Raw genomic sequence first — 144,179 nt, forward strand, 5'->3', positions numbered from 1 at the left:
ATTAATATTTGTCCTAAAACTCCTAATATCAGGGTTGAAAAAAACAAAACAATCAAAAATGCATGCAAAAATAAAATTAAAAGAAATCCACAGACTCATAGTGGGAATGTGCAACTTTTTTGTATACAAAACAGTGTAATTTATTATTATTTATATATTTAGGACCAATAAACAAAACAAAGCTAGGTATAGAAATACTAAACATGGTTTATTTCCCAACTCAACATTTATGTGTATGACATTTGAAACTTCAAACAAAATGAGTAAATATATTAACTAACGATTCTCTAAATATGTGTATTTGTGCAGTTTCCACTACTTATTATTATTAATAAAGAGCAGTTTATTCCTCATATAACGTCGCTGATGGCGTCGACACCGCTCTGTCCAATCAGAGGCTGCGCCTGCCGCTGGGCCCCGCCCCCTGCTGCAGTGTGAGGAGCGCGGGAAGCGCGTGTGGAGATAAACTCTGGTCAGAATGAGCGAGTCCGCGACTAAAGAGCGCTTTCTGAGCGACGAGCAGATCATCAACCGATGGAGCTTCGACTATTATGTGTTCAAGGCGCTTCAGGCCTTCAGAGACGCGGACTACACGGCCTTCACGCACTTCACCAGCATCATCGAGAGTGAGTCACAGTTTGTTTACATCCGCGCTAGCATTAGCATTAGCGCTACACCTGTGTGCTGCTCACTAATGTCCCTGTGTCGTGTCAGATCTGGTGGTCAGACCCGTCGACGGACACAGCGACATGATCGTGAAGCTGCGCTGCATGCAGTTCCTGTCCCGGATCAACAACGGAGACAAGCTCGGTGAGTGACCGGAAGTCACGTGCGCTCCGGTCTCGTCCAAATACACACTTCAGCTCTTATATAGTTTCCGTGTCCGTGAGAAAACTGGCAATGGCCACAGCCAAAGACTGTAAATATACAGCGTCTGTATTGATGGAGAATTAGTTAAAATCTACAAAATGATCATTTTTACTGGACAATAAAACTGTTACATATACAAAACATTGTTATTGTGTAATTACCATAAAACATATAATGATTCAGTTTACATCACCTTGAATTAAAGAAGAGAAAAATCATGATACACATTTTTATTCCTCATTGTGTAGATTATTATTTACATTATTAAAAGTTGAATCGTTGGCTTTGGTGTTTCAGATCTGACGTTTGAGGAGCCCAAGACCCCTCTGGAGTCGGCCCTGAGCGTGCTGGAGAGCATCTGCCGGGACATGAGCGTCCCCCAGCGGGAGCAGGAGCGCGTCCAGCAGGCCATCATCCAGACGGTCAGACACTAAACCAGCTGCGTTCCTCTTCTGCAGTATTACACAGAACTGACCCACGACTTCAGTCATTATAAACGCAACTTGATATTTTATCATTTCAAAATATAAAGCAAAACGTACAAATGAATGACTAACAAGCTAATAAGTGCTCCTCTGCTGGTTATAATGCTGATTTGATGTATTTTGTTTTTATTTTAAATGAGTGTTTGTTTACCACAAAAAATATTTTGGTCATCCCATTAAAATAACATTTATTTTTGATCGTTTGTTAGAGCTCTAAAGAGCTGAAAACAGCCGTGTGAGTTCTTGAGAGTCTTGAATTGCGCTCTCAGAAGGTTGTACAAATCCTGAAATGAATAATGCAGTAATAATGTTCGTTTGCCATTTGATGTTTCTCATATGCAACAGAAATAGCAGCCATTGTGACCGCTGTTAGCAGAAAAACTGGTGTCAGAATGTGTTGATGTGGTGTCAGTGTCTCTCTGTCTGTCTCTGTGCAGCTGATCATGGTGTGCATCCGCGCCGGGGAGTTCGCCAGGGCCGAGGAGGTGCTGCTCACACACTTCAGCGACGCCACAGACTCGGCCGGGAAGGTGAGGAGCTGACGGAGCTCCTGTGTGCTGCTGTGTCTCCGGTCTGTGACGTCTCTCTCTCTCTCTGTGTGCAGAGGAAGCTGCTGCTGAGCCTGATCCGGCGCCGGCGCTCCTCTCACTCCGTGCTGCAGCTCAGCTCGTACGCAGACTTCAAGCAGGACATGCTAGACTTCATCGAGCGGCTCTACCACGTCCCCGAGCCCTTCCTCCTGCAGGTACATCACCGCTTCACTCGCCCCGCTCGCCTCAGACGCTCCTGCCTCTCCTCACCTGTGTGTGTGTGTGTGCAGATGCTGAAGCGCTCCGGACATCCCGCCGTCAGGTCTGAGCCCGTCACCTCATCCTCACAGAACAGACAGAAGACCTGCACTGCCGCAGAGGATCATGGGTAAACGCACACAGAACTAGTGCTGTTACTGAACACACTACTACTCATTCAAATACAGCTGCTGCAGAGATTAATACTGTATGAGAAACGTGAAAACAAATTAGAAATTTATATTATAATATGGACATTGTTATAATATAAATAAATGAAATGAAAACTGAACATATAAAAATAAAAGCTGATTTGAATAGTACATAATACTAAAATAATATTTAAAACTTAAACGATCGTTATAAATGTTGCCTTAGCATCTAAAAATAGTACACAAATATTAAATAATAATATTAAATGTTACAATTATATTTATTCATATAACATGTATACTGTATATCAATATATAATAATTTATATTATACATGACATAAACAGAAAAGCCCATTGAAAATATATGAATAAATTCTACCACTTAAAAGCTTAAAGGCCTTGGCAACTAACTGAAAAAAGTACAAAAATAACATTTTGATAAAATGAATAGAAAAAAAATTGAAAAGAAAAGCACACCTAAATGACTAAAACTCAAACTGTAATTAAATGAACTTGAAATATAAAAAGATAACTGAAAATATGAATACAAGCAATAACTAATAATTTGAGAGAAGCACAATTACTGAAGCCTTGAAGCTATGAAAGGAAAAACCTGTTCATTCCTGTGCATTACATCTGTCTAATAAAATATAAATATTAGAGGAAAAAAACTAACAAACATAGTTAAAAATCCTAAATGAACATTAGAAATGCTGTCTGGTAACTCTGAAAATATACAGAAATGACTAAAACTGAAATAAAATAAAGCTTAATGGAGTTATTTAAAGAAAAAGAATGTTACTAGTAATTACGTTACTTTTTGTCACCTGGGTTGGGCTTGTTTATTTTAATTTTTAATAACAGAAAACCCAAAAGTTGTATTTTTGGCAGTAGTAAAGGCCCTTTCACTCAGTCTCTGCTCTTACTCCTGGTTTCTCTCAGCACAGTGAAGGGAGAGCTGTCAGTCAAGACATGGGAAACTGCCCTTGCTTATTTCGTATCATATTGCTTATCTGGTATTGCTCGTAATGCATTACCCCCAGCACTGATGAACAGATCCTGTGCTAGTGTGTAACTGTGAGGTGTGTGTGTGTGTGTGTGTGTGTTAGCGTGGTGTCTCTGCGTCCCGCAGCGCGTCTGAGTCTGCGCAGTCTACAGCAAGTGTACGGCGTGCTGAGCGAGCGCTACAGCGTCAGCGTCTCCTTCACGCAGCTACAGCAGGAGCTGGAGGAGCAGGAGAGGCCCGAGCCGGCCGGCCCCGAGCTGCACCTGGCCCTGTCCGAGACGCCCCTGGACCGAGAGAGCCAGCTGCCATACGCCGGCATGACCATCTCACGCCTGGTGCAGGAGGACGACAGCCAGCTCAGTGATGAAGAGGAGGAGGAGGCTCAGAACCACACCAGCGGCGCTCAGGAGGAGACGCAGATCAGCTCGCCTCACAGGTCACTGACCGCCACATGCTAACAGCCCAGCTATAACCGGCGATAGAGCGACGCGTGGATCAATACTGAGGTTTTCTGAATGCATGGCGATTCTCTCTCGAGTCGATTCTGAGCTCAGTTTTGAACAGCAGATGACTCCGTGTGCTTCCCGTTCCTTACACACACTACTTGAACATAAAATAATTAGGGGTGACCCTGAATAGTCTTAGATTTGATGCTTGGATAGGAGGAGCCTGATTCGATACCAATCTCACAGTCCAATATTTGCGGGGTGTTATGATCATTTTGGCTATATGATGATTTCACACAGAACTACTGGTTTTCTCCAATTAAGTTAATATTCAGCCTATTATGATAATGCTGTAAATAAGAATCTGAAAAGGAAGCTTTTAATAAATATTTCAACGTGCGATAGATTTAAGTTTCACTTTCCATAATCCGTGACCGACAGAGGAGCATCTTAGCAGCAGGGATTTAAATCTTCAGCAGGACTCAAACTGACTCAGGCAGAGTGGCAGACTGGGGTTTTTCGATCAAGTAGGGTATGAGTGATTTCAGCCAGTTTATATATATTGTGTATATATTATTTATCTCATATAAGATGCATTTGGTTGAGTTCTGCTGCAGTAAAGTGCTTCATTATAGTACTACGGTGATTATCTCTTCAGCGCGAGCAGGACAAACAATGCAGAATATTAATAACTATGACTGGGACTGTCATATACATAACATTATAATGAGAACACTATTATAATAACGAGTTTAGTTGCCTTGTTTCTGCACGTTGTTGCGTGATGAGCGCGTCCCCAAAAGGAGTTCATTCAGAGCCGCAGACACGTTCATGCATTCGAGGCGTTTGTGCAGATATATAAGTCGTAATATAACGTTATGTTGTATAAATAATGAAGCGTATTCTAGATGAGATGAATGTTAAATCCCACTGATTAAAAACCTGCTATCAAATGCTTCATTCTTCTGGTCATCTTCAATAACTTCTGTCATATATATAACGTTATAATGAGAGCACTGTTGTAAAAAATGCTGTGAATTCTTAGGGTTTCGCTGACGTTTAATGTTAACTATCTTTTAATCAAAACATGATTTTTGTATCTGCGAGGCGTCCGTTACACATTTTCCCTGTGTGTTAACATCAGTAATTATGACTCTCTTGGTAATGTATTTTTCTCCCAAACATATGATTCAACTATCAGTCAACTATCAGCAAGATTCAACAATTCTGATTCAACTATGAAAATCCTCATTCTAATAATCATTCATGAAGTTCAAAAAGGTTGAAGCGACAGGTGGCTCTCACGAGGTGCAAGTACATTTACATTCAGTCATTTATCAGATGCCTTTATCCAAAACCACTTACAAATGAGGAGAATAGAAGCAATCAAAACCAAGAAAAGAGCAGTGATATGCAAGTGCTGTAACACGTCTCAGTTAGCCTAACACAGTACACACAGCGAGGTGGCTTTATTTAATTATATAATAAATAAAAAGAAAACAAGATAGAATAGAGAGCCAGTGTTAAGAGGCCTTTTTTGTTTGTTTTTAAAGAAAACGAGCAGTTTGAGAAGGAATAGAGAGTGCAGGTGTTAGAGGGCTTTAGATGTTTAACTGCGTGCATTAATCTGCTCTTCTTCATGAGCATATGAGTGTGCGGTTAAAAACTAGCCTAGAGAGCCATCCGCTGTTAAAAACTGAGCTCAGAATCCATTCCAGAAGACATTCGGAAGATCATCCCTCCTCTAATAACCATAACCACACAGACAAACGATTAAAACAGAATAGCTGTTATTGTTCTGATCTCTCTTGTGTTGTGAGCTCTTCTCTAAAGTCTGTGTGTGTTTCAGGATCGTCATTCCCAGTGGCCCTGAGGTCCAGATGTGTCCCAGCAGCCCTCCGCCTGTCAGACACACATCCCCACAGAACCACAACAGGTTCAGCAGCAGCTCACATGACAGATCATGTCTTTATGTGTCCAGTCTCTGACCACAGTGTGTGTGTTTCAGTGAGGGTTCATCAGCTCAGATCTGCACTCCTGCTCGTCCCAGCAGACGCTCAGACACACACAAACACCACAGGTGCGTTCTGTCTATATATATATGTTATATCAGTCACTATCACACTCATGTCATGGATGATGGTCACATGACTGACCGAAATAATAATAATAATAATAATAACTTTATTTTTATATAGCGCCTTTAAACAGTTTCTCAAAGCGCTTCACATAATAAAACGAAACAAATAAAAGTACAACACACAAAAGACAACTAATTAAAAACAGACTAAGATATCATTTAAAATCAAAACAGTCAAGAAAAAGCTAACCTAAAAAAATGAGTTTTTAAATAAGACTTAAAAATGCTTAAATTCTGAGCATCTCTAATTTGTAGAGGGAGTACATTCCAAAGCCTGGGAGCATAGGAAGAAAAAGCCCTGTCCCCTACAGAGCGCATCCGTGTCTGAGGAACTACCAATAAACCAGCTTGTGAAGATCGTAAATGACGCTTAGGTGTATATAAAGTTAAAAGAGCAGACATATATTGAGGGGCCAGACCATGCAGTGCCTTATATGTGAGCATAAGAATTTTAAAATCAACTCTAAACCTGACCGGGAGCCAATGCAAAGACTTGAGAATTGGTGTAATATGCTCATTTTTTCTGGCACCAGTCAGGATCCTAGCAGCGGAGTTTTGCACATATTGCAATTTATTAAGTGTGGTTTTAGGAACCCCAGCAAGAAGTGCATTACAGTAGTCAATGCGAGAAAAAACTAGGGTGTTTATAAGCCTTTCAGTCACAGGAAGGGATAGCATAGAACGGAGTCTCGCAATATTTCTGAGATGAAAAAAAGAGTTTTTGACAATATACTGCACGTGATAGTCAAAAGATAAACTCGAGTCAAATATTACTCCTAAATTTTTTAATTTAGGCTGTGACTCCAAAACAGAACCATCGATGTTTAAAATTATTGAACCAGTTTTACGAAGCTGATAAGAAGTGCCAATAAGCAGGACCTCAGTCTTATCATTGTTTAGACAGAGGAAATTTTCAGACATCCATATTTTTATCTCAGAAATACAATGTGTTAAGAAAGGTACGTCCAAATTTTGACCAGGCCTAGAATGAATATAAATCTGAGTGTCGTCTGCATAAAAATGATAGTTAAGCCCAAGTGATCTTAAAAGCAGACCGAGTGGAAATATGTAAATGCTAAAAAGTAAAGGGCCTAAAATTGAACCTTGAGGAACACCCGTGCGGACAGAGCCCATCTCAGACCTTGAACCATTCATATAAACAAACTGTTGACGATCAGTGAGGTAAGATCTAAACCAAGTTAAAACAGTCTCAGAAACACCAAAGACAGTTTCCAGACGTTTAAGTAAAACAATATGATTAACAGTATCGAAGGCGGCACTAAGATCAAGAAGAATAAGAATGGAGAGAGAGCCAGAATCTGAGGCTATTAGCAGATCATTAGTGACCTTGACCAAAGCTGTCTCAGTACTATGAAATTTTCGGAAGCCAGACTGAAGGGGTTCAAAAAGATTATTTACTATGAGATGATTGTGGAGCTGCAAAGCAACAACACGTTCTAAAACTTTAGCAAGAAATGGAAGGTTTGATATAGGACGGTAATTATTCAAGTTATCCAAGTCAGCATTATGGTTCTTTGGAACAGGTGTTAAAGCAGCAGTTTTCAATGCTGCTGGTACAACACCAGTACACAGAGAATCATTAACAATGCTGAGAACAGCTGGACACAAAGAGTCAAAACAAGACTTAAATAAGCTTGTAGGGAGGGGATCAAGAACGCAAGTGGTAGCTTTCATACCTGATACCTCCCTAATAAGCAATTCAGAGTCAATTTGAGAAAAAGTTGTGAACAATGTGCCATGAAAGCAAGACGAGGAAACTGTAGAAGATGGAACAGGTACAACTTGGATAAGTTTGTAAACGTTGTCAATTTTGGAACTGAAAAAATTAAGAAAATCATTACACAACTTATTTGATACAGGTAGAGAAATACCATCATTAACTTTGAGAAGTCTGTTAATAGTATGGAAAAGATGCCTGGGATTACTTTGATTATTATCTATAATCTGAGAAAAATAAACAGATCTGGCAGACTCAATTTCAGTTCTATATTCCCCCAAGTGGTCTTTCCAAGCTTGATAAAATACATTCAGACCTGAGACACGCCACCTGCGCTCCAATTTACGACAAGCAACTTTCTTAGAGCGCAGGTCGTCATTATACCAAGGGGCGGAACGAGCAAAAGAAACACAGCGAGACTTGAGGGGAGCAAAATAATCCAAATTAGAAGCAAGAACAGTATTCAACTGCAGGATCTTATCTTCAAGAACAGCTGATGGAAAAACACTAAGAGAGGAAACAACAGTGTCAGCAAAATCAGATGAGTTAATTGATTTCCATTTACGGAAATTAACAGTGTGTGATAAAGTAGTACAAGAGAGAGACATATCCAGATTAAAAAAGATTGCAAAGTGATCAGAAAGACCAATGTCCACAGAAGACAGCTGTGAAACAATTTCATCAGTTGCAATCACAAGGTCTAATGTGTGACCTTTGTTGTGTGTCGGGCCGCTAACAAGCTGTTTAAGATTAAAACAGTCCAACAAAAATAGAAAATTCTTTGTCAACATACAGTCATTTTGGTCAATGTGAATGTTAAAATCCCCCAAAATAAGGATGTTCTTGAATTTAAAACACAGTATGGACAACAAATCAGCAAACTCAGACATAAAAGCTTCATTTGGCTTTGGTGGTCGATAAACAGTAGCAATGGTAATTGCTTTAGGGGCAGAAATGCTCAGAACAAGGCATTCAAATGATGTGAACTGTGGTACGCGCACAGCGCTGATGTTGAATTGCAGATTATAAACCACAATAATTCCCCCACCTCTACCAGTAAGGCGCGGGAGGTCAAACAGTCCATACCCCTCAGGAGTAATCTGGTTAAAGAGGAGGCCATCATTTTGTTTATGCCATGTTTCAGTTAAAAACAAAAGGTCCAGTTTTCGATCTGCTATGATGTCCGACAGAAGCAGAGCTTTGTTGTTTACTGAGCGCGCATTAAACAGCGCGACATTTACACGGCTCTGGCGCACCACAGAAGGTAACTTCGAACGAACAAGTGAAGATAAGTTGCTGAGGACCGCACCAGTATAAGACGCTCGTTTAGTCTGTCGCCGACTTACAGGAACGCAGATGTTGTTAGATGTGGAAAGGCAATAACTGCGTCCTAGACTCCGATGTAAGTACCGTCTTTGTCTCAACATCATCAGCAAATCATCAGCAGCAGCATTTCTATTGATGTTTCTTTAGGTACTAGAATTAATTTTTAAAAGGTAGGGCTGCACCGATGCCACTTTAACTGTTTACTGATCTGTTATGATCATTTTGGCTGTATGGAGGTGCTCAATGTCTGATTTCACACAGAACTACGGGTTTTCTCCCAATAAGTTAATATACAGCCTATTATGATAATGCTGTAAATAAGAATTTGAAACGCGTAAAAAATATCAATGGTAACAGTTATTTCAAACCTAATTAAAGTATGGAAACAAATCAAGGTATGTTTGAAAATTCCAGATTTCTATCAGGATACCCTGATCTGTAACCATCATGTTTTCCCTCCGGGGTTACAAGATACGATCTCTTTTCAATGGAAACATGGGTATAGTAACAAAACAAGATCTTTATAGGGAAGGTACATTTGGTTCCTCTGAACAACTAAAACAATACTATGCTCTGGTTCCTGCTCATTCTTTCTGTTATAAAGTCAGAGACTTTGTTAGGAAGCACATTTCAGACTGAAGTTCTGAATTTCTATCCAACTTTAGAGAGTATTGTTCATGTGCACCCTGCTGCGAGTGGTACTCTGTCAAATGTTTCAAATTATTTGTATAAAAGGTGGATAACACTCAGAGAATAAAACATGATTGGGAAGAGGACATGGGTTTTAATATTCATGAAACGTGGGATGAGTGCTTGAGAAATGTACATGCATGCTCTGTAAATGCTAGACATAATTTGATTCAGTTCAAGGTAGTTCATAGGCTTCATTAATCTATTAAAACTTCATCATTTATCCCACGGTTTCCCCGCTCTGTAATAAGTGCAAAACGTTAGAGGGCACCCGGTTTCATTCTTCATGGTCATGTAGTCAAATTCAGCCAATTTGGAAATGAATATTTAAATTTCTAATTTCTTGGAGTCCGAGCCTTGTATTGGACTTTTAGGTACAGAGAATGCCTTTTGTAGTAAATATCAAACACAGGCCATTTCACTCTGCACGTTGTTTGCAAAAAAACTGGTCTTCCAGATGTGGAAAGCAGATTCTGTCCCTACTTTTGAGATGTGGGCAAGAGAACTGGGAAATATGTTACATTTGGAAGAACTGAGATTGATATTAAAAGATAAGTTATCCACTTTCATCAAGATCTGGAAACCAATAAGACTGTTCTTACAGGCAGACTGAATATATTGGATTCATCTCTTTTAATCAAACTGTCTGAATATACACTATTTGGATAGATGTTGCCGTCCATTAGGGTAAAAAAGTTTATTTACACTGATGCTCATGTACAACATCCCTGATTGTAAAGCACTTGAAGTAACCTTCTACACCTTTTTTAGTTTTTTTGGGAAGGGTGAGATGGTTTAATGTATACCTTTAATGTTCTTGGCTCCAAAGTCATGTACAGTGTTACAGCTAAACGTGTTTGATGTATTTTTCTGTATAGTACCTATTTATGTGACGTGTGTGTGTGTTGTTTCAAGAAAATTTAAATAAAGAGATAAAGAAAAAAAAGAATCTGAAAAGTAAGAAGGTTTAAGTAAATCTGTGAACATGCGTGAATAAATCCAACCACTCCTATAGATTTAAAGGGATACTCCACCCCAAACTGAAAATGTTGTCATTAATCACTTACCCCCATGTCATTGCAAACCCGTAAAAGCTTCGTTCGTCTTCAGAACATATCATTTAATAGTAGACACTCAAGTACTATAGAAACATATTAGCTGTGCTCCCACACATTTATTTAGATAATTATGGGCCATTATTCGAAGCATAAACCATAAGATATGTCCACCCTGTTATGGACACATACATTACTGTTAAATACGTTTTCATTGCAAAAATTGGATGCAAATGATATTTTCTGAAATGATGTCCCTTTCCTAAACAGGGTTATTTGTTTGCTTTCAAATCATAAATGCATAAAAGATTTTATGTAAACCATGTGTTTTTAAAGAAACTCATACACTTCACACATGTATTTTTTCTTATTTGGAGAAAACTGATATTTGGATGTAGTTTTTTGTTTGCATGTGGTTGCCCCCACACCTAGCTATTAAACACACTGGATTATATAGAGATGATTGAATTATTATTGTAACATATCAAGATGACAGGGTGGACCAGCACATGGCGGTGGGATACATAATGCAGAACACACAAATCATGACAAAATATGAAAATGAAACATTTATTCAGCTTCTATAATATAAATATAATTACATCCTCAATCACATTGATATACCGCCCCCTCCCCATTAACTTTCCTTCAGTCCATCCTGTCATGCATCTGTCCAATCTATCGAGTCTAGCTGGACAGTTTGATCTTCAGTTAGCATATTAGCTTACAAAAAACGGTGACTGTGACTAAATATTTGGTCTGGTTGCTGAAGAGAATTTGGTAGATTTAAACTTGCATATTTTGAAAATACTGTATTCTATTCACTTCTGACATATTTTATGGCGACAGGGTGGACATGTTAAGCTTGGGAAAAGCAAGTAAGTGCTTATTACCAAATGATCAAGACACTCAAATTGAGTTTAACAAAAAGTATTAATGGAGAACAAAACATTTTAATTTTATGATTTGACTATTCTACTCTTTCAAATTTAATGAGTAGTGCATGGGACAAAGCAAAATAGCAAGCATCCTCTTACACAAAACTAAAAAAAAAATCTAGCCAAGAAATGCTTTTATGAATATAAAAACTTAGCCTAATATAACACACCCTTTCATAGTCATTTTTATGTTACGTTATCATGGCATACGAGTTATTTACAGTGATATTGACCCGTGTATTAAAAAACATAACATTCTGTGGTTTATTTACCATCGTTTAAGGCCATTTGGTGATTTTCATCCTCATACAGTAACCAGCAACATCCACCCCTTCCTCTTCTCATCAGAGACATGAGGTGCAGCTCTAAGCAGTCTCTCGACAGCAGTGATTGTAATGATTTTAGAGTCGCTCTCGGACCGTTTTAAACGCTTCCACACTGCCGTCATGTTTGCTGCGTTATAAAGAGTGTGCAACTCTCACTCTACGCTGAGTGCTATTGATCTCCTCACGTCATTGTTTGGATCTGTGTGATCTGCAGGATCGTTCTGTCCAGTGATGTGGAGTCTGAGGATCCTTCTCCGTCCAGCAGACGCTCATCCAGACACAAACAGCAGAAGAAGAGCGATCACAGGTGAGGGCTGGGACTCACAGGAGCTCACACTCATAGCATCAGCATCTGATCAGCTGTTAGTACAGCTTCTCATTCAGCTTTAATGAGGTTAATGCCGCTGGTGTTGATTGTTCAGTGACTGTATTCAGAACCCATCCTTCAAACACAGTGCTAATAATGTCAAACTCCAGTGACGAGCCTCGGGAAACGGCTGGACTGATGCAGGACAGAAGGTGTTTGAACAAGAAAATGTTTTTTCAGACCTGTTCTAGCAGTCAGCATCAAGTGCCATATATCATTATAAACAAGAGAACTTGAAGTTTCAGTCTAGCTCATTTAAACTCCATATTTTCCTTTTGTTTTCTCTAAGAATGAATGAATTTCCAAAATTTTAAGAAAAACGCAAGCAACAATTGGGTGTTATTTTTACTCTGTGCTCAAGCTGACACACAGTACTGGATTTGTTTTCTTTAGAAAGTTGTATCTGGGTGTTTTACACTTCCAAATAAAATTTTGTCCACAAATAACATCCCCAAAGCAAGTTATAGCCATTTATTGCAATATTGTTATAGGCGCTTATCTGTGAAAAACAGGTCTATTTAGTGACTAACAATATAGATGTGTCATGAAAGTTTAGGGTGTAAAGTGAAGTGAAGTGACATACTGCCAAGTATGGTGACCCATACTCGGAATTCGTGCTCTGCATTTAACCCATCCAACGTGCACACACACAGCAGTGAACACACACACACACACACACACACACACACACAGCAGTGAACACACACACACAGCAGTGAACACACACACACACACACACACACACACACACACACACACATAGCAGTGAACACACACACACAGCAGTGAACACACACACACACAGCAGTGAACACACACACACACACACACACACATAGCAGTGAACACACACACACAGCAGTGAACACACACACACACAGCAGTGAACACACACACACACACACACACACACACACACACAGCAGTGAACACACACACACAGCAGTGAACACACACACACACAGCAGTGAACACACACACACCGTGAACACACACCCGGAGCAGTGGGCAGCATTTATGCTGCGGCGCCCGGGGAGCAGTTGGGGGTTCGGTGTCTTGCTCAAGGGCACCTCAGTCGTGGTATTGAGGGTGGAGAGAGCGCTGGACATTCACTCCCTCCACCTACAATCCCTGCCGGCCCGAGACTCGAACCCGCAACCTTTGGATTACGAGTCCGACTCTCTAACCATTAGGCCACGACTTCCCCCTGAAAAGAAAATGGAATCAATGTTATATAATAAGAAAACACAGTAACAAGTGACTTTTTTTCAGAGAAATATATTTTCAATCTGAGTATGAATAATAAACACAAACCGTGCAGCTAATAGTGAAAACAACTGCACAAATTCTTCTGCAACAAAAATATTGACACACTACACACAAAATGAGCGAGAAATATAGAGTGCAACAGGAAAAATAGTTAAAATGATCGTTATGAACTATATTAGAATTATTTACATAATATAAATGGATGGATCCGCTGGCTGTACTCTGCACCAGGACATGGCCTAGCGACGCGGAGACATGAATCCCAGTGCTTTAACTGATATGTACCGCTTTTTCATCCTTGTTTTTCTACTCATTCGTATGTTTTCTGTGCTTTTTCAGAGAGTGCTCTCATGCTAATGTGTTATTGTGTGTTTGTTTTTATGCTCGCACGACACACTTTGTTTATATTTCCAAAGAAACATCCTAAATGGTGGTTCAAAAGACCTAAACCTTTGTTTAATGGTTGAATGTGTGACAGTTTGAGCCAATCTGGGCACGGGGGGTGGGACTAAGCCTCAACAATCATTTCTGTTTGGCTCAGAGGGACGAAATGCATTGGTTTCTTCTGACGAATCAATGTCAAAATGTGATGACGTAATCACGTACGCTACGGAGCCTGTGAATATCCAACTGAGACAAATGGAGAATCTCTGCTTTACGACACCTTTTAAAGCATTCAGATAGGATTAGCAGTTCAAAAGTTATGAAAGATTTAAGAACAATAGTTATTTTTAGCTGCGGGCGGCTGTCTCGGCCTTTGAGGGTTAAATCGTGTTTATAAGTGCCAATAAGTGCCATAATGGCTCCCTGATGCCCGCATTTTATAGACAGTATAATTACCCGACGATATAACTGCGAGAGAAAGTATTTAAATATATATTTTCCTTCTTGCTGTGAGTTACTGAAATGAGCCGCACTGTGAAACAGCCAATCAGAGCAGAGCTCATTATTATTCATGACCCTTCCAAATAAGCCAATAACAGGCCGTTTCATTCTGGGGAGAAATCCTAGGGTTGTAAATGGACATATAAAACCGTTTCTGGAGATTTTATTTGCCCTTACCTAAGCCACATACCTTCTGTGTAGATATCAGAGAACAATTTAAAATACTGTATCAATGCATTCTATGACACCTTTAATGACTCTCTGTGGTTTGAGTGAAAGCTGCGAGATTCAGACAGCTGTAAATACTAGTACTGTGATTTCACGTTTGTGTGTGTGTGTGTGTGTGTGTTTCAGTTTGTCTGAGTGTGTGATGATGGAGGTGCAGTGTTCATCAGCTCAGGTCTCTTCTCCCGCTCGTCCCAGCAGCAGCTCTCCGGCCGTCAGAGGCACACACAAAAAACACAGGTGCCTTCATCTCTCTATCTCCTCCTCAGACGTGTGTGTGTATGTTTAGAGTCACTGAGTGCTGTCTCCTGCAGGATCGTCCTGTCCAGTGATGTGGAGTCTGAGGATCACGCTGCGTCTCCTCCGTCCAGCAGACGCTCATCCAGACACAAACAGCAGCAGAAGAGCGATCACAGGTGAGGACTGGGACTTTTTTCCCTGCCCTACCTCATATGTAGCTGTTCTCATTGCTGACTGCAGTGTGTGTGTGTGTGTGTGTGTGTGTGTGTGTGTGTGTGTGTGTGTGTTTCAGTGTGGGTGAATCGGCGGAGATCTCGACTCCTGCTCATCCCAGCAGCCCTGCATCCGTCAGACGCTCAGACAGAGAGACACACAAAAAACACAGGTGCCTTCATCTCTCTATCTCATCCTCAGACGTGTGTGTGTATGTTTAGAGTCACTGAGTGCTGTCTCCTGCAGGATCGTCCTGTCCAGTGATGTGGAGTCTGAGGATCACGCTGCGTCTCCTCCGTCCAGCAGACGCTCATCCAGACACAAACAGCAGCAGAAGAGCGATCACAGGTGAGGACTGGGACTTTTTTCCCTGCCCTACCTCATATGTAGCTGTTCTCATTGCTGACTGCAGTGTGTGTGTGTGTGTGTGTGTGTGTGTTTCAGTGTGGGTGAATCGGCGGAAATCTCGACTCCTGCTCATCCCAGCAGCCCTGCATCCGTCAGACGCTCAGACAGAGAGACACACAAAAAACACAGGTGCCTTCATCTCTCTCTATCATCATCCTCAGACGTGTGTGTGTATGTTTAGAGTCACTGAGTGCTGTCTCCTGCAGGATCGTTCTGTCCAGTGATGTGGAGTCTGAGGATCACGCTGTGTCTCCTCCGTCCAGCAGACGCTCATCCAGACACAAACAGCAGCAGAAGAGCGATCACAGGTGAGGACTGGGACTTTTTTCCCTGCGCTACCTCATATGTAGCTGTTCTCACTGCTGACTCGGGGTTCCCGCGGGTCCTTAAAAAGTCTTTAATTGTACAAGAAAATCTTAATCATGATTTCAAGAGGTCTTAAATTTGGGTACAGACCAGAATCGCGATACAGCTTAATGTGACGATTAAACTTCAAAAGGCTATAATTAAACTATGAGCGCTGCATGTTTCAAAGTCCAGTGCAATGCTGCTGTTACCGTGGAAGCTGTTCCGAAAGCGCCTCCTGCTGGCAGAGAATGAATGTGCATGTTCTATAAGGCTGCTGTTGTGAGCAGTGTATTCATGCAATACCAGAGGCTGTAGTTTCAGAACTGGATTTATAGGACCCTATAGTTTTTAGTTTTTATTTTTTATTTTATTTTATATTTAAATTTTTTGTATGTATTATGTCAGATCTTCCAGCCAGTTTTACAGTTAACTGTTTTGCACAGCTAAGTAGGTTAAATGGAGATTGCTGACTCCCTCTCAAACAGTTCATGCTAGCTCTTACATTAAAAATAAGATGGAAAGATAAAAAAAAATTAATAGTTTCCATTAGGGATGCACAATATTGTAATTTTGCCTATATCCGATATGACAATATTTTTCCACTCATTTTTGCCGATACCGATATATTTCCTTTTGTTTGGAAACAACACCAAGTCTCTCCTGTGCAGAAATTATAAGCAAGATATTTTTAACTTTGGTTAGTTTTTAACAAGAACTTATTTATTAGAATTAAATAAACAACAATGAAGTTTTTTTGACAGTACTTTGAAGCTTTGAAAATAACTATAAACTATATCAATCACTGCATTTCCCCCAGAAAGATGCAGTGTTAACCCTAACATTTTATTTTAAGATTTAACATTTGTAGGCGGTCTAAAACAGAAGAGTTGTAAAAATTCTGAAAATCTTTTAGAGCTCATGATTTGTTTAAAAAATAAAACATAGTACACATTTAATAATGAATAAATCAGTATATATAAAATTATTTAATTTACAGGTGTTATGTTTGTGATTGAGAGAATTTTTTTTTCCATGTAAACTATAGCTTATGACCATTAAATTAAAACATACTCATTATTTTATGACATCAATTACTGCTTTATTTAATCAGAAACGCAGTCAAAATGTTATTTGTGTAGGCTATTTTACTTTTAATTTAATTAGAAGTAGGCCAACAGTGCCCCCTACAGATTAAAAATCATCATTCAGACAAACCTTTGCTTCAAGAATGAGCCACACTGCTGATGTGATCTAATTAATAGCACACCCTGAGCACATGTGAGTTAACGTATTCCTCTTATCGGCAAGACATATCGGCATAATTTTTCATATCGGGCCGATGCCAATATTTACATTTAAAGCCATTATCGGCCGATTCCGATATCAGTCCGATAATATCGTGCATCCCTAGCTTCCATGGGTCTAGTCTTTGCATCTGTTTGTTTGATGTTTGAATCAGGTCTCCTCTGTTGGAGTAGATAGCGCTGTCCCAAAAAATAGGGTCCTATGCTCTAGAACTGCAGCCTCCGGCATTTCAGGAACATTGGGTTGTTTTTGTTCAGACCAATGTGAAAATCAACCCATGTTTTTACCCTGCAAACACGCAGAGCTGTAAATGTGAACTGGTGGATCGATAAGAAGATAACTCATTATAAAAATCTAAACAGTAAAATGTGTTTGTTAATATAATAATTTATTGATAATGTAAAGGATTAGCCCTTATTTTAAATTAGCTTTTAGGGAATCTATTCTCAAGATTCGATATTGATATTTACAGGATTAATCGATATTAATCAAAACGTCCAACTTATATCTTGTTAACGATACCTCATTAACGACTTGTCCAGCAAGCATTAAAATCAGTACGTTATCTCTTAATAACTCAGTTTTATTCCCCGTGGCCACGTCAATAACACAGAATTGATTAGGTGAATTTTGAGCATAGGTAACGCGATCTTTGGCAAATAGTTTAATACTTGAAAATCACACAGCACCAGACAAAGATTTCTTAATAAATCAAAGTTTATTTACTACTCTACACAACTACTAAGCTAAATAACACAAACAGAATGCGTAAACACAAACACACACATTGCAATGAATTGTTTTGCGATGAAGAGAGTTTAAGGTTCTAATGCTCGTTTTCAAGAATGCTCTAACTTCAGTCTGAGGGATTCACAAGCAGGGAACTTTACTATCTTTACTCTTAAAGATGAGTGCAACCAGTTTCCAGCAGAATTAAGAAGATTTGTTTGATCGTACTTGCTTTAAGCTGAGTTTCCGTTCCTTACCTGGTTGAGGGAGCCCCGGGTGCGGATTAGCTATTGAAATCGCTGTTGCGTGATGTCACTGGGGATGCCCTCTTGCGATTGGTTGGTTTCTCTGTGACGTGATGACGCTCTAAGGAAGTCTGTTTCACTTCGTACGGCTTCAGATGTTAAAGTTTCTTTAGAAGTTTGACTAAGTCTTGGCTGGAAGCGCTTAACAGCGAGATCAGAGCAGGAGCCGAAGGTTCAAACAGCGCGCGCACAAGCAAAGAGAACAGAGCACTCCCAAAGTTGGGTGTCTGTCTTTTAACGGGCTGACCTCAGTCCACCCCTTTTGCTGTTTGATCCAATCACAAGTGTCTCTGTAGGGCGGAGCCCCGCCCCGCACGGCTGTTTTCCACGCATAAATCTGTTGCTGCATTATTTAATAAAATAAAGAGCATATTTTAGCAGATTCCTATAAGTGTTTTCATCATACATTATGATGAGAGGTCCATTTTCATCCACAACTAGCTTTCATTCGAAATCAAACACAAAGTATTTTGCATACCCAAAGTACATATAAATTTGATCTATTACGCGGTTAAGGCATAGATTAAACTATCCTAAATAATCACAGCAAGCATGTGAAACTAAACAATAGTGATCGGGAAAAATTAGACATCAAGAGATTACAACAATACCATAGATCCCAATAACACAGCAAGCTTAATTTCATGAAATACTACCTGAATATATATTGTAAATATATTGTACTTTTGAGTATATTGCTTTAATAGCAGAAACAATTATACTTTGTTCTTTTTGGAAGTTTTAAGCAAGGTTTGAGTCTCTTTGTCTGTTAATAAGAAGAAAAGGAATGTGAGATGTGAGCGAGAGAAGAGTTGTCCGGGGTCATGAGTGTCCCGTTGGACATGTATCTGTGAGACTTCAACGTCCAGTCTCATCATAAAAACATCTCTCCTGCTTGATACAATCATTGAATTTATGTGTTAATGGTCAGGAGATATCGGGAGGGTCGGTGCTGCAGGCTTTCCAGACACCAAGGGTTTCGTCCTGTTTCTGGTTGAATTATGCTTTAGTGATAAGAAACAACCGTGAAGTCCCGTTTTAAATGCATTCCAGATTTTTCCACACATATGCCCCTTTGTTTTAGGGGTCTCGTGAGACGTTAAGGAGAGCAGAGCAGGATGCTTGAGCGCGGCGCTGGTCGTTAATGAATGTTATGGCCACAGATAGTGAAAAGAGCAACTTCCTCCGCAATGTTGCAGTGCTGTTAATAGACCTGTGTGTGTGTTCTTGTTTTCGACCAAGTTCTACAATAATAAAGTTAATGTAATAATTAATACTTGTGACTCGTCCATTTAAATTAAAACTTAAAAATTGGTTTAAAGGCTGAAATATGAAGTGTATCATTTTATAAAACTTTGTTTTTGTGAAAACTTCTATCTGAAAATCATGTAAATCATGCTTTTTACAGTTTAATAGTTTACCATAGACATTCCCCTACCCCGCTCATATGGTATTCATTGTATTTGTGCAGGTCTTTAAAAAGTCTTAAATTTGAGCTTAAAAATCCTGCAGCAACCCTGTGACTGCAGTGTGTGTGTGTGTGTGTGTGTGTGTGTGTTTCAGTGTGGGTGAATCGGTGGAGATCTCGACTCCTGCTCGTCCCAGCAGCCCTGCATCCGTCAGACGCTCAGACAGAGAGACACACAAAAAACACAGGTGCCTTCATCTCTCTATCTCCTCCTCAGACGTGTGTGTGTATGTTTAGAGTCACTGAGCGCTGTCTCCTGCAGGATCGTTCTGTCCAGTGATGTGGAGTCTGAGGATCACGCTGCGTCTCCTCCGTCCAGCAGACGCTCATCCAGACACAAACAGCAGCAGAAGAGCGATCACAGGTGAGGACTGGGACTTTTTTCCCTGCCCTACCTCATATGTAGCTGTTCTCATTGCTGACTGCAGTGTGTGTGTGTGTGTGTGTGTGTGTGTGTGTTTCAGTGTGGGTAAATCAGTGGAGAACTCGACTCCTGCTCGTCCCAGCAGCCCTGCATCCGTCAGACGCTCAGACAGAGAGACACAGGACCAGAGCAGGTACAGGACACCTGTCATTCACACACACTGACAATGTACTGTAGAAAAGTGCTGCTGTGTGTGTGGGGGGCGTCATGTGATTAACAACATGTTGATTTCTCTGTCAATTTAAAGGAAGATTTGGTTTCAAACGATTGAAGCTCAATCGAACCGCATTAGTAAAAAAACAACAACTCACAACCTTTAAATATATGGATTGACATTGAAATCTACAAATAGATGCTTAAATGTGAGTTTTGGATGTTTTCTTTCCTTTAGTCTGAAAGAAGACATGTCAAGTGGTTTTGCCTGTGGAGTGTTGAATTGAATAACTGCCTGTGTGTGTGTGTTTCAGTGAGTCTGAGTGTGTGATGGAGGTGGAGGATGGAGGTTCATCTGTCCAGCACTCAACTCCTGCTCGTCCCAGCAGCAGCAGCCGCTCAGCCGCAGACACACAGGAGCAGAACAGGTGTGTTTCTGACTGTACATCCTCCTCCTCACAGCTCTGGCGGGGCGTGTGTGACGTATGTCTTCTCCTCAGGAGTGTGACCGTGTCCAGTGAGTCTGAGGATCACAGCTCGTCTCCTGCAGCGCAGACGCACCGCCGCCGCAGCAGCTCTCCGTCCTCTGGAGGAGCTCACAGGAGGAGGAGGTCCGTGTGACTGGAGCGAGTTAGTGTGTGTGTTTGACACGGACTGACCCTGTGTGTGTGTGTGTGTTTCTCTCAGGGCCCGATGGCAGGACGTGTCCGGGACGCATGAGAACTGGAGCGACGAGGAGTCACTGTTCAGCGCCACTTCAGGTACACACACAGCGTCTGGGGCTGAGCCATACTGATATCAATGATTATCATTGCTAATGATGATTAGACGGTGTTTTGTGGTGATATTTTGATGATATAGTGTGTTTTGAGCTGGTTTTCTTCATATTCTGTGCAGTGCTCAGATAGAAATGTACTGATACTGTATTTGACACCTTAAACTGATTTACAGGAGAAATTTACCTTTATAGGGACATGTTTTTCTAACCTTGTTAGAAGTATGCATCTTTTGTGTTATAAGAAGATACTTTCAAGTCACTGTAGACCAGGGTTCCTCAAATCTTACCCTGGAGGTCCAGTCTGCTGCAGAGTTTAGCTCCAACCCTGATCAAACTCCCCTACCTGTGATTCTCTAATGATCTTGAAGACTCTGATTAGCACCTCAGGTGTGTTTGATTAGGGTTAGAGCTAAACTCTGCAGGAGTGGGCCACATTTGAGGATCCCTGCTGTAGACTGTTACTAATCAAAGGAAATCAGTATCAACAAAATCCAGCTTTGCACCTGAAGCAGCAATTAAATGCATTTACAGTAAAATTACGGTTTCATTAATAATGGGTTACACTTTATTTTAATGTGTCCTTAGTACTTAAATGTATAATTACACTGTAACGAGTAATATTAATTAACTGCATGCACTTACTATAGGGTTAGGGTTTGGCTTAGGGTTACTTGCATGTAATTATGCATAGTTTATTATAATTATGTAATTATGCAATAGTAAGTGCATGTAACATGTTAAAAATAAAAAAATATTGTAAAAGGACATAGTAAAATAAAGTGCTACAAAATAATGCCAGGAGATTATTTAAAAAATAGTGTTTTAAATATTAAAATAACAAAACAATATTTTAAAACATGAAACTAAAACTGGTAATGAGTGAGTCATTGAATTATTCACTCAACTGATTCATTTCAACAGCTGATTGATTCAGGAACGAAGCAAGTGACTCCTTATGAACGGATCGTTGAATCATTGATTAGTATAAATGCAGATTCATTCAGCAATGATGTAACACTGTTGCTCAGATGCACAACAGTGGTTTGGATCTGTTTTCATCAGTGAAATACAGCAAAATTGACAGAAAACAAACAACGTTGTGCTTAAAATGGAACTTATTGAATTGTATAAAATATGTCGTATCTGTGCAGTTGTGCTGATATATCACCACTCTTGCTTGTGTGATATTGCTAAAACATTTCTTACAGAAATAACTTGTGTGGGACATTTTTGCTCCGTATTTTGAATTTCATTGTAGTCACTGTATTGTAATCATGCAGTGGAAGTAGCACGTTTGTATTTGTGCACAACGAGTGACTTGATAATGTCAGCTTCCACATCAATTATCATAGAGGATGCGTATCACACACATGCGTGACAAACCGCTGCTGTGATCACTCGCTCACGGTTCTGCTTCTGTCTCTGTTTCAGGCCGATCCAGTAAGAAGTACAGCAGGAAGGTGTGTATGTGTCCGTCAGCCGCTCCTGTGTGTGTGTGTGTGTGTGTGTGTGTGTGAGCGTGCACTAACGTGTGTGTGTGTGTGTGTGAGCGTGCACTAACGTGTGTGTGTGTGTGTGAGCGTGCACTAACGTGTGTGTGTGTGTGTGAGCGTGCACTAACGTGTGTGTGTGTGTGTGAGCGTGCACTAACGTGTGTGTGTGTGTGTGAGTGTGCACTAACGTGTGTGTGTGTGTGTGTGAGAGCGTGCACTAACGCGTGTGTGTGTGTGTCAGATGTGGACGGTGCAGGAGTCGGAGTGGCTGAAGGAGGGAGTGCGGCGCTTCGGCGTGGGACACTGGGAGAAGATCCGCTCCTCATTCCCTTTCACCGGACGCACCGCCGTCAACCTGAAGGACCGCTGGAGGACCATGCTCAAGCTCAGGCTGGTGTGACCCACACACACCTGTTTTATCATGTTCTACACTCATGTTCCTGTTTTAAAACAATGTGTTCAGCTTGTGTTCCTTATTAAACGTTTGTTCTGTTCGTGCAGCGCTGCTGTCCTCATTCTTGTGCACTCACAGATTTGAGCAGTGCTTCATGTAGTGAGAATCAAATCAATGAGGAAATCTTTGTTTATTATATACATAATGTGTGAAACTTTTGAAAAAACTTTGAATATTTTTGTTGCATAATATTCACAGAGTCTGCTTTTATTTGATCAGAAATGCAGTAAAAATGGTTATATTGTAAAATGTCATTACAAAATATACATTTTGAAAGGGATTTTAGTGGTTTTGATTTAGTAATTAAAATAAAAACAAAATTGTGAACTGAATAATAAAAAATGTTGTGGAGAAGTGACAACAAACTTCTAAAACAGAAGAAGAAAAAACACGATCATTTTAGTTTTGGTACACACCCTGACAGCCCGTCATCATCAATCATGACCAGTGATTGATTTATTATAATAAATGTTTAAATCATATCAGCACACGCAGCCCCAAAATAATACGAAAAGGAAATGGATTGAAAACTGAACTAAATCAAACATTCATTGTCCGGCGGATGGAGGAACACATGATTCAGTAACTTCAGTGATCAGTTCCTGTTTGTTTGCAGTGCCGTCTGGCCTTTGAGTCGCTCTGCTGTCGATAATGAACATCAGTCACTTCCTCTGGACTTGCGTTTATAGAGACGTTCATCCACACGAGTGCAGAAAGTGATGTTGCTGCTCCATGCGAGCGTCTCGTTTCCAGCACAAATGCACTCAGATCAACATACATTCCCTGGATGCCCCGGACAGCCTGATACAGTAACATCTCTGTATAAACTCTCATTAAATCACATCTATAACATTCAGCTCTTCCACACTACAGCAAAACACTCAGATGTTCAATAAATAGTGATTATCAGTAGTTATTAATGCCCTTAATAAAACTCTTCAGATGTGATGGGATTGTTTTCTTCAGCGGTGACGGCAGTGAATCGAATGCTTTAATCCAGCGTAACCGCACGCGTTCAGTGACTTCATTTATTCACAGGAAACATGAACCGTGTAAGGGGCCGTTCACTCAGAACGTGTCTAAAACACCAGACGCGGTGCTCAGTAACAGTTCTCGTAAAACCTCCTAAAATAACTCCTCCACCACATTGCAATCACATAAAACAGTTGCCATGCCAACCTGCTACTGTATACAAAAGCTTCCAGAGCTTGCTCCGCCTCCGGGGTCTTCTGATTGGTCCACTGTGTGTCACTTCCTGTCAACTAAGTGTCCTATATTAATAAAGGCTTCTCACGAATCTCATGTGCGAGACACACTGCACCAGTCGTACAGGTCCGTCTAGCGTGTTTTAAATAGAGAATGAATGGAAAAGCAGTGTGTACGGCTATGTTCACAGTTTTTTGAAGCTGCCAGCGTGTTTTACATTATAATGCTATGCAGTAAACAGTGTTTTCAGAAAAGTCCTGAGCACTTTTTTAAAAAAGGCCACGGCCGGCGTCGTTTTCTGCAGCTCAGAGCGTCTCAAGTTGAGAAAAAGTTCAATTTTTCTGAAAAAAACCCCCGCCTTTTTGACAGCTGATCAACAAAAAGGAGAAGATAAGCGGTAGACAGATCGTACTAGTGTCGGAGCACAAGGAGTTGTTTGATATGAGCACACAACTATCTAATCTAAAGCACCAGCCGTGCATCATGGAGCTCCTGGACTAAACTGCTGTAAGCACCACATCGTTGTGCTTCTGTGAGCCTACTTTCTCCTCATTTCTGCAGCAGCTGTTCTTATAGCATCAAAAGAAGCCCTTGGCTGCTGTTTGTAACCAAAACGCTGCCAGCTTTTTATTTTACTAAAAACATCTGTCAAAAAAAGACGGCAAGTGTGAACGCCCCCCAGCAGAAATACTTTTAACTGGACAGGGAGTCTTAAAAGCGCAGCAAACAGCGCCGGGGTCGTACAGGTCTGTAGCAGGGCTTTACACAGAGGAAGAGTGGAGAGAAACACGTTCTGTGTGAACGGCCCCTCAGTGGTCCGCTGTGGCCCAAACCGCTCTATAGTGCACTATATCTGCTGTCAGCCGTGTAGTAGTGCTGTTCGTGAACGACTTCATTCCCTACATTTACTCACTTTTTACCCACAATGCATTTTGCGAGTGAGTTTTAATGAATCGTTCTTTTTTCTGCTTTAACGTTTATTTCAGACATTATTTATATTATGTAGGCATCTACTCAGTTTAATGTTTTAGTCATTTACTGAGGTGGCATCTTTCTTAATTTACACATTCTGATAATTTGGTGGATAATTTAAAATGATTTAACCTGTAGGTAGCGTATTCTTTCTGACGTAGAACTAACTACGACCTTTATTTTATCTGCTTCGCAGAGTTTCAAGAGACTACACATAATAAATAAATAAAATGATGAACGTGTTAATGTGTTTATTTTTGATGACAGTATTTTAATTGTATTTAATGATTAAGAACATATATTATTCATTTGTTTTGCAATGCTAATTATCAATGAAAGCACAAAGCTGACGCAGAGTATTAGTGCTGGCAAGTGATTAATCACACACACAATCAGTTTCTTTACATATGTGTGCTGTGTATATTTATTATGCATATATAAACACACATGCATGTATATATTTCAGAAAAATTGTGCATTAAATAAAAATGATATATTATGAATATAAATATAGACATGTAAATACATGTAATTTTTTCAAATTATATACTATGTGATATATATATATATATATACACACACACAGAACACATGCAAACAAAAACTTTGTATGAGATTAATCGCCATTAATCTTTTGACAGCACGAATTACAATATAAAGTCATTTTGAGTGTTATTGCTATTAATATTGTCTAAAATAAGGTAATGTAATATAAAAGTACGTATGTGATGAAACAGCTCCGAGTTTCTCGCGCAGTGTAGCCTACACGTCACCGTCCGAATCTAATATAGTGCACTCAACTGCCATGTAGTGTACCATACACTATATAGGGACTAGTGAACGAGTGAGTGATTTGGGACACAGCGGTGGTGTTGGATCAGCACTGGCAGGGCTGCTGTTTGTCGCGCGCGGCGTGTGTTAGTGCCGGGCCGCTGATGACGGTGCGGGAGTTAGTGCGCAGCAGCACGTGATCGTCGGTGTCCGGCGTGACGCTCAGGCCGTTCTGCAGCAGCAGCTGCCGCGCCATCATGACGAACGCCTCCTCCACGCTCCACGCCTCCCTCGCAGACGTCTCCAGCGTCGCTAGCATGCCCTGCTCCTCCGCTAGATTGCAGGCGTCCGTGAACAGCACCTGCCGGTCCGCTTCTAGATCGCGCTTGTTCCCTGAGGAGACACAGAAGTGCTTAGGGAGCAGACTGAAGCTAGATCTCAGTGCGGAGGAGGTGGCTAGCTGTTACCTATGAGCGCGGTGACCAGGTTAGCGGCTCCGAAGCGCTGCAGCTCATGGAGCCAGCGCTCCACCGAGTCGAAGGTGTCCCTGCGGCTGATGTCGTAGGTGATCATGGCCCCGTGAGCGCTGCGGTAGTAGCTCTGTGTGATGGTGCGGAAGCGCTCCTGCCCCGCCGTGTCCCACACCTGCATCTACACACACACACACACACACACACACTGATCACTCCTCTGAGAAACACCAAACACACCTGTGTGCTCACCAAAGACAGAGAGCAACACCGGCTCACTGCATACTCAACACTAAACACTACATACTAAACACTGCATGCTGAACACTGTGCATTACATACTGCCTACTGAATACTGCACACTAAACATACTGCATACTGAACGCTGTACATTGCATACTGCTTACTGAACGCTGTACATTGCATACTGCTTACTGAACACTGCATATTGTGTACTAAACATACTGCATACTGTACACTGCCAACTGTCTGTTGAACACTGTACATTACATACTGCATACTGAACACTGCATATTGCCTACGGAACATTGTATACTGCATTGTGGACTGAACACTACGCTGCATACTGTGTACTAAATGTACATTACATACTGCATACTAAACCCTGCATATGGACCCTTGTCAACTTCCATCAGCTTCATAAATCCTCCAAAGTTTCTTATATTGTAATTTTTTTCAAATGTAGGTACATTTATAACACTACACTCTGTATTATATTAACTTTGCATCAAATTACAAAAACAAAAGTGACTGCTAATGCAAGGGTGTTTCTAATACAGCGGCTGTGGGAGTGATGGTAAATTTGACATTGCTCTTTCTTCTGCCTGCCGTTATCAGTCTCTGTTTTTCTTTTTTGTGAAAACACTATCGTGGAGTTTTGCTTTTGAGCAAATGGGAATGCAAATATATATTTGTGGTCGTCTCCCATTCAGTGCTGTAGAAGTTTACCCATCTATGACGACTTCAGCTGCTGAGAAACCTGGAAATGTGAAAAAGGTCCATTGCATACTGAATACTGTACACTGCATACTAAACAATGTGCACTGCACACTACATGGTCTATTGAACCCGTAACTGCCTATTAAACACTGCATACATACTGCCTTCTACTTGGTGTATGTTGGATACTGCATACTGACTTATGCGTAGTGTACACTATGTACTGCATTAGAGGACATTGTCCACTTCATTCTGCTGAACAGTATAAATTTCATCAGCACAGTGAACATTGTTTTACATACTGCCTACTGCACAATTAGTACAACATACTGCCTACTACACATACTGCAAACAGCAAAGATTACATTACATAGGCATGAGAGCAGTATACTGTACAGTATATGCTGTACACTGATTATTTAACACTATACTATATACTGTCTGCAACTTATTGTACGCTATATATCACAATTTGCAGTGTACACTATGTTCTACCTTACAGTGTTCACTACATACTTCTGAGTGTATGCTATATACTGCAGTGTACTACAATCTCCACACAGCATATGCATGATTGAAACCTGCATTATTCCCCCATAAACACTTCTTCACTTGACCTCCTTCTGTAAGTGACGTCCAGTTATCTTAACTTTTTCTTTCTATAATACACATTTGTGTTAAAAGCATGACCTTTTTTGGAGTCTGATAAAGAGAAACATCACTTCCTGTTAATTCATTGCACAGTAAATAGAAGGTCAGGTCATCCAGGTGTTGTATGTACACAGTAAACATACTGCAGTAGTAGTATGAGTAGTATGCAGTGTGCAGTTTAAACAGTCTTTGACAGTAAATCTCAAACAGCACAGGACAGATGTATTCCTGCACACTGAGCTTTTCTATTATTAACTTAGTATTTATTTAGAATTATAGTAATTGAAATGTATTTTTGTATATGTTTACTTTAGATTATTTCTGTTTAAGTGAACAACTCCCTAACCAAACACGTCAGCATCAGTAAATGAATCTCTCTCTCAAGCACAGCGTGTGTTTCTCAGTGCTGCAGGAAGCAGTGTGTTCATCAGCATCAGCACTTCCTGTTTGAGCGTGTAGAGGACAGACCTGCTGATCTGGTTCTGCTGCTGGAACCGGTTCAGTGTAGAGCGGCAGGAGAACCACACTGAGCACCTCTCACACACTTCATTTATCTCTCTTTATATTCAAACGGACAGTGCACATTAACATAAGCACTCAAGTATGTACTATGTAAACAGGCCAGATTGAGCCATTCAGGCTAACGTTCATCTGTAGTCCCTGGCGGTTTGATGGTTAAAAGACAAACACACAAACGTTGAGATTAAACCCCGGTGACCTCTGACCTTGACTCTGCGTCCGTCGATGCTGAGCGTGCGGACGGTGAAGTCCACTCCGATGGTGTTCTGCTGCCTCTCGGAGAACAGGCCGCTCTTGAAGCTCTGCACCAGGCAGGTCTTGCCCACGTTGGAGTCTCCGATGAGGATGATCTTGAAGAGGAAGTCGAAGGAGTCGTCCTGAGGGTCCTCTGGCTCCATGAGTCGGTCGATCAGGAGCCCATGCTTCAGTGTCTCGTCTCTGCTGCTGCTGCACTCTCACACCTTCCTCCCTAACCTGGACCGACAGGTGAAACCGCCACCTGCACTGCTGCATTGTGGGTAATGTAGTGCAGCAGCAGCAGCTCGACTACAAACACACTCAACATGCCATGCTGTGAAAAACTATAAACTACAACACAGAGCCATTGCACATGATGCTTTCTGCTTTTGTTTTTCAATAAATGGTGCTTCACCTCCAGAAATGGTTGATCATTAAGCTGAAAGTAAACATGATATGAGCTATGAGGATTGCAACACTTTCAAACCCGTTTAGAAACCTGGGACACTGGTTTGAAGGAGTTGTTTGTTTGTTGCAAGAATCACTGATAAAAGCTTGAAATAAAATCAAAACAGGATCAAAAACAATTATGTTAATATGTGTGAATGGTGGCAAATGTAGCTTAAATTCAGCTGTATTCAATTTTAAATTTATATTTCTTTTTTTCATACATATATATTTTAAAAACTTTTTTAAAATTATATAAACATGGTAAATATTTTTGTAACATTAAAAATAGTTTGTGTCCAAATTATAAGAATTTAATTGCTGGATACAGTTGAGAACCAATAAAGCTTACGTTTCTAGCTTACTAAAGTAGTTACTTTGTTAGGTTAATTTGTATTTATTTATTTATTTTAATCTTCTCGTTGCTACTTCAAATAAAACAATTATAATGCGTAAATAAAAGTCACGGGACACCATGATATTACACCATGATGTGGGCTGCTTTTATTTAAAATTCCGCAATTTACCAAACTAATATCATGGGAGTAGGTTTATTTAGTTATTATTAGGTTGCTGAAAAATAATAATGCATTACTAGTTTAATTTTAAATTCGTTTTTATCGCTCATTCTGATCAACTGCGCAAGCGCACCGCAGAGACTTTTAATTTGAAGAGCGTTCGCGCTAAAGCTCTTCACAGGAAGCAGTTGATCTGTCGCACTTCTCTCCAGTCCCTTCTTCCGGTCGCGTGCGCGTCTCCTCAACACATCCTGTAATCATGGTGAGCAGAGAAGTGTTTAAATCATAATTAATGAGCGTGTAATGAGTGATAAACGCGTGTAGCGGTTAATGTTAGTGTGTGTGTGAGTCTGCGGCGAGACTCGAGCTGTATTCCGGCGGAGCGACGCTTTAAGCGCAGCGTGCGTCTGAACAATGAGCCGGAATACCTCATCAATAACAGCCTTTCAGATCTATATCGAGTATATATATATGTGTGTGTGTGTATAGTGTGTGTGTGTGTGTATATATATAGTGTGTGTAGTGTGTGTCGCAGCTGTATTAAAGTGACGCGGTTTCTAGTGTTTTCTGAGGAGGGTGGAGTCGCGTCATAATCTCTCTGATCATTAATTACTCAAACACTTGATCTGATCTGATTCACTGTATTGGGTTCATATTAGTCATGCTAATATAATCGAAATATAGGATTGTGTATTATTAGTAGATTTTTATTATTATAATAATAATTGATTATTCATGTTATTACAAATAACTTGTATTTTTTTAATTGTCCTAACAGTTGTTGTATTGTAATAAAGTATAAAAGCTCTGTTAGCTGATGATTGTTGCTGCTGCAGGCGTCATTATCGATGGCTCCGGTCAGTATCTTCAGGCACGGTGCGGACGAGGAGAAGGCAGAGACGGCTCGTCTGGTGAGTCCCTGTTCACGCTCGTATTACACAGATCATCCATGACCCCTCAGTCTGACTCTCTCTCTCTCTGTGTGTCAGTCCTCCTTCATCGGTGCCATCGCTATCGGGGATCTGGTGAAGAGCACTCTGGGGCCCAAGGGCATGGTACGACTCGCTCTCACAGCTCACATACACTCATCACAGTGACCCTGCTCAATGACCTCTGACCCCACAGGACAAGATCCTGATGAGCGGCGGCAGGGACAGCACCGTGACCGTCACCAACGACGGAGCCACCATCCTGAAGGCCATCGGCGTCGACAACCCCGCCGCCAAAGTGCTCGTGGGTCAGTTCCCGTCTCGTCAGGATTCACACACCAGAAGGAAATCTCTTAACTAGCCGGGTTTCCATCCAAAGTTACGAGTTTAACTTGTGCTCACTTCCAATGTCACATAAAACAGCACCGTTTCCGTCTAACGAGTCAGAGAGAACAACGCCATCACTTCCTGATAAACTGGCACTAAATATCAAAACTAGAAGCTACTAAATATAGTAATCTTCATAAATGATGACTGACTTGCATCTCAGAGCGAGCAGACGTAACACTATAAATGCTGTCATTGCTTGAAGAACGTTCTAGGAGACCATTATACAGAAATACTTTGCTCAGGGATTTCAGAACGACCAAAACAACATCTGTGCAACGAGACCGATCTGCTGGTTAGTCAGCTTATCCCGTCTCGTAGCGACAAGTCACATGGAGGAATTTATTCAGCCAATGCGTTTCCGTCTCCCATAATGCATTAACCCTTTTTCACACAAGTCATAAACCACCTCAAGCAAGTGATTGATTTATTTTTCGAAATTTGGCATTTCCTTTACTTGTTTCTGATGCGATACTTTAAAATGCACATAAAACTGATGTTAATATAGCTATTGTCTCCTTTGATCAATGTAATGTGTCCTCGATGATTAAGTGTTAGTTCCTTAAAACACTTCTTGATTGGAAACGTATGATGGTTTCCACAAAAATAATGTGCAGCACAACAGTTTCAGCATTGATGATAATCAGAAATGTTTCTTGAGCAGTAAATCAGCATATTACTGGTGCATCTCAGAAAATTAGAATATGGTGAAAAAGTTACGTTTTTCTTGTAACTTATTTCAAAAAGTGAAACTTTCATATATTTTAGATTCATTGCATGTAAAGTAAAACACTTCAAAAGTTTTTTTGTTTTAATTTTGATGATTAGAGCTTACAGCTCATGAAAGTCAAAAATCAGTATCTCAAAACATTAGAATATTTACATTTGAGTTTCAATTAATGACCATCTCTACAGTATAAATTCAGGGTCTCTTGTTCTTTGAAACCACAATAATGAAGAAGACTGCTGACTTGGCAATGATCCAGAAGATGAACATTGACGCCCTCCAGAAAGAGGGTAAGTCACAGAGGGTCATTACTGAAAGCTGTGGCTGTTTACAGAGTGCTGTATCAAAGCATATTAAATGCAAAGTTGACTGGAAGGAAGAATTTGGGTAGGAAAAGGTGCTCAAGCAACAGGGATGACTGCAAGCTTGAGAATACTGTCAAGCAAAGCTGATTCAAACACTTGGGAGAGCTTCAGAAGGAGTGGACTGAAGCTGGAGTCAGTGCATCAAGAGTCTCCACGCTCAGACGTCTTCAGGAAAAGAGCTACCAAGCCACTTCTGAAGCAGAGAGAACGTCAGAAGCGTCTTACCTGGGCTGTGGAGAAAAAGAACTGGACTGTTGCTCAGTGCTCCAAAGTCCTCTTTTCAGATGAAAGTAAATTTTGCATTTCATTTGGAAATCAAGGTCCCAGAGTCTGGAGGAAGAGTGGAGAGGCACAGAATCCATGTTGCTTGAAGTCCAGTGTGAAGTTTCCACAGTCAGTGATGATTTGGGCTGCCATGTCATCTGCTGGTGTTGGTCCACTGTGTTTTCTGAAGTCCACAGTCAACGCAGCCATCTACCAGGAGATTTTAGAGCACTTCATGCTTCCTTCTGCTGACAAGCTTTATGGAGATGCTGATTTCATTTTCCAGCAGGACTCGGCACCTGCCCACACTGCCAAAGGTACCAAAAGCTGGTTCAATGACCATGGTGTTACTGTGCTTGATTGGCCAGCAAACTCACCTGACCTGAGCCCCAGAGAGAATCTATGGGATATTTTCAGGAGAAAGATGAGAAACAGTGGATTCAACAATCCAGACGAGCTGAAGACTCAATAGTTCCTCAGCAGAGCCACAGGCTGATCTCATGCCGTTCCTCACTGATGCTGGAGTTTGTGCTAAAGAGCCCCGAACAAGTACTGAGTGCAGAAATCAACACTTTTAAACATACCTTTACATAACTTCAACTTTTCTGTTTTGCAAATCCTTTTTTTGATTGATTTTAGGAAATATTCCAGTATTTTGAGATACTGATTTTTGACTTTCATGAGCTGTAAGCTCTAATCATCAAAATTAAAACAAAACAACTTTTGAAGAGTTTTACTTTACATGCAATGAATCTACAATATATGAAAGTTTCACATTTTTAAATAAGTTACAAGTAAAACTTTTTCACCATATTCTAATTTTCTGAGATGCACATGTAGAATTATTTCTGAAGGACTTGAGCGGCCGGTCACGTGAAAAATCAGCCGATTCTGAACACTGGGCGGTCGATCGGTGCATCTCTTTCTCCTCACAGTCATGACGGTAGATGTAGGATCCACAGCTGGATCAATGAGTATAGAAGCCCTATGATTACAATGACACACAATTCTGAAATTATCGTGCATTATGGGATTTCTTTCATTATTGATTGTATATAGTACAGAGGTCATAATTATCATACGTCTGGCAACACGGAGTAGAATGATTTCTGAAGATCATGTGACACTGAAGACTGGAGTAAAGATGCTGAAAATACAGCTGCATCACAGAAATACATTAGTTTATCACATATTCACAGAGAAAACATCAGTAATATTTCACAGTTTTTACTGTATTTTTAATCAAATAAATGCAGCCTCTGTGAGCAGAAGAGACTTGTTTATGAGTCCTTTTCTCTGCAGACATGTCTAAGGTGCAGGATGACGAGGTGGGTGACGGGACGACGTCGGTCACAGTGCTGGCGGCGGAGCTGCTGCGGGTACGAGCTCTTTCTCCTCCTCACAGCGTCTGAACGCAGTCCTGAGTGATGTCTAATGAGTGTCTAACTGTTGTGCTGCAGGAAGCAGAGCTGCTGATCGCCAAGAAGATCCATCCTCAGATCATCATTGCCGGCTGGAGGAAGGCCACACAGGCGGCACGCGATGCACTCGGAGAGGCTGCAGTGGATCATGGGTAATGAGCGGAGCTTCTGTCTGTGTGTGTGTGAGTGAGTGTGTGAGTGAGTGTAAGTCTCAGAGATGAAGGTTAAAGCTGAGTGTGTGTGTCCCCGCAGGAGCGACGAGCTGAAGTTCCAGCAGGATCTGATGAACATCGCGCGCACCACGCTCTCCTCCAAGCTGCTGACGCACCACAAGGATCACTTCTCCAAGCTGGCTGTGGAGGCAGTGCTCAGACTCAGAGGATCTGGCAACCTGGAGGCCATCCACGTCATCAAGAAGCTGGGCGGCAGCCTCATCGACTCCTACCTGGACGAAGGTCTGCACCTCACTCACTCACTCATACAACAGCCTTACAGCAGGAGCCATTAGATGACAAATCAATCTTTAAATGTGAAAATTATCCATTAAATATTCAATGATTTTAATTATGAAAATAGCACTGATATTAACATTACTATATATATATATTATACTGTTATCTTATTGTTGTTTGTGTTATTGCATTATATCAAATAATAATGTTTCTGAAGCATCAGAAGCTAGCACTTAGAAGACGAGCGTGTGTTTTGTCAGATAGATCTGTGATTGGTTAACAGTGTGTTGATGAGTCAGTCAGGGATGTTAGCGAGCTAGCGCACACTAATGTTAGCGGCTCTTCCTGCTCCTCGCAGGCTTCCTGCTGGACAAGAGGATCGGTGTGAACCAGCCCAAGAGGATCGAGAACGCCAACATCCTGATCGCCAACACCGGCATGGACACGGACAAGATCAAGGTACGCCAGTCTCTGAGCGAGTGCTGGTGTGACTAGCGGCAGTAGTGTAACGCTAGCGTGTGTGTCCGCAGATCTTTGGCTCCAGAGTGCGCGTGGACTCCACCGCTAAAGTAGCTGAGATCGAGACGGCCGAGAAAGAGAAGATGAAGGAGAAGGTGGAGCGCATCCTCAAGCACGGCATCAACTGCTTCATCAACAGGTGCGCCCGGGTCACGTGATGCGTGGGGGGAGGTCATGTGATGCATGCGTGAGCGGTCATGTGACACGTGTTGATCTGCTGTTCCTCCTCAGGCAGCTGATCTATAACTACCCCGAGCAGATGTTTGCGGCCGCCGGCGTGATGGCCATCGAACACGCTGATTTCGTGGGAGTCGAGCGCTTGGCTCTCGTCACAGGTACACAAACACTGTCTGGTGCACACTCTGAGAACTGTATCCCAGCATGCACTGCTGTGTAGCACTCATTCTGGGCTCCACATTAAACCTTATCTGCATCGTTATTCAAACTTGTCCAAAATGTGATTAATTTGTGTAAATGTAGTATATTGTGAAGCAGTATTCTCATCAGTGCTCTGTCAGCTAGCACTCAAATCAGAGTATTTGTGATGTCTGCCTATATAAAGGGCGATCTTACCTAACCTTATTAAAGGGAAGCATCATTGTTCATATCAAATTCTTAAATGTTATGTTAATATAATATGACATTATAGGGCTGCTACCAATCAAATGAAATCAGTACTTGGGCATTTAAGTTAATTTACACAGACTCCACACAGGAGCTGAGATGTAGCATTAATGCATTCAAACTGCAAAATTACAACAGCATAAATAATCTTATGAGCTTATTGTTTTACATCAGTTTTTTATATATAAATATACAAATAATATGAAGCGTTGGGGAAAATGCAATGATGACTTTTAAATATAGATTTTAAATATGTTAAACAAATTGAGTCAAAAACTGTCAAATATTGACAATATTGTGTCCAAATTGTAAGTAATTTAACATTAACTACTCATTTATTGAACTGTTGGATGTCAAATTTGCAGTCCTACTGGTTTTCAGGGAAAACTGCACTTTATTGGTCGTGTCATGTTATAAAAATGTTTTTTTACCACAGCATGTTTGTTCTGGATGTGGTTGTTCGTTTTGATTCGTTCCCACAGACAGGCAGCGTGAGCCTCTACTGACACGACCTTGTTACTGTCAATACATTAACCAATCATCAATCGCCGTTTACACTGAAACTGATCTCATTACATTCAGTGTTTTAATGAGGTTAGTTGTCCGGTCAGACAAGTTAAATTCCCCTTTACTCGCCCCTTCCAGAAATCCCCTTTCCCCGGACTGAGAAAAGCTCTCAAAAAAGGGCTGAATATTGTGTTTTTACGTGTGTCGGACTGATTGCCGCAGTGGTTGTGTGCTGGTGTTGATTCTGCTGGTTTGTGTCGCTCAGGCGGTGAGATCACCTCCACCTTTGACCACCCTGAGCTGGTGAAGATTGGCCACTGTAAGCTGATCGAGGAGGTCATGATCGGAGAGGACAACCTCATACACTTCTCTGGAGTGGACATGGGTAAGTGCTGGCTGTTTGCCCAAACAAAACTTTGTTAACATGCTCCAGGTTTGCTCTGATGGTTTTAGAGCTGCACAATTTGGCCAAAAATGCTGTGATGTGTATATATCAGCATAGCTGTATAATAACAGTGATGATGATGAGTGTGTTTGTGTGCGCAGGTGAGGCGTGCACCATCGTCCTGCGCGGGGCGACGCAGCAGATCCTGGACGAGGCCGAGCGCTCGCTGCATGATGCTCTGTGTGTGCTGGCGCAGACCATCAAAGAGACCCGCACAGTGTTCGGAGGAGGTGAGTGCACCAGCGGCTCTGTGATACACACTCCTGAGTGTGTGCTGAGACTCTCACTCACACCTCTGTCTGTGCTCCAGGCTGCTCCGAGATGCTGATGGCCAAAGCCGTGTCAGATCTGGCCATCCGCACGCCAGGAAAAGAGGCCGTGGCCATGGAGTCCTTCGCTAAAGCCCTGATGATGGTACGTCACGCACAGCACTGGCGTATCAGCAGCACAGCGTGTGCATTAAGGGACATTTCACTCCCCTAAGTTGATTTCCAAGGGCATTTTTTGTTCTTCGTATGCATCCCCTTATAGGCATTTACACTGCAATTACAATTTCATCACTGCAAAAAAACCTTTCTTAGATTTTTCCAGCCAATATATCTCAATTCTTAAATCAAGGTGGATTTTCTAGATAAGTAAAAATTGTCTTGTTTTCAATGGGGTGAGCAAAATAATCGTGTTTTCTGTTTGAAATAAGATTATTTAGCTTGTTTCAAGCAAAAACTCACATTTTGACATGTTTTTTCTGAAAACAAAACAATAATTTTTACTTGTCTAGAAAACCCTCCTTGATTTAAGAATTTCAAGATATTTTGGCTGGAACAAAGACACAAAATTTGAGTAAGAAGAAAAGCATTTTTTGCCGTGATGATGCTTGGCTAATAGGAAAAATAGAAAAGAACTCACCAATAGGTTTAAGTAATTGATCATTCATTCAGAGATGATAATCGAATCCTTCACTGAACTGGTTCATTTGTAAAGTCCCAGTCTCTATGGATGGGCCGTTGAATCATCCCCTCAACCTATTCATTCAAAATGCAGATTCATTCATGAACGATGCAAGTGATGCCTTAATTAGGAATGTGCCATTGACTTGTTCACGCAACCCATTTGTTCAAAATATGTGTTTAATCAGGAACAAAACTCCACAGTGTTGCTCAGTTCTGCTTTGTTTGCAGCTACTTTCATTGAAAAAGAGCAAACACGTAGTCTTCTTGTCAGTTTTAAGTCATTTAATGACACATTAATTTGATCAAACAGTTAAACTATCACATATTTGTGATTTGTGCTGTTATTTGGGGAGAAAAAAAAAGCCACTTGGGGTTAAGTAACATGATGTAGATGCAAGACGATAATCATCTCATACAAGGATTTTTGGCAAACTTCAGCACTGGGCAGGAACTTCTGTCTGCAATGATGTCACACACAGAGACCTCGGCTTGGAACTATACTCCAATTGCTATTTTGGAAATTATAACGCTTTAAATTACTGTTACTAAAAAAAGTACTCAAATTACAGTAACGTTACTAAGTTATGCGTGACTGCTCAACACTGGTTTTGAGTGAATACGGTGTGATGAAAGTGTTCAGTAATGTTGCGCAGGTCTCATTTCCGGTCCTGTAATTACTCAAACTGAGCGCATGATGACTCAAGCAGGGCTGTTTGTGTTGCAGCTGCCCACCATCATCGCTGATAACGCGGGGTACGACAGCGCAGAGCTGGTGTCTCAGCTGAGAGCCGCTCACCAGGACAACAAGAGCACCTTCGGCCTGGGTAAGACACGCACGCGTGCACACACTTCAGCCCTGAGTGAGTTTGTGCTCTGACCTCTGACCCCTGTGCTCTCAGACATGACCCAGGGCACGGTGGGAGACATGGTGGCTCTGGGCGTCACCGAGAGCTTCCAGGTGAAGAGGCAGGTGCTGCTGAGCGCGGCCGAGGCTGCTGAGATGATCCTGCGCGTCGACAACATCATCAAAGCCGCTCCCAGGTCACACTTCTCTGCTCATAGTGTTGTTTCACCAGTCTTCTCTGTGACGCTGCTGCGTGTTTTTAACGTGTGTGTGTGTGTGTGTGTGTGTTTCAGGAAGCGTGTGCCAGATCATCACCCCTGCTGAACACCCCTAGCAGCAGTCTGTGTATTTATTAACAGGAAGATGATGCTCTTTGTTTCATAGTTTCATGTGTAGTTGCACTTCCCTAGCGTCAGTTGTGTCTGTATGTTACTGCTCTACGTGACCTTTGACCTTTTTGTTTACGCAATAAAACATCATGACTGACTATTGAGTGTTTCTCTAGAGTAATTGTGTGTGATGTGACACTAACTGGTCCAATCAGTAAAACTAACAAAACAAATACTAATGCTAAAACGGTCAAAGCCTGAAAAAAAATACAAATTAAAAAAATGAATTAAGCTTATTTTTCTTGGCAATTTAAGGAGAAAACTATTCTAACTTCATTGGCAGATTTTTTTTATTTTTAAATTTTTAAAACTCTGATTTGATACTTTGTCATTTTACTTCACATTTACCAGAATCTGAACAGTTCTGCAACACGTTCAGTTCCTGTTTCCTGTCTTAAAAAGTCTTCCACAAATTACTGCATGAAAAAGGTCTTACACTTATAGGCATGAAAATGTGACGCATTTAAAAGAAAACAAATCCACTGTATTTTGTCTCGTTTTCCAGAAAAAGTGTGCTCATTCTTATTTCTATATATATATTCACTTGAAATGCAAGTTGAGGATGCGAAGTCTTGTTTTCTGAGAAATTAAGTTTAAAACAAGCTAATTCCTGTCATGGGGTATGAGAACTCATTTTTCCTCTGAAGTTGATTTTGATTAATTAAAGAAGACTTCTAACCCCATCGTCCTGTTAGTTCTCAATGCATCTTGGTTTAGATATTTTCCCAGGATGCAAGGTAAAAACACGGAAGAACATTGCTTTTCTGCAGTGACACCAGAAGGCACATTAAAAACGATTTCCATATTAATTCCAGTTTATATTTTTTTAATACAATTAATCAAAAATGAATAGATGTGTTGGAAGTTTTCACAAATCTGAAGTGTTTCTAATGCAATGTGTGTCCTCCCTAGTCTCTTAAATGTAGAGAACATTCTGGCATATTGTGTTCCCTTCAATGAATCCCTTCTTTTCTTTACTTGGTCCTAAAAGGGTCTTGGAAGAAGCTATTTGTCTTTCTGAAATCAGCAGCTTTGTTCAGAGAAACACGTGGCGTAAGATCTCATTTCTTCATCTCGTTTGTTTGCTGAATGTTAAATCAACACATGCCCGGGTCAAAATGACCCGAAAGCTTTCTGATTTCACATGTTTAGTCATGTCACTGTTGACTGGACCGGCGAGTGTTTCAGATTGTTTGGGCAGCATGAGGACGGGTCTGATCCTGCTGGCATGTGTGGGCTTTGCTCAGAGTCTGCTGAGGTAAGGACACGCTTCATCTTTATCAACTTTGCTTTATTTAGTGACAGCTGGCTGACTTTACCACACTTATTACACAAATGCTCATGAAATACTGATTTGTGTGCGTAGCTTTTTTTATTGTGAGAAGAAAGAGCAACTTAAAATGGGATTTAGTTTAAACTGCAGTTTCATGTTTAATTGAATGTGTTTCTTGCCATTTCTTTGTGATGGACTTAAATTTACTGCTGATTTCTGGGTGAAAATTTTCCACACCATTTTAGTTTTTTTCAGTGTGGTATAATACTTGTGTCTCATGACTTTAAACCGTATAAGTGCTGCTTGTCTTATTGCACACAGACTGCAGGAAGTAATATTCCTCCTGAATATCATGTTTTCTAGGATAAACGTAAACATTAAGTAATGTTGCCTCAAGTCATTTTATATTGATTTGAGATATAAAGAGAATAATTTGTGTACAATTTAAGATGTATCAAACGGAGTCAGAAAAATGAACTTAATTCAGAGAGAACTTTATTATTTTTGTGACACTGCTGGCATACACAGTTGTGCTCATAAGTTTACAAACCCCTTGCAGAATGTGCAAAATGTTAATAATTGGAATTTTCATGATCCCTCTTATTTTGTTTCATGTTATTTTTTTATTTAGTACTGTCCTGAATAAGCTATTTCACATAACAGATGTTTACATATAATCCACAAGACAAAATAATAACCCCATTCAAAAGTTTGCATCCCCTTGATCCACGACTGTTTTTAGATTTAGTGATAGTTGTTCACGAGTCCCTCGTTGGTCCTGAGCAGTTTAACTGCCTGCTGTTCTTCAGAAAAATCCTCCAGCTTCTGCATATTTCTTTTCTTCCATTTTTCTGTTTTCCAGCATCGTTTGCATTTTGCACATTCTGCAAGGCGTATGTAAACTTATGAGCACAAATTATATCTTAAGCAAAAACACATTTTTATTCAGAAAACAAAACTTAGTAATTTCACAACTCAGCTCAATGTTTCTTGATTTGAGTGTTTTGATATTTGTGCTGGAAAACAAGACAAAATGCTGAGGAAGAACATCATGGTTTGTAGTTAAGAGTGAGCAGTCATATCCAGCAAGGCTAGTCCAGTTTGCTCGCAGACCCCCATGCACAAGTGTCATGCTCCAGTCAGTTCAAGACACCAAGAAGCATGTACAAGTGGAGGTTGTCCCTGCAGTGCACAGCGAGTCAGGCTTTTTCAGCCAATATCTTCTTTTTCCAAAGAAGGATGGTGACCTCTGGGCCCTCCTCGATCTGAGACTGTTGAACTAAGCCCTCATGAAACGGCCGTTCAGAATGTTAACTCAATTAACTTTTTGTACTACAATACATAACTGAATACCATCTTGCGCCATCTTTTTTTGACAGTTGCTTAGTGATTTTTACATTTTCGACTATGGCGGTGTAACCGCTTCCTTTTGGTCACGTAGCCGTTCCATTCAGTGCTTAAAGTCCCTATTATGTCAGCATGCTGTGATCAATCAGACTCAGACTCAGACGTTATGTCCACGAACCGTTTGCTGAACGTCTGATATGACACAAAATTGGGAAGTTTCCAAGTGGTCATCTAACTGGTTGAATTCGACAAGATTTCCAGGAGATGTTTGTTGCATTCTTTAATGTTCCACCTGGAAACAAAGATGCTGTGTCACCACAGTCTTCAAAATACTGTCATACCTAGCAATGCTACATCCTCATTCAGATCAATAATATGAACTTCACAACTAAATTTCAGTTGCACTTATATGGCAAGATATAATAAACGATTTCGTATATATATATATATATATATATATATATATATATATATATATATATATATATATATATATATTAGGGATGTAACGATATAAAAATCTCACAACGCAATAATGTTGCGATATGAAATTCACAATACAATATTTATTGCAATATTTAAAAAAAAGACTTGAAGAATTGGAAAAAAAATGACATTTTGTACATTTTAAAGTTAAATTATTGTAATGCACTTTGAGAGTTCAAAATTAAGCGCTCCAAGCCATGTTCTTAACTGAGAAAACTTGACTGAATTGACCTGTAGCTGAACTCTAAAGAGGACTCGACCCTCTTTTTATTTGTGATCTACTGTCTCAGGATAAATTACACTCACACTGCTGTTTGAGGGAGCCAAACTAATTAGAATGTTATTATTATTCTATTAATTAAACCAATGACGGTAATAGCCATATTGTAAAATAACTGCACTGTAAAATAAATGAAAATGAATATTTCATGGGTATATCATTTTTGCTTTACAATACAGTAGGGAAATTTGGATTTTATTTTTTATTTTTATTTATTTGCATTTAAATTTAAATATATTTTAAGAAGTTTTTTTTTTTGCCTGGAAGACCTATGGTTTCATATCGTCATGTGACCACAATAATATCGAGACAGTTGTGCTATCGTGATACCACAATATTGATAAATAATTATTATTATTAAATGACCTATGTAATGGATTAAGGGTATAATAATTACATAATATAAATAATGATAATAAACAACAGCTAGACATTTGACTATGTAGTGCCCTTTAATTTGGAGCAAGAGAAACTGGCGGTGACTTTATTGTGACAGAGACGTGTCACTTTGGTCAAAGCTGATCAGCTTCAGTTTAAGATCTCTAAACTAGAACATAACCGGGTCATGGCGGGTCAGCCATGGAGCATACGTTACGGTGATGAACAGCGCTAAAGGCAAAGCCGCTTTCAAGTCACTGCTGCCGTTCTTTTCTCCAGAGAGATGATTCTAGTCTGGTACTAGATTTTTTGGAACCTGGAGTCTGTAGTTTCAACACTTTTGAAGTTCAGACTATGTTTGTTCCAGTTGTGCACACCGATCTCTGCTCCTCAGCCTCTTGGAATATCCGGGGTTTAGAATCATCTTGGGAAAAAATACTTGCTTTTATCCAGCAAGCACATATCCATCCTGAGTGCAGTACTAGACTCACCCCAGATGCAGGTCTGGCTGTCGCTGGAGCACTTGCTCTTGGACTCAATCAGAGCTTGGACTTTTTGTCCCAATAAAGTTTTTCAGGTTTTTCTTCCATCTTTCCGTTAGGTCTGCTTCATATGTAGCCACTCCAGTTGTATCTGAAAGTCTGTGTCCCACCCCATACTTGGTGCACAGGACCTCAGGGTGAACTACAGCTGCTTCAGGGCTCTGGCACCTTGGAAGGATTCACAATTGTACAAAAGTGTTCATAATGGATGCCTCCATTGCCAATTGGGGTGCACAGTGAAACAGCAGGCCAGCATTCAGCAGCTGATGGGATCCGAAGTTCTGCTGGCATATTAACTATCTAGAGATGATGGCAGTACACCTGGTGCTAAAAGCCATTCTTAAAGACCTTAGAGATCACCACGTTTTTGTCTGGTTTGACAACATGACAGTGGCTGCATATATAAACCACCAAGGAGGCCTGAGATTGCACCCTCTAAACAGACTGGCCAGACTCCGCCTCTTGTGGGCATAGGGCAACCTCCGATCACTGAGTGCATGTGCCGAGTAGCCTGAACCAGGATGTGAACGTGCTGTCCCAGAGTGGTATGTCTCCAGGAGAATGAAGACATCACCTCTAGATAGTTCAGATGATCTGGAGTGACTTCAGATGAGCAGTAGTGGACCACATTGCCTCAAAGGATCTACTTGGAGAAGGATGTGCTGACCCACAAATGGCTTAAGTGCTCCTGTATGCCTTTCCTCCAGTGACCCTGCTCCCACAGAGCCAGTCATGGTTCCCCAGGTTAGACCTGGATGTCCCCACACTGCATGCACAGTTCCTGTCTGCTTGAGGGATGGACTATGGTGCAACGAATTCCCCCAAAGTCTGCGACCTTTTTAGCTTCTGTTGGCAGGATCCCAGAACACATCTAGGCTGTTTCCTTTGCAGGTTGCCACCCTGCTTATGTTTTTCTTACACCAAACCCTGTCACAAGTAATAGCACTGTCAGTTCACCTCCTCATTAAGGTTCTCGGTCCGGGACTCCCATCCCTGGGCCAGGCTCACTTTGCCTGTTACCTTGGACAGTCCTATGCTTATAACACATTATTGTTACACAGACACAATTAAACTAGGCTTCAGTATTTTCAGAGAAAGGAATTTAGCCATAGCATCAGCTAATATGAGGCAATGTCTGCTTCCCGTCTATCTCAGACACTAAGGTTACGTTAGTAACTGAAGCATTTATTTTGAGATAAAACGTGCCTGACCACATTATCCTGCTTAATAAGGAAATATTAAAACAAAATGTACAATAAATCAAATCAATATTTAAAAACCTTAGACTCAAGAAAGATAGGTAATTAAACATTGTTCTGAGATGATCAATATAACACATCTCTAATCACCGTGAGAATATACATATAGGTTATTAGAATAACGTTTCTCCTGTTTCAGGGTACCATTAAGTCGTTTTCCCTCAGTTCGTAGTCAACTTCGAGCCGCTAACCAGCTGGATGAGTTCCTGCGTGAGCACCAACCAGATGTGTTCTCCCGGCGTTACGCCCAGTGTTACCCAGCCACACAACACTACCTTCGTATGGGTGGCAGATCCACAGAGAGACTCTACAACTTCATGGACGTGAGCCATTCTTTGTGTTGATCTACTGTTACACACTCCTTGTATGGTCTACACTTACTGTGAGGGTCATTCTCTCAAACAGCTGCCTTACTCCATTCCATCAGATCAAATGTTTGGTTACACTTTATTTAAAAACATTTTTTTCTTACATTTCACTGCTGGTTATACTCTGTATAATTGTGTATGTGACGCATAAAAATCTAGAATCTTGAATTTTAAGGTGTCTTTGTAACAGTACTGAGTAATATTAATCAATACATGCACTTACTATATGGTTAGAGTTAGGATAAGGGTTTGGCTTAAGGGTTACTTGCATGTAATTATGGATCATTTATTGTTATTAAAATAGTAAGTAAATGTGACAAGGAAAACTTAAAATAAAGTGTAACCAAATGTTTTAATTATATAATCATGCCATAAAGGGGTCATATGACGTTGTTAAAAGAATATTACTTTGTGTATTTGGTGTAATGCAATGTGTTTGTGGTTTAAGGGAAAAAAACCATTATTTTCCACATACTGTACATTACTGTTGTGCCTCTATGCTCCGCCTTTCTGAAACGCGCCAATTTTTACAAAGCTCATCTGAGAAGAGAGGCGTGCTCTGATTGGCCAGCTATCCAGTGTGTTGTGATTGGCCGAATACCTCAAGCGGGAGACGGAAATGTTACGCCCCTTTCTGTATTGTGATGCCGTGTCCCGACACAATAGCACAAAAACAATAAAACCCACTATAAACGAGGCATTTGTTGCATCCAGTGAGGACATAATTACTGATTATAATGACTTATACTGTCTTTTTAGTAAAACCTTACCATGTCTGCATTTGTGATCGCAGAAACGACAAACAACAAGAGCTACTCTACACTGCTCAAAACTTGCGTTTGATTCGTCAGTGGCAAATTCTTTAAATAAGAAAACCTACTTACAGGCTGAGAGTCAGAAGCGCCAGACTGTCCTAGCAAAGCTGGAATTGCCCCACTTTACAGAAACAGGCTTTGAGCACAGCTGGCATTGCAGGCTACTCTCCCAGCTTCAGGAAACAGTCCTCCGTAAAATGCGCTGCACACACTAACATTTGGGTTGAACTGTTCTGGAACAGTGTTGTAAATATAACTTAACCACTGATTTCTAGTTGTATCCTCTTTTGAAGCCCAAACAAAGTACTTTCACAACGAAACAGTGTCTCCACGGCATGGCGGCAGCAACAATACTACAGCCAGAATAATAGTGCCGCCGCTTTCTTTGCGTGTACATTTGGCCGGTGTTTTGCAAATCCTCCCACATCGTGACGTAGACATGTGGGGTGTGTTGAATGAGCCGTTTTAAGGGGGTGTGGTCAAGTCTTACATTTTATAAAGAATATCTCTTTGGTTTTGAGACTTTAGTCTTTGAGACTTCAGGGATCTTATCTATGCACATCAGCTTGTAACACTCCAAAGAGAAAGGACAACTTGAAATCGCATCATATGACCCCTTTAAGAATGGTAACAGGGTTGACCGCTTTACGGTTTAATAATCCCTGCAACACAAGTCATGAAAGATGCTGCTTGGAAAGGGAATTTAATGCTTTCTACAAATATCTTCATTATAATTATCAGTTGTTTAGGGTTAGGGTTAGTGTTTGGAAAACATGACACATCATTACATTAAGGTTAAGAATGAAACAGACATTAAAAATACCATGTTGTTGTGTGTTGTACAGGCACAGTTTTTTGGTCAGATCAGTCTGGGCAAACCAGAGCAGAATTTCACAGTGGTGTTTGATACAGGCTCCACTGATCTCTGGGTCCCATCATCTTACTGCGTGAGCCAAGCATGCGGTAACTAACACACATTCATCAACTGTCCTTACATGTATTTACACACTTTGAAGAGTGTGTGTCTGTATGAATTGACCTGGTTATTGTTTGTGCTGTTGGGTCATGGTGTTCCTCTCTTGGCACAGCGATGCACCACAAGTTCAAGGCCTTTGAATCGAGCACATACGTGCCTGACGGACGAGTTTTTGGCATCCATTATGGCTCGGGTCACCTACTGGGAGTGATGGCCAGAGAAGAATTTAAGGTATTTGATCACTGTGAGCCATCATATTAATGCTATAATATAAAAAAATCCTGTTTTTTGTGTGTGTTTGTCTGGGATCAGGTGGGCTCTGTGACGGTTCAGAGTCAGGTGTTTGGAGAGGCTGTATATGAGCCTGGTTTTGCCTTTGTCCTGGCTCAGTTTGATGGGATTCTGGGTCTGGGTTTCCCTCAGCTGGCAGAGGAGCTGGGCTCTCCTGTGTTTGACAGTATGATAGCGCAGGGCTTGCTGGATGAACCTGTCTTCTCCTTCTATCTCAAGTAAGAAACCACAACTACATCACATACAGATTAAGGCTGATGATACACAGGGCAACTTTTTTTGAGCAATGTTTTTTTTGGCACTTTCCCATTGAGAATGCTAACAAATTTCTATCTGGATACTTTAGATCAGTTGTGGGCCCTGTGTCTCACCTGGTTGCCTGCTGACGGCAATATTACTCAAAAAGTTGCCCAGTGTATCATCAGCCTAATTACACGTTGAAACTAGCAACAATTATACAAGTTATCACTCCATCTGACTGTAATGCTGGGGGCACAGAGAATGTAAAATTCTGTATGAGAATGTCTTAGTTTGTATTTTCCCTGAGTAGGGAACAAGATGTTGTATCTGTCGCTGGTGCTAAGAGAACACCTTTGTGGATTGTCTGAAGCCCATATAGAAACACACCAGTTCATTGGATGATGGCTTCAAAACACATCATATAAATAAAATTTACCAAATAAACAGAAAGAACCTGGGAAATCGGGAGCCAAATTATAGGACCTAAGAAAAGTATATGGAGAGATCCAGCCTGCTGCCATGAAAATGTCTTTCAAGGATGCACCAAAGCTTGAGAGGAGGCAATGGTTCTTGTTCAATGAGCCCAAATGCTAGAGGTGAAGTCAAACCTTATAAGTAGATTCAACTATATTCTTGAGCCAATGAGACATCCTATGCTTAGTGGCAGATAGACCTCTACTAAGGCCACTAAAGCACATAAACAGCAGTTCAGATTTACACCACTGGGTAGTGCGGTCACTGTAACCTTGTTAAACTTGAACAACAATGGCAATGGCCAGCACTGAAATGTTCTCATGTGGAATATAACATAATAGAAAACGTAATATTAATATGTAATATAAAGAAATAGTTTAATTTAGCTCAAAGGGAATCATTTATGATTTTATAGGGATTTGAACAGAATCAGTGTTACGGCGATTCACTGAACGAGCCGTATGACAAACTCTGCACTGGATATTAAAATACAAAATATAGTGAAAACACTATTTAATAGCACAGTAACGAAATCGACAGATTAAGACATAAAATCTTTTTTATATTGAAAAGAGAAGTTAATTTAGACAAACTAATCTAACACATGGACACAAGCATTCACATGCTGCAGAAAGAGAGAAAGTGAGGAAAGGATGAGTTTAAGAGAATGGAAATGTGAAATCCCAAGTTTACAGCAATATGTTCAATTGCATAGACCTGAACAACCATCAATCACTTATTTAACCCTCGCTTTGAGCTTATCAATGACACTAAAATTTATATTAAATGCACCAATTCAGTTAGAACCTGGAGGTGTTACTTGCTTGCTTTGCCTGTGTTAAGGGGTTTCCTTTGTGTCGTCGTTGCAGACGGGGTTCCCCGAAGTGTCTGATTGGTTGAGAGTTCAGTAGTAGTGAAGTGAGGTCTTGGGAAGCCGATGGAGTTGTGGCTGGTAGAAGTTTTGAGGCGGTCAGAGACTCCAGTTGAACTCGGAGACGAGGCGTGGCGGCAAAACTTAACTGAATACACGAAACTCACAACAGAAAATAAAATAAATGAAAGTAAAAGAATAAAAGGATGTAACGAGACTAGAGCCCTGCACGGGCCTAAAATTGAGGCCCTAGCCCGGCCCGTGTCCGACAGCTCATCAGAATTACTGGCCCGAGTCCAACCCGAGCACGTCTCTTTTTTCCCCCCTTCTAAAACAGTTTATACAAAACTGAACTATTTTAATAGCTGAAACAGTAGTGTGTAATGGCAAAATGATTATATTTCATTGTTTTTTTATTAAGTTAATTTAGAGAAACGTTTGGAGCATTTTTGTTCGTTAAATAGCCGATAAGTTTTAGTTTTTTAAAGTAACGACCAAGCGGCCAGCGGCATGAGCTGATCATAGCCTATGTTTGATCAATTTATCCTTCTCATATCATCATGACTTGCCTAAAATAACATCTATAGATATACTAAAACAGTTCAAATATAACAATGTTTAAACGTTAAACCTGTGCTATAATAATAATGTGCGCTAGCCTATATCTGAGTCTGTGCGGCCAGTGGAAGCTAAAGCGCTCTGCAGGACATGGAGGCACCAGACCAAACACTTCAGTGGGATTGAATTAAAATAGCCTACACCGTCTTTTAAAAAAAAAAAAAAAAATTTTTTTTTTTTTTTTTTTTTTTGATAAAGGTAAGAGTAATACATCATTGGGACCTGTAAAGGGTCTACTTGTATTTGTGTGCACTCACAATACCAACAAAAGGTAGTTCTTTTATAAAACAAAGAAAACAAACCTGATGTGCTTTCTGCCGTCTCGTCTTGAACAGGAGCGCTTCATAAAAATGAACTGAAGCTGAGCGAATACATGCCTCACAGACATGATACATATATCTATAGAAAGCTTTAAATTATCACTTAACCAAATAAAACAATCGAAAACAAAAACTCTTTTATTATAATCTTAATCATAATCAATAAAGATGCATTTCTCTCTAAAGGCGCGTCTAATGAGGAGACGGTGAGTCAGGATCAGCAACTTCATCCTTGCGACACGGACTCAGAAAACATTAGTTTATTAGTAAATAATTCAAATATCTCCTTAATATTTCCTGCAGACACATTCATGGTTATGTTTGCTGGGGTTTTTCAGCAAGCTTTAGTCTATTGTGTGCATTTGAACACAGAACTCTTCAGCTGCTGCTGCTGCGGGACACTAAACACCATCCAGCTGCTCTCAGTCGCGGCACGGTCTCTGTTGTTTCCACCAGCGCGGCGATTTTATTCATCTCTAATCGATAGATGTCTACAATATGAAAATAAGGAGAAACACAAAACAGGCCCGCGTCTGAACTATGACGTGGAAATTGGCCCGAAGCCCGGCCCTAGAGGCGTAAAAAAAAGTCGGGGCCCATCGGGCCCGGGCCGAAATGCAGGGCTCTAAACGAGACTAGGTTGGTTTTCTTCTCATTATGGTAGCAGCTGGCACGTGGGCCAGAGCACGCTCAAAGAGCAGCGACAAAAGAGAAGAAGAGGAGAAGGGAGAGGACCAAGAGAGCATTTTAAGAAGAAGAGAGAGTTTGATGGTGTCCTGAGTTTTCAAACTTGGCTTCTGGACACATCCCCTCTGGTGTCTTGACCAATTAGATAGGCTATTATCTTAGCTAGGGGTGTTCCTTCCATCATAAATCAGCTTGTTATCAGTCACATGGTCCACATTTTACAGGCCCTTGCAAAGTATACTTTTGAACATGATTTCTATAACAAGACTATGATGCATTTGACACAGAATTGATTGGAAGAAACATTTAAAGCATGATTTTTCACACTCATACATACCAAACACGCATATGAATCCTTCAGCTATTCAATAATGATTAAAAAGACATGCATAATATTTGATTAAAACATGATAATCTAATGTGTGGGTTACAAACATAATATAATGTTATTTCTATGCAGAGAAATAACTCATAGGTCCTTTTAAGATGATTCTTAGTGCATATGAACAGATTGTCTCCAGTGTGTGGTTCTATGGATACTAAGAGGCATGTTCTGTGACGACCAGAGAGAGGTTAAAAGGTCTCCTAAGGAATTCAAGTCTTTGTCTTGTATGGGGGAAGACCTGCCCAAGAGAGTCTGTAGCTCGTGATTTTATATCACAGGTTTACATGTGACCATCAGTCTTGATCACTTGCAATAAATCTGACAGTTTCCTTCCTGAATTGGAATTATCAATAAGTGTTGTTTTGTCTCAAGGTTGTAAGCTGTTCTGTGAAAGAGGCTTGCTGGTTAGTTTGCTTGCTTCAGAGTAGTTGTAGCTAGGAATCTGATTTACGACGTCCTGTTTCCTGAAGGCCTCTCTGTGGGATTCCAGCTCCTCATGTTTCAATGTTCTGATCACATCTTGAATTTGTCTGATTCAGTCTCTGATATCCTACAGGAGTAATGGGTGAGAGGAATGATGAAGGATGCTTGCTCACAGGAAGAGAATGCTTTTATTTGAACCGATCCATGGAAAGACAACCTGCATCATGCATGAATTCCACCAAGAAACATGGTCTGCTGCTGTAGTAATAAAACACCATTCTTGGATTTGAGATTGATACTTACCCAGCAAATCCAAGACTAACGATTATATTGAGGTGCTCCATAATCAGCTGCTCTGACTGTACTATTATGAGCCGGTTTTAAAAATGGATGCCTTGAAGCCTCAAAGGTGCCAAAGCTGCATACATGCATTGTCTGAATATGCTTTGAGCAAAATCAAAACACAAGGCTTGATATCGGTATGTTTTGCCCTGAAAACAAAAACTTTGTAACTGGAATTTTCCTTCTTACTATCTGAATAATGAAAATATGCATCCAATACCGGCGCTCCCTATACGCAGAGTACGCCGTTTGCATAGGGCACCGACACACAACATTATTTTTTGTTTTATATTATATTAACATATACATGATTTTTATATATGTACATACAGTTGTGCTCATATTACATACCCCTTGTAGAATATGCAAATATGTTGCTAATTTTAACTAAAAAAGGGAGATCATGAAAATTGCATGTTATTTTTATTTAGTACTGTCCTGAATAAGCTATTCCACATAACAGATGTTTATATACTCCACAAGACAAAATAATAACTGAATTCATAAAAAATGACCCCGTTCAAAAGTTTACGCACCCTTGAATCTTAATACTGTGAGTTGTTTTCTGATGATCCACGACTGTCTTTCTGTGTTGTGATAGTTGTTCATGAGTCCCTTGGTCCTGAGCAGTTCATCTGTCTGCTGTTCTTCAGAAAAATCCCCCAGCTCCTGCATATTCTTTGGTTTTCCAGCATCTTCTGCATATTTGAACCCTTTCCAACAGTGGCTGTATGATTTTGAGATCCATCTTATCACACTGAGGGCAACTGAGGGACTCATACACTGCTATTACAAAAGGTGCAAACACTGCTCAAGAAGGCCACACAAAGCATTAAGAGCCAGAGGGTGTAAACGTTTGAACAGGATATGTACATTTTTCTTATTTTGTTTAAAGATCATATTTTTTTCATTTGTTTTCACCTTCTATAATAGTTATGTATGAGTACCCCTATTGCCCTCAGTGTGAAAAGATGGATCTCAAAGTCATACAGTCACTTTTGGAAAGGGCTCAAATATGCAGAAAATGTTGATAAAAATGTGACGTCCACGTTTTTGTTGAAGAAATTATAGAGGCTATCACAACCCTTACAAAAATTAACCATGGTTTTATTGTAGTAAAACTGCTTAATTTTCTTTTGCATGATTTCTGAATGCTTGAGACAATAAAATCAATCAGACAACTGTATTAATAAAATAATAGCCATAGGAGGTAACTGTATACAGCTACCATTGTAATTAATAAATAACACAATTTAATTACAATTTATTTACTTTTATATTTTATTAAAGTTCTATTTTGACCCCTATAGTAGGTGTACTATCATAATATTTGAGGGAGGGGGCACAACTAGGGTGACCAGACGTCCCGAAAAATTCGGGACAGTCCCGAAATCTAAGCTGCTGTCCCGAATCCCGCTCTAATTGTCCCGAAAATTATACTGAAGCAAAATCTTAAATAGTTGTCTGATAAAACATAAAAAACTGTCCGTGGAGTGAGGTTGAGTCATCCTGCAGCCTGGCAACCAGCCCCCGCCGGCTGCTCATTGGCTGCAGCATCTTGTTTTTTTTTTTTTTTGGTTCATTAACTTCAGTTTGAAGTATAAAAATAGCCTAACGTTACTTCTATATTATATAAAATTATATGTATATGTAGGCTACTTATATTAATAAAAACATGATTGGTTCAGTCACTTTCGTTTGAAATTCATTATCTTTATTATTCATTATTCATTACCCCCCCCCGTCCCGAATTTCAACCAATCTCATCTGGTCACCCTAGGCACAACAGTACAATCCTGCTCAGGGCACCCATTTGGCCAGCAGCGGCACTATATGCATCCCAAACTGGATTCATCCCACTATATCTTTTAAAGAATTCCCTGCAGCAGAAACAGGATCTCTTGGGTACCAACTGTCACGGAGAACAGGGACAGTAAAATTGAACAACATGATCATGATTTATTGTCTAAATTACCCTAAATTTGATCTTCCGATCATCTCTTGAATATGTGTGCATGTGATTTATAGAATGAACGTTCGAACAGAAAACGTGCACACGCGTCTCTTTCAGATATGCAATCTATGAATCACAAATGATGTTGAACTTGCACGCAACTGAATGGTTTCAGCGCTCTGCCTTGTAAACGACTCCTTTTTAATGTGATTAACATAACATCATAATTTAGAACAGCTTACATTTCCAAAAACCTGCAGCTCGAACAAGAAAAAGTGCTCAGACCCTGACGTGATGCTAAGCACTTTTCCACGTCAAAGACCGTTTTTACAAATATTTACAATTTAACACTTTATTTTTGACACTTGGATTTAACACTTTATAAATGAGGCCCCTACTTTTATTTGTGACAGACAAACCTCAACCTTGAAGCAGGAAAATGAATGTTCATTTGACTCATGTCCTCATAACTATTACAGGAACAATGTTTCTGGCTTTGGAGGGGAGCTGCTGTTTGGAGGTGTGGATGAAACCCGGTTTGTTTCTCCCATCAACTGGGTTCCAGTCACTCAGAAGGGCTACTGGCAGATCAGATTAGATGCGTGAGCGAGTTCACTTCCATAAAACACTCATTTGACACAACAAACACAACACACTCATCTCTGGGATTGTCTGTGTCTAGTGTGAAGGTTCAGGGAGCTCTGAGTTTCTGCTATCGTAGTACTCCAGGCTGTCAAGCTATAGTGGACACAGGAACTTCTCTCATCGGCGGCCCAGCCAGAGACGTCCTGCTCCTCCAGCAGTTTATTGGAGCAACACCCACCGCTGTTGGAGAGGTGATTATGAGACCCTGTTTTATGTAACAGCCAATACTTTTTAATACATGGTAATCAGTAGCTGCAAAATTCATTATGGATTGACCTCTAGAGATCAGCCTTCTGATTAATCAAAGAGAAGAGACACTACAACCTCAGCTGTATGTTTGCTTGTGGGTTTCAGTATCTTGTAGACTGTGTCAGGATCAGCAGTCTTCCCATTGTGACCTTCCTGATCAATAATGTGGAGTATTCTCTCACTGGAGAACAATATATCCGGAGGGTGAGAACAACACAATAACAGATTGATTTATCCTGCTGCAGGACATTATATGCTTTGGAGTAATGAAACATTGTATTTTTTTTCTCGCTAATCTATAGCGGCCCAAAGAACAATTCATAGGAAAGTTATTGAATCTGGCGCACAGATAAAAGACAGTTTGAACATTTACCACAGCGTATTTGGGGTCTCCCTCTAGTGCCACCATCAGCTCAGACTTAAAGCCTAGAAATATTCCAAATATCGTCCTGATTCCTGAGCTAATGCTGGATTCGTTGGATGCAGATTTGCTAATGGCTTTTACCAACTTTACTACTTTATATTCTGTAAATCAAAATGCAATCATATAACATGTTCCCAGTTCGACGGTTGCGTCTCTGCTGTAATTTCTGCTCGCAGCTTTGTTTCTCAGATAGAATTGCTGCTGTCTTACGGTCACATGTTCAAACAGTATCTCATTTTCTACAGTCTGATGATCCCTATGGTTTCCTCTGTAGGAGGTGCTGAACAATAAGGAGATCTGCTTCAGTGGCTTTCAGTCCATGGACATCCCGTTTCCAGCTGGACCCGTCTGGATTCTAGGAGATGTTTTCCTCTCTCAGTTTTACAGCATCTATGACAGAGGTCATGATCGAGTGGGATTGGCTCATCTGTCAGGAAGGTCACAGATCTCTGTATAGATCTCATCTCATCTCTGAATGTGCTGCTGGATGCAGAAGAACCTAATGAGTGTTTGACATCCTCTATTAAAGCATTACACTTCATCATTTACTGTCTTGGCTCTGCTGTAATGAACACAAATTATTATCAGACTGAACACTGAGATGTTCTTATGTGACTGAGCTCAGATGACAGATAGAGAAAGCTGACAGTATTCTCCACAATACTTACAGGCCGATCTCGAATCTCCCTTTTCTGTCAAAGATACTAGAAAAGGTAGTATCATCACAACTATGTTCCTTCTTAAAGAAAAAAGGTATCTGTGAGGATTTCCAGTCAGGATTTAGACCGTATCATAGTACTGAGACTGCTCTCATTAGAGTTACAAACAACCTGCTTCTATCATCTGATCATGGTTGTATCTCTCTAATAGTGCTACTGGATCTTAACGCCACATCTATGGTTAAACTGTAGCTAATGATTGCTTTGGCACAAAACGCATTCAATGACAACATTTTTCAAATGACATCAATTATTTTCACAACATCAAAACTGTATGTGCAAAACAGGCTAATTTGCACAATAACATGCTTCACTAATATGCTTTGCTACTGTTTGGTCGCTTTTGCTTACTGCTCTGCGCTTTGCTCCCTGCTTTTGTATTTTTCTCAGATTTTAATTTCAGCAGATCAGCACTGGATCAGATCAGCACTGGAATAATACTGCAAAAAAAGCAGATTTTTTGTCTAACAGCCTCTCACTGTGAGCAGTTTACATTCCCGAGATGGGAAAACAGCTGTTCTCAAGCAGATGAGAAAGAAAATGCCTCTTCTAGAATCTACCTGCTGCAGGAACTGCCACAGACTTCTACAAAGAATTGAATTATTGGAACAAAGTTACTTGCTGGACTACCAAACCAAGGGGGAACACATCACTTCTTCATCACGGACCCCCTCAGGATACAGTTGGTGAGAACTGTGAATTAGAGCTGTGTATCACCAGCAAAGTCACGATACGATACGTATCACGATACGGAACTGCACTGAATTTCACCTCAGAATAATTGAGTAAAACAGTTGTTTATTAAACACGGCATACTATAGGGCCGTTGCTAACTGTAGGCAGAGCAGGCAGTTGACCTCTGCATTAGGGGTGGGCGTATCGATCCTAATATCGATAGTATCGATACCAACGTTGGTATTGGTATCGGATCGATACTAGCCTGATAAGATCGATACTTTAGGTTAATTTTTTCTCCTATACACGTAATAACATTGCTTAATACATACAACACAGTGTAGACATGTCTGGGTGCATATGCCGCTCTTTTCACATCTCTGATGCAAACATGTTTGGTTGTCATGCCATCACGTGACTCAGCGGCTCCGAGCGCGAGCGGATACAGTGAGAGATGGAACGGAACTCCGAGCTACAAACGAAATGAAAAGGAGAGGAAGGAAATCCTTCACATAGTGCATATTATACCTGTATACCGAATTTGTCCTTTTTATACAGTATCACTGTAAGGTGTGGACTGAGTTTAGCTTTTTAAAATTATTTCTTAATGCATTAAGACACTTTAAATTTTCATTATAATGGTTTTCTATGGGAGTAAAATGCTTAACATGTTGTTTAGCATGTTTGCATATATATTCTGGTCTCAGCTGCTTGCAACATATTATATTTTATTAACAAGCTGTATACCAAATTTAGTTTTTATTTATTTATTTGGTCTTTATCACTGTCTTCCTCCATTCATTAATTGCACCATATTAAATGTTTTTATATTGCAATTAGAGAAAATTAAAATCAGATTGTTGCATTCATGTTGTGGGTTCATCTGCTTACCTGTACATACATAGTAGGCCTATATATTTTTATAAACTATACCGAATTTGGCCTTTTCATATCACAGTTTTGTTTTATTGCGATAAAAAACAAATATTACAGTATGTATAAAACAAACAGAAAATACAGTACGTACATAACATACTAAAATCCTTTCAATAATAAACGAGTTATGGTTTAATAGTTCTTTTTCATATCAATGTCTTCATTCAATAAGCCACTTACGTTAAACGTTTCTTTATAATGTTTTTTTATGGGAGGAAAATACATAATGTGAAAACTTTGAGCATTGCTTTCATATTCTGGGCATATCTGCTTACGTGTATATCTAGTTTGCAACATTAATAAGGTGTATACTGAGTTTTGTCTTTTAATATTACGTTCTTAATTTATTAAGCCACATTAATTATTTTTATAACTCTTTTCTTTGGGAGGAAAAGACTTAACATGAAACTGTTTATTGCTTTCATGTTCTGGGCTCCTCTGCCGGCAAAGTCCTTTTAGAAAGGCAAATAATATCCACGTAGCTTTAAGGTGAATATAATATTAGTCATATCAACATTAGTATTGTTCATTTTTTAAAATTGTTGTTGGTCATTTAAATTTATGTTTTTTTACCTGACAAGTATCGGAATCGGTATCGGTATCGGCGATACTGGCCCTGTATTTACTCAGTATCGGATCGATACCAAAATTTGCAGTATCGCACACCCCTACTCTGCATTATGAAGGGCCTCCATAACTCTACCACAGTACAATATAGGTAATGTTTACACTGGGCACTCCCCACCAGGTAAAATATTCTGATTGCTGTGTAGATTGAAAAGCCTTCCGACTGTCTCGTGTTTCTCAGTTCGAGAGTGGTTATTATGTGCAAACAGTGAGAAACTCTATATTTGTGCAGTGCGCATGTCAAAAAAAAAACAAATTCAGATTTGAAGCTTGTGACGTTTAACGCACACATCAACCCGATCACTTTATTTGGCGTCCATGTAAACACTACATTCAGATTCATCAATCGAAATGAATTCAGTCCTATTGAACAAAGAATTGTGCATGTAAACATTTTAAATTTTAAATGCAATAAATATGAAATATTTAAAAATGAAATAATGGGGGAAAATAAATAGTGTTTTTAAATATGAAACTAAAACCACCAGTAGATATTGGGTATACCTAATAAATGCATTGTTTCATCTGATAACAAGAAATTGTATAATATTCTCTCCTTTGCTGCCAGAAAAAAATATTTTAGTTAATTGGATTAGTGATAAATCTCCATCACTTAAAGGTTGGCATAAGATCATTTTTGAGCTGATTCCTCTGGAGCGCCTTACCTATGTATTACAGCAAAAAACAGACCCGTTTTATAAAGTCTGGACTCCATATCTGGACTATATGGAACCTCATCTTCGCCCTATTATACTACATGGAATATTGTAATCGTGTAATTCTCTGGACATTTAACTTTTCTGCTGTATTCATTTTTTTTCTTTACCTAATCTGTTATATATGGGGTAGTCCTGTTTTATTTAAAAATCTGAGCTATTTGTGTTTGTTTGTTTGGTGAAAATTCAATAAAAATAATTATATTAAAAAAAACACCTGTAGATGGTGGCAAATACCCAGCTAACTAGAACGTTCTCGTAACTTTGGCAGTTCTCTCAAAGTTATCAAAATCCGTTCTCGCAGTAACGTTAGTAGAACGTTTCCTTTAACGTTATCTGTAATTGATAAACATTATAAAACATTATAATTACATTGTTAGCGGAACATTCTAAACAGTTGGCATAAAAGCGTTGTTAATGGAATTAATTTAATACACTTAGTTACCAAGATTTTCAGGAAATTGTATAAAATCAGTAACGGATGCATTTTTGGCTTTGACCTCATCAGCAAAGCTGAGGAAGATCCCACCAAAGCTTCAGCTGGGACACTAGTTCTGGCTTGTTGGTTTGCGGGTTGGCCTTAAATAGTATGTTCTGGATCCACTCATGCTGTAAAGGTGGAAGATGATTAGTCTGCATTGTTTGAACATCTGTTTTGAGAAATAAAAATTTTCCTCCCATTCGAAAATGAATCCCGCATTCATGAGGAATTTATGTCACTCCAGAAACTTTGCTGCTTGTATAGGGTATATAGCTGTTAGCAGCACGAAGAACAAAACGTTTATTCAAATTTTAAATGGATTATATTTGGCCTACAAAGTGCGCAAATAGCCTTTACTTTGTAATCACTAAAAAAGGTGTCACTTACTTCAGTTCATCATAATCTCACAAAGTTTCTTCAATGATAATTACATTGTGTTGTGACGATTCGCAAGCTTGCAGAAAAAAAATCTGACGTTTAGAGGTGAGTGAACGCAATGGCCAATCACAAGGGTTCAAGAAATCAACAGATGTTATTATTAATTATTAAACCTTTATTTAACCAGGAATTAAAAACTCTTGAGATTTAGAGGGTCATGGCCAAGATAGGCAGCACATTTAGTTACACATAAAACAACATACATTAGTTTACATACACAGTTCTTATTGGCTACATTGTTCACCGCTACAAAAACATGTTGTAAATAGAATCTTTTGGCGATTTCCAGAGCGCAACACTAATGCGCACAGGAGCCTTTACCAAATCTGTTTCGCCAACATCCTATTATTACAGTTCTAACTGCTTTTGACTGCGTGAGAAAATAAATGTGTTGCATGAGAGCGTGAGAAATGTGTCAATTGCGTGAGTCTCATGCTGAATGGGTGAGAGTTGGCAGCCCTGATAAACAAGCAGACAAGTAGTTAAAAAAACACAACTTGACCCCAAAGATCTAATTAATTACAGACCGATCTCAAATCTCCCTTTTCTGCCAAAGATACTAGAAAAGGTAGTATCTTCACAATTATATTCCTTCTTAGAGAAAAATGGTATCTGTGAGGAATTCCAGTCAGGATTTAGACCGTATCATAGTACTGAGACTGCTCTCATTAGAGTTACAAATGACCTGCTTCTATCATCTGATCGTGGTTGTATCTCTTTATTAGTTCTACTGGATCTTAGCGCTGCGTTCGACACTATCGACCACAACATTCTTTTAAATAGAATAGAACACTTTGTTGGCATTAGTGGAAGTGCCTTACATGGTTCAAATCGTATCTGAACACCATCAGTTCGTAGCAGTGAATGAAGAGGTATCATATTGATCACAAGTGCAGTACGGAGTACCTCAAGGCTCAGTACTAGGGCCATTACTTTTCACGCTTTACATGTTACACTTGGGAGATATTATCAGGAGACATGGTGTTAGCTTTCACTGTTATGCAGATGATGCCCTGTGAAACACACCAAATTGAGAAACTAATGGAATGCATAGTCGATATAAAAAACTGGATGACGAGTAACTTCTTACTGCTAAATTCTGAAAAAACAGAGGTGTTAATTATCAGACCTAAAAACCCCACACGTAATAATCTAGAACACTATCTAACACTTGACGGCTGCTCTGTCAGTTCTTCTTCATCAGTTAGGAACCTAGGTGTGCTGTTTGATAGCAATCTTTAATTTGAAAGCCACGTTTCTAGTATCTGTAAAACATATCTAAATTGCGACCTATGCTCTCAACGTCAAATGCAGAAATGCTAATTCATGCGTTTATGACCTCAAGGTTAGACTATTGTAATGCTTTATTGGGTGGTTGTTCTGCACGCTTGATCAACAAACTACAGTTGGTCCAAAATGCAGCAGCTAGAGTCCTTACTAGAACCAGGAAGTACAACCATTTTAGCCCGGTTCTGTCAACACTGCATTGGCTCCCCATCAAACATCGTATAGATTTTAAAATCTTGTTAATTACTTATAAAGCCCTGAATGGCTTAGCTCCTCAGTACTTGAGCGAGCTCTTATCACATTATAGTCCTCCACGTCTGCTGCTTTCTCAAAACTCTGGCCATTTGATAATACCTAGAATATCAAAATCAACTGCGGGCGGAAGATCCTTTTCCTATTTAGCGCCCAAACTCTAGAACAATCTACCTAACACTGTTCGGGAGGCAGACACACTCTGTCAGTTTAAATCTAGATTAAAGACACATTTCTTTAACCTGGCTTACACATAACACACTAATACACTTCTATTATTCAAATCCGTTAAAGGATTGTTAGGCTGCATTAATTAGATCAACCGGAACCGGGAACACTCCCCATAACACATGATGTACTCGTTACATCGTAAGAAGAATGGCTTCTACGCTAATACTTGTCTGTTTCGATTGTGTTTCTCAGTCCGTGTCCGGATCAGATGGTGGATCAGCGCCGGGAGATGATGTATGTGGCCCTGATCATCAGCGGAGGCTGGACACCTGGATGAGCGCCAGAGACAGATCCCCAGTGAAGACCCCGCCACTTAGACAGCCATCGGAAAAGACCACTGGAACCAGTTGAGCTCTTACAATCTGACTTTGCTGCAGTTGGAATTGAACTGCTGGTTCGTTTGGTCAGAGGAGAACTGGTCCCCCGACTGAGGCTGGGTTCTCCCAAAGCTTTTTTCTCCATTCTGTCTCTGATGGAGTTTTGGTTCCTTGCCGCTGTCGCCTCTGGCTTGATTAGTTGGGGACACTTCATTTCCAGCAATATCGTCGACCTGATTGCAAAGACACTATTGAATTCAGTGATGTCATCATCCAGCTCTGTTCAATTTAAATAATGAAATGCTTTTAACTGAATTTTTTTTTTTTTAATCTTTTCATTTTACATTATTGACACACTATTTTCCTTTTTTGATATTGTGCAGTTGCTTTGTCACAATTTACATTGTAAAAAGCGCTATATAAATAAAGGTGACTTGACTTAAAGAAGCACGTAATAACTCATATCGGACAGGAACCTTTTATGTGTCATCACTGTGGAAAGAGTTGCTCAAAAAAAGCAAACCTCAGGACTCATGAGAATTCACACTGGTGAGAAACCCTTTACATGCAAACAGTGTGGAAAGAGTTTCAGACAGAAAACAGCTCTTCAGAGTCACATGAGAGTTCACACCACAGAGAGGGCTTTTCACGCATATTCAGTGCGAGTTTTGCATATCAAATAGATCTGAAGAGTTATTTGCAAACTCATTCTGGCAAGAAATTGGCGTGTTCTGAGTACGGTAAGAGGTTTAGAAAAAGGAGCGATTTCACAATTCACCTGTGCACTCAGTCGAGAGAAAGTGTGGGTCTTTGAAAAACCTGTAATAGCATTAAATTCACTTCCAACAACTTTGTTCATAAAAAGTCTTAAATGTTATAAATGGTGGGGGAAAGTCTTAAAAACCTTACATAGGAGATGCTTGAAAAGGCAAACCTGTTTTAGATTGGCTGGAGATTTTTATTTATCATTTTAAATGCAATCAATATGCAATTGACATTTGATGGATTAACTCTCTACTTCCCATCAGAATAAAATGTGTGAAAGCACAGTAAGTTTGGTCTGGAGGAGCGCTGGGATGATGGTGTTGAAGGCCAAACCGAAGTCCACGAACAGAATCCTCACATAAGTCCCTGGTCTTGCCAGACGTTGTAGGATATAATGTAAGATATAATGTGGTGTTGTAACAAAGAAACATTTTCTGTAAAGCTGCTGTGAAATTAATGTACTGTGAAAAGCATTATATAAATAAATGTGAACTATACTGAGTTGATTTGAAAGAGCCATTGCATTGTTGGTTACTCTACCGTTTTGACGTCACTGACAGACTGACAGTACAGCAACAGGTGAAACTGCATTATTTGCCGTATTTGAGGCGCTATATCTCAGCTGCCTTTGAGTGCGTGTTAACAGTTCCACTGGGGCCTTATTCTCAGTGCATTTGACAGTCACCAAGCAAATTGTCAGATGTTCCTACTGAAGCATTTTTTAGTTGTGCACCCGTAATTTTGACAGATGTGACAATACAGTATTTTCAGTGGGAGAAATTGCATTATTGGTCCATTTTGAGTTGCTATAGCTCAGCTGCCTTTGAGGTTGCATTAAAAGTTCTTCTGGGGCCTTATTCCAAGGCACTGCACGGTTACATGCAAATTTGCAGACATTTTTAAGATCTGGACCCATGACTTGGAAGTATATTACAGTGGACTAAAGGGTTTTCTGTCGCTGGCCAAGGTGCTGAATAATCTTTGGATTTGTAGAACTGAAAATGGCATTATTACCAAAATAATTTATTTATTTTCAAGGTTTATTAAGCGTTGATTTGATTAACTGAAAATACATTTGTTGTCCAGCATGAACCAAAGTAATTAATTGATTTTTATGGTACTCTGAGGTTTTTGCTATATTACTTTATCCTACATGACTCTTTTACGTGACAATACAGTTGAAAGAACAATTGCAGCTTTAGCCCATTTGGAGGAGCTATATCTCAGCGGGCTTAAAAATTATGTCGCTGCCCATGGTGCTGAAAAATCTACAATTATTTGATTTGAAGAGCTGAAAATACTTTTGACCAGCATGAACCAAAGTAATTCATTCATTTATTATATTCCAGTTATTTTTTGAATGCATGGAATAATAAGCTCAGATGATCATGCAAGTAGTAAAACAGAAGGCGTACCATTATTAAACTGAAGGGGTGGTCCCAAGATCCACCCTTCATATTTTATTACAATTTTTGGCTCGTTAATAAGTCAAAAACTATCAAAAATGTATCAAAAATGTACAACAATTGCTAATTTTATGTCTTTAAGCATTAACTTATGTAACAAGCAATGTGTGTTATGGCTATACCACAAATGCATTATCAGTGCTAATTTGGCTATTGAAGATGTGTAGAATGTAAAAAAAAAAAAATAATCTTTACTTCCTTTCTAATTCAATCTCAACTGATAATTTGGGGTACTTCCAGTGTTCAATCTGAGTAACACATTTATTTATTCATTCATTTTTTTTATTTGTGTATCAATGATATTTCTGACCAGTATCTGTAAAATATTTTAAACCATACCATAATGTATAACCAACATTCACATTGTAGTAAAACCCCATCCTATGTTAAAGGGTACATGAACAGTGTATTATCTTGTCATGGTGATGGCTGTATATTCCATTGTGTTCGTAATTCCCATGTTTGTAGGAACAAATTTTGGTTGTTTCAAAAACAATGTATACTTCTAAGTAAATCTAATTCAAAATTAATGTTTTCATGAATGTTAGGGCATGTTTACACCATTTTCATAAAGTAGTCTTACCTTTAAAAAACGTGACTTAAAGAAGCCTTTTCCGCTTGATATTGGTTAAATCCCTCCAGTTTTCTCAGGATGCACAGGGTTACCTTTAGAATATAAAGGACATAGCATTAACAAAATGCAATAAGATCAGTAAAAAGAGAGGAAAACAATTCCTCAGGTGTCATCACATCTAAATGAAATGAAAGTTCTTCAAAGTCTGTCTTTTTACCGCCCAGTACAGTGTCTACTCTATCTACTATGGCTGTTGTCTGTAGATACAGAACAGAAATTATGGTTACGTTTCAAAACACTAATTCTTTTGGGTCCCACTTTATATTACGTGCCTTAACTACTATGTACTTGCATAAAACAATAAGTACAATTATAAGTACAAAACCCTTTTGCTGCTATTGAGGTGGGATATGGGTAAGGTTAGGGACAGGTTTGGTGGTCTGGGTCGGTTTAGGAGTGGGTCAACAGTGTAATTGTAGCTGTTTGATTTGTTTTATACAGGGCTTTATATGCGCGAATGGCAGCATAAACCACAGATCATGAGGATTCAATCTCCTACAGCACTTCTGTGAACGTAGAAAAACAGAAATTAAGTCTATAAAAGGAATAAAATAAATAGGACCACACAAAATATATAATAGGCTATAATAAAATGAACAGATAAAACTGTGCAACAAGTATAGGCTACGCTCGTTTTTGTTACACTAATGCATTTTATTCTTTTCTTTATATCTTAATCGGATTGCGCTGATGCCTCATGCTCACACAACATTGCTTGATATTTCAGCTACTCATCATCAAACTAAAATGCAATCAAGCAAATATAAAAGTTACACTGTTTATATTGAAAGGTCTGCTGTGAAATCAGCGTGCAGTGCCCAAACAAACACTTTTACGCGAATACTGGAACATGAGTGAAGTATAAAGCCATATACATTATAAATAATAGCTTAACAACCAAATAATACAAATACTGCAAAAATGGAAACATTTGTATTCTCGAGGAATGAGAGAGGCGTGTGAGTGCAACACCATTTCACCGTTTGTGTGCGGTTTATAATAAATGCCACTAGCTCTTATAGCATGATTTATTTATTTTTTATTATAGTTGCTTATTTTGTCATTCTTGTTCTGTAATATCGTTAAATGTAAAGGATTTGTTGTGGACTGAAAGGAACTATATAGGCTAAATAATGTTTATGTTTGTACAGGTTTGCTTAAATTTACCGGTATTTAATAAACATAAAAAATAATAAACTTCTTTGCAGATACAAGGGTAACAGATGTATTTGGAGTAAGATCAGTTTCTCTTTCATGAGATGACTTCCTCTTCTTGGCCGGGTCATGTTTCTCCGTGTCGTAAACTCTAGGGGCGGGGCTTCTAAACCGGGGCGTAATATTCAAATGAAGATAGTTTTCAGCCGCCACGTTTATCAGCGTGCAATCTTTCATACGATGGGATGTTTCATGAATCACACGTGAACTCTGTCGTAAGTTGATTTGTGCGCACGAATCTGCACTCGTTTCTACATAAGATTGATAAGTAAAATGACGCAAGGTGCTGGGTCTCATTTATCTAGTAAATGCATCTTGATGTAACATGTTTTTAGATATTTTTGGGCTGGAAACAAGACAAGAAAAGCATTTTTTTTTTTTTGCAGTTCAGATAGAGATGCATCAGTACTCTCTACTGCTGTTCCTGTATGTGCAATGGTGGATATTGAACCCCTGAATTTGTAAAGTGAAATAAAATGGACTGAAAATTGCCTGTTGAATATTATAGGTGCTTTTTTTTAACAAACTAAATATTTTGGAAATGAAATCTGGAAGGTGAATATGGATTCTTGCTGGCATTTTCATTTCATACACAATTTCATTATTAAAAATTCAGTGTAAATGCGATCCATTTTTTTATTAGTGCAATTTAGCATATTTTATTTGTGTTTTTTTTCAAAGACAAGTTTCACACACTTGAATATTTGACAGTGTTCAGGCAGTGATTTATCACATTGAAAAGACACAAATAGTGTAAATATTTACCTTAACCTCTATAGAGAATGTGTGAATTATTCATTAAAATTACAATAAGAGCTAAACATTACAATATGGTGATAACTATTATGATTAAAGCTAAGATTAACATTGATTAGACATAAATGAATAAAGATAGGCCCATAATCCATGTTAATTATCAATAAACACTTAACGCACTTGGATGGCAGTTTTTTTGCCATTGCAATCTTGTGTAGTCAGATATAGAGCAGTGATGATAAAGCTTTGTCATGATTAACTGACTAACAGAAGAAAGCAGAGCACCGAGATGATCAGAGTGGAAGCAGTCCAGACACTGGAGCTGCAAAATATGTCCAGACACTCACTGAAAGAGAGAGGAGAGGTACAATTAGCAAGATAAATACTCATTTCACTGCATATATTTTGATAATCTACATTTTTAAGGTCATGTGATAAAACAATCAGGCTCATCATCTGATTTGTGAGAGTCTTTAGTTTGTGAAATTATCTGAGGCAGTTCTGTGAAAGACTCGTGAGCTCTGCTTTATTTGAGTCAGATCCTGATCCAGAGAATGGCAGGCTTGTGTTTAAATGATCTGGCATTATTACAGTGACAGCACGTGTGTGTGTGTGTGTGTGAGAAAGACAGCGCAAAGGCAGGTTTATTCAGATGTATTTGAAGGAAAACGGTCGTGCCACTTTACGCAGTAACGCAAAGTAGTCAGATCAGAAGAGAGAAGATTCATGTTCCTCCAGTGCATGAAGATTGAGTTTTATGGTGAATGACGCCTTGATTCTGCTTAATTTAAACCCAGAACCCTTTGGTAAAGCGGAGCAAGGTATGTGAAGTTGACGTTACGTTTTGCAGTATTATATTATATTATACATAGAAACGAGCTAATAAGACTAATATATGTTAATCGTGAGCTCTACTTGTTAAAGGGTCATGAAACCCCGTCTTTGACACCATCACGAAGCATGGCAAAAGGTGTATTTTAAATTCTTAACTGTAGTAATTTAAGCATATTTCTGGATATTACACTTTACTTCTACAATTCTTCTACAGTAGCCTACCAAGGAACATTAAAGAGAGATGCAATTGCACTTAGGAGGTAAATGTTGAGTACTGTTAAGAAAATGTAGTTACAATTTGCCTGTACTGCACATTTTTTATTTTGCATGTTTTTATTTTATTTAAAATCCCATTACAGCAAATGACAGACTAATGTTCTTCAGACATGTTACACAAATCATTGTATTAATCTGAAATCTCAGGCTGGGTAAATGATTTTATTTCTGATGACTCAAATCATGTACAATCATTCATTCAGCACAATAGACTTGCATGCAGTGGACGCTGCACAATCCCAGCATGCATTGCTTCTGAGGAAATTCCACGGAGCTCGCCTCACTTGTCCTTCCCAACATAACCTGGTGGGTACACAAGAAGCACAATGAGCTTAGGGTTAACCCGAATTTAAAACATTCTCCCCATACCATGCATGACTTTATTCTCTTGTTGAACATTTACAAACATTTCAAGAATCATTTCTCAGCTCTGTAGGTCTATGCTATGCAAGTTAATGGTGTCCAGAAATTTGAAGGGACGACGTTAGGCCAAGAAAATTAGTCTTTATTACTATTTTTAAACAAAGTATTCCTTTTAAAAACCACTAGATAAAATGCTAGTTTATTCACCATTCATTTACACAAAACTGATTATTATTAGTATTAAATAATCTTTTATTTATTTAAACCATGTTTTAATTATATTACATTGTGGATTAGGAGGTTAGGAGATGTGTTCTAATACTTTTGAAAATGTACCTTATTCTTTAGAAAATTACACTGTAAAAAGTGAACACTTGGATCAACTTAAAAAAAATTTGTAATAAATTAAGTTGAATTTTTTTTACAGTGCATCTATCATAGACTGTATAAAATAGTGTTATTTACAACACAATGAACACCATATTTAATCTACTTTTACACTGATGATGGGACTATATATGTTGACATTATTTATGATCTGCACAGTATCTTACTACAGTACATCTTGTAAGTGGTTAGGTGTGGAGTGTTATTTGAGTGTTCCCTGTGAGGCTAATATTGATTTTGATGTGAGCTAGTTAATCATTTCAACTGGAAAAAAAGCAATGTTTATATGTTAGGTTACATTTTATTTTGACGTCCCCTTAGTCTATTGACTAGAAGCAACTCTGCAACTACATGTCAGCTAACTCTCATTAGAGTATTAGTAGACTCAGGTTAGGGTCAGGGTAGAATGTTGACGTACTCACAAAGTTACTTACAGTCAGTTCGTCTGTTGGGGAACCATCAAAATCAATGTGTTCGCATATATTCAGCAGAAATACTACTAATACTCCAATGACATGTAGTTGACGAGTTACTTAACAACAGCTGTCTGAAGAGTACCATCAACATAATCAAACTGATATTACAATAAAAATAGTTCAAAGCAATCTGATCTGATATCTGATCTTATGGCTGTTTGAGAGAGAAAACTCGTGACGTGTTGTACTTTAAAACTCATGTCTTGCCACCTTTCTTATGCTACTTTCCTTAAAGCCATCAATGACCACTTATAACTATTCAAGATTTATAAACTATGAGAAATATAATCCATTGTAACTTAAGTGGATGCAACGTGTGCACTGTGTCATAAATCATCATACTCTTAAAAGCTATAACCACTAATAATTAAATATTATAATACATTAAAACTGTTCTTATGGATATTCATAAGATGATATAACATATTATAAGGTTTTTCATAATGCATTATGCATTCATTATAATGCCTTAAAATACTCTTATAATGTATTATAAATATGGGCTTCATAGAAAGTGTTACCGTAATTACAATGCCATGCAATTACATTACCTGCTTATGGTCTTCGGTATCCATAACCTGCAGAGAAATGAGTTGTTTGTAGAAAAAAAACAAAAGATATTGTCAGGCTCAAGAGTGTAAGCTGTGTATGGTATTAAGAAAACGTTGTACAAAAGCCACCAAGAAAATGCACTTTTCACAGCTTGTGATACTTTTTACAAACAAAACAAATAAAAGTCCATCATGCTTACCTCTTCCACTCATCCACCGTGTCGCCGCTGAAAGTCGTCGTCTTAGTTTTTTTGATGGATTGCAAAAAATTCGCCCACTACCGCCACCAGGAGCGTGAACCGATACTACAACCCACGTGACATTAAACAAACCAATCACAATCATCTGTTGGTTTGTACAGCCCACTTGCAGCTTAAGTCCCACCCACTTGCAAAAATTGTGACGTCAACACAATGTAGATTTTAAACCTGGAAGATAAAAATAGCGCAAAAAAGCTTCAAATTAACCAGTTTTCTCCAACAGTTAAAATGATCAGATGCTAACATTATCTTCTATGATGTGCAACACATTGCATGTGCACACATGTTTATTTTTTCATCTGTTTCTCTGTAAATATGCACTTTATCATATTTTTCTGTATATGAGTTGTATATATTGGTTTTGTTGTTTCTTTGTGTAGCTTCATGGTGCTACGCAAACTAAAGCTTAAAGGGTTACACTACCCCAAAATGCAAATCACTCACCCCATGTCGTTCCAAACCCGTAAAAGCTTCGTTCCTCTTCGGAGCACAATTTAAGATATTTTGGATGAAAGGCAGGAGGCTTGTGACTGTCCCATTGACTGCTGGCGATACACAGCCCTGCTTGGCAAAGCCACGATACGTATCCCGATACAGGACTGCTCTGAATTTCACCTCAGAAGAAGGTAGTAAAACAGCTGTTTATTAAACACCGTATACTATAGGGCCGTCGCTGTAGTACTATTGTCAGAGCAGGCAGTTGACCTTAGTTGACCTCTGCATTATGAAAGGCCTCTATAACTGTGCCACAGTACAATATAGGTAATGCCATACGTTTCATGTTTACATTGTGCACTCCCCACCAGGTACAATATTCTGATTGTTTGCATCTTGTTTTTAAGGCCATAATTAATAATGTACTCTTTCTAATAAATTTATATTGGAATGTACTCATTCTAATTATATTAAAGTCATCTTAACATTGTTGGCAGGTTATCATTGCACAAATCAACACACTCTCTACGTTTAAAAAAATAAAAATGAGAAGAGTTCTAAACTAATGCGCTGTCTTCACTGTCTCTCACGCACACACGGTTAGTCACACAGATCACGCTGCAACATTATTTTTAGCGCTCAGACAAACATTTTAGCGCTGCCCCGCAATTTTATCAATAAATTAGCTAAATCGCTGAAGAGCTGCATTATCTTTCTCAACAAGGAGCTGGTAACATCATCGTTTCTGTTAATAGAGAAACACAGCAAAACGGTGGTAATTCATACATGCACAGCCTCTCTCTCTCTCATAAATGAACACTTGATAAATTACACTTTTCTGAGAATAAAGTATTGAAGTGGAGATCGCTAAACTGTAAGCTAACCGGTGTTTTCAGAAAGCAAGCACGTTTATCCTCAGTGGAGAGAGGGTTGCCAGGTTGACAAAGATAAGTAACACACTTAGCAGATACACTATATTGCCAAAAGTATTGGCACCCCTTCTAATGAACAGGTTTGACTACTTTAGTAATCTCTATGAGTATAAATCTTCATGTTTAAGCATATAATGATATTCTAGGGAATTGTGTGTTTTTAATTTTATAGCAACAGTCTGGACAGGACCCTTTTCTATTCTAACATGACAGTGCCTCTGTGTATAAGACACGGTTCAGAAAGACATGATTGATTGAGTCAGTGTGGAAGAACTTGACTGGTCTGCAGAAAGCCAAGTCCTGATCCCAGCTGAACTCCTCTGGTGTGACTTTATATGCAGACCTTGAGCCAAAAACTCATCACCAAACACCAAGACCTTTTTGTACCTAAAGAAAATAAAAATAACGACTTTTTCAACAATTCGTCTCTGCATTACAGTTTATGGATGCCAAAGGGCAGCTACAAAGGTTATATTTTGCTTTTGGCCCTCTAAATATATATTTTTCACCAATCAGCTTTCTTTAGATCGAAAGCACTCTCATTGATTAGTGCGGTAACACTTTAGTATATGGAAAATATATTCACTATAACTACGACTTTTCTCCTACTTTACTGCTTATCAATAGTTAGTAAGGGAGTTGTAGCGATTAAGTTTAGGTATGGGTTAGATTAAAGGATGTACAATATGGTCATGCAGAATAAGAAATGAATATGTGCTTTATTAGTACTAATAAACAGTCAATATGGCAGTAATATGCATGCTAATAAGCAACTAAGTGAAAAGTCAAGCATATGATCATTTTTCAAATCTGATGGTGTTTCTGATCAAAAAAGATCCCGAGAAGATGGGACTGCTAACACTAATCAGAATAGTGAGAGACACATGAGCAACGAGAGCTAAATCAGTCAGAATCACAAAGCGATGTGATGGAAGAGACAATGACGTCAAAGGAGATCAAATATCATTCAGTGGATCAGTGATATTCTGTCTTGATGTAGCTGTATATACACATGTGACAGAATAACACATCAGGCTGTAGTTCAGGCCATGCAGAAACTGATGATTGAGACTTATATGTACTGTATGTTCTGGGAAATCTGAATATGTGCCTTTTAATTGCTGCTTTAGATCAAGACGAGATTGTTGTTTTGAATCACTCAAAGGACACTAATCAATCACTAATTAAAATCTGAATCTTTCAGAGACAGCTTTGTAGAAATTTTTTATGTTCTCATTTGATGTAAAATTGGGTCCTGGAGGGCCAGAGTCCTGTAGAGTTCAGCTCCAACCCCAGTTAAACACACCTGAATCAGCTAATCAAGGCCTTATAGACATACTAGAAACTTCCAGACCTGTGAGCCATAAAATGACCAAGTTTGGACACCCCTGTTGTAAAACCAATTTATAAGTAAAGCAAATAGGGATGCTCAAAGCTTATGAGTTGGAGTTGAATTGAATTGGGAGATGTGTATGAATACCCAGCCCTATTAACAGTTATTAAACAGCCGACTGCTGTTCTTATTGTGTAGCAATGTTCTTTGATGTTGAGATGCCACTTAATGACTCGGTTTAGAGTAACGCTGTAGTCTTACCCATAAGTGGGCTCTGCTGTAGGTGTACTGGGAGTTGTTGTAGTTGTTGTGGTCGGCTGAGGTGTGGGAGCAACTCTATGGAACAAACAAAAATACTGTTAGGTTTTCATCATCAAACTGAAGAACCCATTATCTAAAAGCAATGTAGCCTAATTAAATGTACATTCAGTTTAATTTGTATAAAAATGTTATTAAAAACTAAGCATCTAAAAATGAATAGCTGCCTGAGGGAAAACTGACTTTATGCCAATACACTGAAACCCGTTCTATGATATTAATCAGATAACTTAGATACATAACATAGACGTAACATTACAAATTGTATCTGCAAAGTATGCTTATGCCAGTGAACTTTAAGTTACACGCTATAGCAAGAGAGAGAGAGAGCTCCCGCCATGACGCGCTTAAAACAACACGCTGAAACACGGGCAAGGACGGAATTTACAATAGATTTCACATCCTATAAAGTTCACATTATAATGCTATGTTTATGAAATTCCAGTGAACTTTAAGTTATGCTCTAATAGCGAGAGAGAGAGAGTGAGCTCCCGCCGTGATGCGCCTACAACAACACGCTGAAACACGGGCAAGGACAGGGTTTACTATATATTTCACATTATAATGCTTATGTCATTAATGTTTATGGCAGATTTGTGCTATATTTTCATCTACATTATCAAGTGATTCCTAAAATCGCCTGCGTGTTTTTGAAGCCATATGAAGCCATATGAAAATACAGGCAGGGTCGAACAACAGCAAACAGTATCCAGAGGGCTAGACAAGAGCTAATTCAAAACGTGAGCAATAATCCAGGCAAGGTGCGAACAGAGTCCGAAACGGCAAGACAAGGCTTAATCCAAACAGACAATAGATCCAGGACAGGCGGCTGACAGACGAGACGAGATAAACCAGGCAAGGATCAGGACACAGAAGAAACTGACTATAAATAAAGCTAGGCTAGACTTAACTTCAGAAAACACGGAATGGCTTCGTAAGGTTGCTATCACTAGGAGACAGATAAATGCAGACAATACTCAGCAGTGAGGGAGAGAAAGTCCAAGGCTTATAAAGAGTATGTGATTGTGGGATAATTCTCAGGTGTGAGCGTGATTAGTGCAATCAGCGATGTGTGTGACATCAATGCAATGGGTGATGGGAAGTAGTCCATGGGTGAACGTGCAACAGTGGTGTGGTGCAAGAGTCAATATGATGGAAAGGCGACCTCTGGTGGCTATCGGGCGGAAGGCCACAGACCGGATTCGTGACACATGGTATAACGTGGATGGGAACATGCATGGAAATGATATGCAGATGAGGTTACGCATAGTAAAACTAGGTGTTGTAAGCTCCATATATGGTTATTTTGGGGAGGAGACGGGGTGGAGATGCACGTACACACAATCTTCCCCTGACTGGGATTTATAAAGAGATTTTTGCGCAGGTTCTGGCGTATGGTTTTATAAATCTAAAAACCTTTGTGCGTATGCAAAATCTAGCTTGTGTGTCTACATACAGTTTTAAGATGAAATCTACGTGGTGTTTTATAAATGAGACCCCTGATCAGTTAACTTAATTAGTTGCTAGATGTTCTCCCAGATTAAACTTTTAAAACATTCTTGCTTTTTCATCCCTTTGTTGCCCCCGTGCCAACTTTTTGAGACCTATAGGCATCAAATTTGAAATGAGCTCATTTAGTGGATAAAAGTGTAAAATTTATCAGTTTAAACATTTATGTTCTCTATGTTCTATTGTGATTAAAATATTGGCTCATGTGATTTGAAAGTCTTTTAGTTTTCATTTTATTAAAATTTTTTAAAAAAGTCCCAACATTTACGGAATTCGAGTTGTGTGTGTGTGTGTTGAGGTATTTCCTGCCATAACTGATACGCAATTTCCTGATCAATCCCCCGCCGGGAGCAGTAAGAAATGGTCAGATAAGATAGAAATTGATTTTAATGATCTTTTAGCACAGGGAATTCAGCGTCTCCAGGATAAGAAGGTCCAGAAGACACAGGAGAAGGAGGAAAATATATATATATATATATATACACACACACACACACACACACACACACACACACACACACACATACACACACACACACACACACACACAGTATGCACATTATATTAATAATATTACAAGTTTTAGAAATGCACATTTGACTTGAGTTGAGAGTAGCAGGAGCTTGAGTTGGGATGCAGATGTACATTTATTTCTGTGAAAATTATAACAGCCTCATCTTTCATACATTTGTTGATCATGATAACCACAGGTACAGTACCTCACTACCAAGGTAAAAAGTACCCTAACTATATGGTTTCTATATTTGCTATGAAAAACAGAAGACATTCAGTAAGTACAAATGCACAAGAAACAACTGATATGACTTCATAACAAAAATACTGTGATTATATTCCATTAGCCTACTCCTGTCATTTATTTAGGACATTATTAAAATAATACAATTCAATATGTATATTCAACTTTTCTTATAACAAATAATGATTCCTCAGTGAGAAAAGACGCACTGAGAAAGGCTTGGTAGCCGAAACATTTGTGTCTTTTCCCCATTGGTGATGTTCATCAAATAAAATGGAAAAAGAAGACTGTTCTCGTGAGTGCGGATCATAATTTCTTATATAAAGTAACTTAACAGATTGACGCACCAAAATAAAAAGATCAAGTAAATATTGGTGAATTGTAGATTGAAACGCCTTCTAACTGGATCGTTGTTGCACAGGTGTTTCCGCATCAGAATGATCCAGCCCTGATTTATTGGTCTTTAAAACTGGTTTAAATTGCATACCCATGTGATTTGTATACTGGAGAACTCTGGATCACTAGATCTCTCAGCGCTGTTTATTGGTCTCGTGACTGGTCAGTGTAGTAAATACATTCTCTGTAGCTCACACTGCTCTTCTTTTGAGCTGAGTTGATAAAAGGTTTCAAACGAGAAGCGCTATTTAGTTTGGTTTTTGCCACATTTGGCATTTGATACGTATTTATCATGCACAACAGAATGCTTATCAGTTAGGCAGATTGGTAGTGGCACCAGCACGACCTCTAAGAAAAGTTTGTGTCACCGGCAGAAAAATATACATTTAGTCGCAGTCTGGAGCCCTGGTAGACTACTGTTAATGACTCTTTTATTTAATTGTTTATTTTATTGAATTGTCTTATCTTGGCATTGTAAGCATATGATTTAAAGACATTTTAATATAGAACAGTTTATACATCTTTATTTGACCTCAAAGCATATCAGCTCCCACACCCTCCTCAGTGAACTCTGGCACCCCCCAGGTTGGGAATCACTGAGATAAATGCATGTCATCCTTTACCTGCTTTTTGTTAAGATTATCAGTTCAAAACAGTAACGTAAGCTTCCAGCCTAACATATGTGAATATATTCACACAATACAGCATGTTCTCGCCTTCATTATTTCTTAAATATAGTGTTTATTTTTAAAGTACTTTTTTTTTTTAGATTGGTGTATTTTGAATAAAAGTGCAGCAGGTCTAAAGGACACTCACCTTGTAGCACATGGTTCCTGCTGGACGCTTGTGTCAGTAGAAACACTGAAGTTCTTCACGGTTACTTTAGGGCAGGATAGAGAGTCATTCTGAAGCAGCGCTGAGATATCTGGATCGATATACAACATTTATAGAGATCAGTCAGTCTAATAATGCTCAGTTTGCTCTTGTTCTCTGAGGTTTCTTCTCAAATCCTACCTTGCATGGTGAAGAGCAATATGAGGTCTCCACCCTTGATAAACTCTCTTCTAGTGAGATCCTCTTTTGTTAGGAGCGTAAAAAAGGCAAGTCCACCCAAAAATACAGACTCATTGCTGATGTTGATTGGTCCACCTCGAGGTTTGTTCCAGTAATATCTTCCATCTTTTAGAACAAAAGCCACAGATAATAACTAATAAATAATATCTAATCTAAGTGAAATGTTGCAAAGGAACACATGAAAAATGAGAGAAAAATAATCAGATTGCTTTAAATGTCTAACCGTTAAGAGCCAAATCAGGGTCAGTGGTGACGCTCTGCTCAAAGGACATGCGCTTCTGTATGTGTGGATTCTGGTCGAGGATCTGGACGGTGATTTGTCTCCATGGACAAGGCCACTGCAGCTGCTCGTCATATGCACCAGATACCAAAGAAACATATATTTCGATTTGAGTCCTGAACACCGATAACTGAGCCGCAAAGCGATACCCATCACTGGAGTAATACAGTGGACTCCAAATCTCCGAGCCACTGTTCAGTTTCTTCTCAAAGTCTCCTATCTGCCATGTGAAGGGACACTCTGTCTCTGAAATATTGATATCGTCCAGAGAGAAGCCTCCGCTGGAGTTTCCAGCTCCTTTACGCGCTTCAAACTCAACTTGGAAAGATTTCTGTGCGTTCAGCGGCACATGATGCAGCTTCCAGTAATTCCCAGGGGTTTCTGCAAGAAACTGAAGGTCAGTAAGACTGAAACACAGGACTATATGTTGTTTAATGTGACCAGTTCTGCAGGAAGAGACAGACCTGTGATCTGATCCATGAGTCTGAGAGCTCCTGTGCTGTCTGCTTCGTTCTGCTGCTCTCGGATCCAGATGTTGAGCTGGTCGGACTCGTTTCCGCTGTGATAATAGTAGAACTGCAGACACTGGACTTTACAGTCCCTCGCAGGGGTCACTGTCTTGCTCTCCAATCTGGCTGCGTTGCCCTCGTTTCTGCCCTCAGTGCTGAAGTGCATGAAGAAAGACGTCCCTGCAGGCATCAAAACAGCTGTTAGTGTGAGCAACTGCAACTCTGATGGAAGGGAAGCATTTCTTTCTGCCAATTAAAATAAGTCTCTTCCTGTGACGTCAAAGCAGACACACTCTGTAATAGATCTCACCGTTCTGTTCTTTGCCCAAGTAAGTGTGATCGGTCACATTGATGCCCCTCACGGACTTCACTCTCTCCCAGCCGTAATCAGCAGCAGAACAGACTCTCATCTGACACAGAGATTCATCATCAAAACTACAGTGATCGAGGAAAGAGACGGAGGAATCTGTAATGCAAACAAACAATCAATTCATTACAGTTTCCATTCATCACAGTGGTCCTTGGTCTCAAATACTGGTCCATCTCTGACCGCAAGTTCATTAAAGAATTCACAGTTTAAGAAAATATCACACTAAATGAAAGCTGTTAAACACTCACTGCATGTGTAGAGTTTGTTGAGCTCAATCGTATCATATTCACTCATTTCCATTAGTTGTCCGATCACGTCTTGAAACTCAGGACTCTTGGTAATGATCGTGGGTCCGTTACCGTTGCTGAAGGCATTTTTATCAAAATGCATCACAGAGTAATAATCATATGGAGTTTCTTGGGTTGTGGACACTCTCTCAATGTATTTATTGAAATAACTCTCATACTCTGAAAATAAAGAATATTGCAGTTATTAAGGTGAGTGTTCATAAGGCATGGCTTATTTTCTGTAAGTGCTCTTTAGTAATACTGACACTCAGAATGGAAAGCAAATCAATCTAATGACTATTTTACTGTGCGTCCTTAAAAACAGAAATAACAATTAATAATAAAATATGGCAACCTTTCTTGATGTTTTCATAGTTGATGGTGACGTAATCGTCTCTGTCGTATCTGGTCTGCTCGTGGTAGAGTCCCAGTGCATGGAGAAACTCATGCTCAACAATGCCTTTCCTTCCACAGTCCTGTCCAATAGAAAGAGTCTGTCCTCCAGCAGATGAGCGTCCGATATATGACCAACACCTGCGGAATACCTCACAGTCACACAACACATAGCTGGACAAAGGTAATGAGACAACTCGGTCCCACTTTATATTAGGTGGCCTTAACTACTATGTGCTTACATTTCAATTAATCATTTGATACAATGCACTTATTGTGTACATGTTTTTTACATTGTACTTGTTATTACACATAGGTATTTAAAAAAAAATATCTGTAATTCATTTCTGTAATTACAATTATAATTACTCTGTTGACCCATCCCTTACACCTTAACCCACCCTTAAACCCACCCATACCTCCAAACCTGTCCCTAACCTTACCCGTATCCCACCTCAATAGCAGCAATAGTGTTTTGCAATACAATATGACCACAATAAGTACATTGTACTTATTTTTTGGATGCAAGTACATAGTAGTTAAGGCCACCTAATATAAAGTGTGACCGACAACTGTACCAGTGAAATTATATTGCCTACATATTATAACAACAAACATAATAAAACATTAACATTGTTTAAATACCTTATTTTACAAAAGCCCTTAAGAGGAAAAGTAAAGTGTCTGAACTTTTGACGTAATTCAAATATTTTCCTCTACACATTCAGTACAGCACCTACCATATCAGAATAGTCTATGATATATTACTAATATTGTTGATTACTAACTTGAAGCATGCCATACCCTTCATGACGCTCCACAGAGATGTAAAACTCTTCTGCTGCTCTGGGCTTAAAGTCAACACATGATTTCAGTCTGAACTGCTCAAAGGCTCTCAGAATGACTCCTCTGTCATTCATACCTTTAACAACAAACAAAACTGAGTGGAAAACAATAGAAAAGTTACATTCAATGTTGAAAAGTTGAGAAATTTGAAATCTTACTGAGATTTACACTCAGCTCATAGGGGACGGGAAGATCCCACAAGGACTGATTCACTAGAATGGTGCTTCCTTGCCTAAGCTTTAAAGCAGATCAATTTTCAGGCATGCATGCCTGATATACATATATATATATATATATAGGCTGGGCAAGTTAATGCGTTATTGCCGCATTAACGCATTAAATTATTAATGCCAACAATTATTTTATCACGCGTTAACAGTTTTTTATTATTATGAAAGTCCATTGCTCACTGGCTCTGATTACATATACAGACAAACCATGGGTCACAGGAGGGGGATGTTGATCAGTACGGGCGTCATCAAGCGTCTCAACCAATGAGATCATTTGGGGTGGGCCTAAGACTGCAGCAGCCATAGACATAATAAATAGTATTTATGTCTATGGCAGCAGCGCTCACATGAAGCTCTCAACTTCACAAGTGGGAAATAGGACATTTACAATAGCATGTGAAGACAGCACTCTCGCTCCGCACAGTGGAGTGCACCGTTTTGTTAACTTTGTCCCAAACGACTCAAAATAATAGACCACACAGTAATATATGGCCCTCTCACAATATATTGCTTTACAGATCTATAACTTTTGCCGCTCAGAAATGTTCACGCAATCATGCTGCACGTATCATAAGTACCGTAAGCACTCACACTCACTGATCTATATATAACTGAACCGCGCTCTGGCCCACCTCTTCCAAACGAGCACGGCACGGAGTGCTCACACTAGACCCGGGCTTTGGGGGTCAAACTTTATTTGTTTAAAGTGTTTGCAAACCAAATGTTATTGCACTTTTGTTCATATAGCAGTACTTTTAAATGAAAAAAAAGTGCATAACCCTGATAGCACACATACATCTGGAGACGTCTATTTAACGTCTGCATTTACATCTGCAAGACTCTTTTAGATTGTTTGCTCATCTGCAATACGTCTATAGGATGTTTCATTTTAGATGTCAAATAGATGTCTATTAGATGTCTTTAAGATGTTTGATTTAGAATGTATGTAAAACTGACATCTGAAAGACGTTTGTAGACAGCAGATGCTTTCCAGATCAAGAGATCTTTAACAGACATCTTGCAGACGTACGTGTGATATCTGGGAATACACTACTTTTGAATTCATGATTGAAGCTTGTGCAGCATAATGCGATTAATCGTGATTAAGCATTTTAATCGTTGCCCAGAACAAATATACATATATATACAGGCATGCACTCACTCACTCACACACACACACACACACACACACACACACACACACTCTCACATACCTCCATGATGTCTCTTTCTGAGAGATTTAAACCTAATACCACAAGAGTGTTCAGTTCATAGTAAATATGCTTCAATTTCAGTAAATATGGTTATAAGTGTATTTCAGTTCTTGTGATAGTATAATAGATTTACCTTTGTTTATATCCGGAATGCTCTTCCATTTCTCTAAAATGGCTTTCAGAAAATGATATTGAAGTCACCAAAGACAAAGAGAGGGAATGAGTATTGTGTGCATTGCTAGACTAAATTAACAGTATGAAAGTAAAATGATAAACGAGCAATCACATCATCAGGCAGTAACGAGCAATTAAAACGGTACAAAACAGGATAAAACAGTTTCATCCTGCACACTAGAAACATATCACAATAACTTTACAACAGATCAGTGTGACTGATGAACTTACCAACTTGATCAAGTGAGACCTGAGAACATGAGAAATCAAAACAATACTTAGTCTAAAAAAATCAACAGCTGTATATCACTTTAACAATGACTGTCCACCGTCTAACTTACCAAAACTGATGCATGACCAAGAGCCAAAGCCAAGCTCAGCAGAAGAAAAGCACATAAATGCATTGTCACTGGAAATCAGAATGAGCACATTTGATTGATAAACTTTCATCTTATCACTCATAAACCTGCAAGCAATGTTTAAATCAAATGTAACTACTGTATATATTAGAAGACCATTCATTCAGGAAAAGAGGGGATACATACCAGCTTCCAGTCACTAATGAGGCTATATGTGTTCAAATGTGAAGACAGTCTTTCAAGCTTCACTAGCCACACAGCACTCCGCTCAAACCCACCCTGAAACTGACTGGAAAAACTGGCTTTATTGCTAAATGAACATAACAGAAGTGGCTGTTTCTTTGCTCATTTTGGTCTTTACTTACTCACCTGTCATCTTGTACTAATCTGAACAATGCCTGAAACTTTATATTACGAGCACTTCCTGTGTTTATTTGTCTCTTTATGATGAATTGCTTGTATTCCTCAACTGTAAGTCACTTTGGATAAAAGCATCTGCTAAATGAATAAATGTAAATGTTAATTCAGACTCTCATATCGATATTTAATATTTGATATTTTAGCTGTTGTAGCATAGTTTCACAGAGCTTTTTTTCTGTTTGTTCGTTTATGCATTTGGCAGATGCTTTTATCCAAAGGGACAGACATTGTTTTATGTTTATAATACATTTGTGCCTCACACTGTGATCAGAATCCATATCCATATAGTTATTTGCTGGAGTCTGAAAGTGTTTTGAGCTGAGAAAATGGCTCTTTGTTATCTTGGAAATTATTTTTATTGATCCTGGATTAAATACAGAGTTCTGTCATGATACTCCAGATGGCACAAGACCTGAAAATCTAAATCTAAGATAAGTGGATGTTCTTTTACTCATCACGTTACTGCATGGTCTGTGTTGTAATACTTTAATTACACAAGTTTTAAAAGCAAGTATTATGTTTTCCAGCCTTGCATTCAGTGGAGGAGTAAAGCATTTGCAGCATTGATTACATTATTGTGTTTATGCAGCAGCAGCAAGCGGTTAGTTGCTGTGAGAATACAGCGACTAGGAGAACAAGTTCAAGTGAAATAGGCATTCGGGTATGTTCATGCATTCAACCGAGGCTCACTATATTTAGGTCAAAACCTCCAACGACACCTCCGTTCATTTCCGACGTCTTTTTTCTCTCTCAATGTGTTCTGCACGTCCGATATAGATGTTCATGGATCCTCCTCCGTACAAGGTTAAAAACTAGTTCAAATGTTGTCATTGTTTAAATGAGACCTTAAATGACGTTGAAAATATGTCCACAATTTATACTGTCTCTGGAACAAATAAACACTCTCAGGATGCATTAAATTAATTTATTTCAATGTAATTTCCATTTGTAATTGCAAAGCAACTCACACTGTGTGTTTGTTCAAAAATCATGAAAATTAAGTTGTCTAAAGGTGTGGGTGAAGTTCCTTTAGTGTCTGTAATTCACACATCTTTGGATTGTGAGAGAAACCAGATCTGAGGGTGTGATTTTCTGGCTCAGCTGGGACTCAAACCAGAGACCTTCTTGCTGTGAGGAGACTGAGCCACTTGTGCTGCCTTTTTTTGCAGACACTACACACTATCAATCAAAGCTTTAACGGATAAAATTTGTTTTGTTGGTGTAACTTGATACAAATGAACGCATTTAGGTTGTTTCAGTGTCAGTTCATTATTGAATTCAGTGATGTAATCGTCCAGCTCAGTTCTCTTCAAACAGTGCCTGTGCAATCAAGTTCACAATATCGTTGGAAATTAAGTCCTAAGGCGACAGTGGCAAGAAACCAAAATTTAATCGGTGACAGAATGGAGAAAAAACCTTGGGAGAAACTAGGCTCAGTCGAGGGGACAGTTCTCCTCTGGCCAGACGAACCAGCATGGGGTGGTTTAATTCCAGGCTGAGATGGTTAATTCACAGGTGAGATGTCTTGTGCTCATGACCGTCTTGTTGACACGGTCTTCACTGGGGATCTGTCTCTAGTCGACATGGTCTCCTCTGCCATTCAGGGCTGTAGAGGTCGTCTCTAGGTGCTGATCCACCACCTGGATTGGAAACAGACTGGACCTGGTGGCTACGGTGACCTCGGAATAAGATTGAAAGAGAGAAATATTAGAATAGATGCCATTCTACTTACGATGTAACGAATACATTGGGTTTTATGGGAAGTGTTCCTGGTTCAGGTTGACCTAATTAATGCAGCCTAACAATCCTTTAACGGATTTATAGAAATGTGTTAGTGTGTTATATGTACACCAGGTTAACGAGATGGGTCTTTAATTTAGATTTAAACTGACAGAGTGTGTCTGCCTCCCGAACAACGCTTGGTAGATTATTCCAGAGTTTAGACACTAAACAGGAAAAGGATCTGCCGCCTGCAGTTTGATTTTGATATTATAGTTATTATCAAATGGCCAGAGTTTTGAGAACGACTATAATAAATCCCTCATTCATTCATAATGTGATAAGAGCTCACTCAAGTACTGAGGAGCTAAACCATTCAAGGCTTTATTCGTAATTAGCAAGATTTTAAAATCTATACGATGTTTAATAGGGAGCCAGTGCAGTGTTGGCAGAACCGGGCTAATGTGGTCATACTTCCTGGTTCTAGTAAGAACTCTAGCTGCTGCATTTTGGACCAGCTGGAGTTTGATTATTAAACGTGCAGAACAACCACCCAATAAAGCATTACAATAATCTAACCTTGAAGTTATGAACGCATGAATTAACATTTCTGCATTTGACATTGAGAGCATAGGTCGTAATTGAGAGATATTTTAAGATGGAACAATGCAGTTTTACAAATGCTAGAAACTTGTTTTTCAAAGGAAAGATTGCTATGAAATTATGTGCTTTTAACCTCCTTCCAGCACAAGGCGGTGGATACAATGAGAAGATGAATGTGTGGCATTTAAAGCATGCTGCAGTTATGATGAAACAGGTGACACACCAAACTTTATTGCTTTTTCTCAGGTGTTAAATGTGTACTTTGACAGTAGTCCGACTCCAAGCAAATTTGCAAATTGTGTTTATTTTAAGCCATTCTCAGAGATTTCTCATGGTGCATAACGTGGTCCCATTAAATAGACTTTGGTCTTTTTACTTCACTCATCTTAAAGATGTAATGTATGTGAAAATAGCTAATTATAGGGCTGTCAAATGATTAAAATGTTTAACCTAATAATTTATGTAATCACAAAATAGTCACACAAAGGTATCATTAGACCCTTTTTACTGGGGCATATGAGCCCCCCAAAAATTCTGCTGTGCCTGACATTTAGAAATAGCAACAGCATGTTCCAGTGAATATTGTGGAATAAGGTAGGCGTTATTGCTGAATGTTATGGGAAGGTTAAGATCCATTTCATTGCACACTGTGCTGTGAACCCAGAGTATTTATTTGCTTGTGCATCATGAATAAAATTATAAAGAAGACTGTACGCAGCACTGTGTTTCATTCTCCTCCCATGATCATGTCTGAGACTCTTTTAATGAAATAATGAAATTAATTGGTTTTTCCAATAGAGATAACTACAGAATTATGTTGTTTTATCAATTGTTGGGGAAACAGGCTTCCATATTTGGGACAGATTTTTATAGAAATAATTTGTTATATGCACATTTCAAATAGTCTTCATCTGTACTTTTTACTCAAATTTGTTTCTAATGCAGAACGTAGGTTGTTGTGCAATTATGACTACTTATTAATCAATTTAATTGTTACTCTGCTCAATTGATATGTTTGTTGTTCTGAAAGGTGGACGTTTGAAGGTAAGAGGATGCCTAAAAGATTCACGTGCGCAGGGTAAGATTTGTGAAAGTGTACACAAGATTGCAAGCTTAAATTAAATTTGCATGTGCAAGAGAAGATTTATAAAAGGTGTAAATTGCGTTTCAAGAGTAAAAATAAATTGCAGCCTTTTAATGTTTTTGTAAGTGTAATTCATGTATTGTGAAACAGCAGCCTAATGCTAGCACAAAATAAGATGAGATAAGTGTTGCGTAAAACTCTATAGGTAAACTCCTGTTTACTCTTGATACTGAAGCCTGATTTGATAACATTTGTGTAGCTGCACAAACCAATAGTGCTTCAACCTGCCAAAAGGGTTAGAGCCGACTGCTATAAGGCCCCAATCAGACCGAACGTGTTTTTTAGGTCTCAAAGCACAAGGCACACCGCACTGCCTTTTTTATGTTGCAAGGCAATGACCAAATCAGCTGTCCTGTCAGTCTAATCAAAGGATTAGAGTACGAGCACTCTAAAATCTTTGTTTTTTACTGTTAAGTAAACTGTCATATTAGCAAAAACCTTCAGAAATACAGCTCCAGGTAACCCGCAACAGACAGCAAAAGTTTCTCCTCCATCATTGCAGTCTCCAGACTTTCTAAGCAACAGTAAACTTTCGTCACCACAACTGAAGGCCCGTCTCTCCATTCAGTCGATTGGACAATGGAAAAAAACGAGAATGACTTCGGGCACTTTTCTGTTCAGAGTTGCTTTTTTTTTTTTTCAACTTCAGGCGCTCAGAGCGTTCCTCCAAAAACGCAAGGCGCAGCAGGCAGATAAAACACGAGGTGCCAATAGAAAACAATTTAAAAAAGGCACCACTCGCTGCAAAAAATGCGTTCTGAAGCAACAGTCAAAGAATTGCGTGCAGCCTTATAGCACGACAGCCTACACAAGGGAACGTTTGCTGTGGAGCCGAGAACTTGTCCCTGGCAACCAGCGATGGTTCGAGGTTATGGCATGGGCACATAACGTCTCTGTTCCCTCCATCAGGGAATGAGGGTTACATACTGTATGTAAACGAGATGTTCTCTATCTGTCGGTCACTTCAAGTTATGTCGAGACTAGACTACCTAGTCACTTTCCAGGAACAACATGAAAGTTACCAGTGTTTAACTAAAATGATTTCATTTGGAAGAAAATTGGGGACCAATAACTGTTTGGTTACCCACATTCTTCTTTTGTGTTCAGCAGAGGAAAGAAATCCATACAGGTTTGGAACAACTAGAGGGAGAGTAAATGAGGACAGAAATATACATTTCAGTTGACCTATCCCTTCAACACAAATTCATCTTTGGTTTTTCCTCCCATTTCTCTCCAATAGCAATAACAATACTTTGCAACTAAAGCGTGGTATGCCTGTGCTATTTATAGGCCAACTGATGAGCGTGATGGACCCCAAAGTCAATAGTTAGTATATGGCTTCCTCCAGCGGAGAGTGAGTGGTGCTTCAGACAGAGGAACAGGATTCGGTATTTCTACACAAATCAAAGTACTACGCTCACAGTTGGTACTGGTGTCCAAAGTGAAATCACAAGTTCATCTTTTAAGTGAGCATCAGTAAACACATAACTACAAGCATAACAGGGAATAGGAGAACATCTACTTACAGGAAGACTTAACACTGGATCACAGTTGTTTGGTGGCAGCCATGTTGGTACAACATTATATAGATGTTCTTGTCCTGCAGGATATGGTGTGTAAAAGGTAGAAATCTAAATATGAACAGTTTACTCTACTGTAATATTGTATAATATAAAGCACTAATTATATATTTAGTTACTTAAAAATACATCTCAAGTACCTTTTGTGCAGTGCTTTCAATCAACTGAAAGCAAATATGTAATTACATCATTAATTAGAATTTCATGTAACTGCTTAATTTAAAATTTTCAAACAGAACTTGTAGCAGAATTTTAACTAGTCAGCACCATTCAAACATTCAAATGAAATTTAAAGAATTATAAAATTCCAGTGTCAAATACTACTCAAATTAAATTTAAGTATAACTTAACAAAAATACAAATAGCGTAGAAAGTGCAAAAGTTTTTTTTTTTTTTTTCACTTGTAACCTCTGGGTTTGAACTGTAAAACACCTGTATAAACTAATCCTTAGATTGGATACAATTCCAGTATGAAAAGATACCTGAAATGTAAATGGAAATATTTGGTTCAAGTTTTCCCTAAAAACAAAAAAGAAATAGCAGTAGCTGCCAGACCTTTAAATCTGTTACAAAAACCACTGACTTATGTTTTTCCAGTCCTTCTGTGACTTCCAGTAAGCATGTTCACTTTAACACGAGGGGCAAATTCTTCTTTAGAAAAACTAGCATTTCAGCCTTCTCAGCTGTCAGGCTGCTCCTCCTTTCATCAATAATAATGGAGGCTGTGAAAGAGTCTCTCGCTCTCCACACTTGTGGAAGGTGCAGATAGAAATGTAATTGCCGTGGGTGCCAGGGAGGGTCGTCTAGGTTGGGTGACTTTCCAGTACAACAGTGGATTGTCCGAACACTGAACAGTTGGCTCGACGACGTAGGTTTGAATTTCAATGTGTGCACTTGTGATGGTTGTTGATTGAGGATCAGATTCTACCATGCTTTCTTCAAGGATTTCATCAAAAAAGCTTCCAAGTCTGTTTTTGCTTGTAGCCTCCACCCGTGGAGTCTTCTTTGCTGGCTCTGAGGCTTCTGATATGGCCCTCCTCAGCACTTCTTCCATCTTTCTTGCCTCTGCCATTAATGCATCCTTTGCATGTCTTTCAATCTAGTGTTGCTTTCGTCAACGAAAATTATGACTAAATATCGTCGTCAACGAACCTTTATCACATGAAGAAAACGAGACGAGACGAAACGTAAATGCTGGTCATGTGACGATGAAAAAGCAGATGGCGATGCTGCGTGAGCTACAAATCCATTTTCTCACAAACCGTGCTACAATAATATGTGACCAAGATGGATGTACATGTTTCCATTTTTTTGGAAAAAAAAAATATGCGTGGTTAGTACGTTTTGGGGGAAAAAATATAGCTGCAATAAGGCCATAAAACCCACATGGTTATTTACATCCAGTGTGGAGTTGCATACACTTCCATGTTTATTAAAAAAATAAATAAAAACAGTGCTTACCTCACGAGGAAACAGGTAGCCACCCTGTTCTTCTGCCATTTGGAAAATGGGAGAGCTGGATAACACACGAGCATCATGTGTGCGGCCGGGCAAGCCCACATACACATCTGTGAAGCTAGTTCAAGAGACATTGAGTCAATATTTGTACATGTGAAAACATATTTCTGTAAAGATCACCGTATCTTAGGGACTACATTCTTACCAGAACTTGTGGTCGACAACAGCTTGAAGAACATGAGCCGTGAGCTGCTCCCGTCAGAGTTCGTATGGGCCCTCCTGGTCAAGAGACCAAGTTTCTTCTCGAAACGCCAGCCCACCAAATTTTCTGCGCTCATTTTGGGGGGGTTATTTGTCGGGCGGCTGTCCTTTTGCTATGTTGCTTTTGCTTTTGGGGGGTACTCAGGGTTCGGGCCAAGGTTCTGAGCTCGGAGCCCTCCCCTCGGACAGCACGCTAAATACGCATAAACTTTATTCTATTTATTATATGCAAGTATGAACTCGTGAAATTCACTGTTAGTAGTATCCATTATATTTTCTTGAAAATTGTGACTGGTTAATTGATAAAGATTATTGAATGGGTTATATGTATCTCTGTAAAAAGTTTTTTTATTAGTCAAATGTTAAATTTGAATGTATTGGTTATGCATACTTCACAATACTTTTTATGTGTGCTGATGAATTGATAAGAGCGTGAGTTGAGGTATTATTTATCATTTTTATATATATAAAAATGTATTTGAATATGCTGTTAAGTTCCTAATGCATACCTTTTATTTGAGTCTTCTTTCGTATGTGCTGGTACACCGGTAAAAGACTGCGAGTTGAGGCAAGTCAAAATTTCGTAACTTATTAAAAATGTATTTTGAATATACTGCTTAAAAAAAGATTAAAAGCATAGCTGACAAGTCTACCTTTTCTTTTATTTGTGGTGGTGCACTGGTTAAAGACTGAGTTGAGGCAAGTAAAATGTTTGTTTCTTTTCATAGTAAAATTGAGGCTATAACAGAACATGCTAGTCAACTTAATCATCAGTACTTGTGCCTTGTCAAGGACTTATGTAAATATTGTTTACATTGCTGGTGATACAATATCGACGTGAGATATTCTGTTGTTTACATTTCTGTTGATGTCAGTACAAGTCATTTTCATGTGAAATACACTCACCTAAAGGATTATTAGGAACACCTGTTCAATTTCTCATTAATGCAATTATCTAATCAGCCAATCACATGGCAGTTGCTTCAATGCATTTAGGGGTGTGGTCCTGGTCAAGACAATCTCCTGAACTCCAAACTGAATGTCAGAATGGGAAAGAAAGGTAATTTAAGCAATTTTGAGCGTGGCATGGTTGTTGGTGCCAGACAGGCCGGTCTGAGTATTTCACAATCTGCTCAGTTACTGGGATTTTCACGCACAACCATTTCTAGGGTTTACAAAGAATGGTGTGAAAAGGGAAAAACATCCAGTATGCGACAGTCCTGTGGGTGAAAAAGCCTTGTTGATGCTAGAGGTCAGAGGAGAATGGGCCGACTGATTCAAGCTGATAGAAGAGCAACTTTGACTGAAATAACCACTCGTTACAACCGAGGTATGCAGCAAAGCATTTGTGAAGCCACAACACGCACAACCTTGAGGCGGATGGGCTACAACAGCAGAAGACCCCACCGGGTACCACTCATCTCCACTACAAATAGGAAAAAGAGGCTACAATTTGCACGAGCTCACCAAAATTGGACGGTTGAAAAATGTTGCCTGGTCTGATGAGTCTCGATTTCTGTTGAGGCATTCAGATGGTAGAGTCAGAATTTGGCGTAAACAGAATGAGAACATGGATCCATCATGCCTTGTTTCTACTGTGCAGGCTGGTGGTGGTGGTGTAATGGTGTGGGGGATGTTTTCTTGGCACACTTTAGGCCCCTTAGTGCCAATCGGGCATCGTTTAAATGCCACGGCCTACCTGAGCATTGTTTCTGACCATGTCCATCCCTTTATGACCACCATGTACCCATCCTCTGGTGGCTACTTCCAGCAGGATAATGCACAATGTCACAAAGCTCGAATCATTTCAAATTGGTTTCTTGAACATGACAATGAGTTCACTGTACTAAAATGGCCCCCACAGTCACCAGATCTCAACCCTATAGAGCATCTTTGGGATGTGGTGGAACGGGAGCTTCGTGCCCTGGATGTGCATCCCACAAATCTCCATCAACTGCAAGATGCTATCCTATCAATACGGGCCAACATTTCTAAAGAATGCTTTCAGCACCTTGTTGAATCAATGCCACGTATAATTAAGGCAGTTCTGAAGGCGAAAGGGGGTCAAACACAGTATTAGTATGGTGTTCCTAATAATCCTTTAGGTCAGTGTATGTTCATCATTTGTACTGTTTGAATACCTACAGTGTTATCAGGTTTTGATGTTTTAAATTGCCTGAAAACTGCTGTCTTAAGTATATGTAGTAATTCTGTTTCTGTGTTCACAGATGCCACGACCCAAGAAGCGGTCCACTATAGCGAAGAGGCTATATGCTCAGAGCGTGCAACTACAGAGGCTGCACCGCTTCCTCTTAAAACAAGTCAAGCAGAGGTTTCGCCACTTCCTCTTAAACAAATGGCAGAGGCTGCACGACCTCCTCTTAAAACATGCAAGGCCATGGTAATGCCGCTTCCTCATAAAAAAAATAGCTGACTGCTCCGGCAGTTGTGATCCCGCTGCTGGTAGAGGCTGCACAGCTCCCTCTTAAAAGTAGTAGATCAGAGGTTCAGCCGTATCCCCTTCAAAAACCGGTGGGGTTGCCACTTCAAAGTGGCAGCCTTAAAACCTGTGAAAACCCAGTGAAAACCAAGTGAAACCAAAACAAAAGGCTGAAATGCTTACAAATTTACAAGGAATTTCTGTGAATACTTTACCTGCATGGTGTGATTTTCCACAGAAATCAGTGTTGAAAGGTTCTTTTCATCAAGCTGATGCCCGCTTTGGAGATTCACGTAACAGACAGTGTGGAGCAATCATTCTGACAGTGGTGCTGAAAAGCAAGATGAAGAACGTGATGACATGGACTGCACAAAATCTCGACAGTGTCTTGGTTGCAGGAACACAGCTTTACGAGTCTTTAAGAAACCAGGGTAACATAAAAGACTGTCAAGTCAAGGGTAGGAATTGCATTGCAGTCCATGAATTACCAAGCACTTCAGCAAGCTCTACTGAGTGCTGATGCTCTCCTTTTAACTATTTGTGCCAACACATCTGTAGTTAAGCAGGGGTCATGGTATGCGGTTGTTGACTCTCATGTTACCAAAACAGAGACAAGCTGTGTTGTGTATCACAGTGCCATAGAGTCTTTGTACAACTACATTAATGACATGGCACAGATATTTGGGGAACCTGAGCCACCATTTGAGATAACTGGAGTTTTGATTCATGCAGAAGTTTCTGATCCATTGGAAGAAGCAGGCAGCAGCAGTTTTCCATGCTCTTCTGGTAAACCCCTTTACAGTGAAGTTTTGAAACGCACACCCAAGGTATGTGAATCTGTGAAGACTGAGGTAAAGACGTCTGATTTTTGAGTACCTGTGGATGAAGTTGCAACGTATTGCCAAGTAAAGGTAAAACGGGGAGAAAAAAAGCAGAATGAACACTCAGATAAACAGGTTGAATCTGTTGAAACGGATGACAATCATCACTGATGTTTCAGTTCCAGATGTATTTATTTCTCCTTTAACTTATAATGTGTATCAGAGAAAAACATTTATTTCATAATGATATTTCCCCCCATTTTAAATTCTTATTATCCAATGAAAGGTTAGCTTTTTGTGAATTTTTTAAATAAAAGATCAAAAGGATTAACAAAGCAGGTTAATTTTCACAGTCTTCTTTGATCATATTTACCAAGGGTTTCAATAATTCTGACCACAACTGTAACACTGACAGACCATGTCTATGTTAAAGATGCAGAAAACGTTTCAGTCGAAATCGTGCAAACCTATTACAGTTACCATCAGGCAGTGAATGATTGACATACTGAAATGATTATAACTGATTTCTCTTTTCGGTACCCTTCCTGTGCAGTGTTCATTCTGAGATTCCAATGGGCATACAACTGGAGAACAAGTGTATAACTTGAGACGGTATGTTCTTAGACTATCTATATCTAAATGACTCTTATAATAATCCATCAGTTGAATCTGTACAGATGTTGCATGTTATCATTGAAGGTCTATCTGAAGGCAATCTGTCTCCTAATATAACACAATTAAGTTAAGAGAACATAAAAATAGTCAAGATTTACTAAAATGCACAAAGGAAAGTTGACTCGGGTGTGCCTGGTTACATAAATATTTTCTGTTTGATATGTAGTTAACGGTGTTAAAGGCATTGCGAAATTAATTATCTATATGCAAGTAACCACACATACTTTCACCTACTAACAATATACTTTCAGGTTTATGCATCAAAACTCAATATCTACTGTCCACTGCTCTCAAAACGTGAGTGTAGAGACAGTGTCTACATTAACTGCTTTTACAACTTTTACAAAACAAAAACATTTTGCAACTAAATGTTCCATGAATGTATTTTCAGATTTCTGCAATACACTACACTTGTAACTTCCTCCTAATCCATTATGATTCTCTGCTCTAGGAGCGGTTTTTATAAAGAAGCACACAACCAATTAAGAAGGTACCACTTATCTCTATCTTAATACATTAATTAATGCTTTAAGAAGAGTGTTAACTATACACTTTCAGACTTGTGACACAATTTGGTATCCACTGGTGATATTCTCCGATCCACAAACTCCTATAGAAATATCCACTACTGACAAAAAAGGTAAACTAAGAGTGTCTGCATTAAATCACAATGTTTTTGTTCAATCCTTCATGTTCAATGAGTGATTTTTTTTTTTCTTCCTCTCTCCAGATTTCTGAAATGCCCCAATGTCATAACTTCCTCCATATCCATATTGACATTCTTTGCTCCATAACCTCCTATAAAGAAGCACACATCTGATATAAAGGTAAATTTAATAGTTTGCTTAATTTGACTTGATATGCTTCCCTTCAAGGATTAATTAACCTATGAACAGTACAATTTCAGATTTGTGCAACAACTCTGTAACTCCAGTCATAATCACAGCTCCACCAACTACTATGCAAATGTCAAATGCTGGCAAAACAGTAAGCTAATAGTATATTAATTTGTTGCAAACTGAAATGTACTCTCAGGAAAAAAAAATAAAATAAAAAATGTACTCCCTCATCTCTGAAAGATTGAATCTTATTCATAGAATGTTAACAGAGCTGTATAAATCGCCTAAGGATTTTTGATTGTGTTTTTATTGGGCTTAACTGCATGTAATCATTTAAACACTTGTCATTCTTCTGACAGATTCCTCCAGTTTTACACCGTGAACAGCAACCTCAGACAGCACGACGAGAAGCTGCATGCACTCTGAACGCTGGATTAAGGTACAGATGAAAGTGTGTGCGACATGTCCATTTGTACAATTTTTCAAAATTATTTAACAAAAATAACTTACAATGCTCAAGGTTGTCAAGTACAGTCTTAAGTTATATTTATGGGCTTTTATTCCTTCAATTGACAGGACATTAGAGAGCAGACAGGAAAGCATTTGGGTGGAGAGTGGGGGCAGGATCGACAAAGGACCTTAAGACAGGAACGGAACTTGGTTCGCCATGACTCAACTTTTTGGTTCCTTGGAACCAAAGCCATTAACCCTAATGACAAACTTGTGTTTGATTATGGGAACAAGAGGAAGAGGGCTTAGACCTCAACTGGGTATAAGGCTACGCAAAGGTGAATGAGTGGGCCAAAGTGGGTTTTCCTGGAGCCAACTTTGTTCTTGCTGAGATGCAAATTTCACACCACTTTCAAAGTAAGCATTTGAATTTAGCTTGGATTAATCCCAGCTGTACACAATATGAAAATGCAGAGCTCAGTCCAATTAAAGATGTGCATGCCATTTTATTTTTTGACTAGCAAATGCCTAGCTATATAATGCTTTGTCTTTACTGTAGTTTTCACGTCGTTGTAACTGTCCATGATGACAAGAAATTTGAGGACACACCAAAGCAGGCAAAGATTCAGAAAGAAAGGGCAAGTATATAAACAATATTAACTGATTGATTAATATAAACCTCTCACAAATGATGTAACCGAAGGCCCAGAAAAAAAAAAAGTGCTTGAAGTGCAGATTAATATAAATATATGTTAAGACTGTTATCACTTAAACTTGTCATTATTCTGACAGATTCTGACGTCGACAAGCTGCATGGGGACAGCATGCACTTCATCGAATACATGGGCTATTTGCAGAAAAGCTGCTCTAAGATGGTCAGCAAAGAGACTGTCCAAAAGAGGTACGTTTAATCATTTGACCCATTTAACCAGATTACAGTACAGATGTGTGAGCGCTGTAGTGTGATTTAATAAACTTTTTCAGAGGTTTGACATGTTGATGCAGACTTCTTATAGGTTATTGGCAAGGTTTTCCCAGTGAAAGACTTTGGAGCTGAACTGGAACTGTCCGAGTGCCTCTTGGTTTTATATTACCTTGAGGCTGTAGTCATCGTGAAACACCTCCAGTGACCAGATGTTGTTGAGCACATGATGGTCAGTGTTATTTCATTGTTAGAAAATCTCCTTGCCACTTTTTTACCCTTATGAAACAGTGTTGTATTGTTGTTTTGTGCAGATGAGGGAGTGGGAGTCAAGAAACCCAAAACCAATGCAACTGTGGTTGGTGTAAAAAAACGCAAGACTGGTGCACAACAGGTGGCCACGTTTGCCCTGTCTGCGAAGGAGGCGGCTGTAAATTTATCAAATTAATTTAGATTTTTTAGCTAACTTTACCAGCCTGAACAGGTTTAAAAGCAGAACTGAATTGTTATTCCTATTCTTTCTCTGCTGACAGTGGTTTGGCATGTACTGCAGTCTTTCCTCAGCTCTGAAAGACAGAAGAGGTCTTAAGGTGATGTTCAAGATCAGGACTGTGTTTTCTTTTCCAGTGCAGGGAAGGCCATCTACAATGCTTCCAAGGTCCTCAACCGGCTTCATAATTGGTAAGTTAACCATCATGACCCCTTCAAAATGTACTTCTATCAATAGCTCTATCGGGTCTTGTATTCAGTATATTGTTTACCCCAGATGGCGAGGAAGATATTTGAGACTGCCACCAAATGTCTGGGAGACGCTGAGAAGAGTTCTGTGTCAGAATATCTGAATCACTCCACCGCCACAGCAGAGAAACATTACCGCATGAGGCAGCCCCAAAATGTGGCAATGGCTCGTAGAATGTTGTGGCAGCTGGCTTGTGATTCACTGTAAGCATGGTATTATTACCATCCACGATTTATTTATTTATGTATTTATATATGACTGACTGAACTATGAAAGGTCAACTGGTTCCACTACTCACACTTAAGGCACTGGCATTAATGCCCCTGAAGAGCAGATGTCTGCACAGAGAGCATCTGACACTTCTCCACACACACTTAGAGACATTGGACGGGGAGGTTCCTGACATGCACGTATGGTCGTACAGTCCAGAGGCAGCTCTGTGAGCGCTGGGTTAAAGCACAGATGAAAGAGCGAGTGAAACATGTCCATTGTGTGTTTTTTTTTTTAAATTGTTAAAAGCTCAAATTTGTCAAGTACAGTCTTAAGTAACAAAATCATTATTTGCAGCACACTTAGGGCGGCGACTTCCATCAGAAAGACAGGTCACTGCCTGGATTGCAAAGTAGGGGTGGTGAATGAGTGGGCTGTACAAACCATTCACCTTCTTCCACAAACACCCTCACACTCTGTGTCATCTCCTCTTTGCTGCTATCTTGTTACTCCTAACTAGGTTAGGAGACCTCTCCAGCTCTCGTAAATAATTTAAGACCTAGTCTTAACACTTAGGAACCTTTATGAAATCACACTTATTCTCAAGTCTAGGATGAAAAATTAGATTCTTAGATGCATCGCGATGGACAATTCTGAATCGATTCACAAATGTCAAATCGATTCAGAGTGAAGACGTACGGAAGAGAGGTTGTTGAAACTGCATTAATTCTAATAAATGCTAATTCTGCCAATTTACTTAATGTGAAAGGTCACTCTGGGCTTAAAACATTGGATTATAACAATACAAGGCTTTTCATATTGAATAGAACAAGTTGTGCTTTAATAATTTTGTTAATATTTGGTTTGGATTGATATTGATTTAAAAATGTCTGGTTTTGGTGTTTAACTTTTCTTCTCATTGTGTATACCTACAGCAAGAGAGAGTAGAACAGGAGGAAACCCCAGAGCACAACACATTGAGGGAAGAAGATACCCCGACCACTGAGGAGAAAAACCAAAGCCCTTCGTACAAAAGAAGCTCATCATCATCATCATCATCATCTGCAGGGACAGACCTTTACTGATGCTAGAGTCCAACAGCAGCCCATGTCCACCCATGCCAGAGCTGAGGAGGAAGTATACTATAGTGCTCCATCACTCCCTCTCTATTTTTCAACGTGCTAAAAATTTCCGACTAAAATTTCGGACTCAGTGTGCAATGACCTTTAGACTTATTATTTATTTGCATATAAAAGCAGTTTTGTATCGTTACTAATTTTTCTGAATATGTTGAAGTACAGAAGCATTTTTGTGTGAGAGCTGCTGGAATTCAATATTTTTGTAAGAAAGCTGTTTGTGATTTTGGTACAGCAAAACGTTTTTGTTGTTTTTTTTTATTATTATATTGCTCATTATGCACACAACATGAGGATGTTGGTTGGAAGACTTATTTTGTCAGTGGTTCAGAATATGCTCAAGTCTGTATTAATTTGCTGCAAGTATGCTGCTACAGGGACGTTTCATTGTTTGTTGGTTCTTTCTAACCTGGTTGACTTGCCAAATCACTTCCATTTGTTTTATTAATAAAAGATCAGGGAAGTACATTCATTATGGGTCATTACAGATACTTTGCTTTAACAGCCAGACAGTGAGAAAAAAGAAAATCTGTATTAAAACAAAAGATGCATCGATAATCATTTTACCATCGCATTGCAGCCCTGTGAATCATAATTGAATCGAATCGTGAGGTACCTAGAGGTTTCCAGCAGCAGATACGGTACTACACACCTGTTTCCACTTAAGCCCTCACAGCACGAGTACAAGTATCCATGTGTTACCTGTGGGGATTAGCCCCATTGTGATCGTGGATTTACACAAGGGTGTTTTCTGGTGTGCGTATTGTAATCAGATTACTTTTTAAATATTCTTTTTATGTGGTGGTATTGTCCTTCTGGAATATATATATATATTTTTTTTTAAATAGTAAGGGAATCTACAAACGTTCTGGGAGGCTTTGTCTAAAGAGAAGCTATGATCAGGATTTGTTGCAAGAATGTGCAAAGACAGTGTTTAATATACTCATTGCTGTCACACTACAAGGACTCAGTTTGAACTGAGTTTTGGATGTAACTTTAAATGGGCCAGATGGTGTTTTAAATCATTAACACAATGTCCACAGGTTTGGATTACTTTTAAGCAAGATTCCTCAAAATATCTTTTTCCAGAGAACATAAATATGTAAAACTGGAAACAGTGAGGGCTATATTTTGGAGACTTGGAGAAACACATTAGGTAGGATGCAAGATTCTATGTCCTTGTGTGTTTCCGTGTGCTGATATGGCTATTTTTTAGGGTCAAAATGTCCTCACTGATACAGTAAAACTGGTTTAAAAAAAATGTTTTGTTTAACATCTTAATAGCACACAATCTACCTAATAAATACTTTTAGTTATATCTGTTTTTAAGCTTGACAATAGAGAACCCAGATGAGAAGTAAGGAGAACCACAACCAAAATCCACAATAAGTGAACAGGAAACAGCTTAAATATACTTGACAAACCAATTAACTAAATGAACATCAGGTGCAAACACTAATTAAATTGTGAGTAACCATAGTAACCACCCCCATCCTTGTTTGGGATAGGAATAATAGCTTGTTTGCAATGATGTGATTCTGGTGACGCGAGAAATTCAGATGGAGGGCAGGAAATGAAAAGCAGATTGCTTTAGACACTATTACAAGAGAAAGATATAAACAGAAAACCACAAAATATGTTGAACGTGATCCTTGTGTTATAAAGAGGAGCGATTTGAAACTGAATTGAAATACTTGCATGCCATTGAGGTGGTGGATATAGGCAAAGCAACTAACCCTGATTGCAAACAAGCTTTCGTTTCGGCAGTTATTCCCGCATTTATATGAGGGATGCAGGACATGCCACTTCTGGAACAGAGTATGTGGCCATTGCTCCTGTTAGCAGCACCTAAAAGAAAACTTTCATTCAAATTCTGCATTGATTATAGCCTAGAAAGCAATCAAATAGTGCTTCCATGTAATCATTAAAAAGCTGTCACACCTCAATTTATCGCAATCTCACAATATTCCATTATAATCAATGAAGCTCTCTAAACTGCAAATATCTTATTTACATCGTGTCTACGTGTGGCATTTAGCATTGAGTGAATTCTGACTGCCTCAAGCTGAATGTGTAAGAGTTGGCAGCACTGTATCTATTTCTATTTTTCTTTATTAATATATAATATCGATTTGCACACACAAGCATTATCCGACTCAGCTCCTCCTGACCGCAGATGCAGGTTTACAAGCCACATTTTCAATTTCTTGCCTTTTCCCCCTTATGAACAACAAATTTTCATATGTGAAATGCTCCTTGTGGTTTCTTGGTTTGACCAGTTTGAGCAATCATAAACAACAAAAAACACAGGCATTTTTAGTGATTCCTATTGTGGCTGTCAATTTTTTTTTTTCTCGAATTTCAAATATTCATCGAATTTAAAATAAAAATTCACATTCACAGAATTTTATGTGTGCGTCAGGCAGTCTAACCAGTGGCACCCGAGATGCGATGAAGATGTAGGTATCGTTGCATTTTAATGATTTTTTTAGCCTATCCAGTTGAGTTCTGCTCATTCAAAATATTGCGGAAAAAGAGAATTTAGTGCGGAGATGTTGTTTACGAAAAACTGAAACCAAGCCGTTCACACAGAATGCATATTTATGGCATTTTCTAGAGGGACATAAGCGTTGCACTCACGTCTCGCACAAGAGAGCCGCATGTTTAGAAAGCATGTCAAATTAATGTAAGTTCAAATAAAAAAAAAAACAAATCTCGAGACTTTTTGGCGGTTTTTCTGTATCCCACTGCATCTCATGTTTTTAAATGGAAAAAGTATTAAACTATACATTCATACATGATGGTTTCTGTTTCTAATTGTTTAAGCTATGCAATTAATTATATATGGTTTACAAACATCATTTTAAACATTATGCAATTCTTTCAAAGATTGCAAATGTGGCCTCAGGAGAGAAGCTACACTGTAAATGCAAACATGGTATTTCATTAAAAATAGTAAATTGACCTCAATCAGTTTTTATCAACCTGCTATTAACACTCGCTTTTAGTAAGTTACTTGTACTTTGAGGTTGAAAAATCTTACCAGCTCAGTCTACTTGAGTTGGATTCATTTAGAAAAAGTAAGTTTATGACCTGTGGGCATGCGCAGATCAATCAATAATCCCCAACCAATCAAGCTGCTTCGTAAGGCGGGTCTTGGCGTGGCGGGATTCGTAATTTTGCAAACGGCACATGTCACATCATGCCCCGACTGACCGACCAGATGAAGCTGGATCTCATTGAGCTGGACCTAAACATCGCAACGGCACTTGTGATTGTCGTCAGCATAACAGCGATTCTTGTGCTTGGCACACTCATTTGGTGAGTAAATATTTTACCATTGTGCAGACCGTTTTGTTTCTGTAAGTCAGCGCCAGTGTTTTGTGCTTGCTAGTAATGATGTGTGTAGTAATGTCGGCTAACGCTAGCTAACTATATTATGGACATATAGTGGCTATATTTTGATGAAACTTGGTCATTACTTTATTATTTTTTCAATCCATAACTTCCTCTGTGTTGAAAATAGGTAACTTTCAAGACTTTTGTCACGTTAAAATTGAGGAAAAACTTTAGTGTAACGGTCGCGGGCGTGCTCGTCACGCGCACGCGCCCACCCGCCATGCCAGTAACTTTTGTCGTCGAGTAAGTTAGCTGCTACTGACTAGCATGAAGACAGACTGATGCCGGCGGTTTGTGAGTTTCCTGAGCTTTATAACTGTTGTTTATAAGCTCAGGCAGAACATCAGAACAAGTCTGGATGTATAATTTTATTTTAAGATAGTCTGTAAAGTTAGGACTATACTAATTTAGCTAACTTTAGCTACCAACAATAACAGTCTGTGTTTATCAAAAACAGGATTACCACTGTGTGTCGACATATGATTGGGGATATCACCACAGTCACTTAATGTTTTTTTATTTAACACTTCGCACTTAACACTAGCAGCTAGTCGATATTCGTAGCTGTGCTGTTTCCATGGTTACCACGTGTAGTACCCAGATCAGACTTGGTACAGACAAGAGTGTTTACTGTTTACCTGTCTGAAAAGATCTTTACACTCAGTTTATCATTGTCTGTTATGATAGGGAACGTATGTTCTTTAATCTTTACATTATTCTTTAAGGTCATCTTGTACATAATATGTACATTTTAATTAGAGATCGACCGATATATCGATTTACCGATATTTTCCCGATATTTAAGCATTTTTCCATAATCGAATATCGGTTTTGTAATATCGGATTCCCAGATAAAGCCATCTTGTGGACGTTTTCAGAATTGCGCGCAGGATCGCAATTGCAGCGCATCTGAGGGGAGATGAGACAGCAACGGCGTGCAGGTACTTGATTTGCTGTAGTTAGTAAACTATTTAATATTACAGGCATTAATACACAAATTAGATGTATTACATAAATGCCTGATATATAGTTTATGCAACTTGGCTCTAAGAAATATGATAAATAAGATGTGGGGTGGTGATGGCGCAGTGGATAAGACACATGCCTTTGGTGTGAGAGACCCGGGTTCGAATCCACTGTGAGACACCAATGTGTCCCTGAGCAAGACACTTAACCCCTAGTTGCTCCAGAGGCGTGCGACCTCTGACATATATAGCAATTGTAAGTCGCTTTGGATAAAAGCGTCAGCTAAATGAATAAATGTAAATGTAAGATACTCTGTCAAGCCTTGTCCTAATAAAGATATAACTTTGCCTGAAATAATATGTTCATTTTGCTTACTGCTAATATTAGTGTTGCTGCTAAAGCCTTTTATAAATAAAATGTTTTTTATTGTTGTAATATGAAGATTAAATTTAACATGACAGGGCTCTAGACTGCGACCAAAATGGTAATTGTTTGCGAGTTAAAATTTGACGTGGTTGCATTTGTACGAGTGCCAGGTCTGCGCTGCTCCAAAGCGTCTGCTTCATACAGCGCGCGCTGCCAGCCGCAGCACATTATAGCAGGAGTCAGATTCCACTGATCACGTGAAGAGAGGTGCTTTCAGCGCGAGCGCTTAGTGGGTAGAGCCTGGTTTATACTCGCCGCGTCAGCACGAGCGCGAAGGTGCGCTTCGCGGATGGTTTTGTTTTCAAACTAAAGTAAAAGACCGCTTCTTAAATCAGAGAAGGTGAACATGCTGGTGTTCTTGTAGAAAAACATGCAAGTCCTGTCAGCTACAGCCAGTTTAGTTTTACTTTTCTTTTTGTTTTCGTTTTGAGAAGCCTGTTATCTTTGCTGTTTACCTCAGGTTATGCTATGGAGGCTTTCCTTAATTTAAAAAAAAATATATATGAATATTTATTTGCTTCCTCAGAGTTTGCTAAACATTCTGTAATATACTCGGTATATAGTACAGCATGTGGTGTGTCCTGTGCCATGCCTCGTCTTATTAGCTTTTGTTGATAAATATTATGTAAGAGTTTGTCATTGTCAACGTACTGTTTTATTGTTGTTGCGCTTTTTAATTAAGAATAACAATGAATCCATCTTTTGTTTTAGTCTTAAAAAGTTAAAGGTGTATAGATATAAGCAAAACAGACAATTATCTTTTCTTGTAAAATGTGACACCAAGATCGCAAATTTGAAAGTAAAAAGCGCACGAAAAAAGGAATTCCTGTTCACAAAATTTATATCACAAATAATACAGATGAAAAAGAACGAGTTGAATGTTGAACACTTTCATTACCATATAACTATAAACTATGATAAAAGTTCTTCAGCATGCATTGATTAATCAAATGTTGTAGCAAAAACAAAAAACAAATTGCAACCAAATTATGTGCTCGTGCGCAAAAGTGAGATCAGTGGGAATAATGAGTCTAGAGCCCTGCATGAAAGACTGCTAATTCTCAAAACATGTTTTGTTAAGATGACTGAAAGGAGGAAAAACCAAAGTGAAGTATGGACTTACTTCACGCAGTCATTTATTTACTTTATAACAGTAAATAAATATCGGTTCTGCATATCGGTTATCGGGCACATAGACATGCAAATAATTGGTATCGATATCGGTTATAAAAAATCAATATCGGTCGATCACTAATTTTAATACTGGGAACTGTCGGTGTGGGTTATAGGCCTATGTTACAGTTTTCACATGTACTTGTTTGTGAGCTTTGGTTGTGTTAAATTGTAGTATTTTTTTAACTGTCCCCTTCCAGGCTCAAGCAGATGGTGATCAATCCACACATTCCATAATCCCAGCAATAAAAGGTATTTTCAACTAATAACTATATTATTATTGCATGCTAAAGTAAAAGTTATGCTTGCATCAGAGCAATTGGAGTACAACAAAAGCAAATCAATTTAAGAAAATCTAAATAAATCTATCTTGTGTGTTGAAATTATTTAATCATTATAGTATATTTCATCATACAGAATATTTTGTGCATATTTTGAATTTTAAATATTTGATGTAATTAGTATTTCTGGACTGTCTCTATAGATGCCCTGGGTTTGACTTATAGTCCATCATACCCAGGACTACAGTTCCCGTGATGTCTAACCACATAAGTGAGTCATTTACCATTTACCTTTTGTACTGCTGTTCACTTGTCTTAATGAAGTTCAGTGATTAAAAGCTTGATATTTAGATTTTTGCAAGGATTTAGTTTTTCCTATAGCTCTGGTATTTCAAGTCTGGTACTGCGTGTTAGTGTTTTTGTCTTTTTATGTTGCTAGGCTTGATGCTAAAATTATCTTTTCTTTCTTTTCAGATTTTTCAAAAAGACAAACAGTTTCCTATGCAGTGGACGTGTAAGTACTGCACATTTTGTGCTGAAAAGAGGGGTTACTTACTTAAAAATTACTGCTTAAAACACACACACAGGCTCACACACACACACACACATTCAAACTTCTCTCTCACACACACACACACTCAAACTTACTGACACAGCAAACTTAAAGCCACATTCTCTGATACCATTACAACACTAAAAATGAATGTTTTAGAATAGCATAAATTGCAATGCTGAAGAATGTGTGTCTTTGTAGGATACAGCGAGAGACGAGGCCCTAGAATGCATCACTGTTGCTGACAGATGTCAGTGAAGATAGTCCTCACGAGGGTCAAAGCTCAGTGGACCTCCAGCCCATCTCCACTGCCATCATTCTGGAGGGAGGTATTGTCATGGATCATATTAAAAACTGATTTTTTTTCAGTTTGTCTGTTGTTTGGGCTTACATATGCATTGCATTTGGATTACCCAAAATGCATGGCAAATACACTCAACATCATTCAGACTGTGATGCTTGGACTGGGAAAGAAAAACCTCCCACCAAAACTGTTAACTCTGAAGAACAGTCTTCTGGGTTAGAACGGTAAAGAGCCGTCGGCTGTTAGATAGCACTTTGTAAGCTTTGCAGCCATTAATGTTCTCCTGTTATCAAGAAAGTGCGATGCTTTCATGCAACTGTTCTCGCTTATTTACGTTCTCAATGAAAAAAAAAACAGAAAATTCCATTAAAGTCTGTACCATGTTATGCATGTATGCTAATGGTGGAAATAGTGCCACGTTGTTGTTGCAAGTTGTTATTAGATGATAATGTCAGAAAAGAACCTAGCAAGGTTGTCCTGTTTACATTTGTGTTTTGGGAACACTTTTAATAGTTGTAATGTAGTACAAACACAAACCCCAAGGAGTGATGTTTAATCCTTGGACTGCTTACTTTGGGACACAAAAGCATTTGTTGTACTTTCAGTTTTGATCAGAAATGCACTGATTTTGCTTGCACTGAAGTCCTGTAGTTATCAGGTGTTTACCCGTTTAATATTGGGAGACTGTTATAGAATTAGCATAGAATTAGCTCACAGAAATGTTTTTATTTTTTATTTTTTTTATATTTTTCCATGTATATCTAATAAAGGGGTACTAAATTGTATTTAATTTTATTCGTCAGGATACAATTCGTTTAACATTTACACAACACAATAGAAAAAAGTGACTCTCTCTCTCTCTCCTCTCCACCTGTAGCTGGTGTGTGGTGAGCGCACTGGTGCTGTGGTGCTGTGGCTGCCGTCGCATCATCAGGTGGTGGTTGAGGAGAGACCCCCCACATGAGTGTAAAGCGCTTTGGGAGTACAGCTATACACAATAAACCTTGTAGTTGTATACAAGCTTTTTTTATTCGTCTTGTCAAAATACTACATTTGTTTGACATTTTTCTGTTAACACAATAGGGAAAGTGTTGCAGAGAAAAATAAATAAATCAGTGACAGCAGAATAAGGATGGAGCAAAGAGTGGATGATGTGCTGTCCTTGAAGGATGATCAACTCTGTTTTGTTTATATTTTGCTTAGCTTATCATTTTAAATGACAGATATCCTATTTTTTCTCTGCGACACTATTCCTATTGTGTTAACGGAAAAATGCCAAATGAATTTAGTAATTTGATAAGACGAATAAAAAAAGCTAATAGGCTATTTTTGTACAACTTTTTTCTCTCTCTCTCTGCTATTGTGTTGTAAATGTTAAACGAATGACAAGACGAATAAAAATAAATACAATTTTTGTACAATATTTTTATTTTCTCTGTGACACTTTTTTCCTTACTGTGTTGCATAAAATGTTAAGCGAATTTTGTGTCTTAAGATTCATAAATTCAAGTCAAAGTTAACAAATTCAAGACTTGACAAGACGAATAAAATAAATACAATTTTGTGCAGACTAGGCGAGCGCGGGGCACAAAGTAACGCAGGGTTAGTGTGTTTTTAATATTTCCACACATGCTAGCATAATCAAATTTATCAAATTTATAATCAAGTATTTACTAGTCACCATATCAACATTATATAGAGAAAAAAAGTGCGCCTAAATTCAAGTCTTTTGAAGATATGCTGAACATTTATTTTACCAATTATATTAATAGATGAAAATTATATTTCAGGATTAAGTACATTTTTCATCTCAGTTTTTATTACTAATTTAAAATGAGACAAATCTGCTACTATTTTAATCTCCAATCTGTTATTTATCAGTTTAGATAACTAGCAGAAGACACTAACTGGTTTTAAATGAAAGTTGCTCAGATGGGGTGAGATGTAACGCTGCGTTACTATCTGCCCTGCCGTGCTATTCTATGACATTAGCGATGGTATTCACACTGTTTACTTTAATACATTTGAATGAGAAACAACGAGAAACAGGTGAATAAAGACTGACAATCATTGTTTAATGTTCAGAAATTATTATTTCAAAACATGGAAAGCATTTTGGCTCGTTTATGGGCCGTCCCAGGCATGGCTGCAATATGTTCATTGTCAAACTTAAAAATCGGATTATTTTAAATTAATTAAAAACACCATTATTTTACTTAAAATGAATAATAATTTTATTTAGTTGACAAAATATTTTAGTTCGTCTTGTATTTTTTTTCGTACGATCAGATCACATTTTAGGCTGTCATATGGTCATGTTACAACGTGCCCCTCAGCTGTTACAATGTACCCCACCTACGGGGCATGCTGTCACATTTCACTTCCAGTTTTTGAGGGTAAATAAAGAAAAACGTATACACTGTAAATATGAAACAAAGCAACATATTTGTACTAGACAAGTGGGAAATTATTGTGGATAAAAAATTATAGTCTGAAAGTTTGAGAAAGTCAAAAAGTGTTACTTTGTGCCCCGTTCCCCCCTACACTTTTATTTGTTAGCCTATCTCTCTTTCAGTAGCAGAAATTTAAATGTGAGATTCTGGAAACGAGATCTAAATTTAACGAGAACGGTCGGGTCAGGAAGAAAATATTTCTAAGCGGACAGAACAAAGAGGAATATATAGCAGTAGCGGGTGGGTGTGGAATATAACCTCGCGGGAGTGGGACTGAAAAACTGTCCTGCGCAGACCTCTATTTCACATTTCCACTTTACTGAACAAGTTTTTGAATCGTCCCTTTGCGCCACCTGGTGATGATTTCGTGAACGACTTTCACATCTGAGTGATTTGTATTTGATGGTAATAGGCATTCTGGTTGACTACCTACTGTATGGGGTCCCAGGGGTCTCATTTATAAAACTCTCCTTAGATTTCATCGTAAAAGTGTAAGTACACACAAAAGCTGGATTTTGCGTACATAGCCTAGTTTTACTATGTATAACCTCATCAAAAGCATAATAAATAATACATAAAATAAATAAAAGTATTTATTATGTCTATGGTCAAAGGTACAAGACATTAAGGAAATATGAGATACGGACAAAAAAAACGCCATTTATTGCATTCAAATTAAAACACATTAATAAAAATCATCCAGTCATCCATCCTCATTTTTTTAGAGTAAATACATCAAAATATCCATAAAACGGTTTAAAATAGTTCTCAGATAAATATTATAGAATAGATTTCCACTGGCCAAATAGTATTTCAGTTGTTTTAAACAATTCTCTGAATCCTCTGCGTAAGATCAGAACTGGCATATTTGTGTCTGTGTGTTCACCGTTGGCCAAGTGAGGATCTACAAGATATTATACATATTCACTTATATTATATCTGTGTATATCTAAGTGATATCAGGTCCTTGCTGAACGAATAATTGAAAGTATGGGATTTCCAGAATAATCGAACATCTAAATGAATAAACAATTGATATTTGTGATCAGTTTTAATTAGATATATTACTTAAATGTAATGATCACTTGAAATTGGAGTCAGAATGAACATGGAGCTAGACTAAAGTTGAAACTAAATCAAGTGAACTTTGCAGAAGCACGAGTAAAAGACCTACACGCATTACACCTTCACCCACCATCTGCGATCTGTCTTTGGGCCAGTCTGGGTGCATCCTTACACCAGTACTTCGTTAGATCAAGACTGTTTCTGGAAACAATGAAAATGAAACACTGATGGAAACTGCATGTTTTAAAGACATTTGAAATAAACTACTTTATTATGAAGGTGTCCTTGTTACACGTTACATGTACTTACTATTATAATAGTAATCCTAAACCAAACCCTAGTCCCAACACTGACCATATAGTAAGTACATGTAGCTAATTAATATTACTCAGTAACAAGGACACCTTAAAATAAAGTGTACCCTAAAGTTTTTTTTTTTAATCAATTATGTTCAACATTTTAAATAAAATACAAACGACACATTCCCAGTAAAGTCACTTTATTTTCTAAGTGATTTTCACATTGTAATTGGGAGGAAAGTGTTAGTGTAGCATTTTAATTGTTAATGTTGTTTCAACAATAATGCTGGTAAATTAGTTTGCATTAAAACTGTTTCCACAAAAAGAAAAAGAACATGGTTTCACATCTGCATCACATGTGATGAAAGAACGGTTTAATAACACTGGTCACGATTAAATCACCTTCCTCCAGAGAGAATGCACAGGTGATTTTTGAAATGACTCCTTTTTGTAAACTTCTTGCCCTAAGAACCCTGCAATTTCTTTCCAGAATGAGTTTGCAAATGACATTTGAGCTCTGTTTGGTTTTTGAAACGTTTTTCACAATGAAGACACGAGACAGGGTTCGCTCCGGTGTGAAGCCTCGTGTGAGTCTGTAGGTTTCCTTTAAGTGCAAAACTCTTCCCACACTGTTGGCAGGTGAAAGGCTTTTCTCCAGTGTGAACTCTCATGTGGATACCGAGGCTGGATTTGTGTTCGAAACCCCTTCCACAGTGACGGCACATGAAAGGCATCTGTGCGATATGAGAGTTTACATGACTCTGCAGGCGTCTCTCATCTGTGAAACTCTTTCCACACTGATGACATCTAAAACCCTTCTCTCTTGTGTGAGTCTTCACGTGCCTGTTAAGGGTTACTGTAAACCTGAAACTCTTTCCACAATAACTGCATACAAACGGCTTCTCTCCAGTGTGAATTCTCATGTGGGCATTAAGTGTGCCGTTTTGTGCAAAACTTGTCCCACACTGAGGGCAGGTGTAAGGTTTCTCTCCAGTGTGAATTGCCATATGAGTTTTAAGGCTTGATTTTCGAATGAACCTTTTTCCACACTGTTGGCAGGCAAAAGGTTTCTCTCCAGTGTGAATTTTCATGTGGGCTTTCATATTTGCTTTATAGATGAAGCTCTTTCCACACTGTTGGCAGGTGAATTGGATCTCTCTAGTGTGAATTTTCATGTGGACTGTGAGGTTTTCTTTTCGAGGGAAACGTTTTCCACACTGCTGGCAGGCAAAAGGCCTCTCTCCTGTGTGATTATGCATGTGGACTTTGAGACATCTATGTTGATCATAACTTTTTCCACACTGTTGGCAGATAAAATGTCTTCTCGTTCCAGACTTTTGAGCTCTTCTTCGAGTCTTTGAGCAACTAAAAGATTTTTCTCCAGTCATGAAATCATGTTTCTTAAATTCATTGTTATCTTCCATTTCATTCAGTTCTAGATTCTCCTCTTTCAGCACCATCAGGTCTAAGGTGAAAAGACAAATTTTGCCAGTTTAATAGCACAAAGCAACAGACATCAAAACTTTTAGATATGTAATGCATCGAAACCAACAACATGTATGCTATAGCCACATTCCATTCTTTAGGACATATCCAAATTACTTAGAAACTGGGAGCTATCAAACACGTTATCAAAAAAAAACTAAATTTATGTTACAAGAAAATGGTTAGGAATAAACTAACCCCAAATCTACCATTTATGTCTAACTTATCAGAAAAAAAGCTCATCAGATCCAGTGGGGTAACTTTGCTTTAAAAAGTGGTGGGGACACCGCACAAAACGTTTTGATATTTGTTTATTTAATAACCGAATTTACTTGGGGACTGAGTTCAGAGTTGGAAATGCACTTAATTTCCACACATGCATCACATTCACAAATATGTCTATAAACATCCAAATAAGAAAAACGTAACATTCACAATGTGGAACAACTTGCTAAAAGGACAACTTGCTAAAAGTAGGTGTGATCAATGCACGCGCTGAACGAAGAATCAACATTACGTCAAGAGTCAAGACAAGCCCACAAAATGTTTCCTCATCCAATCAAATAATTTAACCAATCCTGAACTACGCAAAACCTTGTGTAAAACATGAATGAGAGTTCATTTGTGTTTGAAATAGTTAAACTACCTTTATTAATTAAATAAATGAAATTGTTTTGATGAATCTTTTTTTTTATGACGTTTTTATAAAAGCTCTATTTTTTCCTCCCCCACCCCACATGTAAAGGCTAGTTAACGGTAAATGTTGCTACCTATAGCATAAATGTTAAAACATCAACAAAATGTCCAAAAGAAAGCGTGGAAGTGATATAAGAAGCTTTTTAGTGAAGCAGCCACGCACAGTAAAGGCCATTGCACACTGAGTCCGAATTTTTCGTCTGAAATTTTCGCACGTTGAAAAATAAATACGACCTCACGTTGTCAATCACGTTTGCACACTGCCTCCGAAATTGTCGTCCGTCAAAAAACATTCGGATCGGGTTCGATTTTTTTGCGTTTTTCGCATCCGTATAAAGCATTTTGAGATGCTTTGAGAAGGTGTTTTGACCATTCAGAGCCACCGTACAAGCGAAAGCCAAAATCCAAAATGGTGTCAGACAAATTAATACACTTCGTCTTGCAGCACAGAGCACTTTATGACAAACAAATTGCGGAATACAAAGATACAGAATATAAAGAACTGCTGTTGCCTATTTTTTTATGCCTGGCGCGCACCTTTCCGATGCCGCAGTTCGGGGGGTGTGTGTGTGTGTGTGTGTGTCCATACCTCAGACAGTCTCTGTTCAGGATCAATTGGTTCACAGAAATTGGTGGTCTTCTTTTTAATATGTGGATTCAGTATCGCTAGCAAAGTATCAAACTGAGGCACTGACATCCTGAAATAAACTTTGAATCTCTCGGGATAATCCCGCAGCTCTTTGATAAGGAGGTGGAACTCTCCTTCCTCTCTGCACAATCTAAGGATTGGATGGACCCAATATTTCCTTTTTCTTTTTTTAAAAAGAGAGAGGCCAACAAAATCATCCTCACTGCTTGAAGACATTTTGTATAGTTTTGCGAATTATTTCGCAACGGATTAATTAAAACGCATTGGACTCAGTGACAATACTTGACGTACTTGACAATACGTCACGACTTACTTACAGTGTGCAAGGTCTCTGTGCGTGACGAATTTTTAAGTTTGCGAATGCGAAAAAACGCATGCGAAAATTTCGGACTCAATGTGCAGAGACCTTAAGACTGAAATACAGTATTAACATTGTAGACTACAAATAAATTTTAAAAGAGGTACAGGATCTGTAGACTAATTAATTATAGGGAAAGGAAACTACATATCCCATGACGCATATCGCGTATCTCGCGATAGTTTCACAACGAGACTTAATATTCATCTTTGAGGATGTTGAAAAGCTTCTGACCGGTGGAAAAACTTGTTAAATGAATGAATTAGATTATGAAGAGTGCCGATTTGTAGATGGTGCTTTTCCTTTAATACATACCTTACGCAATCTATTTTTCAGTTACTTTTTAAAAGTGGTGGGGACAATATCGAGCCTGGTAAAAAGTGGTGGGGACATGTCCCACCCGTCCCACCCGTAAATTACGCCTATGATCAGATCTCATCAGACACAAGTATGGAGTGCCACAGGGCTCGGTATTAGGTCCTATGCTTTTTTTTTAAATCTTATTTTATTGCTTCAAGTAAATCATTTTTTATATATTTTAAGAAAGTAATATAGGTAGTCATTACAACTGTGAAAGCCACAGACCATCCAGACACAGTCTGAGCAATTACTATCTAACTCAGAAGATCCCGTTCAGAAGCAGACACTGGGATTAAGGTTAAGTGTTTTGGCTACTTCTGCATTATTTTCCCCAATTTTAATCCTAAAAGGGGCAACATATCTGGGGATTCAAACATTTGAGAAGCAGTGAAATTATAGGTCTTATTTCTTAGTTTCATTGTTGTGAATATTAAGATATGGTGACTTTTGTTCTACATTTCTACATTTTACTCCGATAAAAGTTGATTTATTTCACATATTTACACATGTTGGAGGGGACTTACACATTTAAAAAGCTGTTGTTTGGCCTTAGTTTATAAGGCATACACTGAAATTGTATGAATTAAATGCTTACATTTTTTGTAATCTGTCTCTAAATGTTTGTAAATCAGGGGATACGTCGCCCTTTTAGGGTTATAAATCAAGATATTAAAACATATAGCTTAGTTATTTTGTGGCTTGTGTTTTAGAAAATCTCATCTTTTTGTAATCTTGACATAACACATATTGTTGTAAAGGTCTTACAGTCAAGGTTCCATATTTGGTAACGATTCTGTGTTTCTGTTTTCAGTGAATTTATACCCCCAAAGGGGCGACGTATCCTGAAAATAAGAGTCGAGTTTTGAAAATAAAAAAATCATGAAATTGTAGGCTATTTGAGTTCCGATAAGATGGAAAATAGCACTAAATTACATTTTCTGATGTCTCTTTATGGTTTTGCCCTTTTTAGGGTTAATATATAATGTTGTAATAAATGCAAACGTGAAAGTAGTAAACTCTCAGGCATTAGTTTTTGTCTGGTCATGTGACGTCAACACGCTTGGTGTCAAATAAAATACTTTAATTCCAACACTCTTAAGACATTCTTCTAAAATATCATTAATTTCTGCAGAGCTGGACATGTTAAATTAAGGATCAAATGAATGAAAACACACCTGTTTGTGTCTCAGGATCTTCATGTTTGTCTCTGAATGCTTCTTCAATCGTCATGTCTTCTCTCTCCTCTTTAATAAACTCCATCTTTATAACAGTGTCTCGTGCTGCTTCACCAGTTTTCCTGTGTTTAGACCATTTGTGAAAGAAAAAAAATCCAAACTAAATGACATGATCAGCCAAAAAAGCTCTAGAAAATGAAGGGGGGGGGGGATTACAAAGTTCACAAGTCATTTATATTTGGTTCTTAATGATGTGTAGATTTGATTTCATAATAACAATATTAAAAGGTTTGGTATACGAGTGTAAATGTTATTGTTTCGATCAGTGTGCAGGGATTCGAGTGAATCATTTAGCGGAAATGACTCAATTGACTCGTTTGAAAAGCTCCGTTTCACCTCATCAGTGCATGACGGAATCATGTTTATTTAAACTGATGCACGATACAGGGAGAGAAATCAGCCTTCTCTGTGACTCAGATGAGAAGGTTTTATTTACACACAATTATGTGCATGTTAGATACAGTATTACGAAGTTATATCTCATAGCAATTAAGCCATTTTAAACAGTTTGAACAAATATAAAAGTGCTGCATTAATTTAAAAACTTTAAATGTTTAAATACACAAACCTTTCTTCAGCCGAATCTCAACAGATGCGCGAGCGCGGCGCAGCCTTGTTACGTCACGCCGCCAAAATAAAAGTCCTGCTCACAGGATAAAATCACAGTGTATACTTAATATACAATATTATACTTACCTACATTTATTATACAATATTTACCTACATTTCGCTGCTGGCTATACTCTGTATAATTGTGTATATGACAAATAAAAATCTTGAATCTTATATATATTAAAAAAAAGGTGACAGATGAGTTGAGTTCTTGAAAGACATGTCCAACAATGTGCTGAAAGTATTCAGAACTACTAATGAAAGAACGACAAAAGCCTCATTTTTTGTCAGTTCTTCAACGTTGAGGGTTATTTGTGTGACGATGTGTCTATGTAGTGATTCAAATTACTCACTGATGAGTGAACGTGAACACCATTCACACCAACTCCACAGAATTTGCATCATTATTTTACAGGACCTGTAGGAGTGCACGAGAGCTGTTTACTGAAGTCAAGAGGATAGTACAGGCGAGGAAAGATGGGATCTGATCTGATTAAGACTGACAGCATATCTTCTTCTGCGAGTATGAATCGCACACATCAATGTAACACTTTGTTTTTATATATATATCAATGATTTTTCTTTTTTGATTGTGAAATGTTCCAGAGTCCAGTGCAAACTGCAATATCTATGTGTGATTGTGTGTTTGTTATATGTAGTCAAATCTGCTAGTTCAATAAATGTCAGGTTAAGATTTTTTTAAGAAGTCACTTGTTCATAAACGATACACAAAGATTTGAAGGTATTTTTAAAGCAGAATAACTGGCTGTAGAATTGTTTTTCAGAGATAAATAGTATGAGAAGCATGATTCCTAAATACCTGCAATCAAGGACGTGTCAAAGCTCAAAGGAGAGGTTAGTTTGGGCATCTATTTCTGTTTTTCTATATGTATGTAGGGATGTAACGATGAACTGCGAGCCGGTTGAAAATCGATTCATATATGTGACAATTCATATCGGTTGAGATGCTAAACAAATCATGATTCAGTTAGGGGTTCAGTTATATGATTGTACTGTATGTCTGAGGAGAACTTACTGTCTTTAGATGGTATTGTCTTTTCATCTGGTCTCTGTATAATGCATATTAAAGCTCATGAGTGTTAATGCTTAAAGCGCCACCTGCTGGCAGAGACTCATTCAGCTCGTCTGCCGTTTCATGCAGATATTATTAATGTATAGTTTCACAAAACTGAAGTCAGACCATTCTGTTTTTAATTTTGAAATGATACAATCTAATTTAGATTAAAATCTGCTCGGGTTGCATGTATGCAGCATCTTTGTTTGGATCATGATTATAATGCAGTGGTTGCCTCTAATTTTAAATGGAAAGAGCACAGACAAAGCCTTATTTTGTTTATATGAAGAGATTTTGTTATTTAGCAGATGCTTTTATCCAAATCGACTTACAAATGAGGAGAATAGAAGCAATCAAAACCAACAAAAGAGCAATAAGATGCAAATATTAGTATATTATTATAGTGTTATACTTCAATTTCACAAAGAAACGTGCTGTATTTTTGCCAATTAATAATAAAAGGACACACTTAATTTATAATTTGTCGTAAATCTAATTTTGTAAAAAAATAAAAATTGTGAATCAAATCGAATCATGAGTTGAGTGAATCGTTAGATCCCTATATGTATGGCATATTTTAAAGGTTGTTTTCATTGCTGCTTAGTAATTACCATCCCTCCTTTACACAATATATGTTTCCTTCTTGAAATGAATGCATAAAGTAAAACAATGGCAACAAACACAACAATCCACTATAGGTCCGCAGTATTCATACATATTTAAAGGTATAGTTTAAATATGTTATTTCTTTGCTCTGCTGAACACAAAAGTAACCAAACAAATTTTGGACACCATTGACTTCCATAGTTGGAACAAAAATACTACAGAAGTGCCCGAAAACTGCTTGATTACTTTATCACATTAATGATTTATACTATTAAAAATACTTGCTTAAAGTCTGTATATTAATGAACTCCCAGTGCTTTACAGCATGTGTAGTTTACCAGTATGTGATCAATACTGTGATCAACAACAAAACAAGACATTTACAAGAAAACACAAGTGCCTTCATCTCTGAAAATTCTCTTGCATTTTATAACAAATTGGGATTTGCTCGATGCTGACTCACTTCCCGCCATTAATTCTGAAATGTGCAAAGGACTGTGGGTAATTGAAGGCCACGGAAGATACACCTGATCCATCCTACAGTACAGGCTGGACATCACTAGACCCTTGCTGGATCCTCTTCAGTTTGCCTATAGAGCAAACAGGTCTGTGGATGACGCTGTCAATATGGGACTGCATTACATCCTGCAACACCTCGACAAACCTGGGAATTATGCAAGGATCTTATTTGTGGACTTCAGCTCGGCCTTCAATACCATCATACCTGACCTTCTCTCAGACAAACTGAGACAGCTCTCTGTGCCCTCCTCCATCTGTCAGTGGATCACCAGCTTCCTGACAGACAGGCAGCAGCTAGTGAGGCTGGGCAAACTCACATCCAGGACTCTCACCATCAGCACTGGCGCCCCTCAGGGTTGCGTTCTCTCCCCACTGCTCTTCTCCCTCTACACGAATGACTGCACATCAAAGGATCCCTCTGTCAAGCTCCTGAAGTTTGCGGACGACACCACAGTCATAGGCCTCATCAAGGACGGTGACGAGTCTGCTTACAGACAGGAGGTTGAGCAGCTGGCTGTCTGGTGCAGCCTTAACAACCTGGAGCTGAACACGCTCAAAACTGTGGAGATGATAGTGGACTTCAGGAGAAACCCCCCTGCTCTCCCCCCACTCACCATCATGAACAGCACTGTGACCGCAGTGGAGTCATTCAGATTCCTGGGCACCACCATCTCCCAGGACCTGAAGTGGGACAATCACATTGACTCTATTGCGAAAAAGGCCCAGCAGAGGCTGTATTTCCTCCGCCAGCTAAGGAAGTTCAACCTGCCTCAGGAGCTGCTGAAACAGTTCTACTCTGCAATCATCGAGTCTGTCCTACGTTCTTCTATAACTGTTTGGTTTGGTTCAGCTACCAAAACAGACATCAGAAGACTACAACGGACAGTTAGGACTGCTGAGAGGATTATCGGTGCCCCTCTGCCCAGCCTTCAAGAACTTTACACCTCCAGAGTGAGGAAAAGGGCTAAGAAAGTCACTCTGGACCCCTCACACCCAGCTCACTCTCTCTTTGTACTGTTGCCCTCTGGCCGGCTCTACAGATCACTGAGCACCAGAACAGCCAGACACAAGAACAGTTTTTTCCCCCAGGCCGTATCCCACCTGAACAACACATAACACACCCCGGTACTGTACATCTGTAAATAACCCATCAAACCTTCATCTGTACATAGGACACATGCACATTCACAGTCCTGTCTATGGTCATGTCTCTTTTCTGTATATTTTTATTTTTATTACTATTGTTATTCTTAATTATTGTATATTCTCTTCATTAGTGTTCTTTATCACCTTAATTATATGTTGTCTGCACTATGTTTGTACTTTCTGTACTGGAAGCTCATAACACCAAGACAAATTCCTTGTGTGTGCAAACACACTTGGCAATAAAGCTCTTTCTGATTCTGATTCTGATTCTGATAAAGGGAGTGAAACAAAGGCTGCCTTCCCAGGATCCTTCAACTTGAGACGGCCTTCGGCACGTTTGATATGCAGCCTTCTGACTAAGAAACCCCCAAGAACTGACAGAAAATGAGTCTGCACTGAGCTTGTCTGAGTTCATTATGAAATGTAAGACAAAAAGTCATACGTGTTAGCTTTTGTTTTGGTATAAATTCATCTCTAAACACTTAACTGCCAATCATGTAAGCCACTGGCAATTGTCATTCATTGTACTGCATTAAAAGCCAGTAAATAAAAAGATAATACTTTTAATACAAAATACTTTACCGAGTTTTGATAATATGTTCGTGCCGTGACCATGGGGGCGGGAACATGTGAAGTGGCCATGTGTACTTACTAGACAGCGTTTAATTCTGAAGAGTCCTACAGCCTACAGCCTCAGAAGGATGCACACTTCTATTTTGAGAAGCACCCATATTCTATTGCCATAGCCTTACAAAAAATAAGTATACTTAATTGGTTACTTATAGGAATATCTCAGCAAAGCTCAAGTATATTTGATGTAGTAGGTATACTAATGTCAATGCACCAGTACAGTACTTGTAAGTGTTCTATTTCAGTACTAGGAACTAAATTGGCCCACTTTTTAGTATATAGAAACATATGTTTAAGTGTACTTTAAAGGTAACAGTAGGAAACTCTGAGTATACAACTAGTTTATAACTTTTATTTTTCATTTGTACGGCAACTATACAAGTGAACTTGTAGGTATTCTAAATGTTTTCTAGTTAAATAGTTGTAAGCTGGGATCTGGTGAGAACTTACAATATACCAAAAGAAATATCTGAGCACCAGCTATAAAAACACAAACAACAAAAACAATTTTTTTAATCTAGCTGCATTTTTTTTATCAATGTGTAAGTTTAAAAAATATATATATTGATGTCAAAATTAGTGCGTTAAAGCATGAGATTAATATTTTCAGTTTAACGTTGTTAAAATATTTAATTCTGTTAATTTGGAGATTGAATGTGAGTAAACACAACTACAAGCCAAGTGTATTTAGAATACTTTATTATACGTTTCAGTATATCTCAATCAAAGATTGAGTGCAAGTATAGGCCAAACATATTTAGACTGTCAGTTTAATCAAGTATACTTAGGTATAGTTCTGAAAAGTACAGTATACGAGTTTATACACTCACCTAAAGGATTATTAGGAACACCTGTTCAATTTCTCATTAATGCAATTATCTAATCAGCCAATCACATGGCAGTTGCTTCAATGCATTTAGGGGTGTGGTCCTGGTCAAGACAATCTCCTGAACTCCAAACTGAATGTCAGAATGGGAAAGAAAGGTGATTTAAGCCATTTTGAGCGTGGCATGGTTGTTGGTGCCAGACGGGCCGGTCTGAGTATTTCACAATCTGCTCAGTTACTGGGATTTTCACGCACAACCATTTCTAGGGTTTACAAAGAATGGTGTGAAAAGGGAAAAACATCCAGTATGCGGCAGTCCTGTGGGTGAAAAAGCCTTGTTGATGCTAGAGGTCAGAGGAGAATGGGCCGACTGATTCAAGCTGATAGAAGAGCAACTTTGACTGAAATAACCACTCGTTACAACCGAGGTATGCAGCAAAGCATTTGTGAAGCCACAACACGCACAACCTTGAGGCGGATGGGCTACAACAGCAGAAGACCCCACCGGGTACCACTCATCTCCACTACAAATAGGAAAAAGAGGCTACAATTTGCACGAGCTCACCAAAATTGGACGGTTGAAGACTGGAAAAATGTTGCCTGGTCTGATGAGTCTCGATTTCTGTTGAGACATTCAGATGGTAGAGTCAGAATTTGGCGTAAACAGAATGAGAACATGGATCCATCATGCCTTGTTACCACTGTGCAGGCTGGTGGTGGTGGTGTAATGGTGTGGGGGATGTTTTCTTGGCACACTTTAGGCCCCTTAGTGCCAATTGGGCATCGTTTAAATGCCACGGCCTACCTGAGCATTGTTTCTGACCATGTCCATCCCTTTATGACCACCATGTACCCATCCTCTGATGGCTACTTCCAGCAGGATAATGCACCATGTCACAAAGCTCGAATCATTTCAAATTGGTTTCTTGAACATGACAATGAGTTCACTGTACTAAAATGCCCCCCACAGTCACCAGATCTCAACCCAATAGAGCATCTTTGGGATGTGGTGGAACGGGAGCTTCGTGCCCTGGATGTGCATCCCACAAATCTCCATCAACTGCAAGATGCTATCCTATCAATATGGGCCAACATTTCTAAAGAATGCTTTCAGCACCTTGTTGAATCAATGCCACGTAGAATTAAGGCAGTTCTGAAGGCGAAAGGGGGTCAAACACAGTATTAGTATGGTGTTCCTAATAATCCTTTAGGTCAGTGTATATACTATAAACTAGTATACTTCATTAGTAAAATACACTTTATTTGTAGTTTCAAAGTATACTAATAGCACTCTTGAATAAACTTGTTTTTCTAAGTGTGATTTTTATTACATTGAATATTGAAATTACTCCTTTTTCTAAAGCTCTTCTGACACAGAGGAAAGCGGCAGTGTTTTTCCAGAATGAGTTTGGAAATGCCGTTTCAGGCTTTTTTTAGTCGTGTAACTCTTTTCACACTGAAGACACTTGTAAGGCTTCTCTCTGGTGACAGTTTTTACATGATCCTTAAAACTGGTTTCACACTCACGATATATGAAAGGGATTTCTCCAGCGTGAATCCTCATGTGATGAGTAAAGCTGTCTCTATATCTGAAACACTTTCCACACCGATCACACATGTATGGCTTCTCTCCGGTGTGAACTCTCATGTGAGTCTTAAAAACCTCTCTTTGTGTGAAGCTCTTTCCACACTGATCACACATAAAAGGCTTCTCTCCAGTGTAGTTTGTCATGTGGGCATCAAGTTGTGTTTTGTGTTTGAAACTCTTTCCACACTGAGAGCAGATGAAGGGCTTTTCTCCGGTGTGAACTCTCATGTGAGTCATAAGATTGCCTTTCTGTGCGAAGCTCTTCCCACACAGTTTGCAGCTGTGAGGCTTCTCTCCGGTGTGAACTCTCAAGTGAACACTAAGTTCATTTGTCTGTTTAAAGCTTTTTCCACACTGAGGGCAGATGAACGGTTTCTTTCCCGTGTGGATTTTCGAGTGGACTCTAAAGCTGTCTTTTCGAGTGAAACTCTTTCCACACTGAGGACAGGTGAAAGGCTTCTGTCCGGTGTGGATATTCAAGTGGCATTTAAGGCTTTCTTTTCTATTGAAACTCTTTCCACACTGAGGACATACGAACCGTTTCTCTCCCGCATGCATGTTCAAATGGACTTTAAGGGCTTCTTTTTCAGGGAAACTCTTTCCACACTGTGGACAGGTTAAAGGGTTTTCTCTGGTGTGAACACTCAACTGGACTTGAACGTTTGCCGTTTCTGTTGCGCTCTGAGTTGGTGAGCAACAAAAAGGTTTTTCTCCAGCCATGAAATCATGATATTTCTCTTCCACTTCATTCAGTTCTTGACTCTCCTCTTTCAGTGCCATCATGTCTAAGGTGAAAAGAAACAAAAACAAGTTAACACCAGTTTAACGGCAGAAAGACGTGAAAGCCTTCAGACATGTAAAACATCACATATGCTAGATCCTGTATCCACTAAACAACTGAAAAAGGTGAATCTCAGAGCCTCGTTAATATTGTTAAATCTTTGCTTTGTTTAGGACATGTCCCAAATACTTTCAAGCTGGCAGTTCTCAAACCTTTTAAAACCCACAGTAGAGCGCTTGATTGGGATCCCGACACAAATCCAACGGGATCAAGCGGTTTTATCTTTGCTGGGAGATCAAAAATATACCACAGGTTCTGGGATTTAACGAGTCATCAAATATTCATAAAACATCAAAATGGGTTTTATACTGTACAAAACCAAAGCAAGGGAAGTCTGACATTCAGAGAAATTTCCCAGCTGTTATTGAAAATAAAAAGTTTTTAATTGCAGTGTTTGACTGTTATTTGCTGATCATAAGTGTATGTTATTGCACGTTTTAATTATGCTAAGGTAATACTGCCAAAAACACTTTTTTACAATAAAATTTGCCATATTGATAATTATCACAATAAATTACAAAAAGGCATATTTTTGCTCCTAATACAGAGTTCACTCACACTGCACGATTGTAAAAGGATCATTGTTGTTTTCACACTGCGTGACTATCTGGGGTAGCATTCAGTTGCTGCTGTGTTCACACTGCACGATGGATCGACGGCAGGAGGATCACATACTGCATGACTTCACAATAGAAGAATCGTGTCTGGTCCACACACTGTGTTTCATATAACTCCTCCCTGAACTTCCCGCTGCCCTGTATCTTGCTCTCTCATTGGCTGTAAGTCATCACCGATGTGTGTTTCAGTCAGAACTCATTTCACACAGCAGGACTTTGAATCGCCAACAAGTCCAGATAAAAGCTTGTCAAATATTTAACGGGCTCTCAGATCGCGTATAAGTCACACTGTGTGATTGTCACTTGCGTGAACGAGCACTGATTTGCCTCTGATTTTGGCCATTTGATTTAACAAAACATTTAAGAAAAATGTATTTCTTGGTTTCTCCCTGTTCTAATGAGTGATACGGTTTCCAATCTTGAAACAGGTGTGCTGGCTGACTCTCATGACACATATCTTCCACACTGTAATATAATACTGTAATTATATATAGTGGTCTGGTGAATTCAGTTGCTTCGCTCCTGGTGTGATTTGGCACCACATGGAGGACAGAACAAAACCTCGTCAGAGCCGTAAGGGGGTAACCGTAACATAATACACTGGTAATAGGCTGCTTTTAAATGAACATTTAATATGAGCAGATTTCACACTTCATAGCATAAACACAGGCTTTCCTCCCTTCAAACTTGATCTGGAATGCCATTGTTTCTGTTACTGCAACTTCCTGAACAAGAGAACGCACACAAAAAACTAAAACAAATGACATTTGTGTGTCTGTCTGATGAAGACAATGCATTTAAAACACATTTGTATTTTAGAGAATGTAAGTAATACTGCATCATTAATGATTTATCATCCACCCACATTTCATTTCATGCATCACTAGTGCTCACGAGTCCTCTTATTATAACACAAGTGTAGACAGTATGAAAGATTGATTGTGTTATCGCAGAACTTCACGAGATCGGGATGAACAGAGCTGTCAGCTTTCCAGTGATAATAACAGGAGCAGTTTGCTCTCATTCTGCCAAACCAAGCATGTCTAAGGTGTAAATCCAATACGTTTTGTGTCTCTCAAGTAAATTATTGACATTTTTGGAGCCGTGGCGTGCTGACTTTGTCTAAATGTGTGACATTTTAACTATGCATCCTGCTGGTAAATAGAACTGCACCAGTTATGTTAAAAGCTGGCTTCTGGGTAAGTGTTTCTCTCACAGGTATGATGAACATATCTGGAATATCTGGACACTTTGTGTTGGCTGTTTCTTCGTCTCCACATCGTGCATTAAAATAGTTTAAGGCACAGCTTTACGTGAATAAATTGAGTAACATTTAACTTATTGTACTAACCCTAAACCTACCCTACTGAGAGTTAGTAGACATGTAGTTACAAAGATACTTATAGTTAGCAGAATGTCTAAAGTGGACTATCAGAATAAAGTGCAACCAGAATTTGTATTAGTTAAATAATTCATTTAGACAGAATTGAACTCTTAGTTGTGTTGCATATATTGTTTAATGAGAAATAAATCCAAAAGCTTATTTTTGTGTGTGTGTGGGTCTTGACAAACATGCTCTATCTCTAGATTATAAACTGGACAGACAGCGATTAACCCTTGTGCATCCTGTTTCATCCCAGGCCCATTGAACTAGAAAATTCATTAAATACACTTTCATTCTGTCAGCAATGCTTCAAAATGAACATTTGTACCATTTGTTTAACAGATGGCACCATTTCCTCACATTTGGCCCATAGTCTAAGAAGCAAATGCTCACTTTTTTCCTGTGTTCTGCTTTTGCTGTATTTCTATATTGTGTATATATAGGCTATGTATGTATATATATACACATTCTATATTTAATAGAACAATATTTTTTCCTCTCTTTTTTAAAACTTTAAGACCAAACTTTAAGTCTGTACTTCCACGCTTTACATTTTTATGGTCTTATGAGTTTTTAAATATATAAGTATTCTTTATACTGACATTTTTGTCCTCTAAGGATTTCCATATTTGATAAAAATGTGAATGAAATGAAAACGTTTAATATAATTAGAACAAAGACTTGTTTACGTTAGTTTATTATATCCATGTATTTTGCTCTAATGTCACCAATAATAATATGAAGGTTTGCTGGTTTGGTGAAGTGTGCTAAAGCATAAACGAGGAGACACAGACGCACCTTTCCTGCTGTTAGTTACTGTCGCAGTTCTCTGTTATATTGTATTGATGTTCATGTTTAAACACTGAAGAGCGCAGCTTTATGACGTCACCACGCCAAAATAAAAGTCCCGTCTGCTCGAGAAAAAAAAATCTAATAAATATTCAGATAAAGGATTAATTAAAAGGATGAAAGCTATTATATTATTATAATACCACTAAATTTTTGTTTTTTTCTTGCATCTAAATGCAAGCAAGAGCTTTTTAGTCTTTTCAGTGCGTTAACTTAAGTACTGATAGCTTAAAAGTCTAAAATAGACTAAACTCAGACGTTCCAGTTTATATATTGTGTTCACTTTTACTGAATTTATAAATTATTAAACAAGTTTTGTTTTTAACATCAACACCTTTTTTAGGGATACGCTACATAGCTGAGCTTCTATAATGTCAACTGACTTTACAGAATATTAACATTTAATTCATAGATAATACAATTACAATACTTGCAGTAAAAATAAAGAAACGTTTCTTTCACCTGCTTGCTTTTGCTCATGTGAACACTTTTATTTTTGCCAGTTGTGGGGTGGGACTTGCTGTTTTAATGATCTCATTGGTTACGTCCCCTTTTCCAGAAGTCAGCTGTAACGTAATACAAGTAATATTAATATGTCATTTAAAGAAATAGTTTAATTTAGCTCAAAGGGAATCATTTATGATTTTATAGGGATTTGAACAGACTCACTGTTACGGCGATTCACTGAACTGCCATACGGAAACGTCCTGAGGGACACGTATAAAAGAGAGAAAGAGGTCAGGTTCACGGGCAGCAAGAGGCAATCGCAGGTGGAGGTTTATGTCCATCCTCAACTTTCTAGAGAAATACATCCAGGACAGGGACACCTCTGGCAATTACAGTCAAAAGACATAAGGTTGTCAGTATAGAGGCTGTCCTTGAGTCCCTGGTAACACCAGTGGAGGTAGTGTAGCATACTATCTGAACCTCAGTGTTAAAGTGATGCTGTATCTGTTAATAAATTGCAATTATTGACATGTTTTGGTAACACTATAATAATGTTCAGTTGTAAGTCATTTATAAGTGATTAGTTAATGATGAACTAATATTTTACTAAACATGACTGTGTTCATAAATGCTTAATAAGTGATATGTTAATATTGTTATCTATGTTTTGTAGATTTACAAATCTGTCAAGTTATCTTAAAAAATAGCATTTTAAATAATCAAACAGATCCTTAGTAAATGGTTAATAAGTTACAAGTTAATATATTATTAATAACTTATTATTAATTGAAATTGTACTATTGTCTCAATAAACGTGTTAATCATGAACAAATGATGATCAAGTAATTAGTAAATGATCGGTATATAAGTTAAATGTTTCATTAAAGTTGTAAACTGGTCTGTTAAAAAGCACAAATGTGTCCCTGGAGCACAGTCTAGAAATAGCCAAAAATACATTGTATGGATCAAAATTATTGATTTTTCTTTTATGCCAAAAATCATTAGAACATTTAAGTAAAGATCATGTTCCATAAAGATATTTAGTAAATGTTCTACCGTAAATATATCAAAACTTCATTTTTGATTAGTAATATGCATTGCTAAGAACATCATTTGAACAACTTTAAAGGAGATTTTCTCAATATTTAGATTTTTTTACTCCCTCAGATTCCAGATTTTCTAATAGTTGTATCTCAGACAAATATTGTGCTATCCTAACAAACCATACATCAATGGAAAGACTATTTATTGATGCTGTATATGTCTCAATTTTGAAAAACATTGTGGTCCAGGGTCACAAATATACAATTATGCTAAATCAATTTTTTAAAATGATAATAAATGATTAAACGTGTAAATGGCTTACAGTCAGGGGATTCCAGTGGGTTGTGTTAAAGCCTTTCTCTCATCAGCACAGACTTGTTCTGTGTGGAGTGTGTGGGATCTAGTGATAATGTGAACCGGTTTGACCCTCCACTGAAGATCACATCAGGTGCACAGCATTAAAATACTCCATGTGTGTTAGAGAAGACATCTGTCTACACCCTCACCGGTCAGCTCTTACATCGCAGTAAACACTACAAATATTCAAAACCTGTTGTGTAAATACAAGAATAAATCAATTACAAATCTTTCTGCATCCCCTAATCTAAAGTGTAAAATACTCATCAGTTAAATGTTTTACAAACCTTCTGGTTTCAGGTTTTGTGTGTGTATATATAACCAGAAAGCATGTAAACGCCCCCATTAACAAAGCTGCTAGACTTTTAATATCGACTACTTCATTTCTGGAAGAGGTGCGCTGAGAGGAATAAGACTTTTTATTCCTCTTTTTATTTATATATATTACACGAGTGAGTCTTTTTTTATTAGCCTACTTGCATTAGTTGTTATTGTGTTACTGTGGCATAACGTTTTACTAGTTAACGCTGACACCTGTCAAACAAGAAGAAAGCGTAGAGTGCGCAGCTACTGAGAGAGTGAGAAGCTCTGTCCACACCACAAAAAAGTACGTTTGCCAGTATGGGAGTATTTTGGCTTCAAAGGAAACAGCTCCTTAGACAGCCCAATCTGCAGAATGTGTCGGGCTACAGTCAGTGCGAAGGGGGGCAACACCACCAACCTTGTTACCCACCTCCGTGTCCATCACCCTGCAGATTACGCCATTTTACAGAGAGTAAATTGCGATTATTTTACTAGTCATGGAATGACTTTTTTTTTTTATGGAACACTGACTATGGTATTTTGTTTTTTATTTTTCTTTAAATCTAAAATCCAACTTTTAGCCCATTATTTTAAAACAGGAAATACTGCAAGGACCTGTCTTTTTGAAGGTGAACCAGGTCATCTTGTACCAGTGGAAAAGTAGATGACCTATTTCCAGCTTGCATATGTCCCTGAAGTATATGAGGGCGCAGAAAAGTACACGGGTAACTGGAAAATAAAAACAAGAACTTAATAGTATAACAAAATAGAGAATATGTGACAGTCAGTACGTCAACTCCACTCTGATGAAAGGAGAGGTTCACTTCTGGAACAAACATTTACAGATAATGTAACGTTACTCACCCCCTTGTCATCCAAGATATCCATGTCTTTCTTTCTTCAGTCGGAAAGAAATTATGATTTTTGAGGGAAATATTTCAGAATTTCTCTCCGAGTTTGAACTTCCAAAATGCAGTTTAATTGCAGCTTCAAAGGGATCTAAACAATCCCAGCCGAGGAAGAAAGGTCTTATCTAGCGAAAAGACTGGTTAAACGTCCTCTTGTATAGCTCTGCGTGAACCAAGGTTATTTTCGTAAACGAAAACTAAAACTAAGACAAAAATGATTGATGAAAAAACTATTTCGTAAACTGAAATAAAATTGACAAAATATTTGAAAAACGAAACGAAACTAACAACAGTTACTTAAAAACTAACTGAAATGAAATAATAATGAACAAAAATAAATAATCGTTTTCGTAATTATTTCGTTCTCACCCCTTGGCGGACATCCTTTCTATCTCCTTTATGTTCCTTTCTGATTCTGTTTTTCATGCTGTCTGTTATAAAATGTGAAAAAGGTATGTCACAATTCACACTTCAACCTTAAATGGCCCATTTTACCTGATATCACCCTATATTTGTATACTTTTACCATCTAATCAATCTTAGCATGCGTTAATTTTGTGTCGCTAAATATTTGCCTTACTAATTATGCCTAAGTCTTTCTTTGGCCTTCGCTCTGGAAGTGATCTGTTGATTCTGCTAAACTTTAATTAAAACTAAAACTGAAACTAAACTATATAAAACTAAATAAAAATGTGTTCACAATATATAAACTAAACTAAAACTAACAATACAAAGAAGGTCAAAAGCCCTGTATAAAACTGTGCGATGTAGGATGATTTAGGAGTTGGAGGAGAAAATGAGATGGGAGTTTTTCGACATACGCTAACTGTCATGAACCAGGAAAAAAGTAGTTAACTCAGAGCTAGACAAGTGGAGCGTTTGAGATTAAAAAGCATATTATAGCTTTTTTAGAAAATAACCGATAGTTTCGCTAGATAAGACCCTTCTTCCTCGGCTGGGATCGTGTAGAGCCCTTTGAAGCTTCACTGAAACTGCATTTTTAATATTCAATCCACTGGGCTGGCCACCATAAAAGAAGAAAAATCCTGGAATGTTTTCCTCAAGAAAACGTTGGGACTGAAGAAAGAAAGACATGGGCTGTATCCGAAATCGCCCCCTATACCCTCATTCACTATTCCCTACAATAGTCCACTAATATAGTTCACTTGAAGGAGTGAATGAAAACGAGTGAGTGGATTCAGACACCTGAGTGCACCGGAAGGACTGCCGTTTTCTTTTTTTTGTGCTTTGCTGGTTGATGAAATTAAACTAAATAAAATAAAAATAATAAATGCTGACAGTGTGTTTGTGATTACTTTGTGTCACACGCAGTGTTTACATGCACGAGTATTTCCCGCCAGTTTTTTCCTCAAAATAGAACAGTTGTTGCTTCATTATATCATGCTTTCATGAAATAGTATCTCATTGTTCTTCAAAGTATACAACTGAGAAAACAACGAAATGAAGAAGCTTCCAGAAAAGAACTGAGACAAACTATTTTCTTACACAGCCGAAAACAGTTCAATAGCGCTCTCTGATTGTGTACGACTGCACTTACCGGTAAATGTCAGAATAATAACGTAGGCTAACTCAAGCATTTAATGTAAAAATAAAGACTTTTGTTTCGTTTAAAAACATTAAATAGTGGTACATGTATAAACTCTAAGGGGTAAGCGTGACCTCCATCATTTTGTATCAGTTTGAGTTACATTTAAAGCTATATATACACATAGTTATTATTATAATAATAAGTTATTTACTTTTTTTTTTTTTAAATGAGCTATACACATTTAAAAATAAAAAAGTCTTCCATGTTTTGAGTTCAAAATGAAGACTTATTATTGAGATCATTTCACAATTTCTTAGGTTGGACCACCACCCATGAAATATTGGCACATCACAGATAGTTGCACTATGTGCTATTTTATCTTTTCTCTCATGCATAAAACTGAGTGTCTGGTAGAGTAAATCAAATAAAATAAATTCAATTAAATGTAAAATAGATTATGTGCATCATTTGGAGTCAAGTCATCTTTATTTATATATAGCTATTATATATAGCTTTTAACGATACAGATTGTGCCAAAGCACTTAACAGAATCAAGTTGGAGGATAGCGTGTCAGTAATGTATAATAATAAGATTAAACACTCAATTTTCAGTTATTGTTTCAATAGTATGCACAACAGCTAGAGTCCTTACAAGCGACATGAGATTTTATCTACAAGGAAATGAGGGAGATCTTGATTAGAAATGAACACAATAGCATATTCACCTTTCTAATCTAGGAAATAGATTCTTATTATTTTTCTGTATATAAACAACCTATGAGGCAGTTGTGTACAGTTTATAACAATCACTCTACATACATATTGACACTGATTTTCAGATTTGATTTGATTCGAATTCACTTGTTCTCAGTTAAACTGATATAAATTAGCTTATTCCAGCTGTTCTACTAAATTAAATTATTCTAGTTACAGTGTCAATAGGCTACGATGAACAGCAATAACAATTGTGAAAATATATTCAGATTTATAACTATATATTCAGATTTACTTCTATATACTCAGACTTATGAGTATATATTCAGATTTACAATTATATATTCTGAATTATAACTATATATTCAGATTTACTTTATATATTCACATTTTACATTTATATATACAGATTAATAACAATATATTCAGATTTAGGTCTATATACTCAGACTTATAACTATATATTCAGACTTATGAGTATATATTCAGATTTACTTTATATATTCAGATTTATAACTATATATTCAGATTTAGGTCTATATATTCACAATTTACATTTATATATTCAGATTTACTTCTATATATTCAGACTTACATTTATATATTCAGACTTATAACTATATTCAGATTTACATTTATATATTCAGAATTATAACTATATACTCAGATTTACTTTTATATATTCAGAATTATAACTATATACTCAGATTTACTTTTATATATTCAGAATTATAACTATATACTCAGATTTACTTTTATATATTCAGGCTTATAACTATATATTCACAATTTACATCTATATATTAAGATTTTTATATAATTATTTCCTGTTTGGCACCTCATAGTATGTATGTATATATTTTTCATTCTTTGTGATATTACAGCCATTTGCTAAAATCATGTTCATTTTTTTCCTCATTAATGTACACACAGCACCCCATATTGACAGAAAAACACAGAATTGTTGACATTTTTGCAGATTTATTAAAAAAGAAAAACTGAAATATCACATGGTCCTAAGTATTCAGACCCTTTGCTGTGACACTCATATATTTAACTCAGGTGCTGTCCATTTCTTCGGATCATCCTTGAGATGGTTCTACACCTTCATTTGAGTCCAGCTGTGTTTGATTATACTGACTGGACTTGATTAGGAAAGCCACACACCTGTCTATATAAGACCTTACAGCTCACAGTGCATGTCAGAACAAATGAGAATCGTGAGGTCAAAGGAACTGCCTGAAGAGATCAGAGACAGAATTGTGGCAAGGCACAGATCTGGCCAAGGTTACAAAAATAATTCTGCTGCACTTAAGGTTCCTAAGAGCACAGTGGCCTCCATAATCCTTCAATGGATGACGTTTGGGACGACCAGAACCCTTCTTAGAGCTGGCCGTCCGGCCAAACTGAGCTATCGGGGGAGAAGAGCCTTGGTGAGAGAGGTAAAGAAGAACCCAAAGATCACTGTGGCTGAGCTCCAGAGATGCAGTCGGGAGATGGGAGAAAGTTGTAGAAAGTCAACCATCACTGCAGCCCTCCACCAGTCGGGGCTTTATGGCAGAGTGGCCCGACGGAAGCCTCTCCTCAGTGCAAGACACAAAAAAACACCTGAAGGACCACAAGATGGTGAGAAATAAGATTCTCTGGTCTGATGAGACCAAGATAGAACTTTTTGGCCTTAATTCTAAGCGGTATGTGTGGAGAAAACCAGGCACTGCTCATCACCTGTCCAATACAGTCCCAACAGTGAAGCATGGTGGTGGCAGCATCATGCTGTGGGGGTGTTTTTCAGCTGCAGGGACAGGACGACTGGTTGCAATCGAGGGAAAGATGAATGCGGCCAAGTACAGGGATATCCTGGACGAAAACCTTCTCCAGAGTGCTCAGGACCTCAGACTGGGCCGAAGGTTTACCTTCCAACAAGACAATGACCCTAAGCACACAGCTAAAATAACGAAGGAGTGGCTTCACAACAACTCCGTGACTGTTCTTGAATGGCCCAGCCAGAGCCCTGACTTAAACCCAATTGAGCATCTCTGGAGAGACCTAAAAATGGCTGTCCACCAACGTTTACCATCCAACCTGACAGAACTGGAGAGGATCTGCAAGCAGGAATGGCAGAGGATCCCCAAATCCAGGTGTGCAAAACTTGTTGCATCTTTCCCGAAAAGACTCTATGGCTGTATTAGATCAAAAGGGTGCTTCTACTAAATACTGAGCAAAGGGTCTGAATACTTAGGACCATGTGACATTTCAGTTTTTCTTTTTTAATAAATCTGCAAAAATGTCAACAATTCTGTGTTTTTCTGTCAATATGGGGTGCGGTGTGTACATTAATGAGGGAAAAAAATGAACTTAAATGATTTTAGCAAATGGCTGCAATATAACTGTCACAGAAGAGGCCCGGAGACAGAAAGATGGTTATGGGTAAATTTATTGAACCAGCAGTGAGGCAGTAACGGGGAATAGAGGTGAGTATGAGACTTGGAATCTTGGATTGAGTCGCTGGAGAGTAACTCTGGATCTTGCCTTGCAGGAGATACAGAGCAAAGGACTGAACGAAGGAGACACACACCGCCGTCACGGAGCAGACTTGGAGGGTTTCCTGGAGCAGACAGACGAGGAATCCTAGGAGCATACACACAAGAGGTAAGAAGGTTATCAGGTAAGTTTCACAGAAAGGCAGCAGTACTAGGCTTGGGGTTGCGCTAGCAGTCCTCTTCGGATTAACGATGCCGGACATCAAGTGTTTGGCAGTGTGTGTCTTTATAGGAGGAGGTAACGAGGGACATGATGAGGAGCAGGTGAGCGTGATCAGTGGCAGGTAGAAACAGGTGCGTGAGTGATGTGACTGGTGAAAAGCAGGCAGATCCGTGACAATAGCAAAGAGTGAAAAATTTAAGGGGGTCTGAATACTTTCCGTACCCACTGTATATATGTGTGTGTGTGTGTGTGTGTGTGTGTGTAATGTTAATGATGAAGTGCTAATATAAGTAATAAATAAGGTAATATTCTAATATGGTTATTGCATTTATTTTATTGGCATATATAAACACTAGCTTCTCTAATCTTTTTGTATTTTAGCTATTTGATTTCTTTTTATTTATTATACAATTAACAAAAGCAAAAAAGGCCTCTAACACTAGCTTTTTTCTAAAAAAAAACCTTGCTACATATACTGCATTAAGCTAATAGAAACTTGTTATAGCACTTGCATATCTTTGCTCTTTTGTTCATTTTGATTACTTCCATTGTCCTAATTTGTAAGTTGCTTCGGATAAAAGCGTCTGCTAAATGACTAAATGTAAATGTAAATATATAACAGTTATCTGTATAAATTATAAAACACTATGACAAGGTAATGTTTAATTTATTGTATTATATATATTTATTACATTTTATATTATCCTCACACAAGGATCAGCATTTTCTATAATGTATTTCTATAATAAAAATACATATCTCATATGACTGAATATATAATTAACATCAAACAAACAATATAATTCATATTCTCAAGGATTAAAGATTAAACGGAAAAATAATCAAAATGATTGCACGACCATCAATTAGGTGGCGATATGCACTAAGCATGTAAACGACCATTGATCAAAAGAAGACGAAAGAAACAGCACTTTTTCTTAGCATCCGTTTCCATAATGACTGGTTGATTCGTCGCTCTCTGGTGAGAATGTCTTGAGTCTTAACCAGGAACATACTTTGTGTTGAATGAACTTAGTCCCGGATGCGTTTTTGGAACCACATACTGTACCTTTGAGTAAGCAAGGTTTGGGGTTAATCAACCGAAAGTTCAGGGTTTAGCTGACAGTAAGTTAACAGTGCTTTCTGGATTACACCCCCGATCTTTCACCTATAGACAGTGCTCGAATTGTAAAAAAAAATTAGGGGGGATGGTGTGGCCGGGGTGTTGGGTCCTGTGGCTACCTTTACACAATGATTACAAAATTTGTCAAATTTTTCTATTTAATTAAGAATTAGCCTTATTAAATGAACTATTATTTATAAGTTTTGTTTCCTTCTGGGACCTGAAATAGAGTAATTCTGGTCAATATTGATAATTAAAAAATATTTTGCTGAATGTGTTTTTGTGGCATCTTGGCTGACTTAGGTCTGTCATGGATAAATAAATATGACAATAAAACTGCCAGTAGGTGGCAGCAAGTCCCTGTTTTAATAAACTGTATGAATCTTGATGAATTGTACAGGTGTATCTCAATAAATTAGAATGTCGTGAAAAAGTTTTAAAAAAATGTGTAAGTTATTTCAAAAAGTGAAACTTTCATATTTTAGATTCATTGCATGAAAAGTAAAACATTTCAAAAGTTTTTTGGTTTTAATTTTGATGATTAGAGCTTACAGCTCATGAAAATCAAAAATCTGTATCTCAAAACATTAGAATATTTACATTTGAGTTTCATTAATGACCATCTCTACAGTATAAATTCTGGGTATCTCTTGTTCTTTGAAACCACAATAATGGAGAAGACTGCTGACTTGGCAATGATCCAGAAGACAATCATTGACGCCCTCCACAAAGAGGGTAAGACACAGAGGGTCATTACTGAAAGCTGTGGCTGTTCACAGAGTGCTGTATCAAAGCATATTAAATGAAAAGTTGACTGGAAGGAAGAATTTGGGTAGGAAAAGGTGCACAAGCAACAGAGATGACTGCAAGCTTGAGAATACTGTCAAGCAAAGCTGATTCAAACACTTGGGACAGTTTCACAAGGAGTGGACTGAAGCTGGAGTCAGTGCATCAAGAGTCTCCACGCTCAGACATCTTCAGGAAAAGAGCTACCAAGCCACTTCTGAACCAGAGACAACGTCAGAAGCATCTTACCTGGGCTGTGGAGAAAAAGAACAGTACTGTTGCTCAGTGCTCCAAAGTCCTCTTTTCAGATGAAAGTAAATTTTGCATTTCATTTAAATGAAATCAAAGTCCCAGAGTCTGGAGAAAGAGTGGAGTGATATTCGCCTCAATTCTGATTCTGTCAAAATATCAGTGCTGGTACTACTAGATCTTAGTGCTGCGTTTAACACTGTCGATCATAACATACTTCTAGAGAGACTGGAAAACTGGGTCGGGCTTTCTGGGATGGCACTCAAATGGTTCAGATCATACTTAGAAGGGAGAGGTTATTATGTGAGTATAGGAGAGCATAAGTCGAAGTGGACGGCCATGACATGTGGAGTCCCACAAGGCTCAATTCTTGCACCGCTCTTGTTTAGCCTGTATATGCTCCCACTAAGTCAGATAATGAGGAAGAACCAAATTGCCTATCACAGCTATGCTGATGATACCCAGATTTACCTAGCCTTATCTCCAAATGACTACAGCCCCATTGACTCCCTCTGCCAATGCATTGATGAAATTAACAGTTGGATGTGCCAGAACTTCCTTCAGTTAAACAAGGAGAAAACTGAAGTCATTGCATTTGGAAACAAAGATGAAGTTCTCAAGGTGAATGCATACCTTGACTCTAGGGGTCAAACAACTAAAAATCAAGTCAGAAATCTTGTGGTGATTCTAGAGACAGACCTTAGTTTCAGTAGTCATGTCAAAGCAGTAACTAAATCAGCATACTATCATCTCAAAAATATTGCAAGAATTAGATGTTTTATTTCCAGTCAAGACTTGGAGAAACTTGTTCATGCCTTTATCACCAGCAGGGTGGATTACTGTAATGGTCTCCTCACCGGCCTTCCCAAGAAGACCATTAGACAGCTGCAGCTCATCCAGAACACTGCTGCCAGGATTCTGACTAGAACCAGAAAATCTGAGCATATCACACCAGTCCTCAGGTCCTTACACTGGCTTCCAGTTACATTTAGGATTGATTTTAAAGTACTTTTACTCGTTTACAAGCCACTGAATGGCCCAGGACCTAAATATATTGCTGATATGCTCACTGAATATAAACCGAACAGACCACTCAGATCATTAGGATCGAGTCAGTTAGAAATACCAAGGGTTCACACAAAACAAGGGGAGTCTGCTTTTAGCTATTATGCAACCCGCAGTTGGAACCAGCTTCCAGAAGAGATCAGGGCCCGTATCCCTAAAGATTCTGAGAATCCTCTCAGAGAGCTCCTAACTTAACCTAAAAATTCCTTGCCAGGAGTTTTAGCTTAGAAGTGATTCCAGAACATTTTCAGTGAACTCTGAGCAAGGAATGGATGGAAAATCCTATCTTAGTGAGGAGGTGTGGTTGACCCCGTTGCTAGGTATGAGTCATCATTTCAAAAGCCGTGATTGGTTGATCCTACAAGTTTGATGAAAATGAACTTTTGGTGATAATGAGCAAAGGATGTACCCTCAAATCAATAAACATAATTATACACTCTAATCTTATGCAGACTGTAATTGTAAATAATATTTCACATTCAAGAAAATATCTGGAAAATGAATAGTAAGCTGTAGGGGTTATAGCCTAACATTAGAATCTAAAATATGTGAAAACTTAAGCTCATTACACCCTGTTCAAATAATGATTTGTGTCTTATTTGCTCATATTAATATCCTAGCTGGCATATTTTGTACTTTCACTCCCATATGGACCCCATTGAAAACAAGATGGCCTATCTCAAGGGGCTGTCCTTAATGAAGTAGTAATTGCATCTCTAAGGAGATCCACCACAAACATGATTCCTGCAGGATACAATCTGTAGCGTCTCAATAATTCCCTGTCATCCAGTGTTTGCAGGACATCTCTCCTGCCTCCTCTGTTGGCCATTTTGTGCAGCTGCTTAGGGGAACTCCTAAGCCACTAAAAGTCCTCTTCCCTGCTCTTAGCAGATCTCGCCTTAGGAGCCCTTTTAAGCGCTAGGAATCTTGAGGAATAGCTTTTATATTAACTGGGATTTTCGTGTCACTTTTAGGGGAAATTCTAAGAAAACGTCATGACTCTGAGAATTTTCTTAGAATTTGGCCGCTAGGAGCCACTTTTTGCACAAAAAGTCTTTAGGGATACGGGCCCAGATGTGCTAAAACATTAGCCACATTTAAATCCAGACTCAAAACTCATCTGTTTAGCTGTGCATTTGTTGAATGAGCACTGTGCTATATGTCCCAACTGACTGCACTGAATTTTATGTATAATCATTTTCTTTAAATTTATTTTAAATCAATTTCTATATCATTTTAAAATTCCTTGTTTTTATTATTTTTATTTCCATGTTTTTATTGATTTTAATGTCTATTTCACTTTCTTTTATGTAAAGCACTTTGAATTACCACTGTGTATGAAATGTGCTATATAAATAAACTTGCCTTGCCTTGCCTTGCCTTGGAGAGACACAGAATCCATGTTGCTTGAAGTCCAGTGTGAAGTTTCCACAGTCAGTGATGATTTGGGCTGTCATGTCGTCTGCTGGTGTTGGTCCACTGTGTTTTCTGAAGTCCACAGTCAATGCAGCCATCTACCAGGAAATTTTAGAGCACTTCATGCTTCCTGATGCTGACAAGCTTTATGGAGATGCTGATTTCATTTTCCAGCAGGACTTGGCACCTGCCCACACTGCCAAAGGTACCAAAAGCTGGTTCAGTGACCATGATGTTACTGTGCTTGATTGGCCAGCAAACTCGCCTGACCTGAACCCCACAGAGAATCTATGCAGTGACTCAGCAGTGCCACAAACTGATCACCTCCATGCCACGCCGAATTGAGGCAGTAATGAAAGCAAAAGGAGCCCCTACCAAGTATTGAGTACATATACAGCAAATGAACAATTCACTTGTTTTAATTTTTTTTTTATTGGTCTTATGAAGTATTCTAATTTGTTGAGATAGTGAATTTGTGGGTTTTGGTTAAATGTGAGCCTAAATCATCACAATTAAAAGAACCAAAGACTTAAACTACTTCAGTCTGTGTGCATTGAATTTATTTAATACACGAGTTTCACAATTTGAGTTGAACTGAAATAAATTAACTTTTCCATGACATTCTAATTTATTGAGATGCACCTGTATATATTGCACTGTATGGTGTTGCCCAATATCGGCAAAAAATACCTGTTTTTCTTGTAGGTCTAGGTACAATTATTCAGAAATACAACTGAAAACTTTCACCCACAATTAGCTCTCAGTAAAATAAGGAATGTCATCTTGCAATACAGTAGATAACTATATAGGCAAACGTACACAGAAGTATAAAAATTTTTTTTCATGCGTAACAATGTAATTTGTAAAACTGGCAGAGAATTTAGTATTCATACAAAGATGGGTGTATATGTTCTGCATTCACACAGCAGCAGAATGTGTTCTAACCAATACTCAAAAACAACACTTTCTATCATCGGGTAATTATTATTGTTTTAAGAACACATGTATATGTCATTTCAAAGAAGTGAACAGTTACAAACATCTCTATTTATTTGAGCAGTGATTCGCAGGTTACACATGCCAGATCTCTGTATTTGTGTATTTTTATGAGCTTTCAAAACACTGAATAAATTGATGGATTTTGATGCATAAATGAGACGTTTCCAATGATACAGTGATCACTGTGCATATGTTACACAAAATATTTTTTATTATTAATTATTTATTCATTTATTTAGTTACATTTTATACTTCACTTAAACATAGAGAACAATCAGCAAATTTAAGTGTTTGTCGTGTTTATATTCAAAGTGAAGAGTCGTGTCATAACAATTTTGAAATATACTTTACAAATCTACAGTTTTTTCCCTATGCAGTTATTTTATCGTAATAGAAATTAGTTCTGGAAAACAAACAGTGATTTTTAAACTAATTTGAAATACTTGCCTTTCATCTAGGCGGTGGATATAGGCTAAAAAAACTAACCCTGATTCTTTTTATTCGTTTTTATTGGCGGTTCACAATCTTAAATAACCAAACTAAACTTATAGATTTGCAAATAGCTAAATGTGGTAAGGTTTGAAAGAAATAACCTCTTATAACTAAAGTTGCTTCTGTCTCGATCTTTTTAATTTCAAAACTCACAACATTGTGATGGAAATACTGAAGGCTCTGAGCAAGAAAGTGAAGTTAATAGTATTTTTTTGCTTCTGAATACAAATATTTCATTATTCTCGTAACATTATTTATTAATGTCTTGTCCTGCTATCTGAAGTGTTTAGGTCAAATCAAAATGTCATATTAATGCCTGAAATGTCATCGCTGTTTCTTGCATTAAAACTTTGGTAACTGTTTGTAATCTTTGTTTTCCAGAAATAGTTTTATATTACAATAAAATAACTGCATAGAAAAAAATTATAGGTACTGCCTTTCCAAGATGTCTTACATCCTCTGATAAAGACTCCACATGTAGGCATGAGAGTGAGAAGCACTTGGAGGTAAATTGTTAGAGTTTAAATGACGTGAATCTTCACTTTTTTTTAATATTTTTTGTCTATATTCATGTTTGCCTATAAAGATATCTTCTGTGTTGAACTATCGCTTTCCTTATTTTACTGAGAGTTAATTGTCAAGTCAAGTCACCTTTATTTATATAGCGCTTTTTACAATGCAAATTGTGTCAAAGCACTGCACAATATCACAAAAGGAAATTAATGTGTCAATAAGTTTAAATAGTGTCTTTGCAATAAGGTCGGCGATATCGCTGGAAATGAAGCGTCCCCAACTAAGCAAGCCAGAGGCGACAGCGGCAAGGAACCAAAACTCCATCGGTGACAGAATAGAGAAAAAAACCTTGGGAGAAACCAGGCTCAGTCGAGGGGCCAATTCTCCTCTGGCCAAACAAACCAGCAGTTCAGTTCCAAACTGCAGCAAGTCAGATTGAACGGGCTCAGCTGGTTCCAGTGGTCTTTCCCGATGGCTGTTTAAGTGGCGGGGTCCTCAATGGGGATCTGTCTCTGGCGTTCATCCAGGTGTCTGGCCTCTGCCTACGATCAGGGACACATACGTCATCTCCCGGCGCTGATCCTCCATCTCAGGTGTTCGGTCATCTCAGATCATGTAATGGTTGGATCCAGACTGAAGTTCTGTAATTCCTGGCTACCACGGAGAAATGTAGAGACAAGCAGAGACATGATTAGCGTAGCTGCTGTTCCATCTAAGCAAAAATAAATTGTTCAACCCAAGCTAAAGAATAATAATAATGTACATTTGATCAGATATAACTGCAGTACAAGATTATAAGATGCATTATGTGAATGCTTGACTAAAGAGATGTGTCTTTAATCTAGATTTAAACAGAGAGAGTGTGTCTGAACCCCGAACGTTATCAGGAAGGCTATTCCAGAGTTTGGGAGCCAAATGTGAAAAAGCTCTACCTCCTTTAGTGGACTTTGCTATCCTAGGTACTACCAAAAGTCCAGAGTTTTGTGACCTTAGAGAGCGGGTTGGATTGTAGCGTGGTAGAAGACAAGTTAGGTACGCAGGAGCTAAACCATTTAGGGCCTTATAGGCAAGTAATAATATTTTGTAAATGATACGGAACTGAATAGGTGGCCAGTGCAGAGACTGTAAAATTGGAGTAATATGATCATATTTTCTTGATCTGGTAAGAACTCTAGCCGTTGAATTTTGGACTATCTGTAGCTTGTAGCTTAATTGTGGGTGTCAGTTTGTATAAAACAGACAAATTTTCAGTTGTATTTCTGAATGAGTCTGCCTAGACTTCCTAAGAAAATCATGGAGGTATTGGGCAACACTGTACAGAGTATTTACCCTATACAAACTAAAAAAATAAAAGATAAAAAATACAAACTATACGAATGCTTCACAAATACTGTACATGTGCAAGGAGAAACATTTTGAGTCAAGCAGCTGGTTGGGGAACAGAGCAGGATGATTTGTAGTGCATGAGCATCTAAACATACATATACACTCACCTAAAGGATTATTAGGAACACCTGTTCAATTTCTCATTAATGCAATTATCTAATCAGCCAATCACATGGCAGTTGCTTCAATGCATTTAGGGGTGTGGTCCTGGTCAAGACAATCTCCTGAACTCCAAACTGAATGTCAGAATGGGAAAGAAAGGTAATTTAAGCCATTTTGAGCGTGGCATGGTTGTTGGTGCCAGACGGGCCGGTCTGAGTATTTCACAATCTGCTCAGTTACTGGGATTTTCACGCACAACCATTTCTAGGGTTTACAAAGAATGGTGTGAAAAGGGAAAAACATCCAGTATGCGACAGTCCTGTGGGCGAAAAAGCCTTGTTGATGCTAGAGGTCAGAGGAGAATGGGCCGACTGATTCAAGCTGATAGAAGAGCAACTTTGACTGAAATAACCACTCGTTACAACCGAGGTATGCAGCAAAGCATTTGTGAAGCCACAACACGCACAACCTTGAGGCGGATGGGCTACAACAGCAGAAGACCCCACCGGGTACCACTCATCTCCACTACAAATAGGAAAAAGAGGCTACAATTTGCACGAGCTCACCAAAATTGGACGGTTGAAGACTGGAAAAATGTTGCCTGGTCTGATGAGTCTCGATTTCTGTTGAGACATTCAGATGGTAGAGTCAGAATTTGGCGTAAACAGAATGAGAACATGGATCCATCATGCCTTGTTTCTACTGTGCAGGCTGGTGGTGGTGGTGTAATGGTGTGGGGGATGTTTTCTTGGCACACTTTAGGCCCCTTAGTGCCAATTGGGCATCGTTTAAATGCCACGGCCTACCTGAGCATTGTTTCTGACCATGTCCATCCCTTTATGACCACCATGTACCCATCCTCTGATGGCTACTTCCAGCAGGATAATGCACCATGTCACAAAGCTTGAATCATTTCAAATTGGTTTCTTGAACATGACAATGAGTTCACTGTACTAAAATGCCCCCCACAGTCATCAGATCTCAACCCAATAGAGCATCTTTGGGATGTGGTGGAACGGGAGCTTCGTGCCCTGGATGTGCATCCCACAAATCTCCATCAACTGCAAGATGCTATCCTATCAATATGGGCCAACATTTCTAAAGAATGCTTTCAGCACCTTGTTGAATCAATGCCACGTATAATTAAGGCAGTTCTGAAGGCGAAATGGGGTCAAACACAGTATTAGTGTGGTGTTCCTAATAATCCTTTAGGTGAGTGTATTGGTCTTTTGTGGGATTGTGTACACGCAGCAGTGTGTGTAAAGTGTCTAGTGCACATAGAGGAGAGTGTGTTACTACAGGTAGTTTGTACAGGCCCACTCACCTGTGTGTAGCACACTTCGAATTGCACAAAGTGAGAGAAAGGCACTGTTGTGCCTTTTTGGAGAGTGACATGGTGTTGGTGGTCCAGGTGAGATCCTCTGTGATGTGCACCCCCAGGAATTTAGTGCTGCTGACTCTCTCCACAGTCGAGCTGTCGATGGTCAGTGGGGGGTGGTCAACGGAGATTCTTCTGAAGTCCATCACAACCTCCTTTGTCTTCTCCACATTGAGGGACAGATTGTTAGTTCCACACCATTCAGCCAGCTGTGCCACTTCCTCTCTATAGTGCGTTTCATCGTTGTTGCTGATGAGACCTACCACTGTTGTGTCATCAGCAAACTTGATGATATGGTTGGAGCTGAACTTGGCAGTGCAGTCGTGGGTCAGCAGGGTGAAGAGCAGCGGGCTAAGCACACAGCCTTGTGGAGCACCTGTGCTCAGTGTGGTAGTGCTCGAGGTGTTGTGGCCGACACGGATTGACTGAGGTCTTCCGGTTAGAAAGTCCAGGACAAAAGGAATTGCTAAGGCCCAGCAGGTTTAGTTTATTTATGAACTGTTGTGGGATTATTGTGTTGAATGCCGAGCTGAAGTCAATGAACAGCATTCTAACATAGAAGTCTTTATTTTCTAGGTGGGTAAGAGCCAGGTGGAGGGTGGAGGAAATTGCATCGTCCGTAGAGCGGTTTGGACGGTATGCAAACTGGAGCGGGTCGAGTGTGTTGGGGAGGCTGGTTTTGATGTTGTGCATGACTAGCCTCTCAAAGCACTTCATCAGGATTGGAGTCAGTGCTATGGGACGGTAGTCATTTAGACAGGACACAGGTGATTTCTTTGGATTTGAGACATGTGGGGACGACTGCCTGGCTCAGCGAGGTATTGAAGATATCTGTTAGGACATCTTTCAGCTGTGCAGCACAGTCTCTCAGAACACAGCCAGGTATGTTGTCAGGACCCGCAGCCTTGCGTGGGTTAATCCTAGATAGGGTCTTCCTTACGTTGGTTGGAGACAGACAGAGTGCCCAGTCATTGGGAGGTGTGGGCAGTTTTTGTGCAGGTGTGTCATTCTGCATTTAAAACCGTGAATAAAAGTGGTTGAGTGCATCGGGGAGGGATGTGTCCTCATCACAGGCCTGTGGCGGGGGCTTGTAGTCAGTGATGGTCTGAATGGCTTGCCACAGGCTCCGTGTGTCTCTGCTGTCTGTGAAGTGATTGTTGATTTTTTTGAGCATATGACCGTTTTGCATTTTTGATGCCACAGCACAGATTGGCTCTTGCTGTTTTGAGGGCTGCTTTATCTCCTGATCTGAATGCTTCATCTCTGGTCTTTAGCAGCCCACGAACCTCTGCTGTCATCCATGGCTTCTGGTTTGCACGTGTGGTGATGGTCTTGGTGACTGTCACATCACCAGTGCAATTTTTGATGTAAGCAGTCACAGTTTCAGTGTACTCATGCAGGTCTGTGTGGTTGTTGTAGGTAGCTGCCTCTTTAAACATGTTCCAGTCTGTGCACTGAAAGCAGTCCTGCAGTGCTGAGGTGGCATTCTCTGGCCATACTGTGATCTGCTTTTGAACCGGTTTGGCGAGTTTGAGAAGTGGTCTATATGCTGGGTTTAGCATAACAGTGTACAACTTTGTAAGCGTTCTTTACTGTTGTGTAAACAAAGTCCAGTGTGTTGTTTCCCCTTGTTGCAAAGTTCACATGTTGGTAGAACTTTGGCAAAACTGTCTTTAAGTTTGCTTGGTTGAAGTCACCGGCTATGATGAAAAAGCCGTCTGGGTTATTTGTTTGTTGTTCACTGATGGCGCATACAGTTCACGAAGCGCGTCCTTAGCGTTTGCACACGGGGGAATGTAGACCACGACAATAACAATGGCCGTGAACTCCCGCTGCAGATAGAACGGTCGACACTTCACAAACATAAACTCCACCAGAGATGAACAGTGTTTTGATATTACCGCAGCATTGTTACACCAGTCTTTGTTGATATACACACACAAGCCACCTCCGCGGGTCTTACCAGATAGTGATGAATCTCTATCTGCTCGGTAGCTGGTTAGCCCATGCTGCTGAATGGCGGAGTCCGGGATGTTGTCGTTTAGCCATGTTTCGGTGAAAACAAACACACAACAATCCCTTGCCTCATGCTGTGTACACCGACTGAGTTGAAGTCCAGTTTGTTTTCCAGAGAGCGAACGTTTGAGAGCATGAGTGTTGGAAGAGCCGGTCTTGTGGGGTTAGCTCTTAGCCTAGATCGTATACCTCCGCGCTTCCGTCCTCTCTCACACCACTTGCGACACCGCCTTGTGCGGGTAGCGTCTGTAGGTGATGCCGCGGTCTCGAGGTCCGGCTCCAGCAGTAAACAAAGGCCTCGTAGCTTCTCAGTAGCTGCCGGCGAGAGTTGTTTTTCGTACGCGTTGCCGATATCCAAAAGGCTTTGGCGATCATAGATGTGTTTTGGATTGATTTCCTTGCGAGTTAGCGGAGACGAACAGACGACATTAAAAGACACAAAAGCACCGATCTACCAAAATGGCGCCGCTGTGTTCGGACGCCGTCCAGGCCGCTCCGCTGAGATTTTGTTACACATTACATGTCGGCACTGATCACCTATAACATAGAAACACTTTTGGACATTGGAAACCGCTACACTAACCTGTTCCAGGACACTTTATCCACGAATCCAGCATGGCCTCTGGAGATTCTTCAGAACGCGGAGAGATACAATAACCCCCCGAGGCGAAGGATCAAGAAACATCGCGGGAAACGTGCTAGGATTCGAGATAGACTCAAGAAAAGGGCTCACAGTCCTCCTCTTCCGAGCATTCTGCTCGCAAATGTCCAATCCTTGGAGAATAAGATGGACGATCTTAGAGCCAGGATTAGTTTCCAACGGGACATAAGGGACTGTAACCTCCTTTGTTTGTCAGAAACGTGGCTTCCGCGCTCGGTCCCGGACACTGCTGTTAAGCCAAGTGATAACTTCTCTGTTTTTCGGACGGACAGAACAGCAGAGACCGGTAAACCCAGGGGTGGAGTATGTTTCATGATTAACAAGAAATGGTGTGACCCCAGGAATATCTCCATTCTGTCACGTTTCTGCTCGCCTCGTATTTGCCGCCCATTTTATCTGCCCCGGGAGTTCTCATCAATCATTTTTACTGCTGTGTACATTCCACCACAGGCAGACACCGGCTTGGCTTTGTCTAAGCTTCACGATGTGCTCAGCGGCTACATTAACAAACATCCTGACGCTGCCTTTATCATCGCGGGGGACTTTAACCTGTTAACCTTCACTGCCATTTGTGGCCTCGCAGGTGAAAATAACCTACCTAAATTAAAATGGTAACAGTTTGTGACAAAGTGTGCTTACACAAACAAATTAGGTATCTTTGGAAAGAAGAGACTCTGGGCTTTACTATCTATCATCCAGAGTTGATAATGCTCAAAAAGATAAAAAGTTATAGGCACTGACGTGCCTTGAAAAATATTTTTCCACACTGAATGTTTTTTTTATTTCATATACAAATACATGAAATAAGTCCTGGAGCAATCCAGAAAAGTAATGGATCGAAAGCCACTGGTCTCATGAGTTCATATTTCAAATTTGAAGAAGATACCATGAAAAATGAGATTCCTGCAATATTTTCTGAAACTATTTATAGTCCCCCCCTCCCCCCTGTTTGAGGAAAAATAACCACCAAATGGATTGCAGAATTATACAAGCTATTTTAGTCATTATACATGTTCCTGCATAGTTTTTCAATTATAAAATAATAGTCAGATTTATTTGAGCACTAAAAAATACAAAAATAATTATTTGAGTAATAAAAAGGAAAAAAAATAGAAAAAAAATGCTTTGTATATAGTATGTATACTGAAGTATTCTTCGTTATTCGTTATTACAATGATAAATATCACTGCCAGACGTGAAGTGATATTGCCAGACATGGTCATAGAGTCAGTAAACACACGCTGATGTGCTTCCATTCAGATTATAATCAAACAGATGGGCCATATAATCAATAATAGCTGATCAATGAATCACAATGATAGCCGTCATATAGTCGCTAATAAACACGCTGATGTGCGTCCATACATATTATAATCATGCAGACACGGCCACATTCCCCACACAATACACACACACACATATAAAAAATGTAGAAGAAAAAAAAAAACAGTTTTTTATGGATAAAGCAGATCGCTAAGTTTTGCCCCGCTCAGATGACAGAAGCGTCATAGCCCGCGTCAGAGCTCGCAGGAGGGAGCGCCAAATTCAAATAATCTATATTCCGCTTTTCTGAGACTTTTTTTTCCGTAGACGGTCTCATTATTTTTGTAAAACCGTATGCTGTAACATCGTTTTGTTTTTTTACCACCAAGACGCTGTTTTTGAGCGTAATTTATTCCATAACGGACGCGAACAATAACTCTCTGAAGAAATGAAACGTAAACAAAGGAATATTCATCCTTATTACAACGTTACTGTTTCGCTGGACTAAAAGTGCTCGCTGGGATGTTGTTCTGTGGACCCTTACCTCTCTAACTAAACTGGGATTTCA

The 144,179-nt window shown here is 38.8% G+C and overlaps 8 protein-coding genes across 15 annotated transcripts in view; 3 read left to right on the plus strand and 5 right to left on the minus strand.

The window, feature by feature from the left end:
* Window positions 1-342: 342 nt before the first annotated feature.
* On the plus strand, window positions 343-23,305 carry LOC306861568 (uncharacterized protein). 6 transcript variants are annotated; one of them, XM_079403922.1, is made up of 24 exons: window positions 403-626; window positions 715-810; window positions 1,168-1,292; window positions 1,793-1,885; window positions 1,960-2,100; window positions 2,176-2,273; window positions 3,407-3,739; window positions 5,599-5,685; window positions 5,758-5,829; window positions 12,177-12,269; window positions 14,838-14,948; window positions 15,023-15,124; window positions 15,241-15,333; window positions 15,408-15,509; window positions 15,606-15,698; window positions 15,776-15,877; window positions 19,820-19,912; window positions 19,987-20,088; window positions 20,189-20,281; window positions 20,616-20,729; window positions 20,802-20,912; window positions 20,989-21,062; window positions 22,511-22,539; window positions 22,814-23,247. In XM_079403922.1, exons 1-24 carry the CDS (start codon window positions 479-481, stop codon window positions 22,970-22,972), a joined length of 2,664 nt encoding a protein of 887 aa, XP_079260048.1. In that variant the 5' UTR covers window positions 403-478; the 3' UTR covers window positions 22,973-23,247. The 6 variants fall into 6 exon arrangements, with proteins under 6 accessions (XP_079260050.1, XP_079260052.1, XP_079260048.1 ...); XM_079403923.1 differs by lacking the exon at window positions 1,793-1,885 and having other exon boundaries at window positions 22,814-23,071; XM_079403924.1 differs by lacking the exons at window positions 15,606-15,698; window positions 15,776-15,877 and having other exon boundaries at window positions 343-626; window positions 22,814-23,305.
* Window positions 23,306-23,382: 77 nt separating this feature from the next.
* On the minus strand, window positions 23,383-29,038 carry LOC306861571 (ras-related protein Rab-19-like). The gene is made up of 3 exons (XM_079403932.1): window positions 28,782-29,038; window positions 26,443-26,626; window positions 23,383-26,368 (listed from the first exon to the last, which is right to left on the minus strand). The coding sequence occupies exons 1-3, from the start codon at window positions 28,971-28,973 to the stop codon at window positions 26,082-26,084; spliced, it is 663 nt and encodes a 220-aa protein (XP_079260058.1). The 5' UTR covers window positions 28,974-29,038; the 3' UTR covers window positions 23,383-26,081.
* Window positions 28,940-38,698, plus strand: LOC306861570 (T-complex protein 1 subunit beta). Of its 2 annotated transcripts, none has more exons than XM_079403930.1 (16): window positions 28,940-29,061; window positions 30,614-30,688; window positions 30,767-30,832; window positions 30,903-31,014; window positions 33,752-33,828; window positions 33,910-34,022; window positions 34,123-34,325; window positions 34,681-34,781; window positions 34,853-34,980; window positions 35,073-35,176; window positions 36,238-36,357; window positions 36,519-36,647; window positions 36,728-36,831; window positions 38,092-38,191; window positions 38,267-38,408; window positions 38,505-38,698. In XM_079403930.1, the coding sequence occupies exons 1-16, from the start codon at window positions 28,972-28,974 to the stop codon at window positions 38,533-38,535; spliced, it is 1,695 nt and encodes a 564-aa protein (XP_079260056.1). In that variant the 5' UTR covers window positions 28,940-28,971; the 3' UTR covers window positions 38,536-38,698. The 2 variants fall into 2 exon arrangements, with proteins under 2 accessions (XP_079260056.1, XP_079260057.1); XM_079403931.1 differs by lacking the exon at window positions 28,940-29,061 and adding an exon at window positions 29,931-30,039.
* Window positions 38,699-39,802: 1,104 nt separating this feature from the next.
* On the plus strand, window positions 39,803-54,704 carry nots (nothepsin; the record flags this gene model as incomplete). The annotated part of the gene is made up of 9 exons (XM_079403684.1): window positions 39,803-39,858; window positions 44,305-44,488; window positions 46,194-46,311; window positions 46,437-46,555; window positions 46,637-46,833; window positions 53,409-53,531; window positions 53,612-53,765; window positions 53,929-54,027; window positions 54,522-54,704. 9 exons carry the CDS (start codon window positions 39,803-39,805, stop codon window positions 54,702-54,704), a joined length of 1,233 nt encoding a protein of 410 aa, XP_079259810.1.
* A 1,339-nt stretch (window positions 54,705-56,043) lies between these two features.
* On the minus strand, window positions 56,044-80,701 carry LOC306861439 (meprin A subunit beta-like; the record flags this gene model as incomplete). The annotated part of the gene is made up of 11 exons (XM_079403685.1): window positions 56,044-56,113; window positions 71,871-71,945; window positions 75,406-75,514; window positions 75,604-75,768; window positions 75,887-76,324; window positions 76,408-76,632; window positions 76,763-76,918; window positions 77,071-77,289; window positions 77,465-77,643; window positions 78,307-78,424; window positions 80,695-80,701. The coding sequence occupies 11 exons, from the start codon at window positions 80,699-80,701 to the stop codon at window positions 56,044-56,046; spliced, it is 1,761 nt and encodes a 586-aa protein (XP_079259811.1).
* A 26,145-nt stretch (window positions 80,702-106,846) lies between these two features.
* Window positions 106,847-112,069, minus strand: LOC306861654 (uncharacterized protein). The gene is made up of 3 exons (XM_079404054.1): window positions 112,013-112,069; window positions 111,385-111,506; window positions 106,847-108,126 (listed from the first exon to the last, which is right to left on the minus strand). The coding sequence occupies exons 2-3, from the start codon at window positions 111,467-111,469 to the stop codon at window positions 107,126-107,128; spliced, it is 1,086 nt and encodes a 361-aa protein (XP_079260180.1). The 5' UTR covers window positions 111,470-111,506; window positions 112,013-112,069; the 3' UTR covers window positions 106,847-107,125.
* The window catches only part of LOC306861610 (polyunsaturated fatty acid 5-lipoxygenase-like), a 587,266-nt gene continuing 552,090 nt past the window's right edge, over window positions 109,004-144,179 (minus strand). Inside the window, exons 15-16 of the transcript XR_013783488.1 lie at window positions 109,805-109,897; window positions 109,004-109,759 (exon numbers count right to left, since the gene is read on the minus strand). The gene's annotated coding sequence lies outside the window, so the exon portion shown is untranslated. The remainder of the gene's footprint in view (window positions 109,760-109,804; window positions 109,898-144,179) is intronic.
* LOC306861360 (uncharacterized protein) lies at window positions 116,722-122,159 on the minus strand. 2 transcript variants are annotated; one of them, XR_013783467.1, is made up of 3 exons: window positions 122,087-122,159; window positions 118,115-119,231; window positions 116,722-116,883 (listed from the first exon to the last, which is right to left on the minus strand). XR_013783467.1 is itself a non-coding variant. In XM_079403580.1 (2 exons), exon 2 carries the CDS (start codon window positions 119,227-119,229, stop codon window positions 118,216-118,218), a length of 1,014 nt encoding a protein of 337 aa, XP_079259706.1. In that variant the 5' UTR covers window positions 119,230-119,231; window positions 122,087-122,159; the 3' UTR covers window positions 116,722-118,215. The 2 variants fall into 2 exon arrangements, 1 of the variants encoding a protein (XP_079259706.1); XM_079403580.1 differs by having other exon boundaries at window positions 116,722-119,231.

This window comes from Barbus barbus (genome assembly GCF_936440315.1).
Source record: "Barbus barbus genome assembly, chromosome: 42".
In the NCBI taxonomy this organism is placed as follows: domain Eukaryota; kingdom Metazoa; phylum Chordata; class Actinopteri; order Cypriniformes; family Cyprinidae; genus Barbus; species Barbus barbus.

Bases quoted from the DNA above. Each gene is read 5' to 3' on its own strand.
- LOC306861568 (XM_079403922.1), top strand. From the start codon at position 479: ATGAGCGAGTCCGCGACTAAAGAGCGCTTTCTGAGCGACGAGCAGATC. The intron at 5,686-5,757 runs GTTCAGCAGCAG...TGTGTGTTTCAG, and splicing joins TCCCCACAGAACCACAACAG to TGAGGGTTCATCAGCTCAGA. The intron at 20,913-20,988 runs GTCCGTGTGACT...TGTTTCTCTCAG, and splicing joins GGAGCTCACAGGAGGAGGAG to GGCCCGATGGCAGGACGTGT.
- LOC306861654 (XM_079404054.1), bottom strand. From the start codon at position 111,469: ATGGAGTTTATTAAAGAGGAGAGAGAAGACATGACGATTGAAGAAGCA. The intron at 108,127-111,384 runs GTGTGTTTTCAT...TTTTCACCTTAG, and splicing joins AGATCCTGAGACACAAACAG to ACCTGATGGTGCTGAAAGAG.
- LOC306861570 (XM_079403930.1), top strand. From the start codon at position 28,972: ATGAGTCGGTCGATCAGGAGCCCATGCTTCAGTGTCTCGTCTCTGCTG. The intron at 34,981-35,072 runs GTGCGCCCGGGT...GTTCCTCCTCAG, and splicing joins ATCAACTGCTTCATCAACAG to GCAGCTGATCTATAACTACC. The intron at 35,177-36,237 runs GTACACAAACAC...TGTGTCGCTCAG, and splicing joins GCGCTTGGCTCTCGTCACAG to GCGGTGAGATCACCTCCACC.
- LOC306861360 (XM_079403580.1), bottom strand. From the start codon at position 119,229: ATGATGGCACTGAAAGAGGAGAGTCAAGAACTGAATGAAGTGGAAGAG.
- LOC306861571 (XM_079403932.1), bottom strand. From the start codon at position 28,973: ATGGAGCCAGAGGACCCTCAGGACGACTCCTTCGACTTCCTCTTCAAG. The intron at 26,627-28,781 runs GTCAGAGGTCAC...GTGTGTGTGTAG, and splicing joins TCGACGGACGCAGAGTCAAG to ATGCAGGTGTGGGACACGGC. The intron at 26,369-26,442 runs GTAACAGCTAGC...GTGTCTCCTCAG, and splicing joins CCTGGTCACCGCGCTCATAG to GGAACAAGCGCGATCTAGAA.